Source organism: Mesocricetus auratus, unplaced genomic scaffold, assembly GCF_017639785.1.
Source record: "Mesocricetus auratus isolate SY011 unplaced genomic scaffold, BCM_Maur_2.0 Super-Scaffold_100676, whole genome shotgun sequence".
Classification (NCBI taxonomy): Eukaryota; Metazoa; Chordata; class Mammalia; order Rodentia; family Cricetidae; genus Mesocricetus; species Mesocricetus auratus.
In genome coordinates, this window is record NW_024429266.1 from 24,988,744 (window position 1) to 25,132,922 (window position 144,179).

Here is a 144,179-nt window from a genome sequence, read left to right on the forward strand (position 1 = left end):
CAGGGGTGACCTTTGAAATCTGCCAAGTTTTCAGTTCTGGCTCTGCTGCTTGACAGTAGCTTTTGAATATACTGTTTAACACCTTTGAGTCTCAGTTTTCTGTAAAACGGTAATGACACCAGCCACACAAAACCATTAGGATTCTTGAATGAGAGAGAGAGAGAGTATATACTACACAGCATTTAAAGCTATGACTGGCATGGAATTCATCAAGATGAATATGATACTGATTGTATACTACTGAAACAGTCTAATTAAACTGTACCACACTGTAGCTAGATGCACCATCTTAAAATTATGAAAAAGGAAGTGTCAGACTCAATGAAATGGGGCTGGAGACACGACTTTCTAATTAAGAACACTGTCTGCTCTTGCAGAAGATCTTGGTTCAGTTCCCAGCACCCACATAGAAACTCACAACCATCTTTTTTTTTTCTTTTTGGTTTTTCGAGACAGGGTTTCTCTGTATTGTTTTGGAGGCTATCCTAGAACTTGTTCTGTAGAACAGGCTACAGAACTCACAGAGATCCGCCTGCCTCTGCCTCCCGAGTACTGGGATTAAAGGCGCTCACAACCATCTTTAACTACAGTTTCATATGATCTGGCACCATTCTGGCCTCTGCAGGCATTAGGCATGCACATACATTCCTATGAGCAAAAAAAAACCACTCATGCGTATAAATAAACCAGCTGAGGTCATGCATGCCTTTAATCCCAGCACTTGGGAGGCAAGAGGATTGCTGAGTTCAAGGCCAGTTTGGTCTATAGAGTGAGTTCCAGAATGGCCAGGGCTACACAGAAACCTTGATTAAAACTAAATGTAATTTAAATAAATAAGCTTTATTTTACAAATGAAATGAGGACTGAAGAGATGGCTCGGCAGTGGCTAAGAGCACTGACTGCTCTCCCATAAGATTTGGATTCAGTTTCCAGCACCTACATGGCTGCTGTCATAGCTGTGACCCCAGTTCCAGGGTATTCAACCCCTCTTCTGACTTCCAAGGGCAAACACTTACAGTTGGTGTATATACATGCAAGTTAAACACCAAGACACATAACATTTTTTTGTTTGTTTGTTTTTCGAGACAGGGTTTCTCTGTATTGTTGTGGAGCCTGTCCTGGAACTCACTCGGTAGATCAGGCTTGGTCTCAAACTCACAGAGATCCACCTGCGTCTGCCTCCCGAGTGCTGGGATAAAGGCATGCACCACCATTGCCCAGCAACATTTTTAAAAAAATGTTTGGTGGATGAAATGGACTGATAAACAGCATTTCAAGTATCACTGTGTAAAGAGCAGGTGCTTAGACATTTATTAGAACAGTGACGTAGTGTGACAGCACTGCACATTAAAAATGAACAGTCCTAGTTCAAATAATGCTTTCCCTACAGCTTTTACAGACAGCATTTAGGTTTAAAAGTTTTTCGCCTGGAAACTATCCTCTCAGAGCTCATTGTCCTGCCCCAGTCTCTAGGACTGCAGCAATGCCTTTGTCTGTGACTTTCTTTATTCTCGTAATATCTAGTAGTCGGGCATTGGTGGTGCACACCTTTAATCCCAGCACTCAGGAAGGCAGAGGCAGGAGGATCTCTGATTTCGAGGCCACCCTGGCCTACAGAGCAAATTCCCGGACAGTCTCCAAAGCTACGCAGAGAAACCCTGTCTTGAAAAAACAAACAAAAAAAGTAATATCTAGTATTGTTGGTGATAGGTAGTACCCTCCTTAATTTATATTTGCTTCTTGCTGTATTACTACTTCCTGTGGAAGATAGGCACTAACCTTCAAATGTTCTTACATTATTAATAGAATTTGTAGTACTATTCTTTAAACAGTGCCAGAGTAGCCATCATAAAGGAAATATTTCAAGAGAATTATGTCTATTTATACTCAGGTATGACACAGTATGGGTACTAGGTTTCGATCTTAGCTACTCACTAACTGGTTACTTTTACAAGTTATTAACATTTAATTTCTCTGAGAATTTTGAAAACAAAAATCTGTTCAATGGGAGTAAAATCCCTTCATTTAATGGCTACTGTGAGGGTATGTAGGATTAAGAGCAAAGTTCTGAACTCAGAAAAACTACTTTCCTTCAAATCTGGAGCCACTGATAAACTAGATATTTAATTGTAGGCAGCTAAAATGGAATAATGGTTAAGCTAGTGCCTAAATCCAAATGTTTTATTTATGTTACTGTAACATAAAAATTGACTATCCTTGGTGGCACACACTTGTAGTCACAACTGAAAAAGACTGTCCTTGAATATGTAGAGATCCACTTTTAAACAACAACAACAAAAGGAAGTTACTATGTCTTAATCACAGCCGTGTTGTGAGAAGGCAGAGGCCAGCCTGGCCTACATAGTGAGTGCTAGACTAGCCAGTCAGGGGTATATAGTGAGACCCTGTCCCAAAAACAAAAAAGAAAAAGGCTTTATTCTGCCTGGTCTATAATATAATTGCAATTATTGCTAATGATTGCTAATGGTGTTATTGGTTCTTAAACTACTGAGTACATAATCCTAGGACTGTCATGTTATTCATTTAGCTATCCCAAAATGAGTTTGTATATTTTTCCCCAAGTATCAATTCTTTTTTTCCCTCTCTTTAATGATAGCACCACGGTCTAAGTGGTTTGTAAACCTGGAATGAAGGCAGTTCCCAGAAACACCCTGCTCCTGACTTATCTGCATACCAAGTCCTATGGAGCTCCCTGTTGCAGCTTACCTCTTCAGTCCCCACACATCCGGTCATCTTTAAGACTGTCAGATGAGGACAGCACTTGTTTGTAGTGTAGCTTCCTGACTAGTCAGGCTTCCATGCAAAGTTCTGTCCCTCACCCAGTCACTTTGCCCATGTAGGCAATAATGATCGTTATCAAATGCCTAGTGACTGGGTAGAGAGAACTGAAAGAAGAAGGAATTGAAGCCATTGTCCAGCTTCTTTGTTCCCCTAAACACGTGAATAAATTCACAGCACAGGAATTGAGCTTTTGTGAAAAGATCCCTCACTCCCATTTTTGACTAGCAGGACTAAATGAAGAACTTCATAAACCTGAGCATTAAAAAATTGCCAAGTCTTCCTAAAGAAAACTAAAATACAATACTGAAACATAAGTGTACTGTGGGTTTTGTATTATATTGTTCCCTCAAATAATATCTGGGTTTGTGTACATTTGTCTTAAGTACATATTTACTTGCTTTTAGGGTGATCAATACTGTTTTGAGGACAGACATTATTTTTTATTGTTGCACCCTTAGCTTTTGAAATGTGAGCTGGGGTAGAGAAACTGTATAAAAAAGGTAATTGAAGGAATAAATGATACTTGGGTGGGGGAGAGGCTGGTGGTCTGTAGAAGTATCTTGAGGGAATCAAATTTTAGGACACAGAAGAAAAGGTAAAATTTAATAAAGACACAGGAGAAGCTGTGAGCAAAAGCATTGAGTTGGAAATGAAAATGTGTTCCTTGGGGGCAGATGTATAGCAGAAACATGGAAGTGTTTCAAGGGGACTTGAATTTATGGAAATAGGACAGAAGGGCTGGGGAAGTAGCTCAGTGCTTGCCTGGCATCCAGGGGTCTCTGGGTCTGATTCCTATGATGCATAAAAACCAGGGGCAGTGGTGCATGTCTGCACTGGGGAGATGGAGGTAGAAGGGTCAGAGGCTCAGGGTCTTTTTGTTTGTTTTTGTTTGTTTGTTTGTTTGTTTTTTCCAGACAGGGTTTCATCTATGTATCTCTGCCTGTCCTGGAAATCCATCTGTAGACCAGGCTGTCCTCAGACTCACAGAGATCTGCCTGCCTCTGTCTTCCTGAGTGCTGGAACTAAAGGTGTGTGCCACCAACACCCTGCTCGGTGTGGTATTCTGACAACAACTTCCAGACCCTGCCTCAAAGGAGGGAGCTCAGTTGGTAACATGATTGCAAAAGTACAAACTTGGGTTCAGTCCCCAGAATCCACATTAAAAATGTCAGGCACACAATTATCACCCCGGTGTTGGAGAGGCTGAGACTAGCACTCACTAGGGCTTAGTGGCTGGCTAACTTAACCAACTCAGTGAGTCCCAGGACAGGAAAAGAACCTGACTCAAACGAAAAGGTGGATGATGGCCGAGGAACAAAGGATACAACAAAGTTATTCTCTGGCTTCACAAATGTGTGTGCAGTCTGCATGCATACTCACACACAGGAAAAGGACTGGCAAGGTAAGGTGAATTCGGATCATAACTAAGAAGGGCACAATTAAATTTGAGGAGACACATGAATATCTTAGTACTTTATGTATAACCTTTTATGTGTATTTTTCTTTTTTAAAAAATATTTATTTATTATGTATACAGTGTTCTGTTTGCACGCGTCCCTACAGGCCAGAAGAGGATACCAGATCTCATTACAGATGGTTGTGAGCCACCATGTTGTTGCTGGGAATTGAACTCAGGACCTCTGGAAGAAAAGCCGGTGCTCTTAACCTGAGTCATCTCTCCAGCCCTTGTGTGTATTTTAATATTCGTTCTTTTCTGAATTTTTATTTTTATGTATTTATTTTATTTGGTGTGTTGCTTGCATGTATGTCTGTGTGAGCATGGACTGGAACTGGAGTTCTGGACTGCAGCAAACTGCCATGTGGTCCTGGGATTGAACTGGGTCCTCTGGAAGAGCAGCCAGTGCTCTTAACCGCTGACCCAACTCTCCAGCCACATTGTTTTCCTCAAATTCTCAAGAGTTCATAAATCTGCCACTTAGGTTGTACTTGTAAGAAGACAGTAGAGAAGCTGCAGCTTGAGTTTTGTAGTCAGTTAATCCTCGATTTTTTTATTACAGCTCTTACTGGAAGAGAGGGACTTTGTGTGTATATCTGGTCCATGCATGCTGCCCTCAGAAGCTAGAGGAAAGTGTTGGATGCCCTAGTACTGGAGTCACAGACTGTTGTGAGCCACCATGTGGGTCCTGGGAATTGAACCCAAGTCCTCAGGAAGAACAGCTAGTCCTCTTAACTGCTGACCCATTTCTGCAGCCCCTAAGAACCTGAGTTTAACCCATAGAACCCACATTAAAAAGTTAGTTATGGTAGGGCAGTGGTTGTTCATGCATTGAAGTCAGCTCTCTATGAGTTCCTGGTCTACAAAGTGAATTCCAGGACGTCCAGGGCTGTTACACAGAGAAACCCTGTCTTGGCAGGGTAAGGGAGGAGGGCAGGTATAGCAAGGCAGTGGTGGCACACACCTTTAATCCCATCATACACAGGAGGCAGAGGTAGGTTTGAAGCCAGTCTGGTCTGCAGAGTGAGTTCCAGGACAACCAAGGCTACACAGAAAAACCCTATCTCTAAAAAGTCAATCCAGGTGTGGTGATATATGCTTTAATTTCAGTACTGAGCAGGGAGAAACAAGTGGACCTCTGAGCTTGCTGGCCAGCCAGTCAGATGAGCCTAATCTGTGAGCTCTAGGTCTGTAAGGTACCCTGTCTCAAAAAACAAGGTGGACAGCTCCTGTGCCCACACACATGCATCTGTACTCTTAACTACTAAGTTGTCTCTGCTGCCAAAAAATTTCTTAGCAAGACCTTGTCTCCAAGAGAGGGGCAGGGAGTACATTTGGTACTAGCATGCACAAACCCTGTGTTTAATTCCCAGAACCATATAAATCAAGAATTGTAGCATAAGGCCGGGCCGTGGTGGCGTATGCCTTTAATCCCAGCACTCAGGAGGCAGACGCTGGAAGATCTCTGTGAGTTCGAGGCCAGCCTGGTCTACAGAGTGAGTTCCAGGAGAGTCTCCAAAATAATACAGAGAAACCCTGCCTTGAGAAACCAAATGAATGAATGAATGAATGAATGAAATAGAAAAGAATGGTAGCATAAGCCTGTAATCCAAACACTTTTAAGTATGTGTATTTGTGTGTGTGTCTGTGTAGGTGCTGAGACCTGAAGTCTGGTTCTTACAAGAGCTATGTAAGCTCTTAACTGCTGAGCCATCTCTCTAGCCCTACATTTTTAAAAAGCAAAGAACAAAACCTCAGACTTTCTAAATTACCTGCAATTCTATTGTACATGTATGATAAGGAAACAATGGAAGTCACTATCTTAATACTCAACAATAATGAAGCCTACTTGGCTAACTACCTGACATATCACTGTATGTGCTAGCCAATTATGTTCCTGTGCAATGTGTCACAGTGATCTGTGTGACACTTCATGTGGAACACAGTTGAGGTTTTTCTGTGAACAGTGAATCAATTATATTGTCTTTGAGTCATTTTACCTCTGCAGGGCCATTTCTGAACAATAACTGGGGAAATGGTAAGCTGTTTACTAACTGCTGTACAAAAGAGGTAAGTCTCCCAGCTCTTTCAAAAGATTAAAACCATTTGACCACTATTCCCTTTGGTTCTGAGGTGTTGTCATACACGGCGATGTTTGAATGTGTTTGTTTTTTTAATTAAATGAATGTGTGTGTGTGTGTGTGTGTGTGTGTGTGGTATATGGGTGTTTGCACACATCAGGGGTTTGTGTACACATGCTTTAAGAATGCACATACAGAGAGGCCAAAAGAACACCAAATGTCTTCTGTGATTTTCTGCTTTATTCCCTTGAGACAGGGTATCCCACAGAACCTGGATCTTGCAATATTTTTATCTAGGCTGGCTTACCAAAAAGCCCCCAAAACAATCCTGCCTTTTCCTTCCCCGGGAACTGCCCTGTCACACCCCACAATCATTGGATTACAAGCAAGCTAGGCTACTCCAGGAATTTTCTGTGGATGCTGGGGATTTGAACTCATGCTTGCACAGTATGCACAGTCACTCATGGAATCATTTCCCCAGCCCTAAATGTACATATTTTAGGAAGGAAAATGAAGAATTTCTAAACATTGTTACTTTAATTTATTTTCTTTAAATAAAAAGAGGGTTATACATGTAAATTGTTTAAAATTTCTATTTCAAGTAACCAAGACAAAAAGTTACTTAATAAATTTAAAATTGTACCAGGCATGGTGATATGTACTTGTAAGGCAGCACTCGAGAGAGTCAAAGGCAAGAAAATTCCTGCTAGTTTGAAACTGTCCTAGGTTACAGAACAAGACACTATCTCACACACCCCACTCCAAGTACAGGACAGATCTTGAAAGAAAAAACTGGAAGAATGTAATGGTGGGAACAGGCAAAAAGCACCTTGTCATAAGTACTGTCATTTTGACTTTAGACTCCATTTTACCTGTTGGGTGAAACAAAGTTCAGGTTCCCAGGCCCTAGGGGAGCTGGAAACATTCTACAGCTGACCCACCTCCTAAAACCGTACAAATAGTCATTATGTATCTTTAGTTCTCTAGAAGCATTATAGCTGGTCCTAACAACAGAAGGAACAAATGGATCTGACTGGTTGGACTGAAAAGCTTGTGTTGTATATGAGTTGATAATGATGAAATCTTCAAGGAAGCCCCTAATCTCTAAATCCTGATTGGTGAAAATTGTAACTGTAACTTGACAGCAAATGTTTGTAATTTTTGTGATTAAATACTTGCTTCAACTGACATGGGGGGGGGGTTTCACAATTCAGCTCCTGAATCTGTTCTGCAGCCCTGGTCAATCAGCCCCCTCCCCTTCTTTTGTCCTGCCTTGCATTAAATCTTGCCTTGCAATAACCTCTTGGGTCTGCTTGGATGGATTCAGAGCCTGGGACCACAACAGTAAGAGCTGGGAGATGGGGGAGGACCGCTGAGAAACACTGTCTTCTGGATGTGACATGCCATTGTACCAATGAACTCACAACAGCTACTGTTACTTACGCAGGCCTGGACAATAGTGGGTCCGTCAGCCTTCTACCAAGGATAAAAGGAGCTCATGAGACTCCACCACTGAGGAGCTATTAGTAGGTAATGGACGAGGGGTGTAATTTTCTCAGGCTTCAATAAATGACCCCAGCCCCACAGACTTAGGGCTGCTATTGCTGTGATCAAACACTATGACCAAAACAGCTTGGGGAGGAAAGGGTTTATTTGACCTATACTTCCATGTCATTGTTCATCATTGATGGAAGTCGGGGCAGGAACCCAGAGTCAGGAGATGATGTGGAGGCCATGAAGGAGTTACTGGCTTGCACAAGACTTGCTCAGCCTGCTTTCTTACAGAACCCAGGAGCACCAGCCCAGGGATGGCCCCACCTGCAATGGGCTGGGTCCTCTCCCATCAATCACCAATGAAGAAAATGCCTTACAAGTCAGATCTTATGGATATATTTAATTGAGCTTTCCCTTTCAGATAATGTTAATATAAAAAATAGCCAGTACACTGAGGAAACTCAGTGGGTTACAGAAACAACAAAAGGCATGAACATAGGAGTGGGGGGGCTTTGGAGGATGAAATGGTTCTGCAGGAGTAGGAAGGGATAAGAAAAGGGCAATGAATATAATCAAAACACATTATATGCCTTATGATATTGTCATGGAATAAATGAAAATGCTCAAGAGCAACGAAAACCTGCAAAGGTTGCTTGTGCATGTTTCTCCATTCTTCTGAGGGCTTCCCCAGCATTGAATTTTGTTTCACTGTACAAATGCCTGTCTTTCTAAACTGTAAACTCAGTAAGTGTAGGAATGGTATTCACTTTTTGGTATGTTAAGTAGAAACATAATATTTAATGTAAAAATTGCCTAAATGGGGAACGATGGGGCACTTCCGGAAGTGCAGAGCGTTGTTTCCGAGGGGACGATCTTCTGAAACGGACAGCAGACTGAAGTGTCCTCCTTGTCTATGAAATGCAGTTATCACAGCAGTTGGACCTGTTTCCTGAATGCAGAGTGACCCTTCTGTTATTTAAAGATGTAAAAAATGCAGGAGACTTGAAAAAAAAAAGCCATGGAAGGATCTATCAATGGCTCATTGATAAACCCTAATGTGATCGTCGATCCATTTCAGATACTTGTGGCAGCAAACAAAGCTGTTCATCTCCACAAACTGGGAAAAATGAAGACAAGGACTCTGTCTACTGAAATCATCTTCAACCTCTCCCCAAATAATATTTCAGAGGCTTTGAAGAAATTTGGTATCTCAGAAAGTAACACTTCAGTTCTCATTGTTTACATTGAAGAAGGAGAAAAACCAATACACCAAGAGCACCTAATATCTCAAGTGGAAGGCCAGCAGGTACCTTGGGAATGTCTTCCAGAAATAACAAAGCTCTCAGAAGTCAAAAAGATATATAAACTGTCATCACAAGAAGAGAGTATTGGGACATTATTGGACGGTATCATTTGTAGGATGTCAACAAAGGATGTTTTATAAGATGCCCAAACATCAACAGAAAAATCTCAGAGTTAATCACCTGATGGTTTTTTCCTGGTTATAAAAATTAACATATCACTGAAAAGGGGAAAAGTAAACCTCTGCTAGCCCTACTTTTTTTTTCACTTCCTAAAGATAGCCCCTGTCACTGTTTTTGCCATTGTCTTCCAGTCTGTTTGTATTTCAATACATTTTATTTTTGTACAATTGGAATAAAAAATGCAAGCACCTGGAAAAAAAAATGCCTAAACGAGTCAGGCAGTGGCGGTGGTGGCACACACCTTAAATCTCAGCCCTCCAGGAGGCAGTGGTAGGTGGATCTCTGTGAGTTCAAGGCCGCTCTGGTCTACAGAGGGAGTTCCAGGACAGCCAGAGCTACAAAGAGAAATCCTGCCTCTCCCCCCAAAAAAGAACAAAAGTAGATAATGTGTTCAAGACATGTTGTTTTTTTAATTACATTTATTTACATGTGAGTGCACATGCTTACAATAGGTGTGGAGGTCAGAGGACAACTTTCAGGTGTCAATCTTCTCCTTCCGCTATATGGGCTCTGGGGACCAGACTCACCTTATCGGGCTTGAGTCAAGAGCCCTTTTCCTCTGAGCCCCCTCCCGCACTGAGGCAGGGTTTCATATAGTCCAGGTTGGACTTGGTGTAGTCAAGACAGACCTTCAACTGTTTATCTTCCCGCTTCCGTCTCCCAAGTGCTGGGATAGCACATGTCCCACCGCACTGGCTTAACCCTGGAGATTTGAAGCTGCTGTGTTTAAGTATGTGCTTGACACTAATTGATTCCTGGTGAATGCAAAGCTGAGCTGGGGATATACTGCTCAGATTCTCTGTGACCTGTAAGAGTGTAGAGAAACATGGCCAGCGTGTGATAATATAAATCCAGAGCTGGTCAGGAGCTTAAACAGCTAAATATCATTTTCCTTTCTTTGCAGAGGAATAAACTGACAGCAATGAGAATGAAATAGCAGAGAGCATATAGCTACTTACCGGCGGACCGCAGTCTGTGGGGCTGGGTCTCTTTCCACTAGCTCGAGGGCACACTAGTCTAGGAAAGGCAATGCATGCATTGCCCACTGGACAAGCCAGTCCAGATTCCTTCTTCAGAAAAAAAAGATGCTGTGCTTGCTTAGGGGACTTTGGAAGAACAGCTATTTAAGCAAAGATAAGCTAATATCCTCCCCAGAGTGTTGCTCAACGTGTTTGATGTGGTAATACTAAGGCACTGTGACTCTCCAAGACATAGAGTGTGAAGAGCATGCAGGCATTCTCAAACTTACTTATCCTCTTCATCTTTTTCCTTCCGAGAATGTTGTAAAGAGCAACATTTGGGAAATACTGCTTTCGGACATTCTAGGAAGGAAGGATTCATTCATACTTACCGCCGCTTTTTCTTTGGGTTTGGTTTTTGGGTTTTCTTTTTTCTTTAATTTATTTTATATCATTTGTTTATATTTATTTTTGTTTTTTGTTTTTTCGAGACAGGGTTTCTCTGTATTGTTTTGGAGGCTATGCTAGAACTTGTTCTGTAGAAGAGGCTACAGAACTCACAGAGATCCACCTGCCTCTGCCTCTGCCTCCTGAGTGCTGGGATTAAATGAGTGCGCCACCAATGCCTGGCCAGGTTTTGGGTTTTCTTTTCTTTTCTTTTTTGGTTTTTCAAGACAGGGTGTCTCTGTATTGTTTTGGGGGCTGTCCTAGAACTCTCCCTGTAGACCAGGCTGGCCTCGAACTCACAGAGATGTGCCTGCCTCTGCCTCCCGAGTGCGGTTTTTGGGTTTTCAAGACAGGTTTCTCTGTGTATCCCCGTTAGACAAAGCTGGCCTTAAACTCAGAGATCTGCTTGTCTCTGTTTCTAATTGCTGGGATTTTTTTTCTTTATTTTAACTTTATTGTATGTGTGTTGGTATGAAGGTGTCACATCCCCTAAGATGGAGTTACAGTCAGTTGTGAGCTGCCATGTGGGTTCTGGGAATTGAACCTGGATCCTTTGGAAGAGCATCCAGTGCTCTTAACTGCTGAGTCATCTCTTCACTCCCCCTCCCCACACACACCAATTGCTGGGATTAAAGGCATGAACCATCACTTCTCAGCTCCACAGCTTTTATCTATATTTAAAGGTGTGTTCTTTGCTGTATACTTTTTTTTAAAAATACTTTTGGGCTTTCGTGTATAACCTTGGTCCTAGCTTCTGTGGTTGTTTTTTAATACTTTTATTTTATTTTTATTTTGTGTGCATTGGTGTTTTCCCTGCATATATGTCTGTGTGAGGGTGCCGGATCCTGGAGTTACAGACAGTTGTGAGTTGCTATGTGGGTGCTGGGAACTGAACTTGAGTCCTCTGGAAGAGTAGTCAGTGTTCTTAACCACTGAACCATCTCTCCACCCCCTGTATAGGTTTTTTTTTAGTCAGTTATAAATTATTTAAAGTAGATATTTCACATATTAAACTGATCTCATTTTTTAAAAGACAAAACAAGTGAAACTTGGTTATGATATATCAGTTTTTATGTTTTGCTAGATTTTCTTGTTAAAATTGTGTTCGCTGTACTCAGAATGGCCATAACAGGTACATTATCTGTATGTCTATCAGTTGTTGAATGGAAAAAATTTCTCTCTCTCTCTCTCTCTCTCTCTCTCTCTCTCTCTCTCTCTCTCACACACACACACACACACACACACTATGTCTATCAGTTGTTGTCTCTCTCTGTCTCTGTCTCTGTCTCTGTCTGTCTGTCTCTCTCTCTCTCTCTCTCTCACACACACACACACACACACACACACACACACACACACACACACGAATACTGTTCAGCCATAGACACAATGAAACTGGCTGGGTGTGTTAATGAACATCAGAAATCCCAGTGTTTGGGAGATGCAGACAGAGGAATTGTTGAGTTCTGAGTTAGCCTGGGCTTCATAGCAGGAACCTGTCTCAAAAAGGAGAGAGAGAGGGAGGGAAAGAAGGAAAGGAAGGAGAGGACGGGGGCGCTGGAGAGATGGCTCACAGGTAAAAACTCTTGGAGTACAAGCCTGACAGCCAGAGTTCAATCCCTGGAACCCATGGTAGAAGGGAAAAACCAATTCCGAAGGTTGTCCTCCATGTATGTGCTGCGGCAGGTGTTTCTTCACACACACTGAGCGATGGTTACGGTAACAACTAGAAATAAGCAAAGCGCAAGGAAACTAACTCCTACGCTGGCGCGATAGTTCAGTTGGTATGGTGCTTATCTTACAAGTACAATGACTGGAGTCTGGTTCCCAGAACCCACACTTAAAGAGCCAGGTGTAGTAGCGGACACTTGTAATCCCAGCCCTGAGGAGGCAGAGACAGAGGTCCCTGGGAGACTGGCCCCTGTCACATAATACGCGGCAGAGGAGACAGAAGTGGGGTGCCTGGCCTTGCCTCAACGAGATAATGGGACAGATGTAGTAGACTTCCTAGGGGGAGGCCTGACCCTCTCTGAGGAGCAAATGGGAGGTGGGGGGGGGGGGAGTAGGAGAGCAGAAGGAGAGGAGGGACGGGGAACTGGGCTTGGAATGTAAAAAATAAGTAAATAAATAAAAAATTAAGCCGGGTGGTGGTGGAGCACACCTTTAATCCCAGCACTCTGGATCAGAGGCAGGTGGATCTCTGTGAGTTCAAGGCCAGCCTGGTCTACAGAGTGAGTGCCAGGACAGCCAGAGCTATTATACAGAGAAACCCTGTCTCAAAAAACAAAAAGAAACAAAGTTAGAAAAGGTAATTAAGTCCTGAGGCAAAAGGTAGATAAAGAGAAACAGGTTAATTTAAATTAATATGCCTAAGCTATGCAGAGCATTCAAAGCTAATAATAAAGTCTCTGTGTCATGATTTGGGAGCTGACTGGGGGCCAGAAGAAAAAGCCTGGTACGTGTGCCATATGTCTTACATATAGCGTGTTACAGATGCTGCTCTTCTCTCTGGCAGAATGTGTATAACCCTGGCATTAACTCATACAGGTCACTTTTCCATTGCTCAGAAAAAGCCACTACTGGCAGAAGAAAAGCTTTGTGTGGGCTGTAGTCCCAGCACCCACGATGGCAGAGTGAAGTCTTGATGAGGCGGAGAGCCGAGGCCTCACATCTTCAGCCTCGAGAGCACAGGGAGCACACTGGAAATGGAGCAGGCTTTAAAACTGCAATTCTGCCACCAGTGGCAAGCTTTTCCCAACAAAGCTACATCGCCTAAGCCTCCCCAAACCAAGCCATCAATTGGGGACCAAGTGTCCAAATGTTGGACACTACAGGGGATAGCTTGCTCAAACCACTGCATTCTTCTATGAATGTGTGGTTGAATTCTCTGATGAAAATACCAGACCTTGGGTTTCATTTTGTTTGACAAATTTTGAATTGGATGCAACTTTTTCCAAAGGAGTAAGATTCAATGCAGCACGGAGAAGGCCCCAAAGCTTTGCCTTTCCAGCGAGAATGGTGAACTGATTTGAAGAAACTTAAGAAAAAAAAGCATGTGTGTATGTGTGTGTGTGAGTGTGTTAGTGTGAGTGTGTGTGAGTATGTTGGTGTGAGTGTGTGTGAGTATGTTGGTGTGAGTGTGTGTGTGTGTTAGTGAGTGTGTGAATGTGTGAGTATGGGAGGACCACAGGATGGACCTGGAGGTCACAGAACAGCCTACAGTACTAGGTTCTTTCCTCTAAGGTTATCAGTCTTGACAGCAAGAGCCATCTCACAAAGTCAGTGTCAGTTTGAGATGGCCGTCTTGGTTCAAAGTGTAAAAGGGTGAGAAACTTAACATGGGGCTCTTAGTAAGAGCACAGGCAGAACAGTAGCTCTTCACATCTCCTTGACTGAATGGGACACTATGCAGGAATGAAGACGACTGAAGGGACCTGGAAAAGCCCAGCCACGTGCACAAAGTTAGCAGAAGGTAGGTGTCAACGGACTCAAGGTGTGAGTGCAGCCTCTGCCTAAGCCTCTGCGTGGCTACAAACCTAGGCAACTACTGAGGTTAAACAGCCAGCAACTTAGCCAAGAAGGCAGGCAATCAGTCACAGTAAACCAGCAAAATTAGACAGGGGAGGGCTGGGGAGGGCTCTCAGCAGCGTAAAGGTGTTGTCACCAATCCCACTGGCCAGGGCCACATGGTGGGAAGAGAGAGAGCTGACCTCCACATAAACACTGTCTCTCCCTCTCTCCACTCTGTCTCTCGCCCTCATTCCCTCCCCCTCCCTCTATCTGTCTTTCACACACACATATTCTGTCTCACACATAATTAAAGACAAAACCCTGAAAACACCAATAATGACATGAAAAAAGCTTCTCATTACAATGACATGCCCAGGTGCTGAAGCACAGTATACAGTTTAAATCTAGATATGTTATTGGAAAACAAGAAAAAAAAACTACCAACAGTGGGGTATGGAGTTGCAAACTAGTAATCCTTACCCTTGGGAAGCTGAGGTAAAAGGATTGTCATTTGAAAGCCTCTGTGATATTGTGGGTGTAGCTCGGTTGTAATTTTCTAGCACGCACAAAGCCTTAGGTTAGATCTCTGGCACTACGTAAATTCAGTGTGATGGAGCATATCAGGGAGAATCAGAATTCGGTCATCTGAGTCTGAGGCCAACCTGGGCTTTCAGAACTCCTCTCAAAACCAGCAAGGACTGAAGTGATGAGTCAGCACTCCAGGCAGACAGGGTTCCCAGCACCCGTATCCGGCAGTACCCCAGTTCCAGGGATCCACCACCAGCTCTGGACTCTGGGGGTGTCCACAACCATGTGATGCAGATATAGATGAGCAAGTGCACACACACACACACACACCCCAAAGCAAAATTGCCAACCCAGAGTTCTTTATCTAGAAAAACTATTTTTATAAAACAAAATAAAGACATTAACAGATAAGCAAACACACACACATACAACCACAAAACAACAACAACAAAACAACACCATGGAAAGAACATGTGGTTGGCCGACCTATTACCCTGCAAGCAAACCCATTGTCAGCCTGGATAAGGTGGCAAGCAAGATCCTGTTACAGGCTGTTAACAAGACATGTAGTTTAGATTAATGAGCACAAGTCTATTTATCAAAACTAAAAGTCGGGAGGGGACACACTATATAAGCAGTAATTATAAGAGAGCTGGGGCTGGGTGGTGGGAGAGAGAGAGAGAGAGAGAGAGAGAGAGAGAGAGAGAGAGAGAGAGAGAGAGAGAGAGGATATAAGAGAGGATATATATATTCTGGTATTCTGGGCTGATCTCAGAGTCACAATGTGGACAAAAATAACCTTGAATTTCTGATCCTCTTTTTTTTTTTTTTTTTGGTTTTTCGAGACAGGGTTTCTCTGTATTGTTTTGGAGGCTGTCCTGGAACTCAGGAGGCAAAGGCAGGTGGATCTCTGTGAGTTTGAGGCCAGCCTGGTCTACAAAGCAAGTTTCAGGACAGCCAGGGCTTTACTATCAGACAAGCTATTTTGGGTTTAAATGGTTGAACTCGGGGCCTCTTGCATGCTATGGAAATGTTATATTGCTGACTGAGCTATGTCCCTTGGTTCCAGATAGGTTTAGAACACAGGGCTTGCTAGGGATAAATAGGGACATTTCATAATAAGAGGTAGTAATACATATAAAAAATGTACTTGAAAAAACAAAGTATCCAATTATTTAATTTAACATATTTTTTTAGACAAAATATTGCTGTTTAGTCCTGGTTGCCCTGGAAATCACGATGTAAACCAGGCTGGCCTTGAACTCATAGAAATTTTTCTGCCTTGCCTCCTGAGACAATTTTAGCTTGACATTTTACTACTTCAGTCTCAGTGTATGGTAGCCTGCAGTGCCCACTTGCCTACAGGACCATAGAAAGCGAAGATGCCTGATTCTTGGGCTCTGAGACTGACTGTTGAGTTTTCTCCCTGGCCGTGCTGCCTTGGTCTACTTCTGGATTAAGGTGTACCACCACATCTGACATGATCTCTCTCTCTCTCTCTCTCTCTCTCTCTCTCTCTCTCTCTCTCTCTCTCTCTCTCTCTCTCTCTCTGTGTGTCTCTCTCTGTCTCTCTCTGTCTCTGTCTCTCTTTTAAAGAAAAGGTTAGTAAGATGAGGATTTCAGGGTAGCTCACATCTGTTCAGCAGATGAAGAAGGCTATCCTTTCCCCAGGAAGTGGGCGTGGAGTAAGGTTATGGCTGCCCTTAATCCTGGCACTCGGGAGTGGGTGATGGGGATGGGGAATCGGGAGTTGAAGATCATCCTCCGCTACACACACAGCAAATCTGAGGCTGGCCAGTCGCTACAAGAGAACCTTCCTCACAAGAAAACAACTACAACAACAAAATAAATCAAGGGACAAGAATCCCAAACCAAATCTATAAAAATATTTCTCTGGTACTGACCTGTGAAAATATCACTACTGGGGAATGCAATGGAGGGAAACGATGTCCTGATGCAATACTGCAGGCATCTCACAGACAAGGGCAAAAGGACATTCGCAAAGACTGAAGGCTGCTAAATTGTTCTGACACTTTATGTAAGGATCCTGGGAGGAAAAGAGGTATTAAATTCCCAGCCATTTTTCTACACATTTGTCCATTTCTCTTACCAATTCCTAAAAATCCCCCCCCTTTGGAAACAGGGTCTCTCTAGCCCTGCCTGGCCTCCATTTGAGAGAGATCTGACTCCCAAGTGCTGAATGCAAAGGTGTGCACCCACACAGGGCTCTCCATCTTATTTCTTAACATAAGGTTTCTCAACAAACTTGGAGCTTCCTGATTTGTCTGAACTTGCTGACTAGCAATCCCTGGGGATCCTCATGTCTCCACCTTCCTAGCCCTATGTGTGGAGGCTTGCTGATTCTGCACTTTGTGTGGGTTCTGGGGACCTAACTTGGGGCATCATGCTTGTGTGGCAGGATGTTTACTGACAGGAGCATCTTTCTAGCCCTTACAGTATGTTCAAGGTTGTGAAATCATCACAGCAACCTAAAGAATTCTAGACCCATTCATAGTCACTAAGCCATCCCCCCCCCCCCCAGATAATTTATTTCTCCTAATTTATTTCTGACTTTATAGACGTTCCTATTCTGACCATTCTTTTAAAAATGTTTTCATGCCGGGCGTTGGTGGCACACGCCTTTAATCCCAGCACTCGGGAGGCAGAGGCAGGCGGATCTCTGTGAGTTCGAGACCAGCCTGGACTACCAAGGGAGTTCCAGGACAGCCTCCAAAGTCACAGAGAAACCCTGTCTCGAAAAAACCAAAAAAAAAAAAAAATGTTTTCATAGGCCAGGCGGTGGTGGTGCATGCCTTTAATCCCAGTACTCGGGAGGCAGAGGCAGGCAGACCTCTGTGAGTTCGAGGCCAGCCTGGTCCGACAGCCTCCAAAACAATACAGAGAAACCTGTCTTGTAAAAAGCCAAAAAGAAGTTTTCATAAAATTTACTCATGTGCATATCTGTGTGAGTGCAGTGTCCTGTGAGGCCAGAAAAAGGTGTCAGATTCCCTGGAACTGGAGCTATAGTGGGTTATAACTGGTTAACTGGGTACTGGGAGTTGAACTCAAGTCCTCTGCAAGAACAGCAAGAGCTCTTAACTGCTGAACCATCTCTCTAGTCTCAACATTGTCCTTTTGTTTCTGCTATTGCTACTTTGAGGCATGGTCTTGAATGCCCTTGTAAGCTACAGAGTGCGACCCTGTCTCAATTAAGTGGTAGCTCTAAACAGATATAAAACATAAAAAATGGTATATATTAGTGGTGTATTATGGAACATTTTATATTCATTGTATAATGTAAATATTAGTTTAAACATTTGATTCTTTAACTCTTAATCATTTCTGTTTATTTGAAGGCTTTTTTAAAAAATTATATGTGCATGTATGTCTGTTCACAAGTTTATTTATCATATCTTTATAAAAGGACAATATGTCTTGGTTTTTACTAGAAAGAGCCCTTGGAAATTAGGAATACTTCCTTTCAGAACACCTAATCCCCAAATTGTATACTCTGTGTAATGCAGACAGCTATGAGAAATAGCAGGGATAAGACATCTTAGTAATGAACGTGTGGTAGTTTGTAATGATTTTCACAACCATACTGCAGTTTGGCTTACTTGATGGAGTGCTGTTGTGGAATATTATTTTAACCGGGCAAAGACGTGTTACATTTGCTTATGCTGTGGAATATTACTTTAACTGTGTAAAGGTGTGTTACTTTTGTTTATTCTGCATTTGTTTAATGATGTAAAGATGGGTTGCATTTGTTTCACCTTGCCTGCCTAAGGCACCTGATTGGTCTAATAAAAAGCTGAACGGCCAATAGCGGGGTAGAGAAAGGATAAGTGGGGGTGGTGGGGAGAGAGAATAAATAGGAGGAGAAATCTAGGCTGGAAGAGAAAGAACGAGAGAAGGAGGAGAGAATGAGGGACACACAGGGCAAAAAGCCAGACAGCAGTACATAAGAAACAGTAAAAGTAAGATAGTCAGAAGAAAGGAATAAGCTCTGAGGCAAAAGGTAAATAAAGAGAAACGGGTTAATTTAAAAGAGCAAGCCAGATGAGTGCCTAAACTAGGCCAAACAATTCAAAGCTATGCCTTTGTGCCATGATTTGGGAGCTAGTTGGTGGCCCAAAAGGAAAAGCCTGGTACACAGCGCTATTTGCCTAGCATGAGCAAAGCCCCGGGTTTGATCCCCAGCAGTACATGAACAGTGCTCTGCAATTAGAGCTTGTGAATTGGGCTGGCCTGGGGCAGGTGAGACCTTGTCTCAAAGTTACCAACAGAGCCAGGACATAAACTTCGGTTCTCTAGCTGGCCCTTCTTCGTCCTCAAGCTGGGCCAGTGGTTCACTCACTTTAGTGGGTGAAAGAATCCTCTGGGAGCTTGTGAAAAACTGCTTGGAAGCCCATCAGCTGATTTCCTGATTCACAACTTCTGGGGCGGAGCCCAAGCATTACCATCTCCAGCCGCACTGCCGGGAGATGGCTGCAGCAGCTGCTGCTATTGCTGCGGGTCTGACACTGCACTGTGTGTCCGTCCGTGCCCCCCCCCCCCCGCCCCAGGCACTGTGCTTTTATGCCCGATAGCATCAGCAGAGTAAGGGATGAAGGTTGAGGGGTGGAGGTTGAAATGGCTTTCCTATCAGGAGGTCATCTTTTCAGAACAGTTATGTGTGTCTTGACGAAGCAACTGCTGATTGAAGGAAAAGTGGAAAGAAATTAGAAGGGCAACAGAGAGAACAAAAAAAAATGTTCAGGATGTTCCTGAAATGTGGTAGCCTCTATTCTTCTGGTGCGGGGTGAATAGGCAAATGGAGAATTGGTCATTGTTCCTGAAGCACCTGCAGGGAGAAAGATTCAGTTGCTTTTCAGAAGGAGGGGGTGCTGGTGCTTCGGGGAGAGGGGGCAGGCAGACAAAGGACTGTCAACGACAATGTCTCCTTGCTCTTTGGCTACAGCTGTAGCTGCATTCTCATGCTGACTTCATTCCCAGCCCTGAACCGGGCCAGGACTTGAGCAGGCTGAATCTGTATAAAGGAAAAAGAATGATCACAGATAACAAAACACACTTTCTTGAGTCTGTTGGAATTTTTAATAAATCTATGTATACACACACACAAAGTGTGTGTGTGTGTGTGTGTGTGTGTGTGTGTGTGTGTGTATTTCTTTGATAAGAGAGGCAGAGGACCAGACTGAAATCACTTAATTTGGATCTGCAGTGTAATTGCAGAGTAGGCTCGAATGCGACGTGAGCATCCCTGGCTATGGGATTTGTGACTGGCTCTCAAGAGAGGATGACACAGCACAGGGAGCAGCAGAGGCAGCCTGCTTTGCTCTGTAGAGAGCAAGACGCTTAAGTCCTTGTTGAGGTCACCATCCTGAGAGCACTCTAAATACTTTAAAGCAGAGGGCAACTTCTTCTGTGTAGGCAAGCTATCCCTCCCTAAGGATGTTGAAGGGAAAGTGAAAAAAAAGTGTTGTGCAGCTGGCCTCCTCTGCTAAACAGGCCTTATCTTTATATAGAAAGCATCCAACATTTCCAGAGTGTTTCTGTGGATATTTACTCCCATACAGAGGTCAAATATTATTAAAATTAGTGTTGAGCAAGTTTCAAAGAAATGTGTTAACTCAGCTGGGTAGCAGGCACCACTAGGACTAGCTGTAGAAAGTTCCTGTGCAATTCTAAAGAAGGCTTTGGAGAGTAAGGAAGTCTTCAAGAACAGCCCCAGGATCTATGAGGGACTGATTTTACCCTTCATCACAACATGGATGGCTTCTGGTGAGGGACTGATCTTATGTTTCATCACAATAGGGAAGATGACAAAGCATGGTCAGGGTGTGGGGAGGGGTTTGCAGATGCTGCCTAGGGGAAATCTGTGAGAGGAAGCAACAGAGAGCCAAGGACCACACTGCCGATAACTGACTTACCTTGGGAGAGCTCCATCCATCCCCCTTGAGAGTGGAGCTCCTCGGGCTGGAGAGATGGCTCAGCCGTTAAAGGCTAGGCTCACAACCAAAATATAAGAGAGTGGAGCTCCTCTATCTATCCCTCTTAAAAGGTCCCAAGAACTTTTTATACTGTTACATAGGCAATCGAGTATCAGTTCGAAATTTTGGTGGAGACAATGTAACGGGTTTGTGTGTGTGTGTGTGTGTGTGTGTGATTTCAGAAATAAAGTTAGTAGCAGAGTATGTTGGTCAATTCCTTTAATTCCGGCAGAGGTGGGTGGATCTCAGTGAGTTCGAAGTCAGCCTGGTATACAAACAAAGTGAGTTTCAGGACAGTTAGGACTGTAGGATTGTTACACAGAGAAACTCTGTCTTTAAAAAAAAAAAGAATTTTTGTGCATTGGTGTTTTGTCATGGGTGTCTGGTCCCCTGGAACTGGAATTACAGTCATGAGCAGTCATGTGGGTGCTGGGAATTGAAGCCAGGTCCTCCAGCCCCTTGCTGGTACCTTTTTAACTTATCCTCATTTGTTCATTCAACAATCATACATCAAATGCATCCTACTTGCTCGTCATTCTCCTCAGGGGACCTTAGGTATTCAGAAATGAGATGTCTCCTTCATCCATCCAAGGAACATTCACTGAAGCCCTATAGCCAAGCACTGTTCTAGGTGTTGGGATGTAGTAATTAGAAGAGAAAAAAGGCAAGAAATGTTAGTTCAGAGTAGGTTAACTAAAACAAACAAAATAGGTCCTCAGACAAGTGTCTTCATGGGTAGAATGATGGGCACATGGCTAGTCACGTGATATAACAGGGTTAGTATGACATCAGTGGTGGATGGATACCAGGTAGTAGGTATATTGTGGGCTTTGTTGTAGTGCTTTTGTTTTTTGGTGGTGGTTTGTTTTTGAGACAGAGGAGTCTCTATGTAGCCTTGGCTGTCCGGGAGCTCACTATGTAGAGCAGGCTGGCCTCCAATTCACAGATCTGCTTGCCTCTGTCTCAGCACTCTACCAAGTGCTGAGATTAAAGGTGTTTGTGCCTACATCCAGTTTAGGCATGTTGTTTAAGATGTTTCAAATACATTTGAAAAATATTGTGTTAAGATATAGACAAGCAACTGGCGCTGGTGGCACACGCCTTTAATCCCAGCACTCGGGAGGCAGAGGCAGGAGGATCTCTGTGAGTCCGAGGCCAGCCTGGTCTACAAGAGCTAGTTCCAGGGCAGCCTCCAAAGCCACAGAGAAACCCTGTCTCGAAAAACCAAAACCCAAAACAAAACAAAACAAAAAAAAGATATGGAAAAGCAAGAAGTGGAGATTTTGGAAAAGTGTGACCTTTTATCTTTCTCTTCTAAGTTAGTTCCCTGCTATCCTCATGCTAATAATGTGTGGACTCATTAGACTCCAACACCAACAGGCTCACACCAGGCTACACAGAGAGTCCCGCAAATCCTGATAGTTCCCCTGAATAGACGTTTGGGAGAAGACAATCCACCTACACTGCCTTGGCAGTTTGATGGGCTGAGGTCTAGCCAGCCCCTCCCACATGCTGCCCACGGACACCAGGCAGCCGCTCTCACCTTGGTTTCCTCACTTCAGAGTTTGGTGTTGATGACAGAGGAAAGAGAAAAGATGTTTGTAAGCTGGACGTGGTGGATGCCTATGATCCCACCATGTGGGAGGTGGAGACTGGATATCAGGAAGGTCATCTTCAGCTAAGTAGGGAGTACAGGGTCAGCCTGGGTTACATAGATTCTACTCTCAAGCTGGGTGGTGATGGCGCAGGTCTTTAGGAGGCAGAGGCAGGAGGATGTCTCAAGTCTGAGGCCAGCCTGGTCTACAGAGTAGATTTCAGGATGGCCAGGACTACACAGAGAAACCCTTTCTCAAAAAACAAAAGATCCTATCTCAAAATAACAAAATGTCCACAAAACAAAAAGTGTGGTTTTTTTGTTTTTGTGACAGGTTTCTCTTTGTAGCTCTGGCCATCCCGGAACTTGCACTGCAGACTAGGTTGGCCTCAAACTGAGAGATCCACCTGCTTCTGCCTCCTGAGTGTTAGGATTAAAGGTGTAGACCATCATCACCCTTCCTAAATCCTTAGTGTCTTTCCACTTAAGAATTGGAAGTTTTGCAGGGCCTTGGTGGCACACACCTTTAATCCCAGCACTGGAGAGGCAGGTGGATCTCTGTGAGTTCAAGGCCACCCTGGTCTCCAGAGCAAGTTCCAGGACAGCCTCCAAAACAATACCGAGAAACTCTGTCTTGGGAAAAAAAAAAAAAGAATTGGAAGTTTTAGCCAGGTGTTGGTGGCTCACAATTTAATCCCAGCACTCAGGAGGCAGAGGCAGGCAGATCTCTGAGTTTGAGGACAGCCTGTGAGTTCCAGGACAGGCTCCAAGACAATACAAAGAAACCTGGTCTTGAAAAACCAAAAAAAAAAAAATTAGAAGTTTTGGGCTGGAGAGATGGCTCAGAGGTTAAGAGCACTGCCTACTTTTCCAGAGGACTTGAGTTCAATTCTCAGCAACCACATGGTGGCTCACAACCATCTGTCATGAGATCTTGTGTCCTCTTCTGGTGTGCAGGCAGAACACTGTATACCTAATAAATCTTTAAAAAACAAGAATTGGAAGTTTCTAGCCAGGCAGTGACGGCGGCATGACTTTAATCCCAGCACTCAGGAGGCAGAGGCAGGAGCATGTCTTGAAGCCAGCCTAGTCTACAGAGCTAGTTCCAGGACAGCCAGAGCTACACAGAGAAATCCTTTTCTCAGGAGAAAAAGAAAAAAGGAACTTTGTTTTTGAAGTCATGAACAAAGGTGTGGCCACCTTGCCTGACTGACTGTGCTTGATACCCTTTGATGTTTTCAAAACTAATATTTTCAAGAGAATTCGATAAACTTAAGCTCTTCTAAATTTTTACCTTTAAAAACTTAGACATTGTTTTATGCAAAAGCGTTTTACCTGCATGTTTGTCTGTGTACCATGTGTGCCTGGACAGGGGACAGAAGAGGGCATCAGAACCTCTAAAGCTGGAATTACAGTCCTGAGCTGGGAATTGTACCCCGGGACCTCTGCACGATCAGCCACTGCTTTTTAACTGCTGAGTCATCTCTCCAGCATCTCAAGCTCCTTTTTAGGGCCCCATCAGTTCACTGACAAGGAATTCAGAGATGCATAGTTTCTAGTTCCACCTTTCAGGTGTGCCCAGCAAAGCTGTCCTTTCTGGCTCAGTCCTTTAGTAGTTTTTTCAAGCCCCAATACAGGCTCAAAAGTGATGTTCATTTATGCCCAACAAAAATCCTAGCGTGTGAGCACTATTACTATTCCCATTTAGTAGATGGGAACACTGAGGCACGGCTCACTTGCTCATGGACCTTGATGTGCATGAAGAAATCTGGCTCCGGAGATGAGGACTCCTCCTAAGTCTTTATTTGATCCTGCATTCCTAACCAAGTGACAAATGACCTACCTCTAATAAACTAGGTCATCAATGGATCGAAATGACATTGTTATGTTTCTATTTTCATTAACCTAGCTTCACAAGGGATGTCAGTCTAGGATGCTGTGGTGTGGGAAGGGCACCGATTTTCCAGGGAGGGCGAACCGTCTTTGAGTCACCCTTCTTTTAGGGAGTCACATAAGGCTAGACCTGCTAAAGAAAATGGCACTCGGGGTTTTCCAAGACAGGAAAACTCTAAGCGGCTGACACACTATTTTGGCATATAGGAGGCGGGAGGTGGGGGGTGTCTCTGAAAACACAAGTTTTCCTGCGGATCAAGGGTCCAGGCATTAACTGTGCTCCATCTCCATCTTCATCTTCCCGGCCTTTTCCAGTTTTGCGTCTCAAACCTGAGGCACTTCCTCCATTCTCGGATCCGCTCAGCAGCCTCTTCTCGCTTTTTTGCTCTCTCTTGAAACAGGAGGCAGACTGGCGCATTAAATCGCTGACCGAGCCTGTTTCTTCTCCTCGGCTCCGCCCGGGAAAGGGTTAACCAGGCGGGTGGGGAGGGGAGTGGCGCTCACACCTTTCCCAGAGACCTCGGGCGGCGGCGAGGCCCGGGCGGGGCGGAGGCTGGGGCCAAGACTCCTGGCGAATAGCAGCGCGCAGCCGGCCCGGATTGGAGCAGCCTCATCACGCTGACCTCTGCCTGGGATGTAAACCCCAAGGGCCGCCACGGGCACCGGAGAGCTCTCGGCACCTCCGGGAAAGCCACCTCGGCCACCCCTCCCCAACCCCTCCCCGGCCCAAGCCGCGGCCGGCCCAGCCTCGACCTCGGCGGCGGCGACCAGCGGCGGCTGTGAGACGCTGAGCGAGCCCTGTCGCGGGCGGGGAGCGTGCGTCGCTTCGCTCAGGCTGCGAGAGGAGGGGCGGCGCGAGTCATGGCCGGGGACAGCGAGCAGACCCTGCAGAACCACCAGCAGCCCAACGGCGGCGAGCCCTTCCTGATCGGCGTGAGCGGGGGCACGGCCAGCGGCAAGGTAAGGGTTCCGCGCGCCCTACCCGCTCGGCGGGCGCTACATGTGGGTGGCCGGCGCCCGCGGGCCGTGGCGGTTGCCGCCTGCCACCGCGTGGCCCGCGCGATCCTCGCTCCCGGACGCCGCGCTCCGGCGCTGCCAGCCCCGCGCAGGCTCGGGGCACGGCGTTGGGGACCGGCGGGGTGCTGGGACGACTGAGGGCCCCGGGTGTGGGTCCCCTCTCCCCGCGGGGATGGTGCGCTCCCTCGCCGGTTCCCGGCGGCGGCTGGGACTCGTGGTCAGGGTCCTGTGGGGGAGGGGCAGAAAGCGGATGCTTATTGTTTTGCAAGTCGGGGATGGGAGCGAGGCTTTCGGGGCTCCCCCACGAGCCCCTGTGCTCTCCTCCGCCCAGGCCTGGCCTTGGCCCGGCCGTCAAAGCCCGTGGGGCTGCGAGGGTGGCGGGGATGCGCGAGGTGGCGCGCCGGCTGCCGGGAGCCCACCTGGGGGTTGCTGGGCTTTCCGGGAGAGAGGCAAAGCCCTGTGGGCGCTGTCGCGGATGGGATGACAGTAGGGGTTGCTGTCTTTTACGGTTGGAAGAGAAAAACGGGATCGGGCTCAGTGAGAAAGTTGTTCTGGTTTCGTGCTCTTCGGCGTCCCGGTCTCTTTCCCCTTGGGTCGCAGGGAAGGGGCTTCCGAGTCTGACTTTCCGAGAAACCTCCTTCCTTTTTTTCCCCCCTGCAGTGACAGTCAGTCTTGGCTTAACCTGGGTCTCTTCTGCAGGTGGAGAAGGGTGGAGCTCTCCCAGATGGTTCTTTCTTTTACACCCCCCCCCCCACCGCTGCCTTTTCAGATGTGGCCGCTTGCTCGCCTGCCGTTTAACAGCCTTCAGGTTCAGTGGGCACTGGGCTCCACGAGGGGCTCCTGAGGGAGCTGGGCGCCGCGTGCGGCCGCTGGTGAGGCGGGATGGTGAGTCCCGAGCCTGGGGAGCGCGGAAGGCGCCATGAGACGCGCGCCACGCGCCACGCGGTTTTTTGCTTCCAGCCCATTTCTCCTTGGCCCCTCCTCCATTTTGATTTTTTCGTATTTTCCCTCCAGGTCTGGAGTACTTTAGGCCAGCAGCCCAGACTCAGCGTTGTGTGCTGTAGAACTCCAGTATTAAGTTCGCCTCGCCTTTAGCTTCCATGGCTAGCACTCTGCAATGCTGTTTAGGTCTCAGAACTTAGGTTATTTGCCCCTTTGCCTTATAATATGTTAAGTTTAAAAATATGTTCTTCGTAGCCAGGCCCTGGTGGCTCACGCCTTTAATCCCAGAACTGGGGGGGAGGGCAGAGGCAGGCGGATCTCTGAGTTCGAGGACAGCCTCCAAAGCCACAGAGGAACCCTGTCTCGAAAAACCAAAAAAAAAAAAAAAAAAAATGTTCTTCACTAGTGTGTCTAGGAATGCTAGACAAAACCAGGATGCCGATCCTATCAGGACTCCTTTTTGGAATTGCCCGTCTCCCAGTGTTCTTGCTGTAAAGGGGCCGTATTCCCAGAGTGATGCTTGGAGTGAAGTTGGGGGTAGCATGTTAGCCTAAAGTCCTCTTAGTGGGGAAGAGGATGAGCGTGGAGAAGAATGGAACATTTAGAAACAATGACCTTGGTCATCACCTAAAGAGTTCAGTCACCACAGAGGCCGAAAAGGGACACACTGAAAAGTTGATGTGAAGGATGAGTTTCTAAGGGTTCCTAGACAGCTGGAATGGGAGGGGCAGTTAGCCACTGTGGAGTAGCCAGCTCTCTGCTGACCTTCTTTCTCAGCAAGGAAGAAGAGGGAACTCCCAACAGAGAGAAGGGTCCCTTGGTGCAGTTTTCAAAATGTACATCTTGGGCATGTGATGACTTGTGATGGTTAAAGAACTCTGTGTGTATTTTAAGGCATAGTCTCTGGCCTGCTTGGAACTCTGTGTAGATAGACTAGGTTGGCCTCACTCTGGCAGATCCACCTGCCTCTGTCTCTTCAGTAGTGGGCTTAAAGGCACGGGCCACCACGACAGGCTGTGTGCAGCTTCGCCGGGCGTTGGTGACTCACACCTTTAATCCCAACCCTGGGAGGCAGAGGCAGGCAGATCTGAGTTAGAGGCCAGCTTGGTCTACAGAGAGAGTTCCAGAACAGGCTCCAAAGCCACAGAGAAACCCTGTCTTGAAAAACAAAAACAACAAAACAAAATTACTTATTCATAACAAAACCTGTGTTATGTAGCCCCCCCCCAAAAAAAAAAGTCCAGCCGCATGTGGTACTGGATGGAGTATGAGGCCAGCCTGGGCAACTTAACCTGTGTTCTGGTGAAAGGAAATTGGAAAAAGACAAAGGGGTTGAGGTAAATGACAATTTACAAGGGACCTCAGACCCTCCAGGGGCCACCAATCTAATTACCTATTTTAAAATTTATGTGTTGGGGTGGTGGTGTTGGAACCCAGGAGCTTGCCTGTGCATTGTCTTCACGTGTAGAAGAGAGACATGAGCTGAGCTAATAATGTATGCGGATCACATAGTTAGTGGCAGAGCTGGGACTAGAGCATCGGTACCCAGTCCCTGCTGCTGGCTGGCTTCTTTAAGATCTGAGACACGGAGCTATAGCACAGCTCCACACTGTCACGTCAGGCAGGGGACATGTGAAGAAAGCTGGAAAGGAACATTGGGGCTTACAGCTACTTAATTAACCCTCAGCTAATGGCGGTACCTCGAAGCCCTACACTATATATAGATCCCAGTCTCACTTTGTAGTCTCTCCTGAAGAAAAAAAAGACCACTGTTGGCGGTATAAGAGGCCTTTTCCTATAGGACTCCCCTTGTCTCAATGTCATGGCTGTCCAGAGTACAAATATTTTATCTCACACTAAATTATTATTTTGGTTGTAGAGGCAAAAATAGTGGCTGCAGCTCCAGGTATTACACTGTATATTTTATTTTTTTGAGAAAGGGTCTTTCCTTGTAGTTTGGGCTGGCATTGGACTAACTCACTGTATTTCAGGCTGGTGATCTTCCGTGCCTCTGCCTCTGAAGTGCTAGGATTACACAGTGTACTGACACTGCACTCTGTGGCACTCTTTGAGATTTGTTTTATAGATGAAGATGAATGAGAAATTTAAACTTTTCTAGGCACACGAAGCAAATCATTGTTAGGTCATTTTAAACTTTCCCATTGGTGGTGGTGGTGCTAAGGGCACTGCCTGTTCTTGCCGATGAACTGGGGTTTGATTCCTGGCACCCCACTACTAGGAGATCCGATACCAATTTCTGTCCTCTGCAAGCACCAGGCACACGTGTGCACACACAAACAGGCAGGCAGAAACATTCATACACTTGAGTTGTTAAGCTGGGTGTGGTAGTGAACACCATTTGACCTAGGCCTTTCGAGGCAGAGGCTGGTGGATCTGTGAGCCAGACCAGTATGGTCTACGTAGTGAGTTTCAGGTCAGCCAGGGCCACACAGTGAGATTCTGCCTCATAAAACAAAATAAAACAACCCCCAAACAACCCCTCCCCCAAAAACCCCAAAATACAAAAATTAAGAAAAAGTTAAAATGCACTGGGGGATGTAACTCCACGCTAGAGCTCTTCCGTACTGTGAGTAAGCTCCTGAACTTGATCGCCTGAGCCCCCAGAACATGAAGCCACTCTATGTAGTGGTGAGAAAGTTTTTCTGATGGTTATCAAAAGACCAGACTTATTTCCTCCTAAACAACAGTCCAGACAATAGCAAGAAATAACATTGGAAGGGAGGCAGAAACAAACCTCCACCAGCCCACCTGTCTGTCTGTCTGTCTGTACAGTTATCACTAGGTATGGCTCGCTCCCTCCCTCTCTGGCTCCCTCCCTCTCTGGCTCCCTCCCTCTCTGGCTCCCTCCCTCTCTGGCTCCCTCCCTCTCTGGCTCCCTCCCTCTCTGGCTCCCTCCCTCTCTGGCTCCCTCCCTCTCTGGCTCCCTCCCTCTCTGGCTCCCTCCCTCTCTGGCTCCCTCCCTCTCTGGCTCCCTCCCTCTCTGGCTCCCTCCCTCTCTCCCTCCCTCCCTCTCTCCCTCCCTCCCTCTCTCCCTCCCTCCCTCTCTCCCTCCCTCCCTCTCTCCCTCCCTCCCTCCCTCCCTCCCTCTCTCCCTCCCTCCCTCTCTCCCTCCCTCCCTCTCTCCCTCCCTGCCTCCCTCCCTCCCTCCCTCTCTCGCTCCCTCCCTTTGATTTTTGCTCTTGACCTTGACCAATAAAAACAGCCTTTGGGTCTGCTTGTCATACATCTCAGGTGGACCTCCTTGTGTTAGCTCTTGCTGTCACTACTTTTCATATACCTTGATGTCTCCATGGTCCAGAGCGTGGTCAGAAACACAATAGAGTGGTCCTTCCCATGTGGTCCTGGGCTGTGTATTTTGCACATGTCTGACTAAACTGCTTTCACTGATGCCATTGCTCGTGCTGCCCTTCTCTGCAGGTGTCTAGATAGGTGCCTTTCTAGAAGAGACAGTGCAAGTTTTGACTTAGGGCCAGAGGCAGGACCGGGATCCATTCCTTCTAAGTCTGCCTCATTTGAGTTTTTCTGTGAGCAGTGACCACCCCTCAAAGGTATTTTAGGGAGGCTGGGCTGTGAGTAATACAGGACAAGCGGTCCCCACTGAGGTGTGGGCTGATAGCTCAGCTCAGCTTGACTGTGAGTCAGCATCTGCTTTTGGATGCTCAGGATGCTGTGGGGCCATGTCAGCCCCATTTCTGGAACCTCAGCTGGGCCCCTTCTATCGGACGGCTTATTCCATGCTCGTTCAGGGGGTGGCTTTGTTCCCAGGGCTGTTTCTTGGAGCAGGCACTGTGTATTTTCTCTCTCTCAAATTGCTGCCTTGGTCTTGGTAATGTTCTAGCCTTCTACCTCCTGCCAGTCTCACGCTCTTGTAGACCAGGCTGGAACTCATAGCGGCCCACCTGCCTCTGCCTCACAAGTGCTGGGACTAGAGACGTGCGCCACCACTACCACCCAGCCTTCTTAAAACAGAGTTTCACTGTGTACCTCTGACTGTCTGGAACTCAGGACCAGGCTAGCCTTGAACTCAGAGATCCTCCCCCTCTGGCTCATAGAGTGCTGAGATTTAAAGCTTGCACCACTACACCTGGCCACAAGCAGTTTTTAGAAAACATTTAAAAATTTGTTTATGTATTTTTATATGCATTGGTGTTTTACCTGCATGTATGTCTGTGTAGGGATGTTGGAACCCCTTGAACTGTTCACAGTTAAACAGTCTTGAACTGCCGTGTAGGGTGCAGCTATCTCTCCAGCCTCCACTTTTTTTTTTAAGGAAAAGTCCACACAGAGGTCACAAGGGGTTGTAAATGGCTCTGTTGTGTTGACTGTTTCCCCAGGATGTATTTTCCCTAGCCGGAGGTGGTAGCACAGTTATCTCCAGTTCTAATTGCCTTGATAAGTAGACTGGTTGTGGCCGGCTCTCTCTTGACTTGGAAAGTAAAGGATGTGTGACAAAAGAGCTCATCTGTGGGTGAATGGCTAGAGAATGCGTTGCTTCTTTGCCTACTTACCTACCTCTTTTAACAGTTTTTGTGGTGAGGTTGAGCACAGAACCTTGTATTTTGAGCTTGCGCTCCCCCACTGGACGAACTACCCTCCAGCCCCCGGGCACTGTTTCACCATCTCAACCCGTTTGCCTTGACTGTTGCTGGGAGATGTGGGCAGTACTGTTCACACTTTTGTGTTCTCTTGCGGGGAGTGGGGGTCCCCACGTCTGGAAGGGGCTGCTGGCATATTCTAAGTCAGGTGTGTTAGTATTAGCCATCTGTACTGGCCTGACCTTGGGGTTCTGACAGGATACACCCTCAGCTGCTGTCACTAAGAGCACCACCTGTGCATATTCACAGTGTTCCCTTTTAAAAGGGTCCTGCCTACCTCTCATCCTTCTCTCCCTCTGTCTCCTGAGGCTGGTCTCCCCAGCTTCCCTTTCCCTTTCTTATGATCCCTTTCCCTGATTAAAAGAAAACCCTCTGCTTGAACCCTGTTGCTTGGCACCTCTTTCTTAAATTACAACAGTGTGGCTTAATGCAAGTGCACTAGTTTGATGGCTTAGAAAAATGATACAATAAATTAGAGAGTGACTTGTCACATTTTCAAAGTTGTCATCTGTTTTGTTTAGGTGAAGACTTACTGGTAGGAACTGGATCTTCAACCCAAGAGATACTTTATAAGAGTAGATGTTGTAAGCCCAAACAATTACCTTCTAGGAAAAGGTAGATCTGCCTTGCTTGGGGAAAACCCACCTTCTTTGGTCAGTTTGCAGGGTCCTCAGCAGGGGCCTTTTATAATGGGATTGGAATTAGGCCCTGCTGAGCCTTACACAGTGGGAAAACTGGTGGGGTTTTTTCTTTTTTTTTCTTCTTCCAGATACACCCTTCTCCCCCCACTTCTCCCCTCCCAGGGTTTCTGGCTAGGCTGTCAGGAACTCACTCCCTCTGTTGACAAGCTGGCCTCAAACTCACAGAGATTAATGGTGTATGCTACCACTGCCCAGCACAGATTTTTTAGATTTACTTTGTGTGTGTGTGTGTGTGTGTGTGTGTGTGTGTGTGAGAGAGAGAGAGAGGGGGGGGGCACAGAGAGAGAGGGGAGACTATGTATGAGGGTCCTGTTGTGCAGTGGTGCAAAGATGCCTGAAGAGGGTGTCTCACCTGGAGCTGTGTAGGTGCCAGTAATGAAAACCCAGGTCTTCAGTCACAGCCCTCCAGCCCCACATTACAAACCTATTAGAATGGAAAACACTACATATTCACAGTTTACACTGGCTTTGTGCACCTTTCAGCAAAAAAGGACATTTAAAATAGCAGTGTCTAGGATCTTAAGGGAAGTTTATAATACATATAATTATATATCATCTGTCCTGAAGGAATGGTGATCATCCAAAGGAGACAATACAGAGTGACATACAGTGTGTTTTTACAGTCCCAGAGCCAGTGAAGGCATGCCTGGTTCCCCAGAAACATTTAAAATTTAGCAGATAGTCAGTTTCAGCCTGAAATAGTGGAGCACACCTTCAATCCTATCACTAGGGAGGCAGAAGCAGGTGGATCTCTCGGAGTTTGAGACCAGCCTGGTCTACTACCTAGTGAGTTCCATGGCAGTCAGAGCTATAGGATAGACCCTGTCTCAGCAACCCTTCTCCCCAAACAAAGACTTGTGACAGTGGGGTAATGCATAGTTCTGACTAGGATTCAGAACTCGGGGTTGGAACTGGGGCTACAGGTAGCCCACAGGCCCGCCTCTGCTGACAGAGTTGGGATCAATCACAGAAGCAGTTGACAACTCTCAGAAGACGGCTTGTGCTTCTTTTGTGTGATGTATTGGTCGTCCGAGGGGACTTTGGAATGTCTTCTGAAGTCCCATCTTGGGGAGGAGACTGCTTCTGGACCTTGCTGCATCTGGTGGGTCATTGATTGTCCTCTGGAGGTCAGACATGCCATTTTGGTTAGCCGGTGGCTCTCTTGTGGGGAAAGCAAACATTTGAGAGCAGAACAATGTGGAGCAGTACACCCTGTTTGAATGAGGGAGGCTTGAACACTGCACTGGAGGAAATGCAAGCTACAGGACCTTCCCTCTCTGCCCAGGATGAATGCAGGGAGGCTCGTATTTCACGCACATTGTTTGAGAAGAACTCCCTCCACCAGGCCTTCCAGGGGATTGTGTTCTTTGGGTGGTGCGGGGCAGCCTAGGTTTTGAGGTGTTTCATTGTGATAGAGGTTTATGGTGTTTGTGTCCAGTTGGATAGAGACCCCGTAGGCTTTGTTGCAAAAATGCTTTCAGGTGAGGTGGGAGCCTCCTGACTTGTGGAGCAGGGAACATACATAGCCTTGGCACTCAGTCAGGCTTGTGTTCCTGGCCTGGCCTAACCCATTTTAATCTCTTTCTTCTGAACCCATCCCTACCTCTGTGAAGAGGAGATAGAGTCTAGCTTGTTGGAATCAGTGAGAAAGCATGCCTCAGTGTATACATAGCAGTGTCTGAACTGGAGTCAAGCACCCTCCCCTTACACCTGCATTCAGTCAGAGCCTTTGTACTACTGGAATGGCTCCTTTGACCAGTCTGTCTTGTTGAAAATAATAGTCTCAGTGTTTGTTTAATGGGGGAATTCTTTTAATGATGTGTTTGTTGATATATGTTCACATTGTTGAATGGCCAAATCCAGTAACTGACACATCCATTACCTTGCTTTGCTGATATGAAAATACTTAAAATGGAACTAGGGGCACAGTCTGGTGCCTGGAATGGAGTAGAGAGGGCGAGGCTCCTCTAGTTACAGCCTTGTTGTCACTGTCTGGCTACTGGATGTTGACAGTGTTTATAGTTTATAACTCAGGGCATCCCCCCTTCTTTGTTGGCCGGGCTCATAGCCAGGGTAGACTTCTCAGTTCACCCCACCCTCTCCTTCCTTTTTCTCTTCCCCCTTCTTCACTTCTCATGTATCCCAAGCCGGCTTTGAACTTGCTATGTGGCCAGGACGACGCTGGGGTCCTGATCCTCTTGCTTTTTATATCCCACCCCTGCCCGGCTCTCCTCACCACTGTAGCAGTTACTTTTCTGTTGTGATAAACACCACGACCAAGGCAGTTTATAGAAGGGGGAAGCTTTATTTGGGCTTAGTGGCCGTAACGGATGGCATGCAGCAGACATGACAGCTGGGACTGGAGCTGAGAACTGAGCTGTCTCACACCAAAAGCAGGAAGCAGATAGCTGATTGGAAATGGGGTCTAGCATCGAAACCTCAAAGCCAGGGCCCTCCCTACTGATTGTACTTCCTCAGCAAGGCCGTACTTACCTGCTCAATCAGCGCCACCAACTGGGCACCAAGTATTCAAACGTCAGAGTCCACAGGAACATTTTCATCCCAACCACCACATCCCGTTTTACAGTGCTTGGGGACACAGCCCAGGGCTGTGTGGATGTGAGGCACTATACCAGTTCTCTTATTCTTGTTAGCAGTCCCCTATATGTCTTAGGTGGACCTTTTAAAACCTGCTTTCATTGTTTTTATCTTACGTTTTGGTTTCTCTGTGCAGCCCTGGCAGTCCTGGAACTCGGTCTGTAGACTGGGCTGCCTGGAATTCACAGAGATCTGCCTGCCTCTGCCTCCTGAGTGTTGGGATCAAAGGTGTGCACCCCCACTGTCCCGACTATTTTTATTTTTCTGAGGCAGAGTCTTGCTGTGTATCCCAGGTGGACTTCCAACTGATAAGTGCAAGTCTTCCTGCCTCCTCCCTACTGCGTCCACCTCCCAAGTGCCAGCATTGTAGGACTGTGCCGTCATGTCCCAGATGCATCTTTCAAAAATATTTCAATCAACTTAAGATTTAAAATTGGGAACCTTTTATTATTGCTTGTGGCGTGAGTGCTTGCATAGAGAGGTCAGAGAAAGACTTTGTGGAACTGCTTTGTCCCTCACTTTCGTGTGGGTTCCAAGCATCATGTTGAAGTATTTAGGCCTTTGTGACAAACGCTTTCACCTCCCAGTTACCGCACTGTCCCTAACAACTTGAATTAAATGGATAATTAGTTTAACATTACCTTTAAAAATTATTTTAATTAAAAGCAACGCAACACAGTATACAAGTTTATAGGTTTGATAAATCTAAATTACCACAAACTGAACCCATCCATGTTAAGTAAATGCCAAGGTATCTGCAGCCCCTCAGCATCTGGCCTCATATGCCCTAGTCACTGCCATCTCTATGAATGTCTTGATTTTTTCCCCCCTCCCTGGAGGTAGAGCAGTGTTTTACTACTCATATGGAGGTCTGTGCAACAGGCACTAACGTTTTCCTACATATAGGGACGACACAGATATGAAAATAAGATAAATAGCACTGACTGCTCTTCCGGGGGGAACCCATGTTCAGTTCCCAGCACACATGGTGACTAACAACCATTTGTAATTCTAGTTCCAGGGACTCCAGCACACCCTTCTGGTCTCCAAGTACCCCAGTCACACATGCGGTACACATACATGCAGGCAAAAACAATATATATACATTAAAAAAAAGCAAAATTAAAAAAATTTTTTTGAGACAGGATTTCACTATGTAGACCAGGCTGGCCTCTAACACCCAGAGATCCACCTGTCTCTCTCTGCCTTCTGAGTGAAGGGATTAAAGGCATGTGTTGCCATGCCCAACTTAATATTTGTTTTTTTATAGGAAGAAAGTAGTTTCCATGTGCTTAGCATGTTGTGAGCCATGTATGTCTGTGCACAGCTATAATCCTACTATTGTGTGTGCATAGACATGACCATGAGGTCTAAGCCTTGGAATATATAGCAAGATCCTGTTACAAACAAGAAAAACTACAGTGTGACCCCTTGGAGCTGTCACTCCTTCATATGCCAGAAGGGAGAGGGTGCTGCCTTCCTCAGCCAGGTGCTCTTCATTCGTGTGCTGGGACTCTCTAAGGTGCTGGGCATGGCAGTGCCTGACCCCAGGCACTGTCAGGCTCTAAGTGACTCCCTGTTAATCCAGCACGTGGTATAATGCCTGGTCACTGGGTAGGTGCTTTGTGACTAGATTGGACCCCCTAAATCGTTTCCTGGAGCATTGTTCTGTGTCATGGTTGACTGTACCTGTGATTTTGCAATTTCAGGATGATGGGTGTAGGCTCATGGCTTGCATCCTTGGCTTCTTGCATGGAGACGGCTTCGGTGATGACTGAGGGAGTGATGAGTGCCCCATGAGTGGTGGTCAGGACGGGCAGGTCAAGAGGAGCTGGAGAGTGTTAATGGCTGTGGAGAAGCTTTTCTAGCTGGATTCGAACATAACGACCCAGTCTCCCGGAGCCTCTGCAGCTGTCAGTTCTTAGTCTCAACTTTCTGTGCGGCATGACTGCTGTTTACCCTGGGAAGCGTCTGCAGGCTCTCACTCCCAGCTGCCTCTCTGTTTTCTCAGCTGCCTCATGTATTCATTCGGCCTGGACAGGGTCCTGCCTCAGAAGCTCCTCAGCTCACTGTTTTTCTCCCTGTCTAGAGTCTGTATTCTCATTTGTTAGTGATTGGTCAGTTATTTCTTGTCCCAAGCCCTTTCTACTCAATACATGAGAACTTGGATCCTGCTAGTCTTTGCCCGGTTTCCTCACCACAGACCTTACTGTCCGACCTGCACATTCTCTCCAGCCATGAGCAGGAGAGACACTTTGCTGTCACCTCTGTCAGTTGCAAATCCGTGTCCTTCCACATCCATCCAGGCCGCTCATTCCATCAGTTCCACTTGTGAATCAATCTTTCTTGGATCCTACCCCTGCTTCCATCATTTCCTGACAGCATGACTCTCCAGTGGCAGACACTTCCTAGCCGGCAGTCTGGACTACCTCCAGAGCATTCTCCACATTTCTGCTGGAGTGATCTTTAAACAAATACAGCTCCGATCCTGCCCATCACTCCCAGGGCATTCTTTGTGGTTCTCCGTCTCCTCTCCTGCCCTCAGCATTTCCTCCCCACTGGGCCATAATCTGCTCTCTCTACTGTCTGTCTTTTTGCACATACCACACCTGTCTTTGCTCCCTAATTGCCAGCCACTTCCGGGGCCCAGATCTCAGCTCACCTCCATACCTGAGCTCAGAGCTGCCACCGTTCAGCTTTCTCCCCCCCCTCCCACCCGGGCACTCCTGTCCATCTCTTAAAGCCCTCTCCAGCTGTCCTCTTCCCTGCCTGTATCTGCCACTCCACTCCACTTAAGTCTGCATTGGGATTCCCATCCTAGGCATTTATTTCTTCCTCTGTACCGTTTGTCTTCCCAGTAGGAAGCTAAAGTACACTGCTCTTATGTCTGTGTAAGATGTAACAGATGCCCACGCACTTGAGACAGTGCGTGTATTCAGGTGTCCCTCCTTGGCTTAAGTGGAGTTCGTCTGTCCCCTCTTTCCCCATTCATTCTAACTTTCACATTTGAGATCTGAAAAGTTTAGTCTCACATGCCAGTTCTTGGAAAAGCCAGCTTTAAACAGACTCTGTGCCTGCGGCAGAAACCGTAGCTCTTCTGTTGAGCGTTTGGACAGATGTTTGAGTTTCAGGAAGTTGTTGGCTCTCCGGTTTTGAGATATGGCACAGCTCTTGACTTTATTACTCTGGTCTACTCCTGTTGTCTGTCCCCCACCCCCCAAACAGGGTTTCTCTGTAACAACCCTAGCTGTCCTGGAACTCACTGTTTTCCGTACTGACCTCAAACTCAGAGGTCTACTACCTGCCTCTGCTCCTGAGTGCTGGGATAAAAGACATGCACCACCACACCCGGTTTGTTTTTTCTTTCTTAATACACTGTATTTAACACACACACACACACACACACACACACACACACACACACACACACACACACCTCATGCTTGTAATCCCAGCACTTGGGAAACAGGGAGGCAGATCTGTGTAAATTCAATTCCAGCTTGGTCTACACAGGAAGCTTTAGGCCAGCTACGGTTACAAAGTGAGACTCTGTCTCAACACAACTTTAAAACAACAGAACAAATCTCCAAACAACAACAGTGAAAACTAAACACATTTTATCAATTTTTTTTGTTTTGTTTTGTGAGACAGGGTTTCTCTGTATTGTTTTGGAGGCTGTCGGTCCAGCCTGGCCTCAAACTCACAGAGATCCGCCTGCCTCTGCCTCCCGAGTGCTGGGATTAAAGGTGTGCGCCACCAATGCCCGGCCAAGTTTTCTTTTTTAGATAGGGTCCCACTATTATAGTTGGAACTTCTTCACCCCAATTGCTAGGATTACAGGTGTGTGCTACCACAGCCCTGTATACCTCCAGGATCAAACCCATGGCTTCTTGCATGCTAGGTAAGCACTCTACCAACTGAGCTACAGTCTTCATCTTTGTTTTGTTTTTTTAAGCGGTGGTGACTGTGTCTCACTATGTTGTGTGGTCTGGACTTGAACTCCTACTTCAGTCTTGTCAGTGCTGGGACTACAGGCATGTACCAGCCTGCCCAGGTAGATACAGTGCATCTGTAGAAAAAACATAACCTCCTTGCCAAACACATTTCTTCTCCCTCTTCTTCCTCCTCCTCTTTCTCCTCCTCCCTGGGGAATCATGTCCCTTGGGATATGACATTATCTCAATTATGTGGCAATCACCTGGATCCTAGCTTGTTTTACATGAACTAAATGTCAGTCTCCTTGAAATTTGGGAAGTATTTTGGCCTCATCAGCAGTATCCTATCAGGGGAGTACTGCTGTAGGTGTCTCTATACTCAACTCATGTTCTGTGGATTCTGACAAGAAAATGGCTACCCTGTGAGGAAAGTTAAAGTTCCAGAATACCTAGCATATCCCTTCTGGAAATTCGAGCATCCATGTTGTTATTGACTGATTTGGTCTGTTTCCTTTTGTCAAAACAAAAATACCTGAGGTCAGGCTCATTTACTTTGCTGCATTGAGCCTGGAAGTTGCAGGTTGAGTGACCCCATCAGTTTGGTCACTGATGAGGGCCTCATGGCTGATGGTGCCATGATGGAAACCTGTGTGAGAGACAGGAAACCCAAGAGTGTAGAAGATGCCAGGTTCACCCTTTGATAACCACACAGTCTCAGGCACTAACCAAGTCCTGTGAGAGCTACTAAAATCTCTTCTGAGAACAGTAGGCCACCACCAACTGTAGATTCCACCTCTGCCTTCCAGCACTGTAGGGCTCAGTGATGAACCTTCAACACCTGTGGACAAACCGTCCCTAAACCAGAGCACTGCTGACAACACCTGGGGGCTGGCCCTGTAGTTCTGGAAGTAGACAGTTTTTCTGTAGGACAGATTAGTTAGATTATTATTATTATCACTGGGGTGGGGGTGGGGGGTGAGGGGTTGGTGGGGTTGTGGTGTCTGCAGTGGAGAGTGTTCACACGGGCAGCTTCCCAGAACAGGCATTACACTGCACCTCCCCAGTGGTGGTGTCAGCTAGGACCTATAATTTCATTTGGGTTAACAGGCTATTGTTTCCTTGGAGACAAGGACATTGGATGCCATCTTGGTTATGGGATTTGTGTGTGTGTGTGAAAGAGTATGCACATTGCTGTAATTTTGTAGTTCAAGAAGTAAGGTGAGTGTGTAAAGCCAGAGAGGGCAGTTTGGATAGTAGCTCTTCACATTGCAGGGTTCTTGGTCCGTGTGATGCTATGCCTGCTTTGTCGCCTGCTTTGTCCCCCTTTGTGCCCGATGCCAAAGGAAAAGCTGACAACCTGGCATTTAATTAGCTATTTTTATTTTTTACTGCTTCCACAGGCATTGTGTGCATGTATATCATTAAAAATTTAACAAATTAAAACTGTGTGGGGGTGAGATGCTTGGGCAAAGAAAGACTCTTGCTACCAGCCCTGAGACCTGAGTTTGATTCCTAGGACCCACGTGGTGGAAGGGAAATTGACTCTTGTCTCGAAAGTTGTTCTGACTTCCATGTGCCTATACACCATATATGCCCCAGGTCCCCTCCCTACATAAATAACTAGTATTATTTCTTTTTTTTTTTTTTTTTTTTGGTTTTTCGAGACAGGGTTTCTCTGTATTATTTCTTTTAAAAAAAGGATTAAACTTTTTTGTAATTACAAAAAAATTGTGTGTACCACCCATCCCAAATTATAAGGACAGACAGATGTCTTGAAAATATGAGGGCAGCCTGACCAATCTAAAACTCCTGTCTCAAGATGTCTTAGTTGATGATCTATTGCTGTGAAGAGACACCATGGCCATGGCAACTCTTATAAAGGAGAACATTTAATTGGGGCTGATTTACACTTTCAGAGGTTTACTCCTTTATCACATGTCTGGAAGCATGGCTGCAGTGCAGCAGCTGAGAGTTTGACATCTGGATCCCAGGCAGCAGGAAGAGAGAGATAGATACTAGGCCTGTCTTAACTCTGAAGCCCATCCCCAGTGATACTTCCTCCAACAAGGCCACACCTACCAATCAGGCCACACCTCCTAATCCCTGTCAAGTAGTGCCACTCCCTAATGGCCAAACACTCAAATCTGTGAGCCTATGGGGGCCATTCTTACTCAAACCATTATACAAGGTAAAATCTGAAAGGGGCTGGGGATAAAACTCAGTGGTATAATGCTTTGTCTAGCTTACACAAGGGCTCAAGGGCCCAGTAACAGACAAAGTGTATGCATGTTGCTGGGTGTGGTGTCACACACCTTTAATCGAAGCACTATGGTGGCAGAGGCATTTGGATCTCTGAATTGTAGGTCAGTTTGGGCTACATAGAAAGTTCATACCATCTGGAGCTGTACTGTGAGACAGAAAAACAGACAGCACACACACAGTCTTAGTCTGCCAAGTCCTGGGGCAGTGATCTTGGTAAAAGGTACTTCCTGTGTGTCACTTTCCTCTTCTGTAAAATGAGCTCCAAGTCAGAGCTTGCCTCCAATGTGAGGACTGTGAAGATTACATAGCATAATGTAGGGAAGGCAGTTATGAATGGTTGCCTGGCTGCAACAGGGGTAGCATCATTAGGCATCCTCTCATGATGCTGCTGCTGCTGGTGGGTGACAGATGGTTGATGAGGTTCTGGTGATGACAGCCATGATGCTGACAACTACCCCTCTTGAAAGTCCTGTCACCCCAAATCAACAGTCCTCCTTGTATTGACTCATCCTGTTTCCCAGAGAATTCCTTTCACCCCTTCTGGTTATTTCTCCTTTTATTTATCTTAGCATTTCAGAACAAATAAATCAAACAACTGTACTGTCATTTCTCCACTTCCCCATCTGTATTAGGTAGTTTTATTGACTTCCTTACAGAAAACCAGATTAAGGGATCCTTCACTGACATCTGTCGGTTTTCCATGTCTCCTTCTGATGTAATTTTGTTGGGATTTGGTTAAATTGGCAATATTTACTGAATTGAAAAAACAAACCGTGAGGCTAGAGAGACCACTCAGTGTTTAGGAGCACTTGACTGCTCTTGCCAGAGACCTGAGGTTCCATTCTCAACCCACGTGGCAGCTCACAGCTGCCTAACTCCAGTTCCAGAGGGACAGTGTCCTCTCCTGGCTCCTACAGGCACTGCACACAGTATATATACATACAGGAAGGCAAACACTCACACATGGACAGACAGGAGTGAAAGGACAGACTGCCATGGGCTACGGCCACTGAGGTCAGCCTGGTCACTTGTTCTCTAGGTGCTTTGCTTATTTGTGTCACCTTGCTTTATCTGTACTTTGAAGAATTTCGAGAAGTTGAACTTCTTTAAACGTGGGTCTCTGTACTTAGCCCTCCTGTCTCAGTCTTCTGAGTGTTAGGTCATGTGCCACCATGCCTCCTGAGAGTCAGCTTGTTGAGAGGTAGCCATGCTTATGGATGTTTGCTGTAGAAAGGGGTGATTGGCAAGTTCACACCTTTTGATATCGGCTGCCTTTCTGAACTTTATCCTTAAGCTGAGATCGTCTATGGTTAGGATCAAGCTTTCACATCTTCCAGAAAAGGTAATGAGGTCACAGGGAAGCATGCTTTGGACTGTCCAGTTGGCTGTGGTCCAGGGCCAGCCTAATCCTGGGAAAGGGCAGGTGGGTATGACCAAGGAAAGTAAACACAGAGGCCAGGAGAGAACAGAGCAGGCTTCTTAAGCTTGCTCTCTTAGGCGGCTTCTCCTAGCGAGAAAACCAATATTGATTTGCTCTGTAGTTGACCCACACAGTGAGGGAAGGGTGAGGGTTCGGAGCAACCAGCGCTTGTGGCTTTCTTGAGCACAACCCTTTGCCAACAGACCAGATGGAAGAGGTCGGGTGGCAGAGAGCTCGGGTCTGGGAATCTGGACTGGAGGCCAACACCCTATCATTACAGCGTGTGGTGGAATTGTGGGTTCCTGGTCTGGGAGGTGGGTGGGTGGGGTCATAAGGAAAGCAGAAGGTAATTCAGTCCTGAATGGGTCTGTCCCTCCCACCCCTCAAGGGTGTGATGGGTGGGGCAGGGCAGGGCAGGGCAGGGCAGTGGGGCAGTGGAGCTGGGGGAGAAGAGAGCCAAGCTGTATTTATTCCCTTAAGGGAACCATGGCGGACACTAATAATAGTTTTGACCCTAAATGACCAGATCCATCAGGGATCAAGGAGCAAGAAACTTAAATCTTCTAAAACTTCTTTTTTTCTGTCTTTGCCACTGAATGTTGGAATGAGGGAACAGGGAAACCAGAAAAACTGCAAAAGTGACTGACTTTTATTAAAATTTTCTTATTAAATTTATTGTGTGTGTGTGTGTGTGAGTGAGTGTGAGCACACACTTGCTCACCCTTTCAGGTCAGTTCTCTGAAACATGTGGGTTGCAAGGATCCGGTTCAGATTGTCAAACTTTGGTGTCAGCCAGGCAACTTTGCCCACAGAGTCATCCCAGCAGCCCCCAAGTTACCTTTAGACAGGAAGATCTGGCTCCTGGGTGAGCAGCAGAGGGTGTGGCTCACGTAGCTTTGCTTGCCTCTGTTCTTTTTGGTGTCTTGGCTGTAGTTTTTCATCCAGCTTCAACCAAGTTTTGCTGAGTAGCTCCTGGCAAGGCCTTGCCTCTGGAACTTGGTCATCTTCCAGGGAAAGTTAATCACACCTATTCCTCAGGCTGTCTGGATTAACAGGTCAGACGGTTGACTTGGTGACTCCAAATGGCTTGAAATAGTGAGAAGACCCTAATAATTGTGTCCTTCTTCAGAGCTGTGCTGGGCAGCTCAAATGTACCTTGGGGCCATGCAGCCTGCTGCCTGCCTGTCTCGTCTGAGGACCTGGTCTTGCTCCAGTGCTGCGGAGCAGTAGGGTGGTTTGCGAAGCCCCAAGTGTTTTGAATCCTGTCCATCTCCACCCCGTCCCCCAGTGCACAGCCCCATTTCTTTGTCTTAAATTCCCTTTGAACATGTGAAGACTCGTCCTTTTGTGTTCTAGTCCTTTAAAATCTGGGTGTGGTTCTTAGTAGTGACCTTACAGCCCAAGCCTAGATGTCCGTACTTTGTGGTTTCCTTTGAACATTCTGGAAGGTCCTTTTATAGAGTGACAAGGATCATAGCCATGCTAGTAAAGTTGCCGCCGATGATTTTGGGTAGATACTCTACCCCCCCACCTCCCCAGCGTCTCATCTGCCATCCTACGTCTGTTCCTCTGTACCCTGGCTGAGGAGGTTGGGGAGGGGGGAGGATTGATGTATACATGGGGCACTGGGCCAGGAAGTAGGTGACTCTTTAGATAATACCCAGCTCGCTCTAACAGGCACACATCTGTCAAACACCAGCGTCATTTTCCTCTTAAAGGTTACTTCCAAGGTTGCCCCCTTGCCAGTATCCTGGCTCCTGTTTCTTTATTGTGAGTTAGTTGTGTGGATGCTAGGCTCTCAGTCCTGCCTCTGTGTGAACCCCAGTACAGAATCACACAGGCCCCCAGAGAGTAGGATTTGAAACTGCACTGGTGTTGGGCTATGGGGCTTATGCCTGGAGACACCACATGATCCCAGCTCTTTCTTGGGTCTAACTAGAGATGGGAGGAGGTGATTCCCCCTTCCCACGCAGCTTCCCTCACAGTGTCTTTTTCTCTCCACTAATAACTATATGAAATTCTTTATTCTCCTTCTCACACTCTTTCTTTATAGGTTCCCAGCACGTAGGAATCCTTTAAAGGGGTTGTGGAGATGGCTCAGTGGTTAAGAGCACTGGCTGCTCTTCCAGAGGACCTGGGTTTGATTCCCAGCATCCAGGTGATGGCTCACAATCATCTGTAACTTCTTCCAGGTGATCAACATCCTCTTCTGCCCTTGTAGGCATCAGGCAAGCAGGTTTTGCAGATATACATGCTGTCAAAATTTTTGATTGGCGTATTTTGTTTGTTTGATTGAGTGGATATCTTGTAACAACTGGAAAAGGTCTTTGAGGAGCTGGAGAGATGACTTAGTGGCTAGGAGCATTTGTCTTTCTTGCAGAGTACTCGACTCCCAACCATCAGTAACTGCAGTTCTGTGGATCTGATGTCCTTTTCTGGCTTCCGTGGGCACAGACATGCTTGTGGTGCACACACATATGTGCAGGCCAAACACTCATACACATAAAATAAAATCTTTGAGGGAGAAAGAGACTGGTTGGAGAACGGCTCCCATGGGCTCATAGATTTGAATGCTTGGTTACCAGGGAGTGGCACTATTTGAAAGGATTAGAAGGTGTGGCCTTTGGAGGAAGTGTGTCACTGGAGGAAGGTGTTGAGGTTTTCAAAAGCCCCAAGCCAGGCCTGGTGGCTTCCTCTTCCTGTTGTCTGAGGATCAAGATGGAGAACTCTAAGCCACTTCCTTAGCACCACTGCTGCCTGTGCTGCTGGGCTCCCCACCATGAGAGACTGTGAGCAGCCCCAGTTAGATGGAGTCTCTTCACAGCAATGGAACACTGAGAAACTCAGAGATGATAGTCACATAGCTTTCATTGGTGCTACTGTTATAATTATTAAAAGCTATGGCTACTTCTTACAATTATAAAATAAACTTTATCCAATATATGTTCGTATAGAGGAAAATATATAGAGCTCATTGATAATCTAAGTTTAGGAAGGAAGGGGGAGACTACTGCAGTGCAGAATGCTTGACAGCCCGTGTTTTCTTTCTGGTTTTTCATCATTTGTTTTTCTGCATTGCTGGGTCTCAAGTCCAGAGTCTTACCTGTGCTAGGCAGGTGCTCCAAACTGTACTACACTGCCAGCCTACTCTTTGTTTTTGTTTTTGTTTTCAGAACAAGGTTTTTACTGTGTATCCCTGACTGACATGGTACTTGTTGTATAGAGCAGGCTGGCCTCATAGACAAGGCTGCCCTAATAAAAACCAGGCTTATCTCATGTTTACAGAGATCAGTGCTGGGATTAAAGTTGTAGACCACCACATCCAGCCCTCATTCCCTGTTTGAAGCTGTCTTACTCTATAGGGAAATCAATGAAAAAAAAAAAAAGCCATTGTTTCCCCCTGATTGCAGATCACGATCAGACAGGGTCTGTCTGGCTCTGTTCAGAAGGTCTTAGCAGCAGGCCTCAGTGTGCAGGGCATTTGCAAGGTGTCGTTCTGAATTCGGTTCACAAAACCCCATTCCCAGTGTTTGTCTGGATGAAAGACGACCCCAAAATAAGACATTTATATATAGCAGCAGCTCCTGCTTCCTCCCGTCTTGCTGCAGAGTGGCACCCACAGTTAAACAGGTTTCAACAGTAACAGACTCCAGCACGGCAGGAAGTAAAACTGTCTTACATGTATATTCAGTCACCCCTCCCCCCCCAGCTCCTTCTGCTCTGCCCAGCCCACATATCGTCTGTGAGCTGAGTTGTACATTCCAGGGTTTCTGTGGGTGTCTGAACAAATGCAGGGCTACAGAACATCTTTTCCTTATCATCACCAGAAAGGGACACTGAGAAGAGGTACGGAGAAGTGGAACTAGTCTGCTCAGCTTCTGCCTGCCCCAGTGCAAGATGGTGTGTGTGTGTGTGTGTGTGTGTGTGTGTGTGTGTGTGTGTGTGTGTGTGTGTGTGTGTGTGTCTGTCTGTCTGTCTGTCTGTCTGTCTGTCTGTCTCACCCACAGCGGGTTGCTGGGGATTAAACCTAGAACTCTAAGCATGCTAGTCAGTACTCTACCACCAAACTGTACCTCAGTGGAAATCTCTGGTTTCTGATCACCTATGAAATGAGGAGTATCCTGCCCATGACACCCTGATGTTATGAGAATAAGGTGAAAATAGGCACACAATTTTAAAATCATGAAACATTGTCCATAATAAAGTGATTATATATACTCCAGTGCAGCATATCATAAAATCTAAAATATTTCTATATATGTAAAACCTAACTCCAAGGGTGCTGTAGTCCCTTAAATAAAGTGGTATGATATTTGCAAATAACCTATGCATATTTTGCCATGTTCTTGTTAGCTTTTAAAATATTACATTTTATTTGTTGTGCGTGTATGTGTCTGGAGGTCAGAGGATAACTTATAGGAGTCGGTTCTTGGCTTCTACCATGTGGATCTGGGAAACTGAACTCAGGTCATCAGGCTTATCGTGGCAAGTGCCTTGACCCATATACCATATGCTTTAAAAATCAACTTTTGATTACATAATTACATTTAAATATAGAAATACTGTGTAACTAGTTAAATATTTTGTTCTTGGTTTTTCAACACAGTGTTTCTCTGTAGCCCTGGCTGTCCTAGAACTTGCTTTGTAGACCAGGCTGGCCTTAAATTCAGAGGTCTACCTGCCTCTGCCTCCTGACCCCTGAGTGTAGTGCTAGTGCTGGGGTTAAAGATGCGTGTCACCATGCCTGGCCTTTTTTGGTGGTGGTGGGGAGACAAGGTATTACTGGTAGACAGGTAGACTTGACTGGCATGGAACTTGCAATATAGACCAGGCTGGTCTTGAATTCAGAGATCCACCTGCCTCTGCTGCTGAGTGCTGGGATTAAAGGTGTGTGCTGTAGCACTATGCCTAACTTTTGTAAGCAACTTGTAGTGGTCTTCAATGTAGTGATTTTTAAATTTAAATTTTAAATAATTATTTACTGGGACATGGTATTTTCTTAGTTACTTACCTACTGCTATGATAAAGCACAATGACCAAGGCAACTTATGCAAGAAATTGGGAGCTCACAGTGCCAGCAGGCAGAGGAGTCTGTGACCACCATGATGGGAAGCATGTCAGCAGGCAAGCGTTGTACTGGAGCAGTAGCCTGAGCTTTTATCTTGAGACAGCCACAAGGGAGATGGTGGGGATGGGGGTGGGGGCGGGGGTGGGGAGGTTAGGGGGTGGCAGACAGACAGACAGACAGACAGACAGGACGTATGTGAGCTAGCACTAACTGGGAATGATGCTTCCAAGTGATGCTTCTCCTCCAACAAAGCCACACCTCTTAATCCTTCCCAAACAGTTCCACCAACTGCAGACCAATCATCCAAATGTATGATCCTATGGGGGCCATTCTTATTTAAACCACCATTTAAACCACCACACATAGCTTATGTAGCAGACAGACTATAGTTGAGTGCCCCACCCATTGGCTCTTAGTCTGGGGTTGGGGATAAAACTCAGGACCTTACAGGTGTCGAGTGCTCTGCCCCGGAGCTCCCACCTCCAGCCAGTTCTAAGTCATAAAAGGCCCTAGCTGACGTTCTGTGTATATTTTTGCTGTAACTGGCAGGGGAATATCTTGGAAGGAGAGAGACTTCAGATGATTTCAGTCAATATTTTGGGGTTGTGACACATGATCATGACAAATCGCATCTGCTCACTTTGCCCGGAGTGAGTTCCCTGTTAACCTTCTCAGCTTCCTGGCTTTGGGCTCACTCGGTGGAAGCTGGAAAGCTTTAGTCGGTAATTAATTTGAAACACACTCCCAGAGTGGATGTCATTCCTCTGGCAGCTGCGCATGTTAGCTGGGACAAGTGTCCAGAGTCAGAAAATTAAGGGTATGTGTTAACTAGGGGCCCTTGACAGGTCTGGGGTTTCTTTTCAGTTCTCACTAACACATTGACACTGGCGATTACGGGGAGGCGGTGTCTTGTGCTTGGGCCTCACCACCTGCAGAGATGATTTAAAGGTCTCTGGAAAGCATCCTGGCTCAGCACCCATGGCCCACAGTTACTGTTTCTTACACCTGCCTCCTCAGCTGATCTCTCAGCTGATCCTTAGTCAACGAGAGTCTTAGGAGAGGAAATGGTGATGTTCACCCCCCCCCCAACTGGGTAGGATGTCTCTCAGTTTGGAGTTAGGTGACTTTGCCGATGTCTTCAGATTTATTCCTCTAAGTAACTTGTGATAAATTTCAAAGAAATGAGCTTTAACATTTTAAAGTATTATTTAGTGGGCAAGGGTTTATACAGCATGGGCTGATCTTAAACTGAGGCTCTCCTTGTTTAGCATGCAGGAAGCCATGGTTTGGGTCTCTAGCACTACATAAAACTGTGTGGTGGTACACACCTATATTTGTAGCGGGATCAGGGGTTTCAGGTCATCATCTTGGGCTACATAATAAGATAGAGGCTAGTCTGACCTACACGAGACCCATCTCAAAACAAAACAACGCACACACGCACACGCGCGCCAAAAAACCCATAAATTTATAGTAAAACTAAGGCTGAGAAGACCTTAGTCTTCCTAAGGGACCACAGGGAGCTGGTGCTTGAGCTATAGTTTTTGACTCCTATGTTCTCAGCTCAGCTGGTCAGAGCGCATCAAGGCATTAATTGGGCAGTGTATTAGTCAGGGTTCTCTAAAGGAACAGAATGTAAAGAGAAGCTTTTCCTTTGCTAGCCGCTTTGGTTTATCCCCCGCCAGCCGCCTGGGCTCTGCCACATTGTAGTCCCCAAATAAACACACAGGAGGCTATATTAATTATGAAGCTGTTGGCCTTGCTTGTTTCTTACTGGCTAGCTCTGAATTAAGTAATTACCCCATAATTGTTAATCTAAGTATGTCTCTTACCGGAGAATAGTTCTGGGCTCCTACCCCATGGCGTTACATGTTGACTCTCTTGTGTTTCTCCTTCCCAGAGTTCTCCTGGACTCCTAGTCCCCCCCTATCTAGGTTTCCTATTGGCTCAACAGTACTTTATTGACAAATGCACAGAACTTCCCCCAACAACAGAACTAATAGACATATTAATTATTATATCATAGCCGGTTATTAGAGTGGCTTACAGGCTGTGTCTGAGCAGTTCAACAATGGCTGTCTCCTGATGGATAGGCCAAGAACCTCTGTCATGTAGTTCACTCTCTTTTTTTTTTTTTTTTTTAACGAGACAGGGTTTCTCTGTATTGTTTTGGAGGCTGTTGGTCCAGCCTGGCCTCTAACTCACAGAGATCCGCCTGCCTCTGCCTCCCGAGTGCTGGGATTAAAGGCGTGCGCCACCAATGCCCGGCCATGTAGTTCACTCTTACGCAAATCCTCAATGAAATACAAAATGTACACCTTAAGGAGAAAAAGAACAGCAGGGAATTTAAAGTTCCAGCTTTGGTTTGTGTTGCAAGAGATGAGGAGAAATGGAGTTACAGGGAGTGGTGCTCTCAGGGCAAGACCCACCCAGCTAGCTAATCCTACAGTTTATGAAAAGAGAAGTGACTAAGACAGACATCCTAAGGTGTAAAGAGAAGTGACTCAAGATTAGTAAGCAATAGACAACTGATATGAGCGCACCACAAGGTACTGAGTGCCGAGTAGCAGGAAGTACCTGGCTGGTAGCAGATGTGCTGTGGAGGCGATGGAGGAGGCAGATGGCAAGAAGGTGACTGAGCAGGAATTAGCCAGGGGGAGAAGGGTGGCAGGGTGGTATGGAGACAGAGCTGGTTGGATGACTTGGAGGCCATGTGTGCTCACACTCAGAATGCTGTAGGAATTGGAGACAGCGGTTTGGGGTCTGATTGACAGACGTGGGCTAATAGCACAGTGCTTGAATGATGTACCATTACCATTGTCAAGTTTTCTGGACCAAGTGTCTAGAATTGGCTCTCTGAGAAGGTTGGGACTGCTCATGGGAGTGGAACTGGGGAAAGTCCGATCCTATCAGACCCCTCCAAAAACTGTTCTGAGAATATATTAGGCTTGTGTGTAAGTACATAGTGGACAGCCTGTGTGCTGTGTCCTGAGGTGTGGGGCGTGGTTAGTTTTCTGCTACATCGGAGAAAGCAAATGGAAGCCCGTGGCAGCCCTGAGAAGCTGAGAGTTTCCCCGGGGTTGCCGGGCTAACAAAGGATGGAAACAAGGGTTCATGTGTGGGTCTGCCCAGCTCTTCCTCCAAGCCCTGTGCCTCCGTGAAGGTGGGTGTGTTAATAGTGCCCTGCTTGTCCTGCAAAGTGGCGTGAGTCCCATCTGCCTCTGGCAGCTTTGCTTACATTAGCTGTTTGCTGACCGGTGAACAAGCAAGTAGCCAGCTGTTCTGCTTGGTTTTGGCATCTTTCTTGCCTCTGGAGAGAGTGGCCAAGTACGACGAGGTTTTGAAGCAGACATGCTGGACACGTCCCCAAATCTACTGAGCTTACAGCTCCTGCCTCACATCCTATGCTGTAGGCCTCTTGTCCTGACTCTTGCTTGGCATTTATCTCAGCCTAGGAGAGGCCCAGCTGGAGGAGGAAGCAGGTTTAGCACTTTGGGCACTGGTGCCTTAGAAACTTTAACCTCCAAGGAGATTTTTGCAGTGGCCTGCTCAAGGAGATTTTTGCAGTGGCCTGCTCAGGGATCATTCTTACAGACCGACAAGGCAAGGAAGAATAGGAGACTAGGCCTCTGGCACAGTGCAGAGCAATAGTTAACTCCTGAGGGAGTTGGTACTATTTTATACAATCATCATTCCAAGTCCCTCATTCAGGGACTATTGAGTTAAGCTATGAGAATATTGGGGCTGAATAAATCATAAATTAATTTCTTTAGATCACAGATTCTTTTAGAAAAAGGTTAAATTAACTGTGTGTGTGTGTGTGTGTGTGTGTGTGTGTGTGTGTGTGTGTGTGTGTGTGTGTGTGTGTGTGTTCTGCCCACATTGCTTCCTGGTCAGGAGACAACCTGTGGGAATTAGTTCTCCTACTGTGTGGATCCTATGGATTGAATTTAGGTCATCAGGCTTGGCAGCAGGTACCTCTATGCACTGAGCCATGTGGAATGCTTTAGATTACAATTTTGAACTGTAGATTGTGACTTGATGTGGTGGCAACAGGAAAAGGCTTCTGACAGCACAGAGACTAAAAGCTAATTCAGAAGTGAACTAGCTAATGAGTCATGGTGTTTCCAGCAGTCACTGCAGCCAGTCTTGGTTCCGAGCACTTGGCACTGTGTTCCACTGCCTTCCTAATGGGGCCACTTAGAGACTATTGATTGAACTTAAGAATTGCAGTATTTTTACTGAACATATGGAATTCTCTGGTCTTCTGGAAACTTTTGTTTACGAGCAACAAAGACTTATACTTCCTGATGTCATCCCTCAGCATGTGATATTGGTATATATCAGTATATCTTGGATTGTGTTGCATTGAAATGCTTAATTTTAAAAAGTTGCTGTTTGGCTTGCTGACTTGAGTTTCTTTTGCTTAGAATTCGGAGAGAGTTCACAAATTTGGATGTTATTAAACAGATGGGGGTGTTTTCAGCAGTACCCATTATGGAGTAAAAATATCGATTAATTTTGAAAAAGTGTTGCAAATAATCTATGTCTCCATCTTGAACCAAGATTTAGTCAAAATTTAAAGATTTTATGTGTGAGTGTTTTGCCTACATGTATGTCTGTGTATCACATGTATGCCTGGTTATCTCAAGGGTCAAAAGATGGTTTTGGATGCCCTGGAACTATGTTTGTGAACTACCATATGGGTGATGGGGACTGGATCCAGGTTCTCTGCAAGAGTTACAAGTGCTCTTAAATCTAGAAGTCAACACTAAAGCCTCAGCATGCATGCATGTATGTATGTATGCATGCTTGAATGCACGCATCCATCCATCCATCCATCCATCCATCCATCCATCCATCCATCCATCCATCCATCCATCCATCCATTATTCATTCATAGGGTCTCACTATGTAGTCCTTGCTACCCTGGAACTTACTATGAAGACCAGGCTGGCCTTGAGCTCCTCACCTGTCTCTGCCTCTCAAGTGCTGGTATTAAAGGCATACATGTGGCTCAAATATATGTTTTTACAAAAAGAATTTAAAACTACTTATTGACCTTTCTTCTACTGTTTACAAGTAGGTAAATAGCATTTAGGTGAATAACATTCTGATACTGCAAGTTTATTTTCCTGGGTTTTTCTGTAGAAAATAAAGAATTTGTAATGCAAGAACAAGTAAGGCTACCCTTCATTAACATGCTTTTATCTTTAATGAATGGCAAACTTATATATTACCAAGAGGCTTGTTTAAAATAACCCTCAATATTGAATAGTAAACATTTGATTTGTGTCTGGGATTGTGTAAAGATTCCTCCTGGAAAGGGGTGAAATAAGCTGAAGAGACTTTGCTCCAGCCTGGCACCTGCAGCATATGTCAGGTGGGATTGCTTTTGTTGCTACAATATATCAGTAAGTGTGTATCATCGCTAACAGGAATACAGGCTGGAGTGAAATTCACCTAAAAACATCCTTTTTGGGTTTACTTTTAACTTTTGGGGACAAACTATCCTGTCATTCTCTCACCCTACCCTGTGACGGAGAAGGCTGCCTGCACTCTGGGAACAGAGGTGACACCAGTGGCTATCCCAAGTTTTCTGGTTGTCTGGAGAAGGACCCTCTTTGCTCCAGCCCTCATCTCCTTCTTCTGTCGGGGGCTTGCTTTTCTCTGTCCATGGGTCAGACTTGCTTAGCTCCCACTGAACCTCTGGTCTCCTGCGTGTCTGTGTATGTTCTGGTTCTCAGTAAAGTCACATTCTGTCCCTTTGGGCTGATGTCTTTGAACCTATAAATAGTACGGTGTTCACACACAGTGGGTTTGAGAGTGAAAGGTATATTGTGTCCCCCATTCCCTGCTCCACCTCACTTTGCCTATCACTGGCCTCCTGTGCCTACTGCAGGGGCCTGGCACCAGGATTCCAGTCTCTTTGTGGGTACCCGGCTCCCACTCTGTGTTGTGCCTGGAGCCAGGGTCTTGAGTGGTCGTTGTTTAACTTTGACGCAGGCTCAGATCCCTACCATATGTCCCTGGGGTCCAGACTCCCCTCCCCCAGACTTGGGTCACTATAACTGCTATGAATCCTTGCATTCTCTTGATGCTGCAGGGCAAACGGGAGATACTCAGTCTGCATCAGTCACTCTTGTAGCTGCTATTCTTATCTGTGCATATTCCCCCACCATTGCCTTGTCTTAAAGTCACCACTCCTGGAATGCCTCCTTTCTCTCCTTCAGCCCTTGCTGGATTCCACTGCTGGTGGAAGAAGTGGGCCCAATATTGTAAGTAAGGACTCTAGCACTTACTCCAGAGAGCTGTGCATGCAGGATATTTATGCAGGGTAAGTTTTAATGTTAGTTGAGACTCTCACCGTTTTTTTTTTTTTCACTCCCTAGTTTCTTTCATTCTTTTTTTTTTTGGAGACAGGGTTTCTCTGTGTAGCTTTGGAGGCTGTCCTGGAACTCACGCTGTAGACCAGGCTGGCCTTGAACTCAGATCCACCTGCTCTGCCTCCCGAGTTCTGGGATTAAAGGCACAAGTCACCAACGTTCAGCAAGCTCCCTGGTTTCTGTTAATACTGTTAGATCTGCGACGATTGATAATAAGATCATAGGGCGTTTCAGACTTTATTTAAAATGCTTACTATTTTACCAGGGGTGAATAGGGACTTAAAGCTCTTCTTGAAGAAAAAAGAAAATAAAGCCACTGTCTCTCTGCTAGTTTGTTAGTAGCAGAATACTGTAGATTGGGTAATTTATACACAGACACAGATTGGTCACAGTTGTGGGTCTGGCAGAGTCAGTGTCTGAGGGCTGACTGTGCATGGTAGACAGTGCTTTTGTGTACTCTCACTGTGGAAAGGCCTGAGGTCTCCCCTAGCCCTTCAGTCTAAGGGCGCCAGTGGAATACATGAGAATGGAGCCCTCGTGACATAATTACTTCCCAGAGCCCTTTGTTTTATTGACATTGCATTGAGGATTAGGTCTCAACAAGTGAGTTTGGAGGTGGGGGGCAAACATCAGACCCTAGCAGTAATGTGTCAGACAAGTAAAACAGTTGGCTCTGGTTTATATTGTATACCTGTGCATACAATTATGTTGGTCATCTCACAGATGGAGAGAATTTATTGGGAGGAGGGGAGCTACCTTGTGCAAACTCAGAAGACACATCTAGAGTCAGACATGGGTTTGTATAAATCAGATCTGGTTTTGTTGTTTCTGTTTGATGGCAGATGTTAATCTGTGTATGGTTCTCTTATTGGTTGATGAATAAAACACTTGTCAGCTGGGCATTGGTGGAGCACTCCTTTAATCCCAGCACTCGGGAGGCACAGGCAGGCGGATCTCTGTGAGTTCGAGGCCTGCCTGGTCTACAGAGTGAGTACCAGGACAGCCTCCAAAACAATACAAAGAAACCCTGTCTTGAAAAACAAACATACAAACAAAAAAACAGTGTTGGGTCAATGGCCAATGAAGCAGGAAGATAGGCGGGATTAAGAAAGGAGATGTCTGGGAAAGGTAGGCAAGAGAGCCTCCAGAACGGAGTTGTGATGCTGCCGGAGGAGTGACACCATGCTGGGCATTACCGAACAAGCCACAGCCTCGTAGACACACATAGATGAGTAGTAATGGGTTAATAATTAAGACAGAGCTAGCCAACAAGCCCTAGTCATCAGCCAACATTTCATAATGTAGTGTCTGTGTGTTAATTTGGGGCCCAAGGGTCCCTAACCTGGCCAGAAAACTCATGCCTACAACTGTTGTTTTTCTCACTATATTGCCTCACCTCCAGCAAAATCATACCATCTCTTTTCTAGTCAATTGTCTGATCTTTTTGCTTAGGCAGGTGATAATTATTGGACACTGCTTGAGATCAAAGGGCTTCTGATGGAGGCCTTCAACATTTTTATTCTTTTATGAGTCCCTCGTGGGAAACGTTGGAAGCCCTTGCCAAATGCTTGCCTGAGAAACAGTAGTCACCTGGTTTAGCTTGCACCGGCCTCTTTGTTCATTTGTCTTTCCTCACTTGTCTGTCCTTTTGAGATGCGGTCTAGCCTGGCTTTGTAGTCCAACTAGGCCTCCCGGGTGATGGGATTTCAGGTGTCTGCCATTGTACCCAGCTGCACAGTCCTGTAATTGTTTTCTTTCTTTGATCATTTAGTCTCAGGTGATAAAATTCTAGGGTGCTAATCTTACTTCTGGCCCTAAGGGCGTCTTCATGCAGTATGACAAAGCACCCTTGCCTTTTCCCAGTCATCTGGGGCAGGATACTGCTGTATGCAGAGAACACACATTGGGGTGAGTATTGGCCAAAGCAGTCTTAGTGACGGCAGTCAGGGGCAGGGGCACTGGAGGCCTCTTGCTGTACCTGCTCTTCCCCCCCTCCCCAGTTTGGAACCTGGAGGTCACTAGGGCTTTCAGGTAATGTGTGTGTGTGTGTGTTCATGCATGTGTATATGCACTCACATGTGACCATGTGGATGCCAGAGGGCAAACTTGGGTGTCTTAAGGCACTGTCCACCTTGCTTTTTGAGGCAAGTTGGCCTGATCTGGCTATGCTGGCTGGCATCTGAATCCCAGGGAGGCTCCTGGGATTCAGAGGAGTGTTGCGTGACTTTCCTTTCTTTTGCAGCCTTTAAAGTCTGGAAAAAAAGCCTATTAAATTCGTATGTAGAAACAGAGAAGTCGGTCAGGCACTTGGTTCAGTAGAGGTCATTTTTACTTGCCTGGCCCTCAGCTGCCTCCATCCTGGAGGGGAACATAGGAAATGTGGGCCTGCCGGTGCAAGGGAAGTTACTGAATAGCTCTTATGTCCTTGTAGAGCTCTGGCCTCCAGACCATTACTATTTTAGTACTCGAGGGCTCATCTCTCAGGGTACATAGAACAGGGCAGGGGAGGGGTTGGGAGTAGAGGAGGCTGTAGAGGAGGCAGGCTATGTATGTTGTGCTTTGGGAAACAAGTTGTACTGGCCCTTTGCTGTGAGTATATACAGGAAAAAAAAAAAAACCCAAATCGAGGAATAGAAGTTGTTGTATCTGCAAGCAGCATCAATTAGTGCTCACCAGTGAGGGTCTTCTCTGCTACGTTAGGTGGGCCTGAGTGTTCCACCAGCTTTGTGGGTTAAATTGGCATCTGAGGAGATGCTAGGGCTGGGTTGTGACCACTGTGGAGTGCTTGTCCATAGTGTGCAGTGTCCTGGGCTCTACCCACAACAGCAGCCAGAACAATTAGGCCTGGCAGGTTCCGTGTTCCACTGTTAAGAGAAAAATGTGTTCGCTGTTCCATACAGTGAGTGTACTTTCTGGTGGCAATGTGTCTTAAGCTGGGGACTGTGGAGTATTGCAGGAAGGAGGAGACATTCTTTTGAATGTGGGGTAAGTGGAGCTGTCATTGGAACCAGATGCTGTGCGCAGCTCTGAGGTTATAGGCGCATGCTACCATGCTCATTTTGTTTTAAAACATGGGTGCTGGCGATCTACCTAAGGGTCCAGGGCTTACATGGCAAGCCTTTTATCCAGTGAGCATCTCCCCTGGCCCCCCATGAGTTCATGTGTGTAGGTAATATGTACACATGTCTATGAAACTTGTTTTTGCCTTTTTTCTAATAGAACATACTTTTGCTTTTAGATACAATTAAGGTTTTTCTTTTTTTCTTCTTTGTTTTTAGATTTATTTATTTATTTATTATGTATAGTGTTCTGTCTGCATGTATCCCTGCAGGCCAGAAGAGGGCACCAGATCTTATTACAGATGGTTGTGAGCCATCATGTGGTTGCTGGGAATTGAATTTAGGACCTCTGGAAGACCAGCTAGTGTTCTGGGCTATCTCTCCAGCCCTGCAAATTTTTGTTGTTTTTATTTCTGTAGAACAAACATGTAGAAATGAGATTTATTGGCAAAAACATAGCCAGTTGTTGGGCAGACTTTTTGGGACTAGCTGCTGATAGCATCCGAGGAAGTTTCCCAGGTGCGTTATTGCTGGGGTTGCTCTGCTGTGAGCAAGCATGGTGATCACAAGGGGCAAGACGCTGGGAGAACAGCCATTTCCAGCATCATCTTCCCGCTTTTCTCCCCAGGAGGATGGTCACACATCTGTTTTCAATGCTTTGTAATCTCCATCTTCCCTCCCACCCCCTACCCCTGCATGTAAAAGGATAGAGTTGCTTTCTTAAACCCTGTTTCTCACACGACTCCATTCCAAACTGCACTGTGTGGACAGATCTTTTATGTGTGTCTGGCACGAAGCTGAAGAATGAAGGAGAAATGAATTGTAAGCCTGAATGAAGTGGGGGAGGGGAGGCAAGGAGGCAGAGAGCAAAGGTACTCCGATGGAGCCATCTTTTATGTCTTCCTGGAAAAGGGAACTCACTGGTACATTGGAGCCTATGCTGGGCTTGGAGCTTGCACCAAGAAGCCAACACCTTAGGAGTTCCACATCAAGATGGGAGTTGGTCATATACTGATTAGTTCTTTTTCTTAAAATGAAGCATTTGTTAATGAATAAATGAGTTCTAAAATCAGGAAAAGATTACAGGATGAGACCTCTCCCAGCCAACTGTAGTTCAGGGCCTTGACTCTCCCTGGCATTGTTACAAAGGCTAATCAGATAGATAGCCCGTGATTTATTTAGATAGGTAAGAGGCAAAGGGAGAAGAAAGGTTTTCTTCTTTTTCGTGTGTGTGTGTGTGTGTGTGTGTGTGTGTGTGTGTGTGTGTGTGTGTGTGTGTGTGTGTAAGTTGTGGTAAAATACACACAACATGAAGTTGTCATTTTAAGACGTGTGGAGCATTCTGGGAATCAAGTTTGCAGCCGTCCCAGCCATCTATCTCTGGACTCCAGAAGTCTGTCTTCTCCAACTTAAGCTCTGTACCTGCTAATACTTACTAGTTTCCCCTCTCCCCAGGTCTTGACAATCATCATTCTACTGTGTTTCTATGAGTTGGGCTGCTGTAGACTCTTACAGTATCTGTCATTCTCTTTTAAACAAAAGAGGAGATTTATTAGGCATATGCTCTTGCAGGATCCCAGCAGCTGACTGTGGTGATTCCATAGCTGTAAAGAGTCCTTAGCTAGATCCACACTTTTCATGCATGACCAACCATGCTGTAATCACTAACTCAGATTCTGACTTCTGCACCATCATGAGGGTAGTCCTGCTTGTATCCCATTAAGGGACTAGAATGTGGGTTCATTTCTGCTTGCCTTTTGAAATTTGTCGAGCACATGACTGGCAACCACTCATGACCTCTACCAGGCTTGACAGAAGTAGCTCACCAGTTGGAAGAATACCCTGCATCTGAACGAGCAAATTAAATTTGATCTCTGAAGGATGGGTCTTAGTGTAACCACAAAATTCCACTTCTGGTTTCTTCATGATCAGATACCACAGAGAATTTCCTAGAATGTGGTCTCCTAGTGCACTGCAAATGTTGCACAATGCCTATCTGTTGCAGCTGCCTGGCCATTTTCCAGGGCTGTCTTCCTCTTGCTTTCAGCCATTGATTTTTGTCAATCCTGGTATTTATCTTCCCAGCTCCTGGTGCTCTTCCACACCAGGAGGCTTCGAGGAGCCTTGGGTGATGCTGGTGAAAGGGACAGAATTGTTGGCTGGATGGTGGTGGCACACACCTTTAATCCCAGCACTTGGGAAGCAGAGTCAGGCGGATCTTTATGAATTTGAGGCTAGCCTGGCCTACAGAGTGAGTTCCAGGATAGTCGGGGCTACACAAAGAAACCCTGTCTTAGGGAGAAAAAAATAATAGAGAAGAGATGGAAATGTGAGGACTAGCTAGTTAGTGTCTATATTTTTTTTAAAGATTTATTTATTTAATTATGTATATGGTGTTCTGCTGCCTGCAGGTCAGAGGAGGGTACCATATCTCTTACAGATGGGTGTGAGCCACCACGTGGTTGCTGGGACTTAAACTCAGGACCTTTGGAAGAGCAGGCAGTACTCTTTAACCACTGAGCCATCTCTCTAGTGTCTAGTATCTGTATTTTTGATTGCCTTATTTCGCTAGCACAAGTTATCATTGAAGGCTGCCTTCCATTGTATGTATAGCCAACATTTTGTTTTTGTTTACCCCTTTATCTGTCAGTGGGCTTGGTTGTTGCATTTGTCTCTTGACTGTTGTGAGCAGTGCTGCTGTGAACACGAGTATATGCGTATGCATTTCAACCTCTGCCTTCAGTCTTTGGGGACACATCCAGATGTGGAATTGTGATGTCACATGGTGATTTTATGAATAATATTTTAGGCATTACCATACCATTGTCTTTCTAACACTTTTTTTCCTGGAAAGTATTCTACTGTGTGTGAAAGGCTATTTCCTTGTGCTTTTGATTTGCATTTATGGTGGGTATCATTGTTGAGCACCTTCCTTTGTGTTTTTTGTCTGTTTGCAGATCTTTGGGCCATGACTTTTCCCATTTTATAACCAGGTTTTTGGTTATTATAGTAGAAGTTCTTTATTTAGGACACCATTCCCCAAACAACATGTGAATTCAGACACTTTCTTCCACCCCACAGGATTCCTTTTTACTCTGTGGATAGTACTCTTTGATGCAAAAAATTTTCCCAGTTTCCATGAAATCCAACCTTCCTGATTTTTGGTTCTCTGCTTTGGGTATCACGTTCCAAGTATCCTATAGTTTAGCTTTGCTGGGCTCAGCTTTGTTTGTGGTATAATGTAAAAGCAAGGTTTCAGCTGGGTCTGGGGAGAACTAACTAGGTCTTCTCAGTACTGTTGATAAAGGGTAATTTTCTTATGGGAAAGAAGATAGCTGCTGTTCGGGTGCTACTGAGCTTCACACAGTGTCTGCCAAGAGGGTTTTCGCTTAAATGATGCAGGAGGGAGAGCATTAAGTTTCTCACTGTGGCGTGCGTGCACACACACACAAATGTGTGTAAGTGTACACAGACACAAACACACACAGACATACACACATACACACATACACACATACACACATACACACATACACACATACACACACACACACACACACACACACACACACACACACACACACACACACACACACACACCCATGGGTGTTTGCTTAGGGAGCTCTACAGGAACCATTGCCCACGAGATACAGGAAGTAGATCTTGAGGGAAGTAGGAGGTTGTCTAGGATAGAAACACACACTATTGTTTCATTATTTTGCTTCTCCAGTTGTATATGTGGCATTATTTCATTAAAGGAATATGGGGTGGGCAGAAACTCCTCATTGATTTTACTGAGGCATGTAGTTTTGGGAGAGCGTGAGGAGTTTGTGTGTGTGTGTGTGTGTGTGTGTATACCTTTACCCACAAATGTGTGTGTGCACAAGCTATTTCCTGTGATTGGGAGAAACAAGATCTTACTCAACAGAACATAAGTGGGAAATGGTTCATGTGTTTAAGTAAGACAAGAACTGCACAGAAAGGCCTTTCTGGAACGTGCAGCTATTAGCCAGCAGACGGGAAAGCCTGGGTTTCTGATTCCATGGGGCACACAGCTGCAGGTCTGCCTGGCACTCTTGAGTGTTCCCAGAAAGCTCCTCACCACTGGCTTGGGTCTCATCTGCCCTCTGTGCTTGCTCCCTGTGGCTCTGGCCTGTTTTACAGGGTCAGGAGCTGCTGGATTGGTGCCCTCTTGTGGTCCTCCTGTGACTTGTTTGGTATTTGGGGAGGCAAACAGGATGAAGGAACCACCCAGTAATAAAAAGGGCATGAAATGGAGAAAAGATTAGGAAATTAAAAGAAAATCTATGGGTGAGGAAATACTTTTTTTTTTTTTTTTTTTGGTTTTTACGAGACAGGGTTTCTCTGTATTGTTTTGGAGGCTGTCGGTCCAGCCTGGCCTCTAACTCACAGAGATCTGCCTGCCTTTGCCTCCCGAGTGCTGGGATTAAAGGCGTGCGCCACCACCGCCTGGGGAGGAAATACTTTTTAATGTTAGTAAAGCTTTCTTCATTTTTTTTCTAACTATGTGTGGTTTTGTGTATGTATGGTGTTGCATATGTGCACATGTGTGGAGAGGACCAAGGTTGATGTGATTTTCTTTGATTCTGCTCCATCCCTGATTCTCAAGAAGCCAAGAGACTGACTGGCCAGTGAACTTTTGCCTACCTCTTACACTCTGTTACCCTGTGTTACTCCTTCAAGGATTAATTATTCTGCCTATCTTCTTTGCTTGGGTTAAGGGGAGCTTACCTTCCTAGGGATGGTCTCTGAGCCAGTGATTGAAACAGCCCAATTAGAATGTTAGGCTTCCATCCAAGCCACAGATTCTGTTTTCTTGACCAAGAGTTTTCTATTCTAACAGTAAAGCTTCTATGCACATTTTTCATTTGTCTGGAGTACAAGTGCAGGAACATATAGTAATTTACATGATTAGTTTCTTTTGCTAAAGTAGACTTTTAAAAAGCAATTTTAGTTTCATAGAACAATTGAGCGGTAAGTATAGGAATTTCCTTTATATCACCCCACTAGAGTGGTCCGTTCAGTGCTTTGTGAACCTACAGTGGTACAGCATAATCACTGAAGCCTATTGTTCACATTAGGGTTCACTCTTGGTGCTGTGCATTTTGTAGATTTGGACATGCCCACTATTTCAGTAGCAGGGGACCTTGCCTGCCTTGATAGGCACGAGAAAGAGATGGGTGAACAGGGACTATCTCCTAGCAGCTTCTGATATTTATACTACCTCTGTGTTTTGCCTTTTCTAAGACATGAGTTAGTTTTTATATATAGTGTGAGGTTCCGGAAGAGTTTGGGGATCCTGGGGGTGGTAATGAATAAGAAGCCAACAAAACTGGTAAGAAACACCCTAGAGAACTGACTGCCAGTAAAGGATGTGAATTCTTCTCAGGAGTTATGAAGAATGAATAATGAGTTAGTTCTCAAAGATAGTAGAAGACGGCTTTCCAAAAGGAAGGAAGGGAGGGAGGAAGGTGCGGAGGTGCTTGGCTCATGCCGTGTCCTCCCCGCCGCTCTGCACTTGGGCGTTAGACGCCGATGCCGGGTGAGAAGCAACGAGGAAATTGAAAATCAGTGTTAGGCGGTGGGTCTCTGGGTTCCAGTGCCTGCATAGGTATTAGAGTAGAAGAGCAGAGTGAAAAGTGTTTCCTTCAGCTGAGCGCTGTCGCGTTGTCTACCGGAATTGCTGGTCCACGTGGTCCTTCACTCGATCTGCCACTGTCCTGCCTCACCCAGGCATCTTCCTTTTTTCACAAGTTTAGATGGATTGTACAAGATGGTGGGCTTTGTGGGTTTTCATAGGCGTCTATTATGGACTTTGGTCATAGTTGCCCCATTACCCTCTCTTGCCCCTGTCTGCTCTTCACTGTTTTATGAACACAAGAGGCAGTCAGTGGGCTCTCATTTCTCAGCACATCTGTGATAGGGGTCTTCCCTGTGGGTGGGTTTTGTATCTGGGGCAAGGGGCCTTGTGTTTTGAGTTTCCCCACCCTGATTTGTCTGTTAGCCCCCAGGCTAGAGGTGGAGGGAGTGGACCTCCACTTGTGTCCTCCAGTCAGAAGTTATTGGCCTCCAGTATGATCCCTCCCCTCTGCTCCGAGCTCTCAGAGGAACCTTATCCAGAGGATTCAGCAAAGCTAGCAGCAAGCCCAGTCTCCCTCAGTTTGTGTGCGTGGCCACAGATCCCATGTTCAGCTCTAGGCTGAGGAAGAGGAGGCTAGAATAATTCATTTCTTTATACAGAATGACTGTTTGCGAGGGTAACCTGAATCCCACACCACAGTGCTGCCTGAAATTTTGCCTTTGCACAGCTGGTAACCTGACTGAATGACCCTAGACCTTGGTTTTATGTGAGCAGTGTCTTCCTACTCCTACCTTTCTGCTTATATTATGTTGATGATGTAGAACCCCAGAACCTTAAAAAAAAAGATTTATTTATTTTATGTATGAATGCTCTATCTGCATGTACAACTGCTTGCCAGAAGAGGGCATCATATCTCACTATAGATGGTTGTGAACCACTTTGTGGTTGCCGGGAATTGAACTCAGGACCTCTGGAAGAGCAGTCAGTATGCTTAACCACTGGGCCCCAAACCCCACAGCTTTTATTGCTAACCAGTTTGCCGTTTGTATTTTTCCTCTCTGTGTTTGCCATCTCTCTCTTGTGGCAACAGTCGTAGTATTTGTATCGTCCTGCATTTTTCCCTTTCCTCTCACACACTTAACTCGTGGCTGTTAGCTTGCTGCTTGGTGAGAGAGTAGGAACGCTGCTGTTCTTAGTCTGGTTCTCTATCTGAGTGGGGTTTGTCAGTTCATGGCATGATGCCTGCACAAGTGTAGCACTTTATATATGTGATGAGCTTTGCCATGCCACTCATTTCCCTCTAGAACACTCACCTGCTTCCTAGAGTGGCAATGTATGCCTCCTTAAGCATACACTCAGACAGCCTTCTAACCAGAAGAACTAATTGTAGACAGAAGTGGCTTACCTTCCCCTTCATAGTGAAGTATTTATTAGAACAAAGACCTTCCCAAAAGACCGAGTAAGCACCTGAGAACCTGCAGGAAGAATAGAGCTGTACCCATGATGCGTTTCTCCTAAGCGGTTTAGGCACATTGGCATTACACCACGTTTGAAGAGTCTTGGGGCTCCAGGAAGAGAGTTTTCCATCTGCTCTGAAGTGTAGCAGGCCCGGGAGGGAGTGCAGTGATTATGCCCAGCTGCTTTTCCATGCCTGGTCACGGGCCGATCACTTCATCTTCTTCTCTGTGACTTGTTTCCTGTTGGGTAAGAGAGGGTAATGACACCCACATCAGCCATGGGTTCTGTGTCTTAGGGTTTCTATTGCTGTGATGAAACACCATGCTTTTGCGACCAAAGCATCTTATTATTTGGCCCACACTTCTTCGCTGTTCAACATTGAAGAAGTCAAGAGCAGGGCAGGGACCTGGAGGCAGGAGCTGATGCAGAGACTATGGAGGGCACTGCTTACTGACTTGCTTCCCATGGCTTTCTCAGCCTGCCTTCTTATAGAACCAGGACCACCAGCCCAGGGATGGAACCAACCACAACTGGGCCCTCCCCCACCAGCCACTAATTAGGAAAATGGCATACAGGCTTGTCTATAGCCTAGTTTTTATGGAGGCATTTTCTTAATTGAGGTTCCCACTTCTCAGATGACTTTAGCGTGTGTCAAGTTGACATAAACTTAGCCAGCACATTCTGTGTCTATATTTCAACCAAACTTGGATGGATGGATGGAGGGAGGGAGGGAGAAAGAGAGACAGAGAGGGAGGGAGGGAAGGAGAGATTAATTTAAATCACATCCATACCTCAACATGACAGCTGCTTGTGTAACTTCTACATTGTATTAGGTATTATAAGCAGTCTAGAGATAATTTATAAAGTCCCAGGAGGCTATATACAGATACTATGATGCTATGTCATCTTACATAGAGGATTTGAACATCCGCAGGGTTTGGGTATCTAGGGGAGTTCCTGGAACTGATCCCATTGGGGTATCAAGGAGGAGTGACTAGTGAAATCCTCAGCATGGTTCTTGGGGCTCAGTATGTTCTGTGGGAGTGTTAATCAGCCTATCTGCGTGTCTGTCTGTCTGAGGGTATTTTATCACGTTAATAGAAAATGAAAGATATTGCCCGAAGTCCTGATATTGTCATATTCACAAGTATGTTTCAGCATGACTTGGGAGGACATATTCTGAACATACCATGCACCATTACTCTTTTATCTGATTTGTGATCATTTTACTCTCAGGCTTATTTTATTTCGTTACTGTCCATCTTTAGTTGCTGCAGGGTAGCTGCTATCAAGTCTTCACTATCTAACAGGAAGCAGATTCCAGGAACCTTTTGATTAAGACCTGCATATTTAAGTGACCAGACATTGGCATGATGGCAGACTGCAAGGAAGGGTAGAGAATATCAGTGTCTATAATGCTCAGGGCTTGAGATTCAGAACACACAGGGAACCATCTCTATGAAGTATTTAAGTGTTTTGTATCTATTAGGATGGAATCTAGAAAGAGAATAATCTAAATCAAGGCTGACACTAAAAAGGAGCAGTGTATGCTTCAGAGACATTAGGTTTAAAGAGAGGGAGGACTTCTGTTGTGCCAAAGCCCTGCCTGTCAGTCCCTGGGGATTTAAAAGCCAAGACACAGCTAGTCTTTGGGCTCCCGGAATTCTTGGGTTGTTGGAATGACCTATGGCTTCTTTGGGGTATTGGAGACCCTTATACTTTAGCAGCAGCTTAGTGAGTTTCTCGTTGAGATTGTGTGCATGCCTTATAGTTGGTGTGCTTTGTAGTTTGCCTGCTTAGCAATGTGTGGTTTTAGACCCCCACTCCAATACTAGATGGCTTTCAGCTACTCCAGGGAAGCATTTGAGCGACACCTCTCTGCAAAACAGGGTTGGTTTGCTCCTCTTCAAATCAATAAGATTTTTACTCTGTTCTCAGTTGTGACCAGGGCAAATTATGGACCTTTTGATGTAAATTAGAGCCTCTGTGTTGTGTGGGGAACACCCCTGGCCCCAAAGGAGTGATGTAATATCTGGGGGCCATGATGTTATCTTCTTGGGATGGACACCATAGAACTTAGTAATGATAGTAGCAGGGGAAGTAATTGGTATGACTTACAGTACCAGAGCAAAGGGGCAGATGCCTGACCTGTTCCCACCACCAGCTGATGAGGTCACTTGAGTTCAGGGCAAGTGTTAACTGAGGGGAAGGAAGTGATGAATCTGCATGCCTGCTGATTGGCTCCTTTAAGCCTGGCTGACTGGTTTCCAGGCTTCCCTCCCTGATTCTGAAGTAGGTTCCCCAGAATGACAGGCAACTCAATGGGATTGTTGCTTGCAGGGAAGAGGCCCTTAGCCAGGATGTCTCTGTGAGGCTGCTGGTGAGAATTGCCACCCCATTCCTCAAGGGACACCCCCTGGCCTTCTGTCCCCAAGGGGTGGGGCCTCCAGAGTTCTCCAGGCCTGGCCTTGACCAGAGCCTGTACATCCTGGGGGTTGGAGGGTGAATGGCAAGAGGCAGAACAGTCTTCAGTGCTCTGCTCCCTCAGCAGTATTGGAACTGGCCAGGGCATCCTAAGGATTAGCTCGCACAAGACACGCTGCTAGAAATAGAATAGCCAGATGGTGTCTGGGCTGTGTGAACTGTCTCTTGTGTGAGGAAGGTTTTAGAGAAAAAGCCTTTCTTTAGGCCAGAAACTGCAGCAGGCTCAGCAGCTGCCCTTTTAGGAGCTGCCAGCCGGAAGGCCCTGGTGACTTTAACTGTGTGAGTGTCTCTGAGAAAGGAGCCATTGTTGAGCACACCTGGTGCACTCAGCCTATAGTTACTGGCCCCCAACAGCTGGACTTTTCTGAATATAGACATTTCTAGAATTCTTGTGTACGTGCTTTTCACGGACACAAACAGCGAGTTAAGGATGCAGTAGGGCTGGACACTGTCCAGTGTTCTGTGTCTCCCGTGGGCTGCGATTGGAAGAAACTTGTGGAGAATATTGGAGCCGACCGCAAACCCACTTGAGTTCCGAAGTGATGAAGATTGTGTGTGTGAGCATAATAAGCTTAAGGTCAGCTGGACACTGAGAAGGGCATGTATTTGGTTGTATTTAGATAATAGCTCACAGTTGCAGTAGGCCTCCCCTACTTATTTTTAAAAATTTCAAAATAATTTTAAGATTTATGAATGATTTACCTACGTGTATGTCTGATGCCCAGGGGGGGTCAGATGGTGTCAGATACCCTGGAACTAGAGTTACAGATGATAGTTTGAATTACCATGTGGATTCTGGGAATTGAACCGGCATCCTCTGCAAGAGCAGCAAGTACCCCTCCCCCCCAACAGGCTTTTTCTATGTAGCCCTGGCTGTCCTGGAACTCACTCTGCAAACGAGGCTGGCCCCAGACCACTGCCGGACTCAAGAGCAGCAGGTACTTTTAACTGCTGAGCCACGTCTCTAGTCCCCTCTTGTCCCACATTCAGTGTGGAACGTGCCAAGAGGATAATTGTTTTGGTGACCCTGTGATAAGGGTGGAGATACACGGGGCGTGTGGCATACCCCTTTAATCCCAGCGCTTAGGAGGCAGAGGTAGGCAGATCTCCTTCAAGACCACTCTGGTCTACAGAGGGAGTTCCAGGACAGCCAGGGATGTACAGAGATACTCTGTTGAAAAACAAAAGCAACCAAGCCAAGGAGGGAGAGCAAAGCTAGGCTGTGCCCAAGCTCCCCCAGGCTATGTTACTTAGATCATTGTGAGCAGTTACCAGGTGTCTGTTAGAGAGGGACCCTGTTTGTGACTGGGCTTAGAATCCTGTCACCTTCAGACTAGTGGTTTCTTTCTTTTTTTTTTTTTTTTTTTTAACGAGACAGGGTTTCTCTGTTTTGGAGGCTGTCGGTCTAGCCTGGCCTCGAACTCACAGAGATCCGCCTGCCTCTGCCTCCCGCCTGCCTCTGCCTCCCGCCTGCCTCTGCCTCCCGCCTGCCTCTGCCTCCTGAGTGCTGGGATTAAAGGCGTGCGCCACCAACGCCCGGCCAGACTAGTGGTTTCTATTAATGTAAGGTTATAATAACCAGAATAAAGTCATGTTAAAAGGGTGGAACCTAGTTGTTTGTCAGTAAAATAATAGTTATTGGTTCTTTTGAAGCAGAGTCTTACTGTGTAACCATGCTACTCTTGTTTCTCCTGCCAGCTTCCCAAGTGCTACTACCATACCCAGCTAGTGATTATCATTAATTTGATGTAGATGTTATAGTATTTACCATTGTATACTTACCTTTTCTTATTTATGTGTGCAGTGCTCAGGATTGGGCAAAGACCTCAGTATGCCAGGCAAGCTTTCTGTCACTATTTTATACTTCAGCCTCCATCTTAACTTTTTTTTTTTTTTTTAAAGATGCGCTGGCCAGTTTTATGTCAACTTGACATAAGCTAGAGTCATTTGGAACAGATTGGAAAATGCCCTCCACCAGAGAGGCATGTGGGCAAATTGTTTCTTGTCAGGCCAACTAACTTTATATTTTTTGACAGTGGCGGTGTGGCAGTGGTGGTATGGATCAAAAATACTTTAAATAGACTAAAATGTTTCTAAAAGCATACAGGTAATATAAACACACATGGCTTCATGAAAGAGTTCTGTGTGCCAGAAAAGGCTACAGGTGCAGCCTGCTCTCACCACCGCGGAATGTAAGCGTGAGATGCTGGTTAGGGAAAGGATATTCCAAGCCTACAGATGTGTAAGCGTGAGATGCTGGTTAGGGAAAGGATATTCCAAGCCTACAGATGTGTAAGCGTGAGATGCTGGTTAGGGAAAGGATATTCCAAGCCTACAGATGTGTAAGCGTGAGATGCTGGTTAGGGAAAGGATATTCCAAGCCTACAGATGTGTAAGCGTGAGATGCTGGTTAGGAAAAGGATATTCCAAGCCTACAGATGTGTAAGCGTGAGATGCTGGTTAGGAAAAGGATATGCCAAGCCTACAGATGTTGAGCATGTGCTTACATTTTGTTGTGGTTTCCAGTCTTGGATTAGAGAGCTGCAAACCTTACCTTCCTCTGTTTGATAGCTTCTCTTCGGGGGTGGGAGAACATGTCAAGGAGCCAATCTCTACCCTCAAAGTCCAATTATTTTAAAAATTTTTGTAAAAATTATTGTAAAAGTGTCGCAAAAGGAAAAACCGTATTTGAAAAAGAACTGCATCTAACTATTGTTCCTCCTTCAGGGATTTACTACTGGGTTGTGTGATGAACACGCCACACAGTGATCACGCCACACGGTGCTTTGCAGAACAGTCTGATAGGTCAGATTAGGGCAACAAGAGTGGCCACTGATCTCTTGATCAGATAAATCAAGCAACTTTATGAGAATTGTGACTTTATGTTTTGGTATGAGTGTTCTGTTGCTGTTAAAATCAGATGGCAAGGTTTATAAGATGGGTTCAAGAACAAACTTGGGCCCAGTAACTCTGTATACATGCTGAAACCCCCCCTAGACAGGGCTTCTCTGTTGCCATGGCTGTCCTGTGATTCACTCTGCAGACCAGGCTACCTTCAAATTCAGAGAGTGCTGGGATTAAAGGCGTACGCCACCAACGCCCGGCTAAAAGTCTTTAGTGCATGGTGTTGTATACATGTGTGTGGAGGTCAGTGGACAACTTGTGGAAGTCCATTCTTTCTGCCACACCGGTCTACATGTGTGCACCACATATTATCAGGCTTGGTGGCCAGCACCTTTACCCACTGAGCCATCTTGTCCTCTGCTTTTGGAGTGATTTGGATTTGAAGATTATCTTTTTATTTATATGCACATGTTTGTATCTGCATTTGTATGAAAGCCAGAAGAGGCTGTTGCTGTACCAGGCTTTGGAGATACGGGTGGTTGTGCTGTGATCAAACTCTGTCCCCTCAAAAGCAGCAAGCACTAACCACTGAGCTATCTCTCCAGCCTTTGCTATGGCTCTTCTTTGCACTAATGGAGATGCCATAACTGAGTGCCCTGTGCTTATGTAGTCATTTTTTATTCCTTTGGTCCATCAGCAGAGTATTAGTTTCACCTTCTGGTATCTTTGTGTGTTTCTATACAAGGGAACAAGAAGGCGGATTGATACTTGACATTCCATTTTCATTCACTGGCTTTCAGGGCGGGGAGGCAGCGCATTGCCTGCCCAAGTACCCATAGTAGTTGTATGCTGAGGACTTTGGGATTCTTAGCAGGCTGATCTTCCCTTAGCCTTTTAATTGGCCAGGTATTGCCTGAGCTGCTGGCTTCCCTCAGCTCCTTTATAGGGAGGCCTAGAGCGTCCTCCTTTGTCCCAGTATACTTCCACATACCTTCTCTTATCCCCCATGTCTTCTCTCCTTATAGTCTTCCGTTTGTGCCAAGATTGTGCAGCTCCTGGGGCAGAATGAGGTGGATTACCACCAGAAGCAGGTGGTCATCCTGAGTCAGGATAGCTTCTACCGAGTCCTCACTTCAGAGCAGAAGGCCAAAGCCCTAAAGGGCCAGTTCAACTTTGATCACCCGGGTGAGTTGGGAGTTGAGAGATGTATGTGTTGAAGGCAGAGTGGGTCGTGGTTGTATTCATGAGGAAGGACTTAGCTTCTCCCAGTCTGTTCTGTCTACAACGTAGGGCCTAATGACTACCTTGCATGGTTGTCAATGGGCTTACAGGAGAGAATGGATTTTGGAACACTTTGCAGAGAACTGATTGAAGTTGTATTGAATGAAGGTGAACCGTGCAAGCTTGTGCAGAGATGGACCAGCCCCAGAAATACATGCAGCTGATCCGTTTGCCTTCCAGTGTGTGGCAGCCTGTACCACCACCCACGCACTATCATTATCACATGTGTGTGCATTTGGCCCATGTGTTCTGCTTGGTGGCCATCAAGGAGGGAAGTGGGGATGTCTTATGGTGGCCCCCTAAGTGGGTTTTGCTGATATCCCAGATTAACATGTCGCTCCTTCAGATGGTTTAGGTTTCTCGTAGTTGGCAGTCAACTCTTCTTGGCATGGGACCCATGCCTAGCATGTGCCAACTGACCTTTGAGGAGAGATGGGGGCTGTGTTTCAACACCAGGTATAGAATGTCAGTAGAAAACCGAACACCAGATTAGTTTGCCAGAACTTACTCACACACACACACACACCCTGTTTTAAGATCCAGGGAGTATTTGTATTCCACCACGGCTGAACATTGGCTTGCTTTGGAGGGGCAGTGTGTTTTGGGTGTGAAGTTTGTTGTGATTTTACAACAGATTAGTTTAAAACCAAGAGCTGTTTTTTTTAATAGTTTGATTTCCTTCAGATGCCTTTGACAATGAACTCATCTTCAAAACACTCAAAGAAATCACGGAAGGAAAAACAGTCCAGATACCCGTGTATGACTTTGTCTCCCACTCTCGGTAAGTAAGCTGGGCTGGACCAGAGATTGTTAGCTATTGCAGCCTAGAGCATCCCAGGTGTACACTCAACTTCCTCCTATTCTCCCCTCCCCCTTTCTTGGTGGTTTCTTCAAGACAGGGTTTCTCTGTGTAATAGGCCTGGCTGTCCCGGAACTTGCTCTGTAGACCAGGCTGGCCTCAAACTCAGATCTGCCTGCCCCTGCCCCCTGAGTGCTGGTATTAAAGGTGTGTGTACCCACTGCCTGGTACCTTCTCCATTTTTTATGAGGATGTTTCCAGGAACATCCTGGACTGGTGTAAGGAATGAATGGTGTCTTGGTTAAGGTTTCTATCACTGCAACTCAACACCGTGACCAAAAAAACAAGTCAAGGATGAAAGGGTTTATTTGGCTTACACTTCCACATATCTGTTTCTTACTGAAGGAAGTCAGGACAGGAACTCAAACAGGGCAGGATCCTGGAGGTGGGAGCTGATATAGAGGCAGGGAGGGATGCTGCTTACTGGCTTGCATCCTTTGGCTTTCTCATAAAACCAGGACCACCAGCCCTGCGGTGATACTATGCACCATGGACTGGGCCCTCCCAAATTGATTATTAATTAAGAAAATTCCTTACAGCTGGATCTCATGGAGGCATTTCCTCAGCTGAGGAGGCTCCTTCCTCTCTGATTTTAGTTTGTGTCAAATTGACACACAAAACCAGCACGACAGATGGCATGCATGTTTGTTGTGATAATACACCCCAGAATCTTTGCTCCTTAAAGAGATGTCATGGGGAGCACCAAAGGCAGAACAGAGAAGGAACAAAGCAATGTCTCTCTGCTCTCATGCTGGCTGTACTTGCTGTTAGACAGCAAGCATGGGGAGTATAAGGGTTGGATGCCATTAGGTGCGTGTTCCCGTTTTCCAGACAGCGTCTCAATCAACACAGACTCTACTGAAGCCCTCCCCTAGGAACCCTAGAGCATGGGTAGATTCCGAACTTGCCCTTGTCTAGAATAAGTTAGGGAACAGAGATGCTTGTTTGTCAGATGTGAGTCTTCAGAGCATGTTAACATACCACTTCTTGACTCTGCAGCCACAAGTTGCTCTTTTAGGCAGCCTGTTCCCAGGTGTGGCTCCTTTTACCTGGGCTTCTAGTGGTTCAGTAAACGTCCTTATCTCTGGGCAGTTGCAAACATTTCTCATGCTGGCTTTTCATTCTCCCTTGAGTTGAATACTTTTAAAATAGGAAATTAGATCTCATAATGTTTATCTCTTACAAGATGTTCTTGTCTTTTTAAACCTAGTCCCTGCCTCTACATTATCCTGTTCTGCGTGTCTCCGCCCTTAGTTCAAGTGCACACATAGCCTGTGTCTTTCAAATAACCCAGAACTTGAGGGTGCTGCAAGGGTTGGGGTAGAGGAGGAAGATGAGAGGGTGAGGGTGCTTTGAGATGCATGGGTTGGACTGTCTTGTTCCCTCACTAGTGTCTCCCGTGGGGGGACTCAGAGAAAAGTAATTCCTAGCATCATGCTCAATGTATCTGTTTTACCGAACCCCTAAGGATTGTGCAGGAATAATGGAGTCCGCTGTGAGAATTGGGGTTGTGCTTCATGTTAAGGGCTGAGAGAGTGGAGATTTGGAAGAGAAACAAGTCTCAAAACTGACCACTAGACCCAATGCTGAAGTTCATGGAAAAGTACAAAAAGGCTCCAAGTGTGGCTTCCAGCCTCTGGGGTGTTTTCAAAGCATCTGTGTCCCTCTGTTACTGTCTTTGTACATTGTGGGTTTTCCTCCTCATCTTCTGAGTCTTTGTCAGCAGTGCAACCTGGATCCCAGCAGGAAGGAGACCTGGGCAAGTTGTCTGCCTTGGAGGGAGGTGGCGGTGTCCAGTGATGAGACACTCCAATGAACGGCTTTCCCTCCACCTTCAGGGAAGGACTTAGAACAGCTGGAGGAAGAAATGGGCCTGTGGGAGGGAGGAAAGCTTACAGGAGTAGAGTGGGACCAGGAGTTCAGCCAGGTTGCTCGGAGGAGGCAGTAGTGCTCATTTGAGACTTGGATACAAACCCAGTTGGAGGGTACTTCTGGAAGGACAGTATCCTCTTCTGTGGGCTGTTCTGCCGACCTCTCCGTGTTTGCATAGAGAGCTTTTGTTGCTTAAGGAGCTTAAAATAGTTTGCGAATGTTAACTCGCTTGCTGGTTAGGCAATCATGAACTCTAGAGAGTTACCACAATGAGAGGCAGTAGGGGCCTGTAAGGAGGTGTTGGGTGAAGAATTGCACTGCAGGGTTAGGGGGACAGGGGCAGGGACAGAGAAGCCCCAAGCAGGCCTGTCTGTGAGGGACCCATCCCATGACCATTTTGCAATATGTCACCCACCTGGCTTTTGAAAAGTTATATTTACACTAGGCTCTGCCTTGGGCTGCCCAACCCTGAGTGAATGAATTATCTGTCAATAAGGAAGAGGTGAACAGAGAATTCGAACTTTGAACTTCTCACTATCCTCCAAAACTTCTCCTTCCCCTTCCCTACCTCTTCCCTTTGTTTCCTCTTAAGCTGCTGCAGGCATGGTGGAGTGGGTGGAATTGTACAGGAAGAACTGAATATCTGATACTTAAATTAAGTTGCAGAAGTGCCAGGCACGACACCATTCCTGGAGAAGCCTTCAGAGAAACTAGAAGTCACACCTGCTTTTGTAGAAACAAAATGCCTAGTTTACTGTCTCCTGTATATTTTGTCCACATGTACAGGCAGCTAGAGGAAATGATCATTACCCATGTAGGCACACAGTGGCCTGCTCACAGAGCAGCAGGTAGATGGGATACACAGGAGATCGTAAACTAGACATAGATTTTATTTAAAGAATGATGGTGCCTAATCTTTCTGCTTTATGCAGGAAGTTCAGAAGAGCAAGTCCTAGTCTTCTTAATGCCTTCGTCTCCATGGCGGTGGCCTGGGGCCTCAGGGCCTTGGAGCCAGGCTCCTCTACTCTTTAGGTCTGTAGAGGGAGAGAACCCAGCAGATGCTGGGACCCTTGCTGTCACTCCGGCTCCCTGGCCATTCAGTCCATCACTGGTTTGTGTACACCTGGCTCCGTGGCCATTTAGTCCATCTATGCTCTGTGCTCTGCAGGAAGGAGGAGACGGTCACTGTCTACCCTGCAGATGTGGTGCTCTTTGAAGGGATCCTGGCCTTCTACTCCCAGGAGGTTCGAGACCTGTTCCAGATGAAGCTTTTTGTGGACACAGATGCGGACACTCGTCTCTCTCGCAGAGGTGCGTTCATGTAAACTTCACCTATTTGATGGCCATCTGGGGAGCAGATGGTGGGAGCCCATGAGAAGCATGTGTCCTCCTGAGTCTGAAGCCTGGACCTTCCCCTGTGCAGCTATGTGGCTGTGACCTGGCCCAGTTGTATTAGCCCAACCCCAGGACATCCTGCCACCCAGTGTTTGGTGACATTTAGGAAGGGCTTAGTCACTTTACTGTTTAGATAAAGAAAGGCTTGTGAGGTCACTAAGATGAAATAAGTCGAGTTTCCTTTGCAATAGTCTAGTTAAATGTTTTTTTCTCATGAGGCATCAAAGAAAGATGCCTTGGTCTTGGAAGTAACTGTAGGGCATCTGGGGACAGGGACCCCCGTGCCTGCAGCGCCGGATGCCTTGTTCTGCCATCTGCTTATATTGTATGCTCATTCTCTCTTTCCAGTCCTGAGGCAGATTTCCTGGCAGGCCTTTCTGAGTGTGCACCTGTGCTGTGTTTCTTTATGAAGCCCCCAACTTCCATGATTCTGCCCCAGTGCCCAGGTTGTCCCCTTTCCTACAACCCTTTCCTTGCTTGTTGGGTCATTGTCCCCGATGGTTGCCAAGTTAAAGAGGCAGTGTTCTGTATTAAGAAAAAATTCAAAGCCAGGTGAAATGGGTGAAGATTCCAGCTTCGCTGTTTATTGGATGTGTGGCCCTGGGCAAGTTGTGTTTTAATCTCTGAACCTTATTTTTCTATCACATAATCCAGGAGTTAGTCCTCCAGGGACAGATGAGAGGTGATCAGGGGCATTGCTTGACAAATTGCTGTCTTTCAGGGACTGGTATCTTTTTCTCCTCAGCATGGCTGGGCCTCTGGAAAGTCTGACCCCAGCAGTCTGGGCTCTCTCTACTGACTGATGATTAGTCTAACAAGTGAGACTCAATCCTAAAGAGATGTCAGAGGAGGTAGAAAAGACAGCTTCTAGGGAATTTTTGGAGTAGTTGTAAAGTCTTTGGCAGTAGAGTAGGTCTTGGCTTCTAACTCCAATCAGCTCATCATGGTGCAGATTAAGCAGAGCAGCCTTCTTCCTGTTCTTGGCCTGGCATGGAAGATGATCTTTATAGGAGTAAGGGAAATCCTTAAAATAATGTGGAACTTGTGTTTTGAGACAAGGTTTCTCTGTGTAGCCCTGGCAGGGTAGACCAGGTTGGCCTCGAACTGCCTCCAAGTGTTGAGATTAAAGGTGTATGTACCCAGCTCTCTCCCCCACTCCTACCCCCAGGGGTGGGGGGTGGTGGTTCTGTGGCCACTGTCTATCTGGCCCTTATTGTCTGGGCAGATTGCTGCCTCCTCATTTCAGATGTTCTTAACAAGTCTCTTTTTGTCAAGCCACTTTGCTGGTAGATTCGTGGGGTTTCCTATATGCCTTTTATTTCTACAAGTTCCTTCTGTCCAGGTAGGACAAAAAATATGCTTGACATATGCTTGGTGGAGTACAGGGCAGGGGACCGTCCCTAACAGTTGTAGGTAGAAAACAGTTATAGGTACAGGGCTGGGGAACATTCCAAGAGAATTGAGTGCCATGCTCCCACCCATCTCTCCTAACCTTCTAGTCTTACAACTCTAACACGCCAATAAGGGAGGAACTGGCCCTGGCACCGTGCAGTGCCTGTGCCGCTCAGACCCCGATTCCCCTGCTCTCAGTACCCGAGTTTCCCGAGTGCTTCCCTCTCTGCCTTTGCTTCTGCCTGCTCTTAAGCATCAGGACCGGGAAGAGTGGGGGGCGGCGTTTAGAGCTGGAGGAGCACTGTGAGCACTGCTGGATATGGAAGGGCCAGGCGGCCAGGCAGGGAACTGGCAAACCTGTAGCTTCCTGCCCATTACTTCGTCCTTTGGGAATGACTCCATCCTGCCTAGCACACGTGTAGGGCTCAGGCTGAGATGGTGTGGAGGTAGGGTGGAGGTGTTGGGTTTTTTTGAGTTTTCCGTTTGTGCCAAGATCTCGTTCTGACTCAGCCCTTGGCGTGACCTTGCTTCCTGGCAGTGAGTACCTAAGGAGCAGCGTGTTTCAAATGCAGTGAGCTGGCTGGCCCGTGGCCATGGAGCATCCTAAGGGTTCGCAGTGCTTTCTGTTGCTGCATGGCTCCAGTGCCTGGGACCCATTTCTTTGATGTGATCTTCTTTCTTTCCCAGCTGTCCCTTTTAAACATATCACTGCATGTGTTTGTATCCTGCTGGCCACTCCTGAACCTTGTTACACCTTTGCAGGGTTCCTGTGCCCACTCCTTCCCGTGTACCTTGTCCTCCTCACATTGACTGATCTTCCTGTCAGGAGTGAGTGCCCCCCCAGACCCCCCGTTTGTGCTTGTGCTGCAGTTGGTGTAGGAGGTGTGCCAGCCGCCATGCTGGAGATGGTCTGTACCTCCTTGTCTTCTTAAATAGCTTCATCAGGGCTGGGGGTGATGCTCAGTTTGTAGATTGCTTGCCTAGCATGAACAAGACCCTGGGTTTGCTCTCCCAGCAGCACTGCATAGAAACTGGGCACAGTGGAAGGAGTATGAGATCAAGGGCGTGTTCAGCTTGTATCTTAAGTTCAAGACCAGCTCAGGCTGCATGAGATTCTCCCACACCCCCCCCCCCAGTTATGAATGTGATGCTCTTTGTCTACTTTTTGTTTAAGGAAGTGAAGATTCAAAGAGGATAATTCACTTGCTTAAGGTCACAGGAACAGGAGTTTCTGGGGACAAGACTCAAATCTAGGTCACTTTCCTTCAGGTCCATACTCATTAGATAGCGAGAGCCAAGCAGTCTTGCTGTGTCACTTCCCCCTGGAGCTGACTGTGTGACCCACTGGCCTCTCTTATAATAGATGAAATTATCTGGTTTGGTCTGTGGGCAGCAGGAGGTCTGTGTGGGGTGTACCCACACATGGCCATAGAGAGAAGGGCAAATCTTTCCAGGGTGCTAAAGCCAGTAGCTTTCTGAAAAGTATGCCTTGTGAAACAAACCCAGCAAGAAGCACTCCGAGCAGCACCTGATTGCAGGGAGGAACTGCTCCTGAGTGTAGGCACTCAAGTGTGCGCACGCACATGCGCGTGCTCACACACACGTACAACACACACACACACACACACACACACACACCTACTTAGCAGCAAGGCTCTCCGGAAATCACATTCACAAAAACTCCCTATGTTTGTGTTCAGAGATTTGAGTCTGTTACCTGATATGGTAATCTCTGGGGATACCATGAAAACTTTGCAGATTGATCATAAACTTTGAAGCAGCAGTTGTGCAGAGGGTTCCGTCAGTTGGCAGGACCTCCAGGATGTCCTGCGAGCTCACTTCACCAAGGGGAACTGAGGTTTAGGGAGGTCAGGGCACAGAGGCAGAAGCAGGATGCCCTCGCCCTTAAAACTGACTGTCTTTGCTGCAGGCCCCTTACTAGGAGATGCTGAAGGAAGATGGTAGATGAGGGTCCTTCTTGGCTTCCTCCTTGCTTTGGCCAACAATAACCTAGAGTGAGGTTTTCTCATTAAAGAGTTTTCTATTTGTGAACTTATGTGCCCTAGCAGAGCAGAAAGAGCTTCCCCACACGGGTTGCCCACCCATGAGAGGTTGGGAGAGTTGGGTGGCTAGCTGACCCCACAGCTGTGGGTCTCACTTGGGAACACAGGTGAGCATTCTGCAGCTTGGTGCCACTGTTCCCTGTTGTCACGACTCTCCGGGGATGCCCTGATCTTTGCTGGTTCATGTTGAAATTTTGTTTGCTTCAAACAGGAAGGTTGCTCGTCTTGACCAGGCAGCCGTTTCTGTTAGGGAAACATACTGTAGTAGAATTTGATGGTAGCGAGACTCATGAAACTTTTTTTTCTGAATCTTTTGCTGTCCCCACCCTAGTGTGAGTCTCAAAGGAGTCCTGACTTCTCAACCAGCTGGGTGACCTGCAGGAGTCTGGTGTACCTACCTCATGCACTGTGTTCTTGATTTTTGTTTTTCCTTCTCTTATAGTATTGAGGGACATCAGCGAAAGAGGCAGGGACCTTGAGCAGATTTTATCTCAGTACATCACGTTCGTGAAGCCTGCCTTTGAGGAATTCTGCTTGCCAGTGAGTTGTATTCCTTGTTTCTGCTAAATGTATCTTGACATTTAATGATTTAATCTTTTTAAGTTTATTTTATGCATGTTTTTCTTTTATGTGTATAGGTGTTTTTGCCTGTGTATGTTTGTACACCACATGCATGTAGTACCCATGGAGAGGGCGTGTGATCCTCTTGGAAGTGGAGTTTAAGGATGGTTGTTACCTGGCCTGTGCATGTTGGGTCCTTTGTGAGAGCACTTAACTCTCATCATCTAGAGAGATGCTGAGCCATCTTTCTAGTTCCTTCATGATAGATTTAAAAGCCTGTAGGTTGCTGGGGTCTCCCCAGTTTGAATCTTACTCCTCTCTTGAGCGAGCATCTCGAAGTCCCAAGAGGTGGCATGCTAGGTTCTGTCCTGCCATCTCTTCAGGCCACTCGAGGTCTGTGCATCTCCCAGCGTGATATGCATTTCTTGCCTGGGAAGACTGTCAGACTGCCCAGAAGCTAGCCTGAGATAGACCTCAGGCCGCTGGAAGCTTTGGAAGGTCAGAGTACTGGTGCAGGGGAGGCACTGCTGCAGGCCGTTCATTTGAAACCTCTTCTTGGCCTCTGGATTTGGGAAGTGCAGGACTGTACTGAAATCCTCTTCCTGCCTCCCTTCTGGCACAGCTGTTACCCCCCCACCCCCCACCCCCGTCTCGAGTAGTTCCCTAGTGAGATGGCTTTCTGAGAGCGAAGGGGGGGAATGACTCCCAGCTAATAATTAGCCAGAGAAACACATCTCCCCAGGAAAGACCAAATAGGGTACTGTGAAGGGAAGCTGACAGAGAGAGACCCGGGGTGTGATGTGGGATTGTGAGGAGGGAAGAGGATAAGGAAGATGGTTTGGAAAGAAATATTTGACCTAGGAGAATCTTGACTCACCGTGTCCTCCCTGCTGAGCAGGCTCAGGTCTGGCTAAGCAAGCCTTTATGATTTATAACTAAGAGGGAGAAGTTGGGACTTAGGCTGGCTTTTGGGTGAAATCCATCTGGGAAGGTCTTTAGAATAAAATTACTGCTGGTTCTTTCCTGGGGAAGGTAACCCTCAGCACACCTGCTTCCATCTGTTAGGAGGCCTTTGGTTTTCATTGAGGGACTTGTGGGCTTTGAGTCAGCCACCTGTTGCCCTGTTGAAGGTTAGCTTACAAGATCAGGTTTCTGGGAAAGGGCTCCCAGGGCTAAGGGATGGTGAAATTTCTTTTCATCTGTTTACCTGAACACCTTCCCACTCTGTTTTGACTTACTGAGAACACAAGGGGGTTTCACCATTGAGAACCAGCCATACCGACATGTTCTGCTGTTTAACTCAGCTGTAGGCCGGCTGAAGATTCTGACCAAATGTTTGCTGGAATGTTTGTGCTCCATCCCACTGTGCAGCTGCTCTTCGCTCAGGGAAGACCAGTTAATTTCCCATAGTTGGGACTGAAAAAGGTCTGGTTCTGAGGCTGACATGACTGTGGGCCAATAGTCATGAGGAATTGAGGGTGCCCAGGCATACAACGAGCTACTCATGGCATGTATGAAGAACTGGGGGCATATTCCAGGACATTTACTTCCAGTATGGGTCATGGAATTTCAGTTAAAAAAAAAAAAAAGTAACACAAGGAGCATGGTTTCACTTAAAAAAATTTTTTTTACTTTGCATTGTTGTAAAAGGGAGCCTTTTCCTTGAGAGAAGCCTGGTTCCAGAGCTGCATCAGTCCCAAATAAACACACAGGAGGCTATATTATTAATTATGAAGCTGTTGGCCTTGCTTGTTTCTTACTGGCTAGCTCTGACTTAAGTAATAACCCCATAATTGTTAATCTAAGTATTTCTCTTACCGGAGAATAGTTCCGGGATTCCTACCCCATGGTGTTACATCTTGACTCTCCATGTTTCCCTTCCCAGAGTCCTCCTGGACTCCTAGTCCCACCTATCTAGATTCCTATTGGCCCAACAGTGCTTTATTGACAAATGCACAGGACTTCCCCCAACACATTGTAATGGTGCTGGTCACCAGGAGGTGCCTTTTCTGGCTTTAACTGAGAGCTGAGTTTTTAAGAACCCTTCAGGCTTCTTAAAAACTCGAGGTAAACGGATCCCCCCTTTAAATTTGTAGTGGCTGTTGCTTTGTTTTGTCGGTGCTGGCAGTGGAACCCAGGGCCTTAATCATACTAGGCAAGAGCTCTATCACTGAGCTAGTCTCCAGCCCTTTGTGATTGGCTTTTGTAATTAATATTATTCCTGATGGTGGAGACACTTAACATGTCTCGTTTTAAGGCCATCATCTCTGCAGGTCCTGGTGGAAGCAGATGTTAGGCATTAGTAATAAGTACTCAGGGGAAAATTGGCTTTATAATGTGGATATAAAGTAGACACCAGGGGTGGGCATGCAGAGAGCATTGGGTTATGAATTGGTTTTGAGTCATCCGCTTAGTGGGAACCACTTTCCCTCTGACAAGTAAAAACCTTCATTCCTTTTCTCATCCTCTTACTTCTAATATTTATATTTTAGCCATGAAAATTACTTTCTTAGGCCTCTTCTTGTTTTTAGGTGCCTTTTGTAGTATTGCATTCAAAGCCTCAGGCTGTTGCCGGCAGCTGGCTGGGTCTTCCCTCATCCAGGAGCTGGCCGGCCCTTAACTTGTGCCATTGGAGAGAGGGGCTCGGGTTTGTTCCTGGATGCCCCTCTTAACGTGTTGTAAATATCTATCTCCACAGACAAAGAAGTATGCCGACGTGATCATTCCTAGAGGTGCAGACAATCTTGGTGAGTGCCAGTGGGGTGACCTCCTGTGGTCAATACCTTCTACTCACATTGGGCAGAACGTGACCATACAGGGTCTTGTAATCCGTGACAGAGTCAGAAAGGCATTTCTGTCTACAAATCTAGTCTTGGGAACAGATCCTTGATCATATGCATATCCATGTTTGGGGGCAGACATAATTAGGGAAATGAAGGACTGCAGACTCCCTCAGGTGCCACTCTTGTAATGACACCTGGTATCCAAGACCACCTTTGAGTGCAGGTGAACGTCCTTCTAATCTGGGGTAGAATGCTGTGCTCCTTCTCAACGGCGTCATTACAGTGGTCTTCATGTGTCTGACATGTCTAGGAAGCAATGGCTGTCCACAGCCTTGACCTAGTGTAGCTGACTGAATCTGTTGCATAGGAGTGGACCTCATATTTTCGTTGTCTTCCATTTAAAAAGTGTGTTTGCTGCGTTGAGTGTTTATCACAGCAGCAGACATTCCACTGTATGTTTTAAGGAAGCAGGACATTCTCATTTACAGGCAAGCTCAGGGAATGTACTATTGATTTCTTCTTCCTGGGTATACCCCCCAGCCTGCGCTAGGTTTTCACCACACTGACATTGTCAAGAGTATGTGGGCCTGCTGTTTCGTGGCCCTAAGCTTAGCTTACAGTCTAGAAGGGTATCACAGGAGAATTGCCTCATGATGTGTTTGTAAATCACATCCTTTGTTGTTTGGGACTGGAGAACGGCTCAGTGGGTAAGAGCACTTTCTCAAGCATGAGAGCCCGGGTTTGGATCTTAGCACCCATGTTTAAAGCCAAATGTTGAGAGCCAGGAATGATGGTGTACACCTTTAATCCTAGCACTCAGAAGGCAAAGGCAGATGGCTCTCTTGTTCGAAGCTAGCCTGGTCTACATAGTGAGCTCCAGACCAATCAGGGCTTCATGGTGGGACCCTTGTCAAACAAAACCCCCCAAATCCCAAAGTCCTGGGATGGTTGGGTCTTTGTGTAACTCTAGTACTTATGTGGACTGGAAACAGGAGAACCACCGGGGTTTGTGTGCCAGTCTGTCTCCTGGTGGTTTAGTGAGAGACTCTGTTTCAAAGGAATAAGGCAGAGAGCAGCAGAAAAGTACATACCTGACATCTTCCTGTAGCTTCCCTATATACACTCACACACATTACCCCTACGCACTCACGCACGCACGCACGCACGCACGCCTTCCTTGTTGGTGTTGTTAGCATTGGTCTGTTGGCCGAGGTGTACTAAGTTTGTTTCTGATGTTAATGCAGTTCACCCTTCTATGGGAAGGCAGGACTTTCTGTATTGTTGCCCTGTTTGGAACAGAAGTTGATAAATGCTTAATAAAAGGGACTTAGAGGTAACTGGTGCTGTTAAAACCATCTCCAGTCATATCTACACATTTGTGGGTTGCTTGCCTTTATCCAGTGGGGACTCTTAACTAGCAGAATGTCCATTCATTGGGTCTTACTTTTAGCACACTTCACAAAGGAGGTCCTGTGAGCCCAGCTAGAGGCTCTGAAAGGTCAGGTGACTGACTCTGGAGGATCAGGGCCACCTTCCTGGAAGTCTTTGGTGTCTCTGGTTCCTGTGTGCCCTTCCATACACACAGACCACGTTCTCACAGCTCTGCGCACACAGAATGCCTTCCCCATTCTCCTAACACTGCCGCTCTCTGCCCCACAGTGGCCATCAACCTCATCGTGCAGCACATCCAGGACATCCTCAATGGAGGGCTCTCCAAGCGGCAGACCAATGGCTATCTCAACGGCTACACCCCTTCACGCAAGAGGCAGGCATCGGAATCCAGCAGCCGGCCACATTGACCCCCGTGCCCTGACTCCAAATCCCAGCCCCCAGCTCCAAGACACAGGAGGGTCGAGAGGCTTTGGTCATCTGTACATACGCCTCCTATGAAATTACTGTATTTAAGAAAGCAGCGCGGAGATGAAATGCCTTGATTTTCTTGTTTTCCTTTTTTGTACTTTGGAACAGCAAATCGAACAGAACTTGACCCTGAGCTTAAGTGACAAACTGTGCCAACTACTACTGGTGATGCCTAATTATGAATCCAACGTGTAACCAGTTATATATATATACACACACACATATACATACACACACACACACACACATACACACACATATATATACATATATAAAAGGATCTATTTTTGTGTAAATGTACAAATACTGTAAAGCTGTTTGCCATAAGTATTCTGCAGGAACCTGTGTGTGGGCGTTGGGCCTGGAGCCCCACTCAGCAGGGCTCTGAGGAGCCACGGGAGTGGGTGGTTGATTGGTTGATGTCCCTTGCTCTCTGCATCGTGGGCCTCAACTCTAAAGCCCGTCCCCCACAGATGTCCCCTCCTTGAAACTGGAGCCGAGAGAGATACTTTTTTTTTTTTTTTTTTTTTTTTGAGTTGAAATTAAATGTGATCTCAACTCAAAAAGTCAATCTCAGGGAAGAGGCCCACTGAGGAAGAACAATCTGTCTGCATTTCTTCTTGCTTCACTCTGGCTCTGGCTGCCTGGGTGGCTCCGTGACGCCTTCCTTCCTCTGCTGTCTCTGTTTCCCAGGAAGCCAGAGTTGTCTCTGCTTTCCCGGGGGGTGGATCTTACAGGGCCTCATCCTGCGGGAAAAGAGAGAGGAGGAGGGAGGGGTGGGACTATGTCCTTTAGCATGTTTAAGGAAAAATTGCCTCCTAGGGAAGTGACTGGTCAGGTTGCCTGGACATTTTTAAATATGGAGTGGCTCATTGCAGTCTGGGCTTTGGTTAAGGATGTCTGGTATTGACCACTGACAGGCCTTCACAGGAGGATGCCACCAGGGAGTTCCACCTCTTCTGAGCTGGGGCTGTACAGTGAGATAAGGAATATCTGTGCCTCCAACCTGAGATTCTCTTGAGCAGTTGATTCAGGATGATTTCCTGAAGTACCTGTGAGTATGGTGGCTGCCTGGAAGGAAGGGGCTAGGAGAAGGGAAGCATTTCTTAGAGGGTATGAAGGGAGGGTATTTAAATCATGGGTACTTAAGCTGGGGTTTTATATTGAAGACGCCTGAGGTAGAGATTTCCCGAACACTTCCTTTTGAGTAGGAGCTCTTGCTTGTGCAGGAAGTTGATTGATGCCATGCTGCGAAGAGAGCTGGAGGAAACAGGGACCAAGCAAGAAGAGACAGGTGTGAATGAGACGGGGCCTTGGTCTGGGCCCAGTGTAGAGGAGCCAAGGACTGTCGTGTTGATGGTCACCATCCTGCACTTTGGGGGCCACATGCTTATAGTCACTCTGCCTGGACACTCGGGAGCCTCATCCCCAGGTGGCTATCAGGGCCCAGTGAGCTTCTTACTCCGTTACTATCCAACCACGCTGAGTGAGTTCCCTCCCTGTTTGAGTGCCGTCCAGTTCCCCAACCAGGATTCAAATTGGCCTCCCACTCCGTTGTTCTATTTAAAAGACATAAACCTAGTCCTCAGTAGAGCTTTGCTACTTTTCCTGAGGCTATCAGGAGGCCATGGTGCAGACTCCCCAGCAAATTCCCATGATGGCAAATGTTCTGGAGCAGGGAGCGTTCAGCTTAGGTACCTGTGGGAGAGGACACACTCACCCAGACAGATGCATCCTAGAGTGTCTGGGGAACAGTCTTTATCACATCAACTTCACATCCATGGTAATTCTGAGATAAAAGGTAGGTTAGGGCCTGGCCTGGGATCCCAAGGGCAGGGGCCCTGGCCTTGCTGGAATTGCATGTGCTCATGGGAAACGCATTGTTGTCTGCAAGAGCCTTGGCCTCTTAGTGGGTAGCACGCTCAACTTTACTTGAAGCTCCCAGGTGCCAAACCACTTAGTGCCTTGGCTGTCTACCCTACTGCCGTGGAAAATGGATTCTTCTCATCTCTGAGCCTTTACTTAGCCGCTTTCTCATCTACCTATGGTGTTGGGACCATGCCCTCCAGGAATCTGAGCAGCCCATGCCTAGCTTGGACACAGCTTTTTAGGACTACCGTATCCCTGCCTCCTGGGGAAACTGTAAGCAATTCTGGCTTGGCTAGAAGCAGTGTTTGCTGGGGGCAGGGAAGGGATGGAGGTTCTTCTGCTCCGAGGCTGCTCAGCTTTTGACTAGTTGTGCCCTTGAACTTGAGTTGGAGGTAAACTTATTAGGAAACCATGACATTTGTCATCTGAGAACTTTTAGCTGCCCAGAGAGGAAGCATGGCTGAGCGGCGCTGAGCAACATTGCTCACAGGTGCAAAAATCTCTGGGCTTCAGAGCCACCCGGTGGTGCTCGCCTCCGCCTCCCTGCTCCAATACTGTCTCTGGCCTGAGTATTTAGGAGACAAACTTCTAAGCCTTGTGTCACACTTCATGCTAATGCAACTTCTGCTGGCTGTGACTTTGGGTAACCAGAGGCTGCTGTGAAAAATGATAGGACTCTGATAAGGGGTGGGTAGAGTAGGCCCCCGGGAGTGGGTTGTTCAAGTCACCCGTCTCAGAACTAATATTCGTAATGGTGGCTAGTCAGATCCTGGGGAAGTTGCCTCCAGTTTGCTCTACCCAGGGTGGGTTGTTTGTGTCTTGGGACGCAGCTGGGTCAGCTGTACCCTTGAGTAGGCGAAAGTAGAGAGAATAGTCCACGCTGACCGCACGCCTCTTGCAGGGAAATGTTCTTCACTGGGCTGCTTGTGGTGAGGCTAGGGTCAGCCCTGGGTATATACAGGCTGGTGCTTCTGGGAAGGAAGGACCTGCTGGCCTTCCCTGTCACCTTTGCCGGGCAGGTGGCCCAATGCAAATTGTGTCAGACATAACAAGGAAGAGAGGGTTGGGAAAGGCACAAATGGATGTGTCTGGTGTGCCCAAGTCCCCCTTAAGAGTCTGGCTCTGGGGCCTGCTTTGCTCTCCTCTCGTAGTACCAGGCACACGTTAGAGCGGCTTCCTGTTGCTCTCAGGCAGTGAGCTCCTACCAAGGCCTGCCTGGGGAGTGGGGGTGAATGACTAGACCTAGACTGTTCTTTTCCTAGAAGATGCTGTCTCTTCCCGTCTTTGCTTTTTACTGCCCTACCTTTGTTAGTGCTATGGAATGACCACATCCTGTGTACTTTGTTGTAAATAAAGACAAAGCAAAAACTACCCAACGACCTCTTTGTGGTGCCTGGTTAGCGGCCTGCTGGCAGAACTCAGTGGTGGACGGAGGGAGGGCTGGGCCTTGCATTTCTTGAGGAAGTGTGGTTGGTTGCCTATAGCCTGCTGTGTTGTGTGTGGGCCTCCTGGTCCTGGGATGTGTGTGGAGCAGACTCCAGGCCCTAACTGGGTTCTCCTAATGTTACTTACCTCCGCACTGTCTATCATGTGAGCCACTGGGCCACGGTTTCCGGGAGGCTGTAACTCTTGGAATACTGGCTCTGTTCTCACTGATGTCGTTGGTATAGCCTCTACCTCTTTTGCCTTCCCAGACCTCTATGTTGAAAGTGAAAACAAAGCCCTAAATGGAATAATTCGAAGTTGTGTGTAGTGGAAGGAATATGCGTTAATTATAACTCACTTTGAATGAGTGAGGGCATGTGTTTATCTTTTCTAAAAGATATGTGTGCATTAGTGTTTGCATGTATTTGTATGCTATATGCATGTAGTGCCCAAGTAGGCCAGAAGCAAGTGCTGGATCTGGAACTGAGCTACAGATGGTTGGGAGCCACCATGTGGGCGCTGGCACCCCAGCACAGATCCTCTGGAAGAGCAGTAAGTTGTCCCAACTGGTGAGCCGTCTCCAGCCTTTCTATTCTCGTTTGTTTTTTGGGGGTGGATTTTGAAACAAGGGTCTTACTATATAGCCCTGGCTGGCCTGGAACTTGCCATGTTGACCAGGCTGGCCTCTGAGCTCAAAGAGACCCTCCTCCCATTACGTGAGCACTGGAATTAAAATGCTGTCACACTCAATTGTCTCTAGTTTATAAAGACTGACGTCATGTACCACCAGGGGTTCGCACAGAATTGACTTGTGCTCTTTGCAGCTCCTGAGAGTCCCTGCCTTAGTCCTTCCATCTGTATCTCTGCTGATCCCATCTTTCCATTTGTTTTGCTGACGCAGGCCATCCCATGTAGGAACTGGGCAGATCCCTCAACAGGAGCCTCTCTCTGCAGTGCCCCTTCTTACCCTGGTGGGCAGTGCTGCTGCTTTTTAAAATTATTTTTATGTGTACCCGGTATTTTGCCTCCATGTGTATCTATGGAATACTTGTGTGCCTGCTGCCCTCGAGGGAGTCAGATCCCTTGGAACTGGAGTCAGATGGTTGTGAGCCTCCTAGCCGTTGTTCTTAACTGTTGAGCCATCTCTAACCCCAACCTAGCACAGCTTTAATGAAGACATTACTGGGGCAGGTTTGCAGAAAACTTCATGCTTGCTTAAAAGCTGTGAATACAAAAAGTAGAAAATGGGTCTTGGGATATATGACAGTGTCGGCTTCAAGAGACTGGAGTTTACAGCTACTTTTAAAGGTTGGATGTGACAGCACATATCTGTGCCCCAACTCTAGAGAAACTGAGGCAGGAGAATGGCAAGTTTGAAGTCATCCTGGCCCACATACTAAGAACCTGTCTCAGATACTCCCTACCCCTCAAATGAACACCCCTTAATGAGGGTGTTCTCTGTGCTGGTGATGCACCTCGGTATGAGAGCACCTTGTAGCATAAGCAAGAGGTCTAGGTTCAGTCCCCAACACTGCAAAACCAAACAACACCATGCTAGATCCTAGTTTATTCCTGTGTGTGTGCTTACATACACTTTCAGTAAACCATGAGCTAAAATAAAATAGCTGTGGGAACCCATTTGACACAGGACCAAGCCCTGGTACATACATCTCAGTCAGAGGCAGTCAGAGGCAGAACATTCCACTGGGCATTGTCCTTATCGTGACCTGTTGCCCAGGAGGGAGCTGGCAAGGGGTTCACTGTGTGCTGAGTCCTGACTCCTGGCAGGGGCAGACCAGCATGACCTGACATCTTACCTGCACTCATGGATGTTCACAGGAGCTCTGCTTCCTCGGCAGTATCTGGCCCCTGCTGTAAATCCACATCTAACTTTTCCGGTGTTAGTCATGTGTTCACTTGTCCTTAAAACAGACCTGTGAAGTGTGCTAGGAATGTGTCTGTGTTCCTGGATTAAAGGGAAACTGAATTCAACTGCTAGGAATGGCTAAACTAAACTATGTGAGAGTCTGGTGTGTGTCTGCCATCTAGTGGGAGGATTCAGGTGGTGGCAGGAGAGGGTGGCTTTGGTTGTTGGAATTGTCTCATTTGATTGCCTATAGGTATCTAAGAGATCTAAGAGATATATACCCAAGTGCCCCTAAAAGTATTAACTACTAATAATGACTTTTCCCGTCCCGTCTCTTTCTTTTTGGAAAACAAATAAACCCTTACTACAGCACATAGAAGCTCTTCATTTCTCCATGGATATAACCTGTGTGGGTGGGGAAGGGGGAGGGAATATGGATGTATGTGTGCGTGGATGTGTAGGATTGAATGTATGTGTGTGTAGGCCAGAAGTCTTCCTCAATTACTCTCCACTTATTATATTATTATTATCATTATTATTATTATGCCTCCTATCTGCTGAGTGCTGGGATTAAAGAGGTGCATCACCACCCCAGGTCTCCAACTTACTTTTTTGAGACAGGGTCTTTCATTGGGAATGGAGCTCACTCATTTTGCTAGGTTGGCACGTGAGCTCTAGGGAATCCTGTTTCTGCATGAATTGAGGTTATAGATGTGAGCTACAGCACCAGGTGGATTCTGGGAATCTGAACTCAAGTCCTCATGCTTATATGGCCATCTCTCCAGGCACAAGGCTACAATTGTTTCTAGTATAGTAGTTTTACAAGCTGCTATTAGAATTAGCTGTGTGTGTGTGTGTGTGGTGTTTATTTTTTAACAACGTCAACATTACTGGGATACATTGCTGAGAACTCTGATTCTGCAAACCTAGGAAGAGGATCATTGGTAACAAGTTGTTTGGGTGAATTGGATCAGCTCTACAGGGCAGGTTGGAACCCCAGGACCTGGTGCATTTAGCCACTTGGAGCCTTACAAGCCATAGTGTTCCTAGCATCAGTAATGCTGTTTCTTCTGGGCATGTCCCACACATTGCTTTGGTCTCCCTTGATCAGATGGAGATCAGAATAGTAAAAATCACTGCAATCCGAAGAGAGGGAAACACTGGAGTTCTTTAATTCTTGCAGTTAAGAACAGACAACAGGGAGGTGCCACTTGGCTACACAGATGCACCTTATCCCAGCTCTGTCTGGGACAGCAGTTCTTGAGAGAGGGAGCATGTCTAAATGGAAGCCTTACACGTCTGGGCATAACTTTCCTCAGGCTTTGGGACTGTATGGGCTGCTGGAAGGTCCTCCTTAGGAACTGAGACTGTGGTCGCCACATTTCTGGATTTCATGGCTTAGTAGATGGCATGAGCTGACAGACACAGTGCGAATTAGGTGAATTAAGAGTAACAAAAATATAACACTCCCAGAGCGTGCTATTCAGTTCAGTATAATATGCAGCTAGCCTTGGTGGTATTGGAAGTTAATTGAGTTCAATTCAAACCAAAGTATTACTCAGTTTCTTCCCCTGTTGCTGTGATAAAAAATGCCCTGGCAAAAGGCTTTATTTCAGCTCACCATCCAAGGGCAAAGTTGTGGGTAAGTTGAAGTGGTAGGGGCATTCAGAATCAGGAAGATGAGGGCAGCAGATGCAAGCTGCTGCTGTTCATGCTCTTCCTCTACTGACCTAGTCCAGAACCTAAGGCTCAGAACCTGTGCCACCCACAGTGTGAAGGTAACATAAGCTAATCTCCACAGGCATGCTCAGAGGCCCCGGTGTTGTTGGATTCTGTTAAGGTGACAATTGGCACTAAACCTCATTATCAGGTCAATGGGAGACTCCCTCCTGACTGAAGCCAAGTCAGCACCCGCTGGGTGGCAGGCTATGTCTGTGAACCAGGCAGCTGCATGAAGACTATATCTCTCTACTTCAGGTCAGTTTGTCACCTTGTCACAGGATCTGCTGTCTTAGCGGTGAGGCACTCACTGTACCAGGCATTGATGAAGGTGCTTGTCAGTAAGGGTTGGTTGGGTTGGGGGGCATACAGTAGAGACCAAAGTACCAAAGACGTCCTGACTTAGTAAAGCAGCTTGTTTCTCTAGAGCAACCTCTCAACCTTCCAAATGCTGGGGCCCTTTAATACAGTTCCTCATGTGGTGACCTCCTGACCCTAAAATTGTTTTCATTGCTACTGCATGACTGTAATTTTGCTACTGTTATGAGTCGTAATGTAAATATCTGAAATGCAAGACATCTGATATGTGATCCCTGTGAAAAGAGTCTCTGGATTCCAAAGAGGGTCTTGACCCACAGGATGAGAACTGCTGTCCTAAAGTTCGTGGTGAGGTCCAATGCTAATCATGATGTGAAATTGGAGAGCCGGGTTCCACTGTTTCTGTCAGCAGCACTTAATTTTCTATTTTGAAATCACTAAATCCCAAGAGGCTGCTGGCGCTACAGTAAACAAACCCTCATTCTATACTGAAGCGAAGGTGAGGAAGGGCAGGGCTTAGTCCAGCTTGGAGAGGCTTTCCAGAATGACCCCACCCCCCCGTTACATTTCCTTGGCTTTCAGAACTTAGAACTCACCTGCCTTGTAGGGAGATTGGGAAATGTGGTCTTTTCAGGTGACTGTACCCCTTCTCTGAGGAAAATCAGAACCGTATGGAGGTGCTGTAAGCAGAATTCCAGAAAGACAAACACTCAGTAGCTGAAAGCTGTTAATATGATTTTATTTAAAAAAAAACTTTATTGAGGGTGGGTAGAGATGGTGCAGAGGACAAAGGCGATTGCTGACAAGTCTGATGACCTGAGTTCAAGCCTCAGGATCCACAGTGGATAGAGAGCGCTCACCTACAGGGTGTCCTCTCACCTACACCCCACTGCCCCCCCATCTATTTGATTTTTACTTATTTGTTGCTGAGACAGGGTCTCATGCAGCCCTAAGCTGGCTTGGAACTTGGTATGTAGACAAGGCTGGTCTAGAGTTCACTGAGGTCCACTTGCCTTTGCCTCCCAAGTGCTGGGATTAAAAGCATGAGCCATCAAGACTGCCCCTACATTAAAGTTCATTTAAAGAGTGTAACTTGTGTGCTGGCTAGTATTTTATGCCAACTTGACACAGACTAGAGTCACTCGGGAAGAGGGTACCTCAGCTGAGGGGAAAAACATGCCCTACTAGATTGACCTGGACGAAAGCCTGTGGAGCATTGTCTTAATTGGTGATTGATGTGGGAGGGCCCCTTCCACAGTGGACAGTACCAACCCTGGACAGTGGTCCTGAGGTGTATAAGAAAGCGAACTGAACAACTCAAGAAAAGCCAATGATCTGCACGGCTTCTGCTCCAGTTCCTGTCTCCAGGTTTCTGCCTTGAGTGCCTGCCTGGATTTCCCTTCATGATGGAACCCTTTCCTCCCCAAGGTGCTTTTGGTCATGGTATTTTATCACAGCAGCAGACAGCAAGCTAAGATACCATCACTGTGACGGGGTGTGTGTGTGTGGGGGGGGATAAATGCAGTTATTACCACCCAGAGTTCTCATGGTCCGTAGTCTTCAGGGGACTCACCTCCTACACGCTCTAGATTACATCATATTTTCTAAGTTGATAACACCAAAACACTACATTATGTACTTAATTCTGTCCCAGCATAATCCTGTGATTCATCCATCTTGGGTGTAGCAAATATTTGCCTCATATGGGGCAGGGCATTTCTCTTGTTGAGGTTTGAGGTCCTCTCTCTATATAACTTTGGGCACATCATGCTTTACGGGCTTTGTAAGCAATTGCTTTTATTCTGTGGCTTGGTTCTTTTTTCTTTATGATGATTGAAATCTTCTAAAGATGCGATGTTTAAAACTTGATGACTTCTGATTTACCAATTATTTTCCGTATCTGTGGTACTTTTTCCTATCTAAGGAATCGCTCTGTAACTCAATGTCATAAGCTTCTACTCTGCTGTCTCCTACACGTTCCAGTGTTGTATTTTACGTTTAGGGCTATGACCTACTTTGTATTCACACTGACTCTTTTATCTCCATGGACCTTCAGTTTAATGTTTATAGGCCCCTTTGGCTCTTTCCTCGGCCTCCTGAGCTCTCATTTTTCTAATTATATTTTTTGCAAGACAAGGTTTCTTGGATGTCTTAGAACTAGCTCTGTAGACCATGCTGGCCTCCAACTCACAGAGAGCCACCTGCCTCTATAGTGTGGGGTTTAAAGGTATGAGCCAACACTATTTGGCCAATTGTTAATTTTATAAAAGGAAGTGATTCCATATGGGGTGTGTGTGTGTGTGTGTATGTGTGTCTATGTGAGGGAGAGCATGCCTGCACAATATGTACTTTTGGGCACATGGGTGCAATGCCTGCAGAGGCCAGAAGAGGGCATCAGCTCTCCCCTTACCCCCACCCCAGGAGCTGGAGTTGGTTGTTAACTGTCTGATGTGGGTGTTGTGAATTGAAGTTGGGTTTCTGCAATAACAGTAAGAGCTCCCGACCACACAGCCATTTCTCCAGCCCCCATTATTCATCTTTTTAAAAAGCACAGGTTAGTCTCTTTAGGCAAAGCCTTGGAATTCACAATTTACTTATGTCTTTAGTCTGCTGTTTAAAGTTTATTCATAGCTTTTAATTTCACTGATTGCATTGTAGCTTTAAGAAAAATGATTGTTGCCAGGCATTGGTGGCTCATGCCTTTAATCCCAGCACTTGGGAGGCAGAGGCAGGCGGATCTCTGTGAGTTTGAGGCCAGCCTGGACTACCAAGCGAGTTCCAGGACAGGCTCCAAAGCTACAGAGAGAAACCCTGTCTTCAGAAACCAAAAACCAAAAACCAAAAACAAAAAAACAAAAAAAGAAGGAAAATGATTGTTGATTTTCTCTAATGTCTTTTACTTACCTTTTAAGTTTCTTGTCTTAGCCCCTGCAAAATTTTTTTGGTTCCTTATGTGATCAATTATGTATCAAGTAGAACATTTTTTGTTAGGCATTTCTGGATGACAGTGTAGCTCAGTTGGTAGACTGTTTGGCTAACATGTGCTAAGTACTGAAATTGATTCCAATCTCTGCTCAAGCTAGGGGCTGATACACACCAGTGATCCTAGTGCTTGGAAGGTAAGGATAGGAGAACCTGAAGTTCAAGGCCATCCTAGTTAGGGGCATAATAATAATAATAATAATAATAGTAATAATAATATAAAGCATTTATCTGAATTTCTAGGCATTCAGAAGGGGCTCTGGTTATCTAGAGGTCTTATTGGTTTTCTCAGACTTTTTTTTCTCCAGAGGATTTAGCTTCATCCACGGGGTCTAAGGCTCTCTGAGTCCCTCCAACTATCACTGCTCTAGACAGGTGAGGTGTCCTGAGATGACTGAGAACTGTCACTTCACAGCAGATGGTAAGCGTTCTTAGGTCAGGACTGTGGACTGTACTTTCCCTGTCTTCTTCTGCCCTTGCATGCAGCCCTGTTTGAGTTCCTGTCCTGACTTACTTCAGTGGTGAACAGAAATATGGAAGTGTAAGCCAAATAAACCTTTCCTTTCCAAGTTGCTTTGGTCATGGTGTGTCATCCCAGCAAGGATAACCTTGACTAAGACATTTGGGTTCTGCAGATCTGAATTCAGGTCCTCACACTTGTCCAGCAAGTGCTTTACACAATAAGCCATCTTCCCAGCTTCCCAACGACTGCCCTTTGCTATTGAAGCAGGGTCTCTCTATGTAACTCTGGCAGGCTTGAAACTCTTGGTGATCTTCCTGCCTCTGCCTTCTGAGTGGTAGGATTACAGGGCTGTATCCCTCATCGTGCAGGCCCCTCTCCTCTCTAACAGTTTTGTCTTTTGAGACAGGGTCTTGTGCTGTAGCCCTAGCTCCCTCCGTTCCAATTGCTGGAACTGTGGGCATGGACACCATGCCCAGCACACAGAGTCTATTTCAGAAGAATATGTATTTATTTTATTTTGTGCATGTTTTGCCAGTGTGTAAGTATGTGCACTGAATGCATGCCTGGTGCCTGTGGTGACCAGAAGAGGACACTGGATCTCCTAGAACTGGAATTAAAGGTAATTATGAGCTGCCATTTAGGTGCTGGGAACCAAACCCAGATCTTCTACAAGACAGCAAGTGCTCTTAACTACTGAGCCATCTCTCCAGCCCTAAGAGTCAATTTATTTATTTATTTATTTATTTATTTATTTATTTATTTTCCATCTTGTTTTGGCAGTTTATTCTAGAAGAGAAAGGGGGTGGTAGTTTTCCACTGATAAGACAAACTATCCCCAGATACCAAGTGACAGACAAAAGTAATTACATAGGAAACTACTTCATTTACATTTAAACCTCTATGGTATGGTTTAATCAGAAAGAATTGCAAATTTTCAGGAGTTATTTTTCTTCATCTTGGAAGTGAGGATACACTGCTTGGAATTTGAGTGACACCTCAGACCTGTCACTACTCATGATGTTGGGCACACTGGCTGTGTTTTGCCTTCTTGGCATTATCTCCTCACACATATGAATTGCTGGCGGCTCTGCTGAGGTTTATTAGGCCGGGTTTATGTTCTGGAATCTCTAGGCTTCTACTTTTGAGCAGTGAGGTCACAGAATGTAGGCTGCTTCAAAGCAAATGCAGACGCCTTGTGCTTCTGTGCCTCAGTGGCACCTCTTGTCATCTTCAATTTTTTTTTAGACCATGACCTAATTAATTAATTAAAATTAGAAGCTTGCTTGTCAATCCCAGCCCTCTCACCCTCCCCTCCTCCCCTGCCCCCCACCAACCTCCCTAGGCACCCCTCACCTCATTCCCCCTCTGCTCCCAGGGAGGGTAAGGCCCTCCATGGGGAATAGTCAAAGTCTGTCATATCATCCTGGGCAGGGCCTGGGCCTTCCCCCATGTGTCCAAGCTGAGACAGCATCCCTCCATGTGGAATGGGCTCCCCAAGTCCATTTGTACGCCAGGGCTAAACACTGGTCTACTATCCAAGGGTCCATAGATTGCCGAGGCCTCCTCACTGACACCCATGTTCAGGGGGCCTGGATCAGTCCCATGCTGGCCTCAGTCACCAGTCTGGGGTCCATTAGCTCCCCCCTTGTTCAGGTCAGATGTCTCTGTGGGTTTCACCCTCCAGGTCATCACTCCTCCTTCTCTGCAACTGATTTCTAGGAGTTCAGTTCAGTGTTTAGCTGTGGGTGTCTGCCTCTGCTTCCATACCACTGGAAGGAGGCTATAGGATGGCATATAAGGTAGTCATCAATCTCATTATTGGAGGGAGGGCACTTAAGGTAGCCTCTCCACTATTGGTTAGTTTGCCAGTTGGTGTCATCCTTTTAAATCTCTGAAAATCTCCCTAGTGCCAGATCTCTTCTCAAACCTATAGTGATTCCTAGACTCAACCCTCCTGCTTCCCCATGTCCTCCTCTCCCCTCCTCTTCTCCCCCTCTCTTTCTCCCAGCTTCCTCTCCCTTCCCATCACCCCATGTTCCCAATCCCCTCAGGAGATCCTGTCCCATTTCCCTTCCCCAGGGGTACCATGCATATCTCTCTTATGGTCCTCCCTATTTCCCAGACTCTCTGGCAGGTGGGGTTGTAGGCTGGAAATCCCCATGTCTAAAATCCATATATGAGAGAGTACATGCCATGTTTCCCTTTTTGTGACTGGGTTACCTCACTCAGGATGGTTTCTTCTAGTGCCATCTATTTGACTGCGAATTTCAAGATTCCATTGTTTTTTTTCCGCTGAGTAGTACTCCATTGTGTAAATGTACTACATTTTCTCTATCCACTCTTCAGTTGAGGGGCATCTAGGTTGCTTCCAGGTTCTGGCTATTACAAATAATGCTGTTAGGGACATAGTTGAACATATCTTCTTACTGTATGAATGTGCATCTTTTGAGTATATGCCTAAGAGTGGAATAGCTGGATCTTGTAGTAGACTGAATTCCATTTTCCTGAGGAATCTCCATACTGATCTCCAAAATGGCTGTACATGTTGGCACTCCCACCAGCAATGGAGGACTCTTCCCCTTTCTCTACATCTTCTCCAACATAAACTGTTGTTGATGTTTTTTATTTTATCCATTCTGATGGGAGTAAGATAGTATCTCAAAGTTGTTTTGATTTGCATTTCCCTGATGGCTAAGGTTGTTGAGCACTTTCTTAAGTGTCTATCAGCCATTTTAGACTCCTATATTAAGAATTCTCTATTTAGTTCTGTACCCCACTTTTTAATTGGATCCTTTGGTGTTTCGGACACTTGCTTCTTGAGTTCTTTGTAAATTTTGGAGATTAGTCCTCTGTCAGTTGTGGGGTTGGTGAATATCTTTCCCATTCTGTGGGCTGCCGTTTTGACTTGTTGACTGTGTCCTTTGCCTTATGAAAGTTTCTCAGTCTCAGGAGGTCCCATTTATTAATCGTTGATCTTAGTGTCTGTTCTACTGGTGTTATGTTAAGGAAGCAGTCTCCTGTACCAATTCATTCCAGGGTACCTTCCACTTTGTCTTCAAAGAGGTTTAGTGTGGCTGTATTTATGTTGAGGTCTGTGATCCATTTGGCCTTAGGTTTCGTGCATGGTGATAGATATGAATCTATCTGTAGTCTTCTACATGCCAGCATCCAGTTATGCCAGCATCATTTGTTGAAGATGCTTTCTTTTTTCCATTGTATAGTTTTAGCTTCTTTGTCAAAGATCAGGTGTTCATAGGTGTGTGGGTTAATATCAGCATCTTCAATTTGATTCCATTGGTCTACCTGTCTATTTTTGTGCCAATACGAAGCTGTTTTAATTACTAAAGCTCTATAGTAGAGCTTGAAGTCAAAGATGGTGATGCCTCCTGAAGTTCCTTTGTTGTACAGGGTTGTTTTGGCTATCCTGGGTCTTTTGTTTTTCCATATAAAGTTGAGAATTATCCTTTCAAGGTCTGTGAGGAATTGTGCTGGGATTTTGATCAGGATTGCATTGAATCTGTAGATTGTTTTTGGTAAGATTTCCATTTTACTATGTTGATCCTACCTAAGACCATGGGAGATCTTTCCATTTTCTGGTATCTTCTTTCATTTCTTTCTTTAAAGACTCAAAGTTCTTGCTAATCAGGCCTTTCCCCTATTTGTTTAGAGTTACCCCAAGATATTTTATGTTGTTTGTGGCAATTGTAAAGGGTGATGTTTCTCTGATTTCTTTCTCAGCACATTTATTGTCCATATATAGTAGGGCTACTGATTTTTCTTTTTTTGAGTTGATCTTGTATCCCACCACTTTGCTGAAGGTATTTATCAGCTGTAGGACTTCGCTGGTAGAATTCTTCGGGTCACTTACGTAGATGATCATATCATCTGCAAATAGTGACAGTTTGACTTCTCCTTTCCTAATTTGTATCCCCTTGATCTCCTTTTGTTGTCTTATTGCTCTAGCTAGATCTTCAAGTACAATATTGAAGAGGTATGGACAGAGGGGACAGCCTTGTCTTGTTCCTGATTTTAGAGGAATCACATTGAGTTTCTCTCCACTTAGTTTGTTGTTGGCTGTCGTTTGCTGTATATAGCTTTTATTATGTTTATGTATGTTCCTGTTATCCCTGATCTCTCCAAGACCTTTATCATGAAGGGGTGTTGGATTTTTGGTGAAGGATTTTTCAGCGTCTAGTGAGATGATCATGTGATTTTTCTTTCTCAGTTTGTTTATATGGTGGCTAACATTGATGGATTTTCATATGTTGAACCATCCCTGCATCCCTGGAATGAAGCCTACTTGATCATGGTGTATGATTTTTCTGATGTGTTCTTGGATTCCATTTGCCAGTATTTTATTGAGTAGTTTTGCATCTATTTTCATGAGTGATATTGGTCTGCAGTTCTCTATTTTACTTGTGTCTTTGTGTGGCTTGGGTATCAAGGTTATTGAAGCCTCATAAAAATAGTTCGGCAATGACCCTTCTGCTTCTATTGCATGGAATGCTTTGAGGAGAACTGGTATTAGCTGTTCTTTGAATTTCTGGTACAATTCTACACTGAGGCTATCTGGCCCTAGGTATTTTTTGGTTGGGAGATTTTTAATGACTGCTTCTATTTCCTTATGGGTTATAGGTTTATTTAAATTGCTTATCTGTTCTTGATTTAATTTTGGTAGGTGATATCTATCCAGGAAATTGTCCATTTCCTTTAACTTTTCGAACTTTGTGGAGAACAGGTTTTCAAAGTATGACCTTATGATTCTCTGGATTTCTCCAGTGTCTGTTGTTATGTCTCCCTTTTCATTTCTGATTTTGTTAATTTGCATGTTCTCTCTCTGCCTTTTGGTTAGGTTGGATGAAGGTTTGTCTATCTTGTTGATTTTCTCAAAGAACCAACTTTTTGTTTCATTGATTCTTTGTATTATTTGTTTCTACTTTATTGATTTCAGCTCTCAATTTGATTATTTCCTGGTGTCTACTCCTCCTGGGTGAGTTTGCTTCTTCTTGTTCTAGAGATTTCAGGTGTTCTGTTAATTCCCTAGTGTGGCTACTCTCCAGTTTCTTCATGTGGGCATTAAGCCCTATGAACTTTCCTCTTACAACTGTTTTCAGAGTGTTCCATAGGTTTGGATATGTTGTACCTTAATTTTCATTGAATTCTAGGAAATCTTTGATTTCTTTCTTTATTTCTTCCTTTGCCCAGGAGTGATGTAATTGAGCATTGTTCAATTTCCATGAGTTTGCAGGGTTTCTGAAAATTGTGTTGTTCTTGAATTCTAATTTTAAGCCATGGTGGTCTGATAAGATGCAGGGGGTTATTCTAATTTTTTTGTATCTGTTGAGGTTTGCTTTATCACCAAGTGTGTGGCCAATCTTAGAGAAGGTTCCATGGGGTGCTGAGAAGAAGGTGTATTCTTTTGTGTTTGGATGGAATGTTCTATAGATATCTGTTAAACCCAATTGGGTCATAACTTCTACTAGTTCCTTTGTTTCTTTGTTCAGTTTCTGTCTGGTGGTCCTGTCTTGTAGTGAGAGTGGGTTTTGAAGTGCCCCACTATAAGTGTGTGGTGTTTAATGTGTGATTTGAATTTCAGTAATGTTTCTTTTATGAATGTGTGTGCCTTTGTATTTGGGGCATAGATATTTAGAATTGAGACTTTATCCTGATGGATTTTTTTCCTATGATGAATATGAAATGACCTTCTTCATCTCTTTTGATTAACTTTAGTTTGAAGTCTAATTTGTTGGATATTAGGGTAGCTACACTCACTTGCTTCTTAGGTCCATTTGATTGGAAAATCTTTTCCCAACCCTTAACTCTGAGGTAACGTCTGTCTTTGAATGTGAGATGTGTTTCTTGTATGCAGCAGAAGAATGGGTTTTGTCTTCATATTCATTCTGTTAGCCTGTGACTTTTTACAGGTGAGTTAAGACCATAGATATTGAGGGATACTAATGACCATTGATGATTCTTGTTTGTTTTGGGTTAGTTTTTGGTGGTGGTATTGTGTGTGAGTTTTCCCCCTATTTCTGGCTTTTGGTAATGTGAGATTAACTATTGCCTATTGGAGTTTTCCTTCCATAACTTTCTGTAGGGCTGAATTTGTGTATATGTATTATGTAAATCTGGTTTTGTCATGGAATATCTTTTTTTCTCCATCTATAGTGATTGAGAGTTTTGCTGGGTATAGAAGTCTGGCCTGGAGTCTGTGGTCTCTTAGTGTTTGTAGAACATCTATCCAGTACTTTCTGGATTTCAGAGTTTCCATGGAGAAGTCAGATGTAATTCTGATACTTTTGCCTTTATATGTTGCGTGGCATTTTTCCTTTGCTGCTCTTAATATTCTTTCTTTATTCTGTATGTTTGGGATCTTGATTATTATGTGGTGTGGGGACTTTTTCTTTCTTTCTTTCTTTCTTTCTTTTTTTGTCCAGTCTATTTGGTGTTCGGTAAGCTTCCTGTACTTTCACAGGCATGTTCTTCAGGTTGGGAAAGTTTTCTTCTACGATTTTGTTGAATATGTTTTCTGCACCTTTGAGCTGGGCTTCTTTGCCTTCTTCTGTACCTATTATTCTCAGGTTTGGTCTTTTCACGGTGTCCCATATTTCCTGGATATTTTGTGTTAAGGATTTGTTGGATTTAAGATTGTCTTTGGTTGATGAATCTATTTCCTCTAGTTTATCTTCAGCACCTGAGATTCTGTCTGCCATCTCTTGTATTCTGTTGGTTATGCTTGCATCTGTAGTTCCTGATCATTTACTCAGCTTTTTTATTTCCAGCATTTCCTCAGTTTGTGTTTTCTTTATTGCCTCTATTTCGGTTTTCAGTTCTTGAACTGTTTGAATTGTTTCCTTCATCTGTTTGTTTTTTTTCTTGTCTTTCCTTTAGAGATTTGTTGATTTCTTGCATTTTTTAGTTTGTTTTTTCTTCTATTTATTTAACAGATTTTCTCGTATCGTTTTTGAGGGCTTCTTTGGGTGCTCAACCACTCACACCAATAATGCCAGGAAAATGTAGTAGGATATTTATTCAGATAGAAAAAAGGGACTCACATGGGAAGCTGCGAAGCTCTCTGAAATGTGGCCAGGTGTCCCTCTCTCTCTATCCTCTCTCCCTCACATACTGTAGCCACGCCCAATGGGGCGTGGCTAAAGCTGCAGGTAGTTTCTCCCTACAGGTCTCTATCATTTTCATGAGGTTGTTTTGAAGGTCATTCTTTTCTGTTTCATCTGTGTTGGAATGTTCAGGTCTTGCTGGTGTACAGTCCCTAGACTCTGGTGGCATCATATTGGTTTTTCTGTTGTTGCTGTGCTTTTGTATTGCTGTCTTCCCATCTTTCAGTGGGAGCTTGTGGAGTCTTTTCCTCTCCTGGTGGGCATGGGTCTAAGGTTCTCTTCCGGTGTGTTCTAGCAGGTCCAGTACTCTGATGGGTCTCACGATGGGTGCAGGTAGGTCTGAGAGACTCTCAAGCACAGGGCGGGGGCCAGAGGGGACTGAAGACTGAGGTGTGGCCAGACTCAGGGTGGTCCTGTCTAGCCCGGTGGGTCTACTCTAGGCACCGAGCAGGCCCAGGAAGATGGAAGCAGGGGCATGTTGGGAGTTGGGGTCCAGAGCAGAGCCCCCACTCACCTCAAGCTCAGGGCAGGGCCAGAGGGGACTCCTAAGAGTCTTTTAAACAAGAGTGTTTGTCAATTTGATCACAAATTATGTTCTTAAAACTTCAGTGAAGGTGAGATTTCTGTTGTAGGTCTTTTGAAGTGCGTGCGTGTGTGCACGTGTGTGTGTGTGTGTGTGTGTGTGTGTGTGTGTGTGTGTATACAGGGATGCTGGATGGGAATGGGGATTAAAGGGAAGGCTCTATTAAAGAGCAGTTTCCCTGAGAGGTTTCTATTGATGCTCTGGTGGCTGCTTTATATTAGAGATTTATTTGTTCCTGCAAGAGTCTCATAGTCAGCATCACCACCTTCCGGTTGAACATTCTCTAATGAGCTCTTGGATGTGACTTCTGCACACTCAGCTTTGGAGGTTTTTCTCCTGGTTGCATGTGGACTGACACTCAGTCCTTTCTGTTCTGTGGCAGCAAGGAGGATGCAGCCAAGATGGGCTGTGTGTCTTTTGTCCATGACACCTTTTACACGTCTTTCCTTCACCAATATGCTAGGTTTTAACTTTCCACCAGGGGGCAGACTTGCAATTTCTCTCACTCCATTTGTACAGCTAACTCTTATTGTATGCCTGTCACAGTATTATTTTGTTTTAAATCTTCATTGAATTCTGTGAGGTATATTATATTACTTCTCTTTCTAAAAGGAGATTTGTGGTTTAGGGGAGGTTAAGTAAATTGTGCCGAGTCAGCAATGTGTGGGGAAGCTGCAATTCGAACCTGTGTTTTTCTGATTTGAAAAACTTGGACCCTAAACCTTTTCTATGTCCAGTTATCTTAAAGCCCACATATGTCCACAGCACCGGCTCTTCAGTAGGTTGTGCTCTGGAAGTCACAGTTCGTCCAAGCATCATATGACTATCTTGGCTTCTAGTCTGAGCACCCTTATACACACCCATTATGAATTTTGCCATTTGTAGCTCATATTTTTCTTCCTCCTTCTCTTTCTCCTCCTCCTCGTCTTTTGGACAGCATCTAAAAGCCTTGGCTGCTTGGCTTGGAACTCACTATGTAGCCCAGGATGACCTTGAACTTGCAGAGATCCTCCTGCCTCTGGGTCCCAAGTGTTGGGATAAAGGCGTGTATCACCATTAAGAGTACATGTGGGTTGGAGTGTATCCTCTGAGGTGGCTGCTTGCTCAGCTCATGCTAACTTAGGAAGGGCCCTGGCACAGAAGGCAAGGAGGTTTCTTCCCAGTAATTCTCTCATCAGAGCTTATGAGGTGAGAAATGTCCAGAGTTGGGGTAGATGCTTCATGAGAAACCAGGGTTAATCTTGTCCTGATCTACAGTCCAGCTCAGACTGGAGAGCTCCGTCCACCTGTAACCAGGCCTGCTGATAATCCTGTTCTCAAGATTGGATGCTCAGCCATAAATAAGACATCAATGTTACCTTCCCCAAAGCTCAGGGAAGGCTGGGTGTTGGTGGCGCACGCCTTTAATCCCAGCACTCAGGAGGCAGAAGCAGAAGGAGCTCTGTGAGTTTGAGATCAGCCTGGTCTACAAAGCGAGTTCCAGGACAGCCTCCAAAACAATACAGAGAAACCCTGTCTCCCTGTCTGGAAAAACAACAACAACAACAACAACAAACAAACAAACAAACAAACAAACAAAAAAAGCTCAGGGAACAACCATAGTTGGGGTGAGGGTGGGAAGAAAGAACGTAAGAGCTGGACGAAGCTGGGGAATGATGTGGGGTGCTGACTCCAGGGCATGGCATGGCTGTTGTGGTCTGGAACTCTTAGCAGCTCTGTGTTCCCATACAAGACTGAGGGGGCCCTCATGCTGCTCCCTGAGGATCCCTGAGGATCCACACACAGAATGCTTTCTAGGGAAGGAGAGGCATTTTCTTCAGTGGTGCAGCCCTAGTAAGGTGCTACGTGACTCCAAATAACCTCTCACCCATGCTACTGTAAGCAACCCTAAAGAAATTCACTGGGCCATAAGAAAGATATTAAAGTATAAGGGGAATGAGTTTGGAAGAGGAGTGGGACCAGTGAGAGTAACGGGAACAAGAGAGGGTAACAGGAGGTAGATATGGTCAACATGCATTATGCACATGTTTGAAGATGCCACAATGGAATCCATTGTGTATAATTAACTCATAGTAATAAAGAAAAAAAGCCGAAAGCCTTTTCTGGGCTCAGGATACTGGTAAACCTGGTGGTGTCAGTCTCGTCTCTATAAGTGATCTGTTGAGGTGGACGTGAAGACGGGGATTTCTGTGGGAGAGGAACGAGAGGCTTTTGAGTGGTGGGTTCCATCTGTGCACCCGGGTGATAGTTCCTCCCAGGGAAGTCATGCACGTAAGTTCCACCTGCTCCCGAGAGTGTGCCCTCTGAACTTCGGCTTCCTTGCGGATGGCGTGGTAGACATGGCAGCCTCACAGCTTCGTACCTCTAGGCCTCCGATGCAGGCTCAGCATAGCATCTGTTCTTTCTGCTGCACTCCTGTTGCTCTAGCTACCCCGGACTGCCTCTTGTGGGTACCATTCTGCATTCATCACATCAGGCTACTGCTCAGCCCTCTCCTACTAGACTCCTTCCACCCCTGCAATGGAGTCAGGGAACACACTGGGAACTGTTTTCCTCACCCTTGGGTTCATCCTCTCCTCTCGTGTCCCACAGCCTCTGGTGAAGGATCCCTTTTCTCTTCAGTCTGTACCTATCTCTCCGCCAGCACCCTGGAGTTCTTGGAATGCCAGCAAGCACCTGGCGAGCCATGGTTGAGGAACACTATGGAAGAAGAGCCACCAACTTCTTTGTGGGATGCACAGTGTGGCTCCCTGAATGGGAATGATCTGATGCCGCCCCAGAGCTATTCCTTCGTCCTAGCATCTAGCACTGAAGTAGCATGCTGTGCTTTCCCTACTGGGGAAATGTCATTTGAAAAATACACAGGGTGTCTTAGATAGTGCAGCTGGCCTGCCATCTTGCCAGGAGAGGGGTGAGGGGCAGAGGATGGCTCAGTGGCTGGTGTTGGGGATCAGCTGGACATTTTGGGTTTCTCCTTACAGGTGGTATAGTGCTCCCTGGCCGAGGGATGCTCCCAATGCTGAGTCCACTCTCATTATCTATGATACTGCACTCATGACATATCCATACTCCCTTTCTGGTCCCGAGCCCCAGGGTTCTCATTCCGCTTCTGGGGTGACCCTCATCCTGCTGCCCTTGCAACAGATCCCCAGTCCAACCACTTCTCGACATCTTCAATGCTTGCCCTCATCTGTCAGCTTCAGTGCTCCAAGACCTGCATGAGGGGCCTGGACTTTCTTCCATTCTTATCCTTAGTTAATTTTTAAAATGTAAATCAAATCAAGACACCTGCTTTGTTCTACATGATCTGGTCCTCAACACACTGAAGAATAAAACCCAAAGTCCTTCTTGTGGTTAGCAAGGCTCCATATTTACCACTCTCACTGGTGCTAAGATCTCAACCCCCTATCATTTTCTTTTTGCTGTTTTTTTCCTTCACAATGTATTTTCTATAGTACCTGGATAGAACTTGACAACCACAATGTTGCATTGACTGGTTCATTTGCTTGGAATGTTCTTCTGATGTTCACATTTTCTTTGCTGGGTATATAGCTTGGAATTGTCCTTGATATCTTCCATATCCCTCAGTCCTGGTTTAATTTTTCTCAGGAGGTGTTCTATGTGTCTATGTCAATGTCTTTGTCTAGTCCGTCTGTATTGATGTGTATGTCAGTGTCTGGTCTATCTGTATTGAAGTGTATGCCAATGTCTGATCTGTCGGTACTGAAGCACATGCCACTGTATAGATCCAGCCTGTATGTACCGATGTCTATGTTAATGTCTGTGTCTGTCTACATCCTCTCTCTTTATGTCTTTATATATATGGATCTCTCTATGTCTTGAACTTACAGAGATTTGTCTGCCTCTGCTTCCCAAGTGCTGGATTAAAGCCATGTGCCACCAATGCCTGGTAGTATCTATCTTCTTATTAGTATGAAAGTGCCTATGGTCAAGGACTTTGTGATTTTCTTACTGCATTCTTAGGATTTAAAGATAGTTAGAACATAGGGATGGCCAACAAATATTGATTGAAAGAACATATGGATACAATGAGATAATGACTGTGAAATTCCTTGGAAAGTATAAAGGTTGCCCCTTGGTTGGGAGAGTTGTACCATGCCTTTGCCTTCATATGTAGTAAAGTCAATTGCCTGTTTGCTGGGCACTAGTCTCATCCAAACTAGTGCTGAGAATCTGGGCTTCAAAGCTAATTTATCTCAAATCCCAACTGTGCAGCCTATTAATTTGAGCTTGGATAAACTGCTCATCTCTCTGGCCTTAGTACTCTCTTTGGTAGCAAGTACTGGGTATACCTGTATGTTGTATGGTTATTGGAGAAAAAACAGCACATCTGTTAGCTCAGTGTGCTGTTCAAAACATTCCTTCTTTGTTGGTAATCTCAGCACTTAAGAGTCTGAGGCAGGAGCATCTCTAGTTCAAGGCCTAGGCTACTTAGAGACATATCCCCCCCCATCAACAATGAAAAGCACCCCACCAGTCAAATAATCAAATGCCCTCTGCCTTTCACAGTGGTATCTTGGGAAGCTCCTTGACCAAAAGTCTAATCCATTTTCTCCAGATGCCAATAAAACGTATTTAAATGTGCATGTTTTTAATCCCAGCACCTGGGAGACAGAGGCAGGAGGCTCTCTGTGAGTTCGAGGCCAGCCTAGTCTACAAATTGTCTTGAAAAACCAAAACCAAACCAAACTAAACCAAAACCATATTTTAAAAAGATGGTTCATTTTTGTCTCCCTTACAGCCCCTGCCAATTAGTTCTGAACTCATGAGTGAAGACAGGAGCATCAGTCATTGGGCCCCTACCACCCCTCTTATTCCACACCTCTGAGGTGGGCAGGAACTAATTTCTGCATGTATATCATGTGTGGAAGCTGAAACTTAGAGATATTACCTGAGTAAGGCTACTAAGAGACCTTGGAGCTACACATAATCCCCCAGTCTGATGTTAGCCATTATCATTTTACCACAAGGGTGTGTGTGTGTGAGTGTGAATGTGTTTATGTGTATGAGTGTGTGTGGGTGAGAGTGAGTATGTGTATGTGAGTGTGGTGTGTGTGAGAGTGTGTGACAAGGTGGTCACATGGGCAGCAGAGTGAGTCAGTGGCAGGCAGGATGATCAAAGGCTAGCAGCTGGCTGGGAAGCAGAAGTCAAAAGTGGATCAGAGACAGAGAGATCCCCTGCAGGCTTGGGGAGCTGCAGGGCTACTCTGCAGTGCCAGAGTGCTGCGCAGTGCGTGGAGAGACAGCAGAAAGGGCAGAGAAGGCCCCTCCTAGACTGACTAGTGGGACTGGAGGAGGACTTAGGAAGCCCATTATCTGCAGTCCTTGCCTAATGAGGAGCCCCAGCTGAGGCTAAGCTGTCTTGCCAGAAAAGACTCAGGCAGGGGGCCCTGCAAGGCAGTGAGCCCTTGCCACCACGATAGAAAGGCAGTAAGGAATAGGCTTGGTGAATTAAACAAAATAGCAGGTACAGGGCCCAAGCCTCCTCTGGCTTGAGTAAAGCCCTGACTTCTGTCTCTCTCCCAGTGGTGCTGTGGAGATGGTGGTTAAAATGCGAATTGGACCCAGGGGGGCTGACATTTAAGATAGCAGGTTTCCAGGCTGGATATGCTTCAGTTGGCCAGCTAGGCACCATGGCTTCCCCTACTCCCAGGCAGGGGGAAGAAAGGCCACTGAGGGCCAGCTGAGCCCGTATCAGCAGGCTGGGCTGATAGTCCGTCTCACAAGGAACATCTGAGCCATTTCATTTCCACCCAGGTCAAGCAGGCTCTGCTGCTGTGCCTTTCTGTGATCTCTGTCACTAACTCTGAAGGGCTTTGGTGTGCTAGGAGAGAAGTGAGGAGGGCATGTATGTTTGGTACAGGTTTTAGGAGATGCCTATCTTCTCCAAGCTCCCCAAGCACAAATATCATCAGGACGCCAGGCATATGGTGGCTAACAGTTGACTTCTCCTGGATGGATGCAATATAGTCACTCTTCCCAAGAAAGGTAAAAGGGAAGGTGAGTTTAGAATTGGGACATGCCTTAGTTAGGGCCTCTATTGCTGTGAAGGGATACCATGACCACAACTGCTGTGACACTCATAAAGAAAAACATTTAACTGGGGCTGGCTTACAGCTCCAAGGTTTAGTCCGTCATCGTGGTGGAAGGCAGCATGGTGGCGTGCAGGCAGACATGATGCTGGAGAGGCAGCTGAGAGTTCTACATCTGGATCAGCAGGCAGCCACTGGCCTGGCTTGATCTTCTGAAACTTCAAAGCCCACCTCCTGTGACACACTTCCTCCGACAAGGCCACACCTCCAATAATACCGCAGCTTATGAGTCCATAGGGGCCATTTTCATTCAGACCATCACAGGACACCTTGGCTAGACTTTGGCTAAGTTATGTGACTCAAGAAAGTTCCTTAAAATCCATTAGTTATATATTTCTCATTTACAAACATTTGCCTAAATAATATTTACCTCTTAGTGTTGTGGCCTTGGGGAAGTAAACGTTTCTTGCATATTTTACAGTCCACGCCCATACTTTATTCGGGGCTCACCTGGCAAATTCCAGAACCATCTTGCCTTTAGAGAATAATATCAATAGGAAAGATACAGATATGTGTTTTGAACTTAGTGTTTCAGTACAGTGAGAGTCATAGCAAGTCAGTACTCTCTGGCCCTAGATCTAGAGGGTCACTTAGATCATGTTAGTTAGACATGGACATCACGGAGTGGGGGCCAGACAGAAAGGGGCAGTGGTCTGATGAGTGCTGATAAACAAGCAGGGGTACTGTCTTGAGATTACTGGGAGGGCAAGGTTAGCCAGACCGCACAGATCTCCCCTAGAAATATGCTGTAGGAATGAGGCTGGCTAAGGGCAGCATTACCTCACTGAAGCCAGCGCATTCACCACAGTGGCTTGGGGAGGCTCTGGGCCAATTACTGTGATGATCAACCAGGGCTTCTCAGCCCTCCTCTAGGTAAAGCATGGAGGACCTCTTGATCCTTAACGTCCCAAGCAGGGGGTTGACATTGCCTGCAGCGCCATCCACTCAGAACCAAGAGTTGTGTGGTGTCCTCTGCATAGTGGCTGGCACAAAGAAACCCAATTCCACATGCCTCCCCCTCCAGACATTCTCATTTGACTGTGGTTTGCCAGTGCCCAGGTTCCCTGCATAGCAGGACTTGGTTTCTGAATCCAGCAAATCTCACCTCCTGCCTTGGCCAGTCTCCCTGGGTAACTGCATTACCATTGGTGCTGCTGAAGGTAGCAGAATCGTCAGGATGAAACTCAAAATTTAAAGCTCAGAGAGCTGTAACCTTATACCATATTGAGCCGAAAGTAATTCATCCCAGAGAAGGCCTTACTGGGTTCCTTTTCCCTGATGCAGCTGCCTTGCCTGTTGGAGCTTGTCTTTATGACCGGAACAGAAGCTGTGCTTGACAGATTTCTTAGGTGTACCCCTCGCCCCCGTTAGTGCTGCTTGAGTGAATTTAATGTAAAAATGTTGAATGCCTAGCAAGAGTGAAAGGCAGGGATTTTAGTGTTTCACTGTTATAGTGTGGCTCTTTAAGGTGGCGCTAGCACACAGTAGGATGTCAGTAGCACACACTGGTGTTTGAATGAATCCTCCACATGCACCTGTGGATATGTGGATCATTTTAACCTATGGACTGTGTTGGTCAAGGTTTGGAAATGCTACTTAAGTGTGCAAGCTCAAACAAAGGTGAAAGGTCGTTTAGATTGGGGTGTCTTCTGGTGTCACGGCCCTTATGCAGGCCCCAGGCATGCCTCTAGATCAGTGGTTCACAATCTTCCTAACACTGGTGCCATTTAATACAGTTCTTCATGTTGTGGTGATCCCCCAGCTATAAAATTATTTTTGTTACTTGAATTTTTTTGTTGCTGTTATGAATTGTAATGTAAATAATCTGTGTTTTCTGATGGCCTTGAGTGATTCCTGTGTCATTCGACCCCAAAGGGTTGGAGATCCACAGGTTGAGAAACTGACTTAAGAGGAAGACTCTGGGGATCATAAGTTTTAGATCATTCTTGGATACTGTTGTGGTATGAATGAAAATGGCCCCCAAAGGGAGAGGTACTATGAGGAGGTGTGGCCTGGAGGAAGTGCGGTCACTGTCAGGGAGGGCTTTGGGGTCTCTTGCTCTGCTTCCCTCAGGGTGAATTTTAGTCAACTTCCTCTTGCCACTTAGTCACGATGTAGGACTCCTGGCTCCAGCACGACCTCTCCCTGCATGCCACCATGCTCCCCATTCTGATGATAATGGACTGAACCTCTGAAACTGTAAGTTATCACTTCATTTTCTCTCTAAGAGTTACCATGATCATAGTGTCTCTTCACAGCAATAAAAAAAAACCCTAACTACAATAGGTACCTAATGGGTGTGTGGCCAGCCTGGATGTCTGAAACAAATTCATAAACAAGCAAACAACAAAACCAAGCCAGCAAACAAAAAAGTGTCTCCACATCAACACAGGGCCATATGTATCAGAAGGGATCCATCCTCAGGTTGTAGCTGGTCCCCTTTCCCTGAATTCTTCCATATCTCTAGGGATCAAACATCACAGGGGGCCATGACAATCCATCTTATGGTTACTATTGCTTCAAAGAGACATTATGACCAGGGCAGCTCTTACAAAGGAAAACATTTAATAGTGGTGATTCGCGTACCAGTTTAGAGGTTCAGTCCATTGTCATCATGGTGGGACATGGCAGCACGCAGGCAGACATGGTGCTGGAGAAGGAGTTGAGAGTTCTACATCTTGCACAGACAACAGGAAGTGGCTTGAGACACTAAGTGTGGCTTGAGCATATATGAAATCTCGAAGCCCACCTCCATAGAGACACACTTCCTCCAACAAGGCCACACCTCCTCATAGTGCCATTCCCTTTGGGAGCCATTTTATTTCAAACTACCACACAGTTGTTAGCTGGAACTCAACAAACTCTGTGCTGGGTGTTTCAGAACGAGGAGACTTGGCCTCTTGCCTGTGGCAGTGGAAGCAGCAAGGTGAAGCTGCCAGGCTCTTGATCTTCTTCACAAATGGTGGTTCTCGAGCACACCAGGGATCAGGAACAGTAACATCATCCGGGCACATTCAACAGCTGTGGATTCAGACTTCACATTAGCATCTCTGCATCAGAGCCTGCTGGGTGGGGGTCCTGGAGTCTGAGCTTTAACAGGTCCACCAGGTAAGACTGAGGTGTGGGAACCGCTGATTGACAGCAGGGTTCTCACCTTCAGTGCTGACACTTTGGATTTGGATGAGTCCTCACTGTGAGCAGTCACTCTGTGCATCGCTGGTTGCTTAACAGCTCTCAGCAGTGTCTGCCTTCCGGCTGAGACAGCCATCCAGTTGTTGCCAAATGTCCCCTGTAGAACAAAAATTGTCCCTTTCAGAACTGCGAGTCTAGACATTTCCTTCTAAAACAGTCTACCATGGTCTGTCTAGTTGGGGCTGGAAGTTTTTGGATGACTCTTGGGCCCTGCCCCAAATCTCTTGAATCCGAAACTGCACCTTTAGCAAGGTCCTCTGGTAATTACAAAATTAGATTCAAAACACTGGGATGTAAACCAGGCTCTGTCCTGGAAGGAGGAAGGGACTTTCCTGGGCTCCTGTCTCCTGGTTCCTGACTATGTAGGTACAAATATTGACATTTATTGATTTTTTTTTTTTTTGTGACTCAGACAGTTGGCTGCCTGGATCCCAGGGCAGAGAATTTTGGGATCCCTTTAAGGTAAGGGATCAGGGAGATGGTGTAGCAGCCAGAGTTCTCACACTGCATGGAAAGGGAAACTATGGCAGTTGCCAATATATGTGTGTATTTGGAGGAGAGCTGGCCAGTGACTTTATAGACTTTCCCTCATTTGTCTGAAGTTTCTCCTGTCCTCTCCCAATTACATTTATTTATTTATTTGTGTGTGTGTGTGTGTGTGTGTGTGTGTGATTTGTAGAGATCAGAGCACAGCTCCCAGGAGTCAGTTCTCTCCTTCCACTGTGTAATTCCTGGGATTTGAACTCAGGTCCTCAGGCTTGGCAGCAGGTACCTTTACCCACTGAGCCATCTTCCTTTCTCCCAAGGGTTTTTCTCTTGATTAAAGAGGGATTTGGACTTTTGAGAAGAAGCCTATGAAGAGCTAATGGCATTTTCTTCGCAGCAGAGGCTGATCTTGATGTTTGCCTCCCAGGAACCGATTGCATTTTCTTGAAAACAAAACACTCAGCTACCCCACCGCTGGCAGACGGGCCACAGAGCAAGTCTGCTTTGCGTCTGTGGAATACAAAGTTGCCCTTGTTCAGCAAATTGCTTGTGAATTGCTTCAGGACCCCTGCTCAGTCTCCCAAGGCCACACCAACCAGGCAGTGTTAGAGAGATTTAAGCAAAGCCCCGCCTTCCCTTTATTAATGGATATGACAGGTACAGTTCTTCTCTAATGGGCAGCTGACCGCTCTGCAATTTTCCTTTTGTGGTTCCCATTTCTGATCATTACACCACCCTAATTAGTCAGCTTGACAGCAGGCTCCTGGAGAACAAAGACTGCAGCCACCAGTGCCAGGATAAAGGCACCGAGAAAGATGTGGAATCTGGAAGGAGGGAGGCTCAGCATGGTCCATTCTGACCAAGGACTCTTGTCACCTGGGAGGATGTCAACTAGCTGGGGCATTGTTTTCTTCAGAGCAGATGTTACTATTGCAACAGACTTATAAGCACTCTAACAGCTACCTGGTATAATAGTATCACACTCTGCTGCAAAACAAAACTAAACTAAACTAAAAAACCCACAAACTCCCCACAGCAGACAAACACGCTTCTGTCCACCAGTTTCCATCATTTCTTTGGCTTGAATAAATATCACTGCTAGGTGGTAAAGCTGTGGGTGAAGAGTGAAAGTTGTTTACAGCAATCTTTGTCCTCTACTGCTACTGTAACAAATTACCCCAAGCTTAGTGGTTCAATGCCATGGGGATCTATCACCTCACCACCTTGGAGGGTCAGAAGTCTGAAATGGGGCTTAGTTACTTGTCTCACTTCTCTGATACCTGACAGGATACCTTAAAGAAGAAAGGGCTGATTTCAGGTCTGCAGTGTGAGAGAGTAGAGCTCATGATGCCGGCAGCAGTGGCAGGGGCAACTGGTCCCACTGCATCCACAGTCAGGAAGCTTAGAGAGATGGATGTTGGTGCTCAGCTCCCTTCCTTCTTTTTTTTTTTTTTTTTTTTTTTTTTTTTGGTTTTTACGAGACAGGGTTTCTCTGTATTGTTTCGGAGGCTATCGGTCCAGCCCGGCCTCGAACTCACAGAGATCTGCCTGCCTCTGCCTCCCGAGTGCTGGGATTAAAGGCGTGCGCCACCACGGCCCGGCTCCCTTCCTCCTTTTCATTCAGTTCTGGTCCCCAATCCATGGGATGCTGTGGCCCGAGCCATGCCACCTCTGTGAACCTAGTCTAGGCGGTCTTCATAGGCATGTCAAAAGGTTTGTTTCCTAGGTCATTCTAGATCATGTCAAGTTGACAGTATTAATAATCACAGGGATGAATCCAAGGTATATTGATAGGTGTATTGACTGATTTCATGTGTCAACTTGGCATAAGCTAGAGTTATCAGAGGGGAAGGAGCTTTAGTTGAGGAAATGACTCTGTGAGGTGCAGCTATAAGACATTTTCTCAATAAGTGGTCAATGGGAGAGGGTCCAGCCCATCCCTGGGCTGGTGGTCCTAGGTTCTATAAGAAAACAGGTTGAACAAACCATGGGAAGCAAGCCAGTAAGCAGCTCTTCTCCATGACCTCTGCACCAGCTCCTGCCTCCAGGATCCTGCCCTGTTTGAGTTCCTGTCCTGACTTCCTTCAGTGATGAACAGCAATGTGGAAATGTAAGCTGAGTAAACCCTTTCCTCCTCAACTTGCTGTTTGGTCATGGTCTTTTGTCATAGCAATAGAAACCGTAAGGCAGTAGGGCTGCATTTCTTCTGAAGGCTCCAGGAAGAATTTGTTTCCCACCTTTTCTAGCTTTCAGAGACTGCCAGCATTCCTTGGCTCCTAGACTCTCCCTCCATTTTCAAGGTACATGACTCTAACTTCTGTTTCCATCATATGTCTCTCTTCCATTTCCCTTTACCATCTCCTGCCATCATTTCCTCCTCCTCCCCTCCTTCAGCCTTCTTTTCTTGTCTCCCCCTCCCCCGTTTTCAAACAGGGTCTTGCTATATATCTCAGACTGGGCTAGCACTCACTATGTAGACCAGGGTGCCTCACAACTCAGTGATCCTCCTGCCTTAACTTTCTGAGTGCTGGGATTACAAGCAACACTAATCACACCAGTCCACACCCCTCTTTGACTTTGGTATTTTATCTCCTTTTTTATACACCTTTGTGATTGTGTCCCACACAGAGAATGGAGAATAGTCTCCCCAGTCAGGATCTCTAATCGCATTGTCAAAGCTCCTTCATAGCATAGTTTAACATACAAAAGTTAACATATTCATACATTCCAAGCATTAGGATGTGGGCATTTTTGGAGGGACAATCATTGTTTGGCTTGCCACATTCAATTTATTCTTTGGCTAAATGCAAATAATAGGAATACCTAATCTAGATACTAACCATGAATACTAAATTAGGTGCTGTACATTTCTTGTTTGGTAGCCCTCAGTACCTTGTTGTAATAACAGATATGTCCAGTTTCCTCAGCCAGTCATTTGGGATGGTGAGAGATCAGAAATAGTCATGGTTTACACTGACATTTGGGGAGAGAGATTTGGGCTTAGGGTGACATCAGCAGGGAGTGTAATTGTGTAGAGGGAAGGAAGAAGGACCAGGAGATGTGACCACAAATAGCATCATTTATTTTACTATGGACTCTAACATTTATTTCACTATGGATGATGACATTTTCCCTGAAGTGTCCCTAGATCTGATCCTAAGCATAGTGATGGCTTGTCTGAGACGCCTCCACAGATTTTATCTGTCTCTATAGCCTTTGCTTCTCATGCATACCCAGTGTTATTCCTTCAAGGTGCAGCTCTTCACCACTTCCTCCAGAAGACTTTACCTGTCATTTGGCCGTCACTGACATTTCCTCTCCTTCCTATGCAGGCAGTGCTGAATTGGATGAGCCACTGGTGGGACACACCCCAGTCTGCTTCCTCCCTTCAGGAAATGCTTAGTTTTTATGTTATTTCCAGTACTAGGGAAGAACCCAAGCCCTGGTCAAGTTAGGCAAGCGCTCTGTTGCTGAGTGACATGCCTGGTCCTGCTTGCTGCTGTTCTGAAACCCATAGGGCTGTTTCCATAGGGGGTTCACTTCTGCTCATGTCTGTAATCCCAGCCTCACATTAGAATTTCCTTTTATCATACCTAATGCATAATCTAGTCAAATTTTATCTTTGATTTTGTATCTGCCATAATTCATTTGCTCTGGTGCTTTGTGTTAATAAACATATACAAAAATAATTTGAGCATGTGTTGAGTCAGGAACATCAGGACTACAGGGCCCCAACCCCATTTCTACCTTCAAGGGGCCAATGACCTTGGGGAAGTACCTCCATTTTTTACACTTTATTTTCTTGTGTTATTTATCAGACAGTAAGAAGCCTGGGTAGCCACAGAGTATCCCTCTGAGCTGGTGCAGGCTTCTTGTCCCTGTGTTAAACCTACTAGTGTGCAGGCAGGCCTTAATTCTCAGGCCAGCGTACTACCCTCATTACTGCAGAGGTGGAATGAGCTGTTCTTTAGTCATCTTACGTCAGACCTGGGAATCCCTGTAGAGGATGGAGCTACTGATGGCTGAGCAATTTGTTCAGGAGGCATTGAAGATAATTAGCAGGAAAAGCAGTAGGTCTGGAATGGAGTTTGTCCAATCCCTTGGGCATTGATCAGTCAGTTCCAAGAACATGATGCTGACTGGCTGGGACTGAGATGGAGTGGTAAGCCCAGGGCTTCATGGGAAACTCACAAAAGACAAGTATATTCAGGTTTCCAAGAGACAGAATTAATGAGTTCATACTCTCTTGGAATGTAGGATTGGACCCCAGGGTGGTGAGTATTAAGAGAAAGGAAACTGAGGCAGGAACGAGAGAGCAAACCCATCTCTCTGCTTCCCGACTGCAGACGTAATGTGAGCAGCTGCTTCATGCTCCTGCCTCCACGCCTCGTTCACCACAATGGACTGTACTCTCAAACCTTCATCCAGCAAAATCCTCTCTTTCTTAAATGACAACAACAAACTAAAGATATGTGTTGCTAAGCACTGTGGTATAACGAAAAAGAATAGCCGCTTTCCCAAAATGTGGGGAATCGCCAAGAGGTTTTACAGAAACACTGTCTGGGAAATGTGCTCAGGAGAGGGATAACTGTCTCTTTATGTTTCTGTGCTGATCAGCAAGAGTTCTCATCCACAGGGCTCCAACTCCTTTGTGCTTCCAGCTTGTGTTACCTTAGGCAGCTGCTTGTGAAGGCAGATCCTGTATCTTAGGTGACAGGGTGAACTTCTTTGCCAGCTGCAACTGCGGCCCGGTGGGCTAACCAGTGTGTGTGTGTATGTGTGTGTGTGCGCGCGCGTGCGTGCGTGCGCGCGCTCGTACGAGTTTGAAGGTTACAGTGGGTTCAGCATAAAGGAAGGTGTGAGGCATGGTGTCTCACCAGGAACGTGAGGGAGGCAGGATGTCTCACCAGTGACATATGAGGCCGTCTGCTACCCTGTGACTTGGAACACAGGGGAGACTGGAAGTAGCTGTGCAATTCAAATGCTGTGATGATGTGGTCTCTGCCACACCAATTCCAAAACCTAATGACTCCCCCACCCAGCAGCAGGTCTTTTTCCTTATGGTCACCAAGAATTCAGAAGTGCCAGGAGTAACACCAAACAGAACCCCATGACCAAGCTCATTTTGGAATGCATGCAAACTGGGTCTTATATAAGCTGACGACATGACTGCTCCATGGTATGGTCAAGGGGAAGATTGTATTATCGATTTGATGAGAGAAGAGCCAGAGGCATCTGAAGAGTCCAGAACAGAGAGAGAGAGAGAGTAGTAGACTGAGAAGGGACTGGAAGTGAGAGAGATGAAGAAAAAGATAATTTAGAGAGAGAGAGAGAGAGAGAGAAAGAGAGAGAGAGAGAGAGAGGGAGAGAGAGAGGGAGAGAGAGAGAGAGAGAATACAGCTGAAATAGTAGACTTATAAGGAGAAATGAGTAGCCATGGGAGACATCCTGTGAACTAGGGAAGTTTAGGACAGGAGAGTATGCTAGCATGGACTTTGAAATGTGTAACTGGAACTTGTGATACTGAAGGATCTTGGAGGCCATCATATGCTTTGGTATGTTAATAGGTACCACAGAAGGTCCCTTCTGCTAGTAATAGGGAAAATGGCTCCTTTGGGTAGATGGGAACTAGTTGCTCAAGATCCTGAGGAATGTTGGTTTTGGTCTAACTGCCAGAATTTGGGGAAATGGAGTTTCCTTTGGACTTGACAGGTCCTATACATGAAGTATACATGAAGTATGAACTTTCAGAACTTGGGAAAAAAAAAGGAAAAAAAACTGAGCTGGAAGTGTAATGGAGAACTTGTCTCGCTCACTCCCCAGTACTGCACACACCTTCCCTCAAACTATATACTAGCTTTAAAAGTTTTTTCTTTCTTAGACAGTCTTACATATCCCAGGCTGGCCTCAAACTCCCTATACTCCTGAGGTTGACCTTGAACTTCTAGTCCTTCAGCCTCTTCCTCCCGAGTGCTAGGATTAGAGGCTTATGCCACTGGGTTTGACTTATTCATGATGAGTATTGAGCCTAGGTCTTCACACATGCTACCAAACAGGTCATATCTCCAACCATGCCAAAATACAAGCTTAGCACCATCGTGTTGGCAAGATCTGGACCCTGAGAAAGCAAAGACCATGCAGTGCAGCTCCCTGCCTTTAGCTTATGGATTGTGAGCTCCTTGATGGTTGGAGTACTTCAGGTTTGAGCCTGAATTTAGCATCTGGCACATAGTAGGTGTTGTGCCAAAATTCTGAACCCCCAAATCACCAAGAGGCCCATTTCGATGCAAAAGCAAAGAGTCTTTTATTAAAGTTATTTAATGAGCTAAACCCGTTAGCTCGGGTCCTTCACACCGCTGCCATGGTGGATGGCTGGAGAAAAGACCCCAAGCAACCTCGAGGCAGGGATCTTAAAGGGCAGTGTAAGGGGAGTGTCTAGGGGTATGAAACAGTCTCAGAATTGGTGTGCTTCTAAGTTTTGACAACCTGCCCTGTACTGGTCAACTGGTTGTTATGGCCCATAGGCCCTCCCAGGGCGGTTGCTATGCTCTGCACGTCACTGTTGTGCACTGTCTGGAAAGCACACCCAGAGCCGTAAAGCACAGCCCTGCCAGCTAACTTCTGATTGACTCCTTGACACGAGGAGGACATCTGACCTCCTAGTGACCAGGACAGGAGGGGCAAGGTCATGCAAGCACATGGTAGCCTGTCATGGCTGCTAAAATGGGGAGGCTGGTCACTACAGTAGACACTCTAAACAGAGTGCACATAAGAGACTGAGTCTCCCAGGGAAAAGCCCCCTCTAGCAGGGAAGGTAAACAATTCCATGCAGATGGAGGCCAGCCATGTTTCCAGAGTAGTGACTTGAAGGGTGGTCCCAGTGCCTGTAGCTGCCTGTGCTGAGTTGCGATTTACTGGCATTCATAGCCCTGTATTCAGATGTTCACTCACAATTTACTGCTCTACTGCTAATAAACACCTTGTCATAAATGATAAACGGGGCAACTTGTAGGGGATGCGGGAGCCATGTTTAAGGAGCTTTGCTATTTTGTAGAACATGCACTCTTGCCTGTACATTAGGTAGTTCCAAACTTTGTTTTAAAAACCAGTGTTTATTGTTGGTATGGCTGAAATCCAGAAGAGGCAGACTGAAGGATTGTTGGAAATCTCTGAGAGGTTTGGGAGGCAAAGGGGCTGCTGTCCGAGGTCCTGGCCATCCTTCCAGAGTGCTTGGCAGTAAACAGACGCTCTAGAAGGACAGGCTTCCTAAGGTCACAAACAAAGGGATGTCATATTCTACAATGGCTAGAGGTGTGCCTGGATTGTAAGCTGAGGCAAATGGGGAGAGCTTGACCTTCATGGTACCACAAAGGTGCTTTGGGCACCGGGAGAAGAACTGCCCTGAGTACCCATTCAGTGAGGCAGTCTCTAGTGACATCCTCTCCGTCCCTCTCCAAGCGTTCCTCCTTTCCCTTCCTCCTCAGGTCCTTTGTTCCCTGAGCTCTCCCATGCTTCCTTCTTCTCCTGTCCCACACCTGCTCAGTAGTGGAGGGCTGAGATGGGAGCAAGGCCAGGGCATATAGGCTGCCTGCAAGGACATTATGCTTTTAGGGTGGAACGAAAGAAAACTTCCCCAAGACAGTGAAAAGCTTCAAAGTGACTGGCAACTGGGGAGAAGCCAGTTTGGGCTTGCTAGCTTTGGATTCACTAGACATGAGACAGCTGATAACTTGTCTATTGCCCAAGGTGCTGGCATTTCAAGAGTAATGAGGAAAATATAGAGAGATGTCAGTCTACGCAGTTCCTTGAATTAAGAGTTTCATCTGAAAGAGGAAAGAGATTTATTTATTCTGATGCTGCTATCCAAAAGGGGAAGAGAAAGTTCATGGTCTCACCAGGCACCGGATGCTTCAAAGGACAGAGTGATTTGATTCAAGATAATGCAGTATTCCTGAGTGTCAATCAGATTGTGAAGTCATGCCTCCAGGGTCCAGATTTTTTTCTTCTTTTCACCTCAGTAAAGCAGCAATACGTTTTGGTCAGGGGCAGCATAGTTCCAGAGGCTTGCAATAGTGTCCTGGTTTACTTCTGGCATAGGAGGAATGTGTGTGACATATGGCATAAGGTTAGAGGGCAAGGGAAATATAGAAAGAGCCATCCCTCCCACTGTTGAAATATTGTTCACATGGCTTAAATTATTGTAGGTTCAACTGGGTAAAACATTTTCTTATTTTGAAATTTAAACATTTTCTGGAACAGCAAAGGCTCACACTGGAATACAGGGTGATTAGAGTGTTTTCAGGAGAGCATCTGAGGCTCTGAGGTCTTTTCCCAGGAGGAATGGTCCAAGGTTGGGGATGGGGGGCCAGTGGCAGCTTCCAACAGCATCACCCCCTTCTAGCACCAAGACTATTGAGATGCTAATGAGCTTTAGGTTCTGCCTACATTCCAATGAGGTCTGGAATTTCCACAGCTCTGAGACATAAGAAAGCAAGTTGGCAGTGGTTTCTTAGCTTCGTCTTTTTGTATTTTGGTAGCACTACATAGAACATAGGCTTTGTAAGTACAAACTCACCTCCACACTGCAGCTTCCCAACTCACTAGCTAGGAAAGTTATTGTCTCTGTCCATTGGAAAGATGCCTCCCTAATGTGCTTCAGGACCTGCTCAGTGTCGAATAGGAGACATTCAACACAATGGAGGCTCATATCAAAGGTTAAATTCTCAGGGAAAGGTAATCCAGAGAAGACAATCTTCTCTCCAAGTTGATGCTTCTTATTTATGTTTCTTGTCTTATTGAATTGTCTAGAACATCGTAAACAAAGCAATAAAACATAATGGAAATGACAGGCATCTTTGTTTTAGGCTTCTAACCTTTGACAGCCAAAAATAATGTCAGTGGGAAACATAGCCTCTTTATCATGTTGAGAAGCAACCTGTCTATTTTCACATTTAAAATGTTTATTTGCAATGCATTTAGATTTTATTAAATGCATTTACTACCTCTATTGAGATAACCATGTGCTTTTGTCATTTAGAAATTGTGACAAAATATGTCTTATTTTGCTGTCTTAGTCTTATATTTATGGGATAAACCTTCCTTCATCATCGTAGATTACTTTTTAATATACTGAGTCTCATTCATAATTTTTTAACATGCCCTCCTGTTTCTGCTCCTCTAATCTGAACTCTACATAGCAGTCACAAGCATCTTTCTAAAGCATAAATCAGGTTATGTCACCCCTCTGCTTAATTTATGCCCAGTGCTGTGGGGAGCAGAGATAGACAGATCCCAGAGACTCCCTGGCCAGCCCAGTTCTCTAAACAGGTTCAGTGAGAGACCCTGTCGAGACTCTGTCTAAAAAATAACGTGGAGAGATAAAAGAAAATAATTGACATTATCCTCTGTCCTCTACATGCGTACACACAGGGAAGTGTACTTGCACAAGGATGCCCTCCACACATATATCCTCCTCTACATACACACACACACACACACACACACACTCAAAAGAATTTCTCAATACCTAAAGTTAATGTAATGCATCTTTTTGCTTTGTGTGTGTGTGTGTGTGTGTGTGTGTGTGTGTGTGTGTGTGTGTGTGGTGTACATGTATGTTTGTTCAGATGTATGTGTGTGGAGGCCATAGGTGGATGTTGCATGCTTTCCTTGGTTATGCTCTACCTTATACATTGAGAAAGGATCTCTCATTTGAGCCCAGAGCTTGCCAGCTTGTTTTACTGAGCCTCTGTCTCCAAATTCTGAGAGTTGGGATCACATGGCATTAATGAAGGTGCTGAGGACCAAACCTAGACTTTCTTGGTCCACACTTTACCACTGGTGCATCACCCTTATTACATTTCTTTATGTGCTGATCATTTCCTCTTCCTAGAATGTACATGCCTAGTGCACAGACTCCTGATCTTTTTTTACTCACTGCTCCAAAGAACCATTGCCTAATGATCATGAGAACTTACTAAATAAATCCACTGTCTCTTAGACCAGCTTACATGGCACAGACCTCTCACTGAAGAAGTTACATTGAGCAACTAGAGACTTCTTCTTCTTCTTTTTTTCTTTGGTTTTTCGAGACAGGGTTTCTCTGTATTGTTTTGGAAGCTGTCCTGGAACTTGCTTTGTAGACCAGGCTGGCCTTGAACTTACAGAGATTCACCTGCCTCTGCCTCCTGAGTGCTGGGATTAAAGGTGTGCGCTACCAATGCCCGGCACAACTAGAGACTTCTAAGAACCAATGTGACTGTGAAATTGCTCTTTCCAGTCTTTTGTGTTCATGGAGGATGATAATGGCAATGGGAAGCCTGATGACATTTGAGACCAAGAGTGGGAGGACATTTGATAAGCCACAGTGTCTCCTGTCAAATAAGAGGAACAGATATCTGACTCTACCTCTGAGCTGTGGACGGAAGCTGTGGGTATTGGTAGCCAAACTCCCCAGAGTGACAAGCTCCATATTGCATGCTCTTAGCTTAGAGTAGAGATCCCTGTTCTGACATGTGGATAGTCATGTCTTGGCATCCATCTGCAAAGGAATGCTTCCAAGATTCTCCACAAATACCCAAGTCTACAGACACTTAAGTCCCTTACATAAAGTGGCATAATATTTGCATAGGACTTATGCATATCCTTTTATACACTTAAGGCATCTCTAGATTACTTAGGACACCAATACAATATAAACATGATATAACACTGATCACATTGTATTGCTTAGGTAATAATGGCAGGGAAAAGTCCATACATATTTGGTAGAGAAATGGTTCCCTCTCCCTCATTTCTATCAGTGGTTGACGATTCAGAGACACAAAACTTGGCTATGTGGATAGTTGACCTTTCCTTGTCTATTGCTATGATAACAAACCCTGGCAAAATCACTCAAGGAAGGAAGTGTTTATTTTAGCTTACAGTGCAAGGTACAGTCCACCATGGCAGGGAAGTCAAGACAGCATGAGCTTGAAGAAGGGGGGTCACACTATATGCTTAATTAGGAAGCAGAGAAGGTGATCACACCATATACGTAGTCAGGAAGCACTCTTATTCCAAACATCACACCTATGCTCAGCCCACATTCTCTTTTTTATACAGTTTAGGGAATAGTGCTACCCTAGTCAGGATGCTGCCCTAATCAAGATAGCCCCCAATAGGGATGCCCACAGTCCCAATTCCCAGGTGGCTCTGGATCTCATCAAATTGACAGTTGATATTAACTATCACACAGTATTTATAATGCTCTCCCTCCCTCCCTCCCTCCCTCCCTCCCTCCCTCCCTCTGTCTCCCCCAATTCTGTCAGAACTGTTTCATTCTCTATGGCCCTCTAGGGGCCTAGGAACAATGGAAATGAAGGAAGGAACAACAGCAGCAAAGGTCATCCAGTTGACCATCTCTCTGGAAAAGGGTTTCTATGCAATGGTGTTGACGTGTCTTTTTATTTTTCCCCTAGACTGAGCCTCTGTGGCTAGGAATGACGTCTTGCTTGTCTTTAGCTGCTCAGAGCCATTTTAGTGTGTGTCATAGATTGAGGACAGACTTGTACTGTTAAAGAGATCTCTATTGTTTGATCAGTCGTGGCATACTGGATACGTGGTTCTGCAGAAAAGACCAGGGCTCCTGCATCACACTAAGTTTTGTGATTCGAAACTGTTCCCTGTTGCCGGTATAATCTTGGTATATGGTTTTCATGTTTTCTGAACTCTATTTTTTTCCTTTTTTGTTTTTAATGTAAAACAGAGATCATGAAACACATACCTGATAGGCTTTTGGGGAGAGCTAACAAAGATGACTGATAAAAGGGTTTCACTTCGTAGGTGTCCTGTGCCCTGCCGCCACCAGCATTAATCTTTTATCTTCTCCCAGCTCGCCAAGCAGGGTTCAGTTTATTTATCTTGGATAATTACCACTGGGCCAGGGACCCTCCCTCCCTCCTCATCTGGCATAATTACCCAAGCGAAGCCATCCACAGGGAGTGGCGCTGCCATCTGCTCTGAGGCCTCCTGTGCCGGGCCTTCCGTCCCCCTTCTGGAGCCCAAGAGCAGATGTGGGAGGCTGAGCAGGCAAGACATCCGTTGCTGCTGTTAGCAGCTCAATCTCTGGCATCCCCACCAGCAGCCGGAATCAGAAACCTAGGCTGCTGCACGCATCCTCAGGGCCTGCCAGGGGTTTGTACACGAGGGGAGAACCTTTTTATTCTTCCTCTTTCCCTTACCAACTTACAAAAGACGCTACTGGTATTTCCCATCAGTGTAGGTGATAGAGGAAAGGGATTGCTGTGCTGGTCTATGTTGAGTAAGGATACCCAGGTCAGGGCAAGCAGGCAGTAGGAAGGATGCTTCAGGGCAGCCTCAGCAAAATGTAAGTCTTGGAAACAGAGATGTTAGGTCCCTAAGACCATTCATCCTTATGAATACTGTTAGGGACCAAGTGTGACCTGATTGGCTACATGGCAATAACTGTGGCGGCCATTTTTTTGAGTGCCTGTTGTATACCAGGGATTACTTGGATTAGCCTCTAAGCCTCTCGGAACTCTGTAAGATGGGAGCTACCGTATTTATCATTCACAACTTCAGTTGTTCTTAAGCAACTTAGAGATGTGCAGTAATGTGCGGGGTTGTGAAGGCTGGCTTGTGTCACTGGTGGGGGGCTGTGCAGAAGGAAACTCCTGGGGTGGGGAAGGAGCTTGCTGACTTCTGCGTGCCTGTACCCCAACCCTTCAGAAGCATATCTCATGCAATGTTCACAGTTTAGTGTCTTGGTGACAAGTGACTTTTGAAAGAATGCCAACAACTAGCACTGAGGATGTGGGTGAAAAGAAAGTGAAGAGGGCTCAGAGAGTGAGCCAGAAATAGAAAGCAGAGATAAAGCTGGAGGTTGAATTTAGCAGTGTGGTTCATATTCACGATGTTAGGGAGAAAGAACTCACCATAGTTTTATGGAGAAATAGGACAAATGATTCATGGAAAGGGCTTACGGGAGTACCCCAGCCAGGGAGAATGACATTCCTCAACTATTGTATTGAATGTGGGGCCCAAAGGCCAGTGAACCCCCAAGTCCAGCTACAGCCTTGGAAAGATAAGGACAAGTAAATGGCCAGATATCCAGGTCATTCTTTAAGAAGAATATCTATGGCAGATACATATAAGGTGGTTACACTCACATGTAGGATTCATTTCTGGGCTGAACTTTGTGAGGCTGGAAGATTTGGTTTGGAGGAAGACAGCATGGGCAAAGGCACCAACTTGAGGGGAGGATGCCTGCCAGGTAATGCTGGCTGTAGTTCACCTACAGAATGTTATGGATGTAAATATTATGAAAGAAAAGCCCAGAAGACTAGGTGCTCTGGTTTATGGGAAGGCCTTGAGTCCCAGCCCAAGGAATATGGATGGGCACAGCATGTGGCAGACCCACGAGTCTAAGTCATAGGGGATGAAAGCAGCACAAATGACCTGTCCATCCCAGGACAACGGCTTTCCTCTCAGTCTCCTCCCTCTGTGCTTACACTGATGGAGCCTGCAGCAGCTAGAACTGAAATACACCATATTACGCTACGGCCAGAGGAAGGTATCAGTGCTTACAGTTTTCCATCTGAAGGCAACTTGCCACTTCCACTCACATCTTATTGGTCAAGGTTAGTTATATGGACATGGGAAAGGGAAGGGAAGATAATTCCCATCACAGGACTGGAGGGAAATGAGTGGAATGGTGGTGAGGACCGTGGATTGCTAACATAGGGAAACGCGTGTGCTCAGGAGATTTTATGGGGGACAGTGGCATGCCCCTCCGAGACTCTTACTTCATATACCCACTATTTCTCATGCCAGCCTGAAATGGTCCATTCTGTGTTGAACTTCCAGGGACCAGGTCTTAGTTCATCTTTGCTTTCTAGTGGTGTACACATAGAGTGTTAAAGCAGGATTTGCTAGGTAGACAAACCTGTTTATATTTCGAAGAATGGATTGGAGAGAGGATAGATTGGAGTCTGGGGAGAGCAGTTATTAGATGTTTCCCAGTAACTTTGAAGAAAGACACGGACTTCTGGGTTATTTGGCCTTATTTTTTGTGGGAGGGCATTTTGCCTTTATTGTTGATGATGAGAAATAAAGTAAAAATACTTATTTGCTGGAGAGAAGGGAGATGTCTGTTCCTCTTGTGTATATATGTGTGTTTGTGTGTATAGGTATGGGCACATATGTGTCACAGACCATGTGTGAAGATCAGAGAACAATCAGGAGTGCTTGTCCTCACCTTCCACCTTCAAACAGGGTCTCTTGTTGTTTGCTGGTGAATATGCCAGGTTAGTCTGTCCTTAAACTTCCCAGGAGTCTCTGCCTTCTAAATCCTCATCAGAGTTCTGGGATTGCAGATGCTTGCTACTGAATCTGGCTTTAAGTGGACTCTGGCCCTGGGCTGGCCTGGCTTTATTAACTGAGCCATCTCTATACCATCATACTCTTCTCGAAAGAACCTGCATTCAGTTTCTCCATCAAGTGAGACACTCTGGGGCCACTCCATTATTTTTGATTCTGTTTCGAATGCAGGTCTTTTTGCTAGCTTCTGGTTTGATGAGTGCACAGGTCTGGTCGCTTTCCTTCCAGGAAGACTGACGTAGGCAACGTTGGCAGTGACAACAAAGTGTCTTGAAAACTGCTTGCTATCAACAGCTGAGAGCTGGGCTAGATTGCGACTGGATTAGAGTCTTCAATGCAGTTAGTTAGCGCTCCCACTTCCCTACCCAGGATAGGCAGAGGCTGCTGTGCAGAGCCAGAGGGAAGCAGGGGTAAGGTTTCCTTTGTCACACAATGAGGATAATTTGGCTTCTGCCCTGCTTGGGCCCTCTGTGTTTAAGTCTAGGCTATTGTCTGATTTGCCACAGCACAAGAAACATTTAAATTTGTTTTCCTTGACAGGGGTCAGTGCAACCTGGTACCAGGAGTCTTGATGCAGTAGTACAAAACAGTACAAAAGAGTAGATTGGCAGGGAAGGGACAAAAGGAAAGGAAACTGAGGGCTGATATGAACCTAGCTCAACCAAGTAGGACAAGCTAACAGCCCAAGACATGAGAGCCTTGAACCAAGAAATCTGAAGATGTCCACCTTGTGTGGAGGAGTGGGAAGGTTGAGAATGGAGCATTCAGAGGGATAGGAATCATAGAGATACCTTGTAGACCAGGCTGGTTTTGAATTCAGAGATCTGCCTGCCTCTGCCTCCCGAGTGCTGGGGGGGGCCCTTCTTATTACCTACCCTGCCACAAAACCTAGAGTTCTATCATGTCATCAAATCATAACTCACTTACTTCATTTGGAAGTGTCCATAGGAACACGAATCAAGTCAGCCCAATTTCTTAACCAAGGTGTCAAGGGGTGATTTAGTCATGGCTACCTTTTGTATTTCTCAGAAATGTTTCTTCAGAGATAGGGGTTTTATTGCTGGTTTAATTGACTTAAGTAACATAAATATTTATGTCAGTCTGTCCAAGGGACGAAGGTGTGTGTGTGTGTGTGTGTGAATCTGTGCAAGGCGCTGGGGCTGGGAGAGTGTCACAAGGGTCCTGGAGGCTTGAGCAGAGTGGCCTGGGAAGGGGTCTTTGACACATGACTCAATAGTGGTGACCTCCACTTGTGAGTCTTTTATTCTTCCACATCGACAGAGCTTTGAGTACAGTTTTATTCACTTAACCCCTCCACTAATGTTCTCTCTGGTATGCATCGGGCTTAACTATGAACAAGGTATCCTGGCACCTGCCACTTGTGGAGCTTAAATTTCAGCAAGGTATCCTTGCTTACAAACACATGCAATCCTAACTACTTGGAGGATGGCGTTTGGGGAGACTCTCAAGTTTGAAGGGAGTCTAAGCAATGTAGCAAGATCCTATCTAACAAACAAACAAACAAGAAAACAAAACAAAACAGGGCACAACTACCCCAAGAGCCACCCCCACCCCACCTGTTAACTATGGAGATAGGTAAGACCTGTTTACAAAATACCTAAGTATAATGACAACAAACGTTTCAAAGCAATTGGATTGGCAAAGTTCTACAAGGGAAGCAGTTACTGACATAAAACTGGTCTAGTAATATTACAATTAAATAAAGTAGATGTTAAAACAAAAAAAAAGCCCCATTAAGGAGCTCTAGGCATCATTACTAAGGAATAAAAGGAACAGTTTATGAGAAAATACAGTAATTCTGAACCTTTTGACAAAGAAAAAGTTGACATAATTACAGAAAGAAGTGCATCATTAAGTCACACAAAAATCACTAAGGTGCTAACAAATTTGAATAAATAAAACAGTATGACCCGACACAGCTGCTAACCATATCACTTGAAACCTACCCTTTTGTCTAGGTCTTTGGTTGTTAGAGATAATTCATTCCCTAATTTAAAAATTGGTTATTTTTTGTTTTTATTTAAGTGTTCGTACTTTTATTTAAGTGGCTATAAGCCAGCCAGAAGAGGGCTAGCTTCCATGTTGGAAATGGTGTTGCAGGCAGTTAGTTGTGAGTTGCCTGACTTGGGTGCTAGGAACCAAACTTGGGGTCCTCTGGAAGACTAGAGAGTGCTCTTAACCACTGGGCTATCCCTCCAGCCTCGAATTTCCTAAATTTTAAGGTTCATTTGCCCTGAAGCCTTTGATGTTTGCAGTCAAATACCCTAACCCATGTCCTGCTAGATGGGTTTTGTAACCTAATTACTTCAGATTTTAGTGTTTAAATGACTTTGTCTATGTCATGAGAAGTAAGAGACAACCTTTCTGATAATTTCTCTAGACCTAGGATATGGAGACAATGTGGGAGCTCTCTTATTCTCTGTTCATGACCCTCCTAGGATCCCAGATTTTGCAGATCTTGGATGCATTTTCCTGTTTTGGGGTTTCCTTGTCTTAGTTCCTCGACCCCACTTAGGGGAGGAACCTGAGGTCCTTCTCATGAATGCCCTAGTTTGGTTCTGTGTTTTGTTTTTGCTTTTAGCACTCTGAGGATTTTACTATCTCTCCAGCTTGGCTATGTGTATTCATATTTTATTCAGATATTTTATCTGGCAGTCCTCTGTATGGAAGACAGAGAGAGGGTTAAATTAGCCTGGTCTGCCTTGTTGCAATTGCTCTCATCATTTGCATTTTTAAAACAGGAGAACCTCAATCTTGGGAACTTTGTCTTCAGGTTTTGTTCTAGGAACTAGGAACTATGTGAACTTTGGGTGACAAACCAGTCTACAGCACAGATCCCTCCCCACCCAGTACTCAGTATATAATATATATATATATATATTTTCCATTGAATATAGACCAAAGGGCTAGCAGTTGTTGCATGATACTATTAAGTTAAACACAGGCATGTGCCATTGGTGATTTTTATGAACAAGCTGGTTATCAGCCACAGTAATGGTGAACAATAGCTTATGGTGAGCTATGGGAGGATATCTTGCCTTAATTTACTATAATAGCAGTTACTATTATTTATCAGAAGATACCAACTACTATGTATGATCCAATTAGCTTAGGTCAGTTACTAACAGTCACATAATTTGAGATTCTAATTATTGGATGAATCTAGAGTTTAAAGGAGGTAATAGAGAAAGAGATGTATAAAATTGGGAGCTATTAGTACTGCATGTATTTAAAACTGTAGGAATGCATGAAACCACTTGGGGAACTCCTGGGGAGATTGGACAAAAGCAATTCAAGGAGGGAGAGTTTATTTGGTTTACAGCTCAAGGGTACAGTCCATCGTGGCTGGGAAAGCATGGTGGCAGAAGGCAGCTGTTACCTCATCTACACTCGGTAAGAAGAGAGTGACAGAGGCTTACACTCAGCTTCTGTTTTTGAAGTCTGGGACCTCAGCTTACAGTGTTGTGTCACCAACATTTAGGGTGCATCTTCTGATCTCAATTAACCTAGGATCTAGATAATTCCCCACAGGGATTCCTAGAGGCTAGCTTCACCTAGATAATTCCGGGGGGGGGGGCATGCCTGAGGTCTATCTCCTAGTTGATTCTAGAGCTTGTCAGTCAGTATTAAGTACCACAGAGTGGATGGGATCCAGTGTGTAACTGGAGGGGTCCACTTCATATGAGAAACACAGTTAGGGTTATTGTTGTCAGTTACTGATTCCTGAGCAAAAAAAAAAAAAAAAAAAAATCAGGGAGGGGCAGCACGTTGTGTTCTGTTTAGGACCATCCAAGGACTCAAGAAGAAAAATCATATTTCACACTATGTTATCACTTTTTTCTGATTTTAAAGATGCCTATAAAATTAGCAAGACATTAGGCTGATAAGTTCATTCCAGAAAACCCAATAGTAAGCTTATCCACATGGACCAGGGAGAAGGTATCAGTCAGTTGCCAGGGACTCGCTTTAACTTTTGGCAGCTGGATACAAACAGAATTTTGAATACATAGCTAAAGAGAAGAACTTGGAGGGTCTGTCCTGTACTGCTGGCCAGCAGGACCTCTGTCCAGTTATTCTGGGGGAATAAGAAGTTCAGATTTAGTGTGCTCCATGAGGTGACATCACTGACTGAAAATGAAGTCCCCTCTCTATGCCAAAGCATGAGGACAGGTGACGAGGGATCGCTATCTGTGCCTTTGTAGAACTCATGAAACACTTTACAAAGGAAAATAAGAGAAGCTGCTGGTTTCAACATGAGCAGAGGGCTCAGGGAGCCCAGAGAAAGTGCTGCAGGACTCAGACTTAACTGTGACTGGCACCCTCTACTGACTAATTAATGAACAGGGGCTGGGGGAAGGGTCAAAGGCATGCCTTGTGCTGGCTTGACAGTGAGAAAGCCCAAGCCAGCAGCTTCAAGGCTAATTAAGTGAAAAATGATGCGATTGATTTATTTGCTTCCAGCCAAATAGAACTTGGTCAGCATGGAAAACCAATGAGTTTAACATTTCTCTGCATTGGGCCTGTTAGATGACTTCAGCATCTTTCCTCAATGGTGCATTCTGATGGGGGAAACAATATTATTTAAATATTTAAACTGCATCATTTCACCTAAGGAAATGGGGTTTTGCTCACCAAAAGAATGTGATGGTCACTTGGCTGTGTGAAGCAGAGGTAGGAATAGGGACATTTGAAAGCTAATATGAAATCATGGATGAAGGTAGGGAGTCTATTTAGATAGTTCATTCCATCTTGGTCATACTGTGGTATATAAATTAGGTGGGATAAAACAAGAGGCCAGGAGCACAGCAAGTGCCCTTTGAAGTTGTTCAGGTAATACTCAGAGAGAGAGAGAGAGGTGAGGGACAAATGTTTCCGGGGATGAGGATCTTACTCAGTTTTGGAAAATCTGTATTTTGGAAGTTTTGTATGTATGTATGTATGTATGTATTTTATTTTGAGACAAGGTCTCTCTACGTAGCCCTGGCTGTCTTAGAACTTGCTATGTAAAACAGGCTGGCCTTGAACTCATAGAAACCCACCTGCCTTGGCCTCTTGAGTGGTGGAACTAAAGGTGTGTGCCACCACACCTGACTTATATGACTCAAATCTGTGACTGACATTGTTTACTTTGTTCACCAAACTCAACCAGGTCACTACTGAAACCCGCATCTTCCCCCATCTGCAAGTTTATTTATTTATTTTTGTGAGTGTACGATAAGAGTGTGTGTGTGTGTTTGTGTGTGTGTGTGTGTGTGTATGTATGTTCCTGAGAGCATTTTTGTATGTGAGCATGGGCATGAATGTGTCCCACTGTGAGCACGTGGAAGTCAGAGGACAATCTGGAGTGTCGCCTCTCATCTTCTACCTTGTATGAGACAGGTTTCTTGTTCACGGCTGCATATGCCAGGCTAGCTGGTTTAGTTTCTGGTGTTCTCCAGGCTCCACCTCTCAGTTCACTGAGATTACAGATGCATTATCAGAGATTGAAATTTAGGTCTCCTGCTTGTGGAACAACCATTTTACCCACCAAGTCCCCAAATCCTGATCTTTAATTTACCTTCAACAGGAATTGTTTTTGATGTATGTGTGTATGTATGTATGTATGCATGCATGCATGCATGTTTTTGTGAATGCATGCATGTGTGCTTGGTCTTGGAGTTATCTCTGAGGGTCCTTGGCATCTTATGATGTAGTGGAGACAGACAGATATGTGAACCATAATCTCATGCAGAAGAAACATGGATGTTTTAAGTAATGTGCTCTGGGAGCAAATGGAGAGGGCAGATCTAGCTTTCTAGTGGAGTCAGGGAAAGAATTCACCACCTTTGAATGTGGAAGGAAGTAAGGAGGAATATGGCGGGGCAGGCGAGGGTTTTAGAGAGTATTAGAGAGAAGAAATGGAGGGGATACATGATTTAGTTGTATTATTATCTCAAAAATATGATTGTGAAGGTTGGATAGCAACCTTATTATTCAAAAATTTAAATTGTTTATCACTTTATTTGTTTGTGTTTATGTGTATGTGGGTGCACACATGGTGGTCAGAGGATAACTTATGAGTGTCAGGCTTCTGCTACCATGTGGAGCCCAGGAATTGAACTCAGGCTGCTAGGCTTTTAAGCAAGCACGTTTACCTGGTAAGCCATCTTGATGACTCAAGTAGTAGCTTTCTAAATGATAAATCAGAACCGAGGAGAGAATTTATGGAGTGGGAACACTAAAAACAAAGTCACAGAGGTACAGTAACAGTAGAATATGGCCAGGGGTACGTGATATGGTGGTAGGAATGCTGACTAGTTAGTCTGTTCTCAAATTCTGGATCTCTCCATTCTGTGAACTTGGGCAAGCTACTTAGCTTCCTGTCCCTTAGTTTCCTTATCTATTAAGCAAGATTATTGATGATATATCTCTGATAGGATTGTTATAAGGATTAATGGTTATGCTTATAAATTACTTAAATTACTGCTGGCAATTGATGGATTCTCAGTAAATACAGGTTATCATTTGACCAAATATTTGAGAGTTAAAAAATAAGATTAGGTATGACTGGAGAATGTGGGTATAATTTTTTATTATTGCTTTTCCTTTAAAATATTCATAGGTGTCAAATAACATGGGAGAGAGGGCTCTGAGAACTACGTAGTGATTTAGTAAAATATAGACATTAAATTAACTAGGACTTTGGAGAGGGAATTGGAGTTCCAGGACAAATAGCGAAAGCTGGGCTTTAATCCTGGGCATTTCCAGTCCAACCCCTGGAGCAAATGAACTAATTACCCACAAATCTTCCCATCTCAACAGTTGGATTCAAACCACATATTTCTCCATGGACTCATTTCTCGCTTTCACTGATTTTAGGGCCAAGACTTGTCTCATAAATTGGAGGAAACAATGAGATATGGGCCCCCAATGTGGCCCCTGTGTCAGAAGAGAACAATGTACGGGGTTCACCGAGCTTTCCTTTCAGTCCGTGAGCTAATGGGCCTTTCTGTCCCTAAGTTAGATGCGATGCCCTTGAGCTGGAGAAATGATGGTTCAGTTGAGACTCCAAGGCTCTCAGTGGTGGAAAATACTGAAGCGTGCCGAGGACACTCAGCCATTGGCCCGTTGGAATAATCACTCTTGCAGGCATCTGTTAGCCAAGTTTCTCAACTCAACAATTCTGTTGTTTGGAAGGGTGACAAGATGACCATTTTGGGACTTCTTTGTCCCAAGCAAGTACCAGTGACTATTGGGAGCCTCACTGTCTCCTCACACTCCCAATTCTGTTTTTGAACTATCAATGCTGCTCAAGTCTCACCGGCATTGCAAAGTAGCGAGGGGCATGTGCCCCGATTTTTGTTCCTCTGCTGGGTCTTTGGGGGGCAGGATGCACAACATAGACTTGTTGATGTAAACAAATAACCAATCAAAGAATGATAAAAGGTATGGAGCACCTACTCTATGCTGTGTTTCCCAGTTAAGCAGTTTGAGGACTAATAGAAGCTACTGTCTCTGCATATATGTAAATGTGCACATGGGCATGTGTATGTATGTGAACGCACACATGCCAGGGGCTAGGTACTTTATATATATTTATTTATTTTTATGCTTTTGGTTTCTTGATACAGTCTTATCTAGTCTGAACACACCTTGAATTCTCTCTGGAGCCAAGGGTGACATTGAACTCCTGATTCTCCAGCTTCCACCTCCTAAGTGCTAAAATTACAGGTGTGCACCATCACATCTGGCTTTGTTTATTCTTATTTAATCTTCACACCAAATCTACAGAATACTAATTGTTGTGTCCAATTTACTTACAAAGAAAGTGAAGTTTGGGCTGGAGAGATGGCTCAGCAGTTAAGAGAACTGACTGCTCTTCTAGAGGACCTGGGTTTAATGCACAGCACTACATGGCAGCTCACAACTGTCTGTAACTCAAGTTCCAGGGGACCCGACACCCTAACAAAGACATACATGCAGGCAAGGTACTAATACTCATAAAATAGAAATAAGTAAAGAAAGTGAATCTCCGAGGCTTTAAAATACGAAATTGAGGGCAATTAACTAAGGAGAGGTAGTGAAGAACTTGAAGCCCATAATAATAAATATTAAATATTGGGGAATAATCTTTGGGCTTGGATGTCTAGTGTCTTGAACTCTGAGAAGATAGGTTGTCACAGAGAAGGCCACTGAGTATTCTTACAGTTGACAGTAGAACTTGGAACTAGGCTTTGGGGTAGCCCCACATTCCGAACTTGCTCCTTCATTGCCAGTAGAATAAGAACAGAGCAGGCCTGGATTTGATCTGCATGAGGTTATGGCTGTGTAGAGAGTGACAGAGAGTAGGGTGTGGTTTTGAACCATATGCAATAGACAGAAACAAGGACCGACCAGGCTGTTCGGGGAGAGCCCGATGGTTTCCAGAGGGCATCTATTTGAACTGTTGTAGATTCCTCCTGATTTAGTGGTCGCAAAATGACAAGAGGTGGGAGCTAGGTGGTTTTACATATTAAAGACAGGAAACTGATGTTTTTCTGAGTGACACAAAGGGAGTTTGCAAGGGTTGTTCACATGAAACTCCATGTTTATCCATGGTGACTTAGCAGCAATTAAGAATGCATTGGAGATAGGGAGGGGTGTGTTTGAAAGACATTGTTCACCTGATTGAGATGTCTTTAAACATAAATTCAAGAAGAAAAAAAAACAGTCTATTAGGTTAACTATGGACAAAGTCTGACAGTAGAAACAAAACCAAGCAAAACACTCAGTGGAGGGGTCCAGTTATTTATCTATTTTTAGCTAAAAAGTTTTAAAAAATTAATTTACTTTTTACATTCCAATCCCAGTTCCCCTCCCTCCTCTATTCCTGCTCCCTCCACTCCCCCACACTTCCCATCTGCTTCATGGAGAGGGTAAGACCTCCCCTAGGAAGTCTACTAAGTCTGTCCCCTCATCTCATTGAGGCAGCAGGACCAAGGCCCCTCTCCATGCCCCCCACACCCCTGTGTCCAGGCTGAGCAAGGTAACCCTCCATATAGAATGGGCTCCCCTAAGTCAGTTTGTGCATTAGAGTTAGATCTTGGACCCACTGTCAGTGGCCTCATATATTGTCCCAACTGCCACCTATATTAAGGGAGTCTAGTTAGGTCTTATGCAGGTTCCCCATTTGTCAGGCCTGAGTCAGTGATTTCTCACTAGGTCGAGTCAGCTGATCGTGTGGGTTTGCCCATCATGGTCTTGACTCCTTTGTTCATATTATTGCTCTTCCCTCCCTTCGATTGTACTCCAGGAGCCCAGTTATGAAAAGAAGGAAAATAGTTCAATATGACAAAAATAATACACATGGCTGTAGATGTACATCCAGCAATGTGGAGAAGAAATAAGGAAACGTTAACGTTTTAACATTTTAACACTAAGTGGTATGGCCTCTGAGAAGGATGGAGCAGGAAGAGCCTGGACGAGGGAGGCAAAGAGCGGGTTGGAGGCAGGAGATGCCCATGGGCGCTAACTTAACCACACAAAGGGATTCTAGGTGGATGTAGATAGTTGCTTGTTTATTTATTCACTTATTTAGTGTCCTGGTTAGTGTCTCGTCAATCTGATACATATGAGAGTCACCTGAGGAGGGAGAATCTCAACTGAGGGACTGCCTCCTTCAGTTTGGCCTGTGTGAGTGCCGCTGGGGGCATTTTCATGATTAGTGATTGATTTGGAAAATCCCAGTCCACTCTGGGCAGTGCCGTCTCTGAGCAGGTCGTCCTGGGTTGTATAAGAAAGAGAGCTGAGCAAGCCCTGGGAAGCCGGCCAGTGAGCAGCATTTCTTGGTGGTCTCTGTGTCAGTTCCTGTGCCCAGGTTCCTGGGCTTTCTCCACAGTTGGTTTTCCACAATTATGGAATGTAGCCTGCAAGCCAACTTATACCTTTGCTCTTCAAGGTGCATCCAATCACCGTTTTGTCACAGCAACAGAAACCAAACTGATCCAGAAATTTATTTATTGGTTTAGACAGGGTCTCCTGTAGCCCAGATTAGGCTCTATCTCTGTGTTGTCAAGGTGACTTTAAAGTCCTGCATCCTCTTGCTTCCTCATCACAAATGCTGGGATCACAGGTATGTACCACTATGTCTGGTATATAGTCTGTTGGGGATCAAAGCCATACCACCAGCCCATAGTTTAGATGTTTAAAGACCACAAATAAGAGCCGTAAAGACATTGCCGGGCTTGGTGGCACACACCTTTAATCCCAGCAGTAGGGAGGCAGAGGCAGGTTTATCTCTGTGAGTTCAAGGCCTGCAAGGTCTACAGCTCGAGTTCCAGGACAACCTCCAAAGCAATAGAGAGAAACCCTGTCTTGAAAAACCAAAAACCAAAACAAACAAACAAACAAAAAGAGCCATAAAGACAACCTGACTATTAAGGAAAGCTGAGAGGCACAAACACAAAATGCTATCAGGATGTGTAAGACCCAGATGAGCTGCAGCTTGCAAAATTGTTTTGAACCAAAATAAGGAAGAAAAATTGGGGTTGAGGCTATTTTTCTTTTTGTTTTTTTTTTCAGACAAGGTTTCTCCGTGTAGCCCTGGCTGCTGCCAAGCCACCACCACCTGGCCATGGGGGTCTTTTTAAAACATATTTATTTATTTATTTATTTATTTATTTATTTATTTATTTATTTAATGAGCTTTGTCTGCATGTATGCCTTCATGCCAGAAGGCATCAGATCCCACTATAGATGGTTGTGAACCACCATGTAGTTGCTGGGAATCAAACTCAGGACCTCTAGAAGAATAGCCAGTGCTCTTAACCTCTGTGCCGTCTCTCTCCGGCCCCGAGGCTATTTTTGAGAGAAGAAGCTGTGCTGAGGATTTGATGATGGACGCTGAGCTTGGGACAGATGGGATAATGGCTAATAGCAACAGGAGGGCCGTCCTGTTTGCCTCTGTGTTCTCTATCAGGCAGAGTAAACTTAGAACTGGAAAGGGCGCAACAACCATGATTAAGAGGGAATTGAAATCAAAGAGATGGGAGGCAGCCGTGCAGAGGGTACTAGGTGAGGTCAAACCTGGAAGGATTACATCCAAGGGTGCTAGGAGCCGCTGCAGATGTGATCACAGAAAAGCTACTGAAAACTTGAAACAATCACAGAGAATGAAGGCAGGGGCCACAACGAGGTGTGCTCCCGGAAAAAAAAATCAGGTTTCTAAGTCTTGACAATGATGATTGACAGAATTCCAGACTATGTTATTAGAATGAGGCTGAGCAGAGGAAATGGCACCCTCTCTGCAGCTGTTACAGCTTACACATGCTCATTAACAATGAGGCATGGCAAGGTAGCTTGATTCCTTTTTTTTTTTTTTATTTTTTTTATTTGTTGAGAAAGGGTTTCTGTGTAGCTTTGTAGACCAGGCTGGACTCGAACTCAGACATCCACCTACCTCTACTTCCCGTGTGCTGGGATTAAAGGCATGTGCCACCACCGCCCAGCAGTAACTTGATTCCTTAAGAGGATTTCTACTGGAGACCCGGGACAGCCTCCAAAGCATTATGAATATGACCTTGAACTCTTGATTCTCCTGCTCTGATTTTTAGGGCTGAATGGTATGACATTAAAAAAAATCATTTTCTTAGCTATTCCTCCATTACTGGGCTCTTAGTTTGATTTCATGTGGCTACTGAGATGTGTGCTGTGGTAAACACAGGGGGCAAACATTTCGGCAGTGCCTGTGTAATCCTCGCCAACAGTTCCCCATAGCAGCCATTCCGATTTAGGTGAGCGGATCTCCATGCAGTTTTGATTTCTCCAGTAGCTAAAGATGTTGAGCATTTTTTCATGTATTTATTGATCACTTCTATTTCTCTTGAGAAGTGCCTGCTGGGGCTGGGGTTTGTTCATTTATAGATTGGATTCTTTCTTTTATTTTAAGTTTTTTTTGGGGATAGCGTTTCTCTGGGTACCTTGGCTGTAGGAACTCGCTCTGTAGACCAGACTGACCTCAAACTCACAGAGATCTACCTGCCTCTGCCTCCTGAGTGCTGGGATTAAAGGCGTGCACCACCATGCCTGACGTTTTAGCACAGTTTAAGTCTGACAATGTGATGCCTCCAGCATGGTTTTTTCTTTGGGGTTGCTTTGGCTCTTCTAGGTCCTTGGTACCTCCATTTGACCTTGAGGATGATTTTTAAAATTTTTATTTTATTTTTTAATTTTTTCTCTTCCTTTTTAAAAATTTAAGTTAGAAACAAGCATGTTTCACATGTTAATCCCAGTCCCCTCTCCCTCCCCTCCTCCCCCACCCTCCCCACTAGACCCCCCAGTCCCCCACCCAATTTCAACCCCGATCCCTAGGAGGGTGAGGCCCTCCATGGTGGATCTCCAGAGTCTGTCATTTCATCCAGGGCAGGGCCTAGGCTCTCCCACAAAAGTCCGGGCTGAGAGAGCATCCGTCATTGTGAGAAGGGCACTCAAAGTCTATTTGTATGCCAGGGATAAATACTACCAAAGGCCCCATACATTACCTAGGCCTCCTCACTGACACCCACATTTAGGGGGTCTGGGTCAGGCCCAGGCTTTCCACACAGCCATCAATCTGGAGTCCAAGAGCTCCCCCTTGTTCAGGTCAACTGTTTCTGTGGGCTAAACCAGCCCACTCTTAACTCCTTTGCCCATCAGTTCTCTCTTTCTGACACTGGAGTTCAGTTTAGTGTTTAGCTGTGGGTGTCTGCCTCTGCTTCCATCAGTTGCTGGAGGAATGTTCTGTTTCTCAGACTCTCTGGCAATGGGATTGTATGCTATGCTGGCACTCCCCTGATTCATGTCAAAAATCCATATATGAATTTCTCTTTTTGTGACTGGGTTGCCTCATTCAGCATGGTTTCTTCTAGTGCCATCCATTTGCCTGCAAATTTCAAGATTCCATAGTTTTTTCCACTGAATAATACTCCATTGTGTAAATGTACCACATTTTCTCTCTCCACTCTTCAACTGAGGTGCATCTAGGTTGCTTCCAGGTTATGGCTATTACAAATAATGCTGCTATGAACATAGCGGAACACATGTCCTTGTTGTATGAATGTGCATCTTTTGGATATATGCCTAAGAGTGGAATTGCTGGGTCTTGTGGTAGATTGATTCCCCTTTTCCTGAGGAATCTCCATACTGATTTCCAAAGTGGCTATACGAGTCAGCACTCCCACCAGCAGTGGAGGAGTATTCCCCTTTCTCCACATCTTCTCCAGCATAAACTGTCATTGGTGTTTTTGATTTTATCCATTCTGACAGGAGAAAGATAGTATCTCAAAGTTGTTTTGATTTGCATTTCCTGGATGGCTAGGGATGTTGAGCACTTTCTCAAGTGTCTCTCAGCCATTTTAGACTCCTCTACTGAGAATTCTCTATTTAGTTCTCTACCCCACTTTTTAATTGGATCCTTTGGTGTTTTGGACACTTGCTTCTTGAGTTCTTTGTAAATTTTGGAGATCAGGCCTCTGTCAGATGTGGGGTTAGTTAATATCTTTTCCCAATCTGTGGGTTGCCTTTTTGACTTGCTGACTGTGACCTATGCCTTACAGAAGCTTCTCAGTTTCAGTTTCAGGAGATCCCATTTATTAATTGTGGATCTCAGTGTCTGTGCTACTGGTGTTATGCTCAGGAAGCAGTCTCCTGTACCAATTCGTTCAAGGGTACCTCTCATTTTCTCTTCTAACAGGTTCAGTATGGTTGGATTTATGTTGAGGTCTTTGATCCATTTGGATTTAAGTTTTGTGCATGGCGACAGACATGGATCTTTCTGCATTTTTCTACATGTCAGCCTCCAGTTATGCCAGCACCATTTGTTGAAGATGCTTTTTTTCCCCATTGTATAGTTTTAACTTCTTTGTCAAAGATCAGGTGTTCATACTTGTATGGGTTAATGTCGGCGTGTTCAATTCAATTCCATTGGTCTATTTGTCTATTTTTGTGCCAATACCAAGCTGTTTTCAGGACTACAGCTCTGTAATACAGCTTGAAGTCAGGGATGGTGATGCCTCCTGAAGTCCCTTTGTTGTACAGGGTTGTTGTGGCTATCCTGGGTCTTTTGTTTTTCCATATAAAGTTGAGAATTGTTCTTTCAAGATCTGTGAAGAATTGTGCTGGGATTTTAATAGGGATTGCATTAAATCTGTATATTGTTTTCGGTAAGATTGCCATTTTAACTAGGTTGATCCTACCTATCCAAGAGCATAGAAGATCTTGCCATTTTCTGTTGTCTTCTTTAATTTCTTTCTTTAAAGACCCAAAGTTCTTGCAATACAGGTCTTTCACTTGTTTGGTTAGCATTACCATCCAGGTATTTTATGCTGTTTGTGGCTATTGTAAAAGGTGATATTTCTCTGATTTCTTTCTCAGCCATTTTATCGTCTGTATATAGTAGGGCTACTGATTTTCTTAAGCTGATCTTGTATCCTGCCACTTTGCTGAAGGTATTTATCAGATTTAGGAGTTCCCTGGTAGAGGTTTTTGGGTCACTGATGTAAGCTATCATATCTTCTGCATATAGTGAAAGTTTGACCTCTTCATTTCCAATTTGTATCCCCTTGATCTCCTTTTGTTGATGTATTGCTCTAGCTAGAACTTCAAGGACAAATTTAAAAGGTATGGAGACAGTGGACAGCCTTGTCTTATTTCTGATTTTAGAGGAATCCTGTTGAGTTTCTGTCCATTTAGTTTGATGTTGGTTGTTGGTTTGCTGTATATAGCTTTTATTATGTTAAGGTAAGTTCCTGTTATGCCGGATCTCTCCAAGACCTTTATCATGAAGGGGTGTTGAACTTTGTCAAAGGCTTTTTCAGCATCTAGTGAGATGATCATGTGATTTTTGTTTCTCAGCTTGTTTATATGGTGGATTACATTGATGGATTTTCGTATGTTGAACCATCCCTGCATTCCTGGGATGGAGCCTACTTGATCATGGTGGATGATTTTTCTGATGTGTTCTTGGATTCCATTTGCCAACATTTTATTGAATATTTTGCATCAATGTTCATGAGGGATATTGTTCTGAAGTACTCTTTCTTAGTTGTGTCTTTGTGTGGCTTGGGTATCAAGGTTATTGAAGCCTCATAGAAAGAGTTTGGCAAAGACCCTTCTGCTTCTATTGTGTGGAATACTTTGAGAAGAATTGGTATAAGCTGTTCTTTAGATTTCTGGTAGAATTCTGCACTGAGACCATATGGACCTGAGCTTTTTTTTGGTTGGGAGACTTTTGATGACTGCTTCTATTTCCTTAGGGATTATAGGTCTATTTAAATTGCTTGTCTGTTCTTGGTTTAATTTTGGCAGGTGATATTTATCCAGAAAATTATCCATTTCCTTTAGATTTTCCAATTTTGTGGAGTACAGGTTTTCAGAGTATGACCTGGATTTCTTCAGTGTCCATTGTTATGTCCCCCTTTTCATTTCTGATTTTGTTAATTTGCATGTTCACCCTCTGCCATTTAGTAAGTTTGTCTATCTTGTTGATTTTCTCCAAGAACCAATTGCTCATTACATTGATTCTTTGTATTGTTTTCCTAGTTTCTACTTTATTGAGTTCAGCCCTCAATTTGATTATTTCCTGGCTGTCTACTCCTCATGGGTGAGTTTGCTTCTTTGTGTTCTAGAGCTTTCAGTTGTGCTGTTAATTCTGTAGTGTAACTATTCTCCAGTTTCTTCATGTGGGTACTTAGTGCTATGAATTTCCTTCGTAGCACTGCTTTCAAAGTGTCCCATAAGTTTGGGTATGTTGTGTGTTCATTCTCATTGAATTCTAGCAAGTCTTTAATTTCTTTTTTTAAATTTCTTGTTTGACCCAGGAATGGTGCAATTTTGCATTATTCAATTTCCATGAGTTTGTAGGCTTTCTGCAATTTGTGTTGTTGCTGAATTCTAATTTTAATGCATGGTCATCTGATAAGGTGCATGGCATTATTCCACATTTTTGTACCTCCTGAGGCTTGATATGTTGCCAAGTATGTGGTCGATTTTTGAGAAGGTTCCATGTGGCACTGAGAAGAATGTATATTCTTTTTTATTTGAATGGAATGTTCTATAGATGTCTGTTAATCCCAATTGGGTCATAACTTCTATTAGTTCCTTTGCTTCTTTGTTAAGTTTCTGTCTGGTAGTCCTGTCTAGTGGTGAGAGTGGGGTGTTAAAGTCTCCCACTGTAAGTGTGTGGGACTTCATATGTGATTTGAGTTTTAGTAATGTTTCTTTTATGAACGTGGATGCCTTTGTATTTGGGGCATAGATGTTCAGAATTGAAACTTCATCTTCGTGGAATTCTCCTGCGATGAGTATGAAATGACCTCCTTCATCTCTTTTGATTGATTTTATTTTAAAATCGAATTTGTTAGATATTAGGATTGCTACCCCCGCTTGTTTCTTGTTTCATTTGATTGGAAAATCTTTCCCCACCCCTTAATTCTGAGGTAATGTCTGTGTTTGAGGCTGAGGTGTGTTTCTTGTATGCAGCAGAAGATTGGGTTGTGTCTTTGAATCCATTCTATTAGCCTGAGTCTTTTTATGGGTGAATTAATACCATTAATATTAAGTGATATTAATGACCATCGATTGCTCATTCTTGTTTGTTTTGGAATGGTTGATGGTGGTGGAATTATATGTGGATTTCCACCTCTTTTTTCTTTGGCTGTTGGTAAGGTGGGATTATGATTTGCCTACGTTTTTCTAGTTGTTGGAGTTTTCCTTCCAGAACTTTCTGTAGGGTTCGGTTAGTGAATACTTATTGTTTAAGTCTGGTTTTGTCATGGAATATCTTGTTTTCTCCATCTATATTGATTGAAATCTTTGCTGGGTAGAGCAGTCTGGGCTGGCAACTGTGGTCTCTTAGTCTTGGTAGAATAACTATCCAGGACCTTCTGGCCTTCAGAGTTTCCATGGAGAAGTTAGGTGTAATTGTGATAGGTTTGCCTTTATATGTTACTTGGCCTTTTTCCTTTGCTGCTCTTAATATTCTTTCTTTATTCTGTATGTTCTGGTTTTTTACTATTTTGTGGCGAGGGGACTTCCTTTTATGGTCCACTCTATTTGGTGTTCTGTAGGCTTCTTGTACTTTCATTGGCATGTCTTTCTTTAGGTTGGGAAAGTTTTCGTCTGTGGTTTTGCTGAATATGTTTTCTGCCCCTTTGAGGTGGTTTTCTTCACCTTCTTCTATACCTATTATTCTTAGGTTTGGTCTTTCATGGTGTCCCATATTTCCTGGATATTTTGTGTTAGGGATTTGTTGGACTTAAGATTTTCTTTGGTGGATGAATCTATTTCTCCTAGTGTATCTTTAACACCTTAGATTCTCTATTCTATCTCTTGTATTCTGTTGGTTATGCTTGCATCTGTAGTATGTGTCTGCTTGCCCAGCTTTTCTATTTCTAGCATTCCTTCAGACTGTGTTTTTTTATTGTCTGTATTTCAGCTTTCAATCCTTGCACTCTTTGAATTGTTTCTTGCAATTTTTGCTTTGTCTTTTCCTCTTTCTTGCATTTGTTGGATTTTTTTGATTTGTCTTTTCTTCCATTTCTTGCAATTTTTGGTTTGTTTTTTCTTCCATTTCTTTAAGGGATTTTTCTCATATCCTCTTGAGGGCCTCTATCATTTTCATGAAGTTGTTTTTAAGGTCTTTCTCAGCTGCCTCATCTGCAATGGGCTGGTCCGGTCTTGTTGGTGTAGAGTCTGTAGACTCTGGCAGTGTCATATTGGTTTTTCTGCTGCTGGGTGTGTTTTTATATTGTCTCTTTTCCATCATTTCTTCCTGTGCAGAAGGAGTCTCTTCCTCTCCTGGTGGGTATGTGACCACGGTTCCTTTCCAGTGGGTGGGAGCAGGTCCAATACCCTGGTGGCTTTCCTCTTGCATGGATGGAGGCCATCCTAGTATCAGGGCCTTGGGAATCTCTGGGTATGCTGGACCCTCGCCTGTCCCGTGGGTGGAGAATGGGACTTGGATGCTGGCAGTCTCTGGGTGGGCTGGCTCCTGCCGGGATGAGAGCTGCAGAGTGCAGTACACTGTCCTCAGCTAGTTGTGTACAGCTCACGGGAAATCTGGCTGTAAAGAGGCCCAGGCCTATCTAGCCCCGTGGGTGGAGAAAGGGACTATGGTGCTGTCAGTCTCTGGGCAGGCTGAATCCTGTCAGGCTGGGATCTGCCTTAAGTAGTCCCCAGGTCTCCAGTGGTTCTGCTCAGGGCACCGGAAGGCAGGCTGGAGACAGTCGCCCGCTTAGCTCGCTTGTCCCTTGGGTGGAGAATAGGACTTGGAAGATGGCTGTCTCTGGGTGAGCTGAATCCGGTGGGGCTGGGAACCGTCGTGCGCAGTCCTCAGGTCTCGAGGATGATTTTCTCTAGCTCTGTGAGGCATGATGTAGGTATTTTGACAAACTCATTTATTTTTCATCCTTGGCAAGGCCTAGTTGCTCCTAATTACTCAAGGTCCTCACTCACAGAATCGATGGAATCCATTACTTCTGGAATAAGACAAACATAGGCTAGAACCCAGCTTCCTAAAGCTTTATGGGGTTGTGCAACTGAATGTAGGGCTTGTGAAAAATTGTGGAAAAGATTTCTGAAGACACAGTGGCTTTTTTTTTATTAAAATATCAGTTCAAACCAAATGTGTGAAGAAGCTGGAGGTTTTTGGTGGCACCTGTCCGTGTTGCATTGTGACTTCACTGCAGCCTGAGCTCCAGAAACGGCACACACACTTTACACTGCATACACCAGTATGCCACACAACACCAGTGAGTACGGCCTGAAATGTCTTGGCTCACATACCAGGCTACTCGTGCCAAGAACTGCTGTGTTTCTGTTATACATACAAAGTTCTCTGCGCTCATAGAAACACAGTGGTTTAACTATGGAAAACAAAGACTCCTGATGTTTTCCTACTCTCTTTCCTCAGCAAGAATTAAATTATTTTATCTTTGCATTGCTTTGCATTTTACT

At 45.4% G+C, this 144,179-nt stretch overlaps 2 protein-coding genes across 2 annotated transcripts; both read left to right on the forward strand.

Moving 5' to 3' along the window:
- Positions 1–6,943: 6,943 nt before the first annotated feature.
- LOC121137186 (EKC/KEOPS complex subunit Tprkb-like) lies at positions 6,944–9,439 on the forward strand. The gene is given in 2 exon segments (XM_040739143.1): positions 6,944–8,838; positions 8,840–9,439. Coding segments are annotated over 2 exon segments (525 nt in total). The 5' UTR covers positions 6,944–8,751; the 3' UTR covers positions 9,278–9,439.
- Positions 9,440–24,685: 15,246 nt separating this feature from the next.
- Positions 24,686–85,936, forward strand: Uck2 (uridine-cytidine kinase 2). The gene is made up of 7 exons (XM_005071410.4): positions 24,686–25,198; positions 69,656–69,815; positions 70,596–70,692; positions 73,811–73,953; positions 77,935–78,032; positions 80,752–80,800; positions 82,496–85,936. Exons 1-7 carry the CDS (start codon positions 25,100–25,102, stop codon positions 82,633–82,635), a joined length of 786 nt encoding a protein of 261 aa, XP_005071467.1. The 5' UTR covers positions 24,686–25,099; the 3' UTR covers positions 82,636–85,936.
- Positions 85,937–144,179: the final 58,243 nt, after the last annotated feature.

Bases quoted from the DNA above. Each gene is read 5' to 3' on its own strand.
- Uck2 (XM_005071410.4), top strand. From the start codon at position 25,100: ATGGCCGGGGACAGCGAGCAGACCCTGCAGAACCACCAGCAGCCCAAC. The intron at 25,199-69,655 runs GTAAGGGTTCCG...CTCTCCTTATAG, and splicing joins GGGGCACGGCCAGCGGCAAG to TCTTCCGTTTGTGCCAAGAT. The intron at 80,801-82,495 runs GTGAGTGCCAGT...TCTGCCCCACAG, and splicing joins TAGAGGTGCAGACAATCTTG to TGGCCATCAACCTCATCGTG.